General features: G+C 47.8%; 3 protein-coding genes, 2 long non-coding RNA genes, 5 other non-coding genes and 1 pseudogene across 11 annotated transcripts; 8 read left to right on the forward strand and 3 right to left on the reverse strand.

Moving 5' to 3' along the window:
- Positions 1–5,952: 5,952 nt before the first annotated feature.
- On the forward strand, positions 5,953–73,697 carry TMC2 (transmembrane channel like 2). Its single transcript, XM_049649820.1, has 20 exons — positions 5,953–5,986; positions 6,139–6,219; positions 17,884–18,202; positions 21,995–22,147; positions 33,589–33,679; positions 37,123–37,204; positions 37,569–37,675; positions 39,831–39,929; positions 44,241–44,383; positions 45,694–45,841; positions 48,309–48,497; positions 51,151–51,330; positions 52,850–52,999; positions 54,991–55,119; positions 58,996–59,063; positions 59,908–60,147; positions 66,295–66,420; positions 70,382–70,460; positions 71,308–71,425; positions 73,480–73,697. The coding sequence occupies exons 1-20, from the start codon at positions 5,953–5,955 to the stop codon at positions 73,695–73,697; spliced, it is 2,754 nt and encodes a 917-aa protein (XP_049505777.1).
- On the reverse strand, positions 28,593–32,262 carry LOC125936761 (uncharacterized). The gene is made up of 2 exons (XR_007462117.1): positions 32,019–32,262; positions 28,593–29,331 (listed from the first exon to the last, which is right to left on the reverse strand). It is a non-coding gene; the product is annotated as an uncharacterized LOC125936761 (long non-coding RNA).
- Positions 73,698–84,358: 10,661 nt separating the features above from the next.
- Positions 84,359–89,694, forward strand: NOP56 (NOP56 ribonucleoprotein). Its single transcript, XM_049651051.1, has 12 exons — positions 84,359–84,449; positions 84,603–84,692; positions 85,073–85,187; positions 85,743–85,904; positions 86,080–86,278; positions 86,646–86,833; positions 86,911–87,062; positions 87,240–87,340; positions 87,707–87,855; positions 88,082–88,203; positions 88,392–88,529; positions 89,236–89,694. The coding sequence occupies exons 1-12, from the start codon at positions 84,447–84,449 to the stop codon at positions 89,608–89,610; spliced, it is 1,794 nt and encodes a 597-aa protein (XP_049507008.1). The 5' UTR covers positions 84,359–84,446; the 3' UTR covers positions 89,611–89,694.
- LOC125937205 (small nucleolar RNA SNORD110) lies at positions 85,512–85,579 on the forward strand. Its single transcript, XR_007462300.1, has one exon. It is a non-coding gene; the product is annotated as a small nucleolar RNA SNORD110 (small nucleolar RNA).
- Positions 86,391–86,521, forward strand: LOC125937196 (small nucleolar RNA SNORA51). The gene has a single exon (XR_007462291.1). It is a non-coding gene; the product is annotated as a small nucleolar RNA SNORA51 (small nucleolar RNA).
- On the forward strand, positions 87,403–87,487 carry LOC125937203 (small nucleolar RNA SNORD86). Its single transcript, XR_007462298.1, has one exon. It is a non-coding gene; the product is annotated as a small nucleolar RNA SNORD86 (small nucleolar RNA).
- Positions 87,917–87,987, forward strand: LOC125937189 (small nucleolar RNA SNORD56). Its single transcript, XR_007462284.1, has one exon. It is a non-coding gene; the product is annotated as a small nucleolar RNA SNORD56 (small nucleolar RNA).
- Positions 88,250–88,321, forward strand: LOC125937188 (small nucleolar RNA SNORD57). The gene has a single exon (XR_007462283.1). It is a non-coding gene; the product is annotated as a small nucleolar RNA SNORD57 (small nucleolar RNA).
- Position 89,695: 1 nt separating the features above from the next.
- IDH3B (isocitrate dehydrogenase (NAD(+)) 3 non-catalytic subunit beta) lies at positions 89,696–94,660 on the reverse strand. Of its 2 annotated transcripts, none has more exons than XM_049651053.1 (12): positions 94,612–94,660; positions 94,403–94,483; positions 94,196–94,294; positions 93,975–94,095; positions 92,199–92,259; positions 91,990–92,122; positions 91,753–91,886; positions 91,552–91,654; positions 91,319–91,465; positions 90,974–91,068; positions 90,799–90,859; positions 89,696–89,829 (listed from the first exon to the last, which is right to left on the reverse strand). In XM_049651053.1, the coding sequence occupies exons 1-12, from the start codon at positions 94,645–94,647 to the stop codon at positions 89,749–89,751; spliced, it is 1,152 nt and encodes a 383-aa protein (XP_049507010.1). In that variant the 5' UTR covers positions 94,648–94,660; the 3' UTR covers positions 89,696–89,748. The 2 variants fall into 2 exon arrangements, with proteins under 2 accessions (XP_049507010.1, XP_049507009.1); XM_049651052.1 differs by having other exon boundaries at positions 89,696–90,143.
- Positions 94,661–97,090: 2,430 nt separating this feature from the next.
- On the forward strand, positions 97,091–99,311 carry LOC125936764 (uncharacterized). The gene is made up of 2 exons (XR_007462118.1): positions 97,091–97,292; positions 97,744–99,311. It is a non-coding gene; the product is annotated as an uncharacterized LOC125936764 (long non-coding RNA).
- A 2,076-nt stretch (positions 99,312–101,387) lies between these two features.
- On the reverse strand, positions 101,388–106,099 carry LOC125936765 (isoleucine--tRNA ligase, cytoplasmic-like; annotated as a pseudogene).
- Between the last annotated feature and the right edge of the window lie 14,616 nt (positions 106,100–120,715).

Below are 120,715 nucleotides of genomic sequence, written 5' to 3' on the forward strand. Positions count from 1 at the left end.
AGAAGAAGAAGAAGAAGAAGAAGAAGAAGAAGAAGAAGAAGAAGAAGGTGGTAATGAGATGATCTGCCTTAGATGGTTGTGGTGATGATTAAATAAATCATTGAGAGCTTGGCACATGCCTGGCAGAAAGGAGTAGAGAGATCTTTCTGAGAGCTCCTGGCCAGGACAGAGCACACGGCCCTGTGCAACACACGCATGGCATGAATAAGAGTTATAAAATATTTAAATTTTTTTTACATTTTTATTTATTTTTGAGAGACAGAGGGAGACAGAGCACAAGTGGGGGAGGGGCAGACAGAAAATGAGACACAGAATCCGAAGCAGGCTCCAGGCTCTGAGCTGTCAGCACAGAGCCCGACGTGGGGCTCGAACTCACAAACTGTGAGATCATGACCTGAGCCGAAGTTGGACACTCAACCGACTGAGCCACCCAGGTGCCCCGAGTTATAAAATATTTTAAAGTCTAGATTGTCTGATATAAGTATGGCTACTCCGGTTTTCTTTTGTTGACCATTAGCATGATAGATGGTTCTCCATCCCCTTATTTTCAGTCTGAAGGTGCCTTTAGGTCTAAAGTCAGTCTCTTGTAAACAGCATATAGATGGGTCTTGTTTTCTTTTCCATTTTATTACCCTATGTCTTTTGATTGGAGCATTGAGTCCATTGGCGTTTAGAGTGAGTACTGAAAGATATGAATTTATTGCCATTGTGATGTTGTAGAGCTGGAGTTTCTGGTGGTGTTCTCTGGTCCTTTCTAGTCTTTTTTGCTTTTGATATATTATATATATATATATATATATATATATCTTTTTTTTTTCATCTTTTCTCCCCTCAGAGAGTCCCCCTGAAAATTTCTTGCAGGGCTGGTTTAGTGGTCACAAACTCCTTTAATTTTTGTTTGTCTGGGAAACTTTTGGTCTCTCCTTCTATTTTGAATGATAGCCTTGCTGGATAAAGAATTCTTGACTGCATATTTTTCTGATTCAGCACACTGAATATATCCTGCCACTCCTTTCTGGCCTGCCAAGTTTCTGTGGATAGGTCTGCTGCAAACCTGATCTGTCTTCCCTTGTAGGTCAGGGACTTTTTTTCCCTTGCTGCTTTCATGATTCTCTCCTTGCCTGAGTATTTTGTGAATTTGACTATGATATGCCTTGTTGATGGTCAGTTTTTGTTGAATCTAATGGGGGTCCTCTGTGCTTCCTGGATTTTGGTGTCTGTGTCTTTCCCCAGGTTAAGAAAGTTTTCCACTATGATTTGCTCACATAACCCTTCTACCCCTATTTCTCTCTCTTCCTCTTCTGGGACCCCTATGGTTCTGATGTTGTTCCTTTTTAATGAGTCACTGATTTCTCTAATTCTTAAATTGTGCTCTTTTACCTTAATCCCCCTCTTTTTTTTTTTTTTGCTTCATTATTCTCTGTAAGTTTGTCCTCTATATTGCTGATTTTCTGTTCTGCTTTGTCCATCCTTTGCCACCCCCGCATCCATCCGTGATTGCAGCTCAGTTATAGCATTTTAAATTTCATTATATTTTTTACTTCTTTTATCTCTGCAGGAAGGGATTCTAATCTATTTCTGATTCCAGCTAGTATTCTTATTATCGTGATTCTAAATTCTGGTTCAGACATCTTGCTTGTATCTGTGTTGGTTATAGCCCTGGCTGTCGTTTCCTTGTGTTCTTTCTTTTAGGGTGAATTCCTTCATTTTGTTACTTTGAAGGGAGAAAAGGAATTAATGAGGTAGAAAAATTGAAATTAAAAAAATTAAAATTAAAAAATATTAAAATTAAAAAATTACACACACACACACAAATCAAATAAATGATGCTAGATCCTAGATGTGTTTTAGTCTGGGTGTTGAAAGTGGTTTGACATATTAGAGGAAAAAAGGGGGGGGGCAAGAAAAAAAGGCAATTGGTTGAGAATTTGAAAAAATGAATACACAGAAGTAGACTAAAATGAGATGATGGGAGTAAAATAGAATTTGAAAAAATATACACAATAGTAAAGAATATAGTAGAAAAAGTTAAAGAAAAATATTTTAATAAAAATTAAAAATAAAAATGAATTTTTTCTTTTTCTGTATTCAAGAAAAAGAAAAGAAACAAAAAAGAGAAAAAAAGGAAAAAAGCGAATACACTGTAGTAGACTAAATAAAATGATGGAAGTAAAATAGAATTTGGAAAAAAACTTACATAAAAGCCAAAAATATAGTAATAAAATTAAAGAAAAATATTTTAATAGAAATTGAAAGTAAAAATGAAGTTTTTCACTTTCTGCATTCAAGAAAAAGAAAAGAAACGAAAAAGAGAAAAAAAGAAAAAGAAAAAAAGGAAATCGTTTGAAAATTTGAAAAGGTGAATACACTGAAGTAGACTAAAATGAGATGATGGAAGTAAAATAGAATTTGAAAAAATTTACACGAGAGTAAAAAATATAGTAATAAAATTTAAAAAATATATTTTTAATAAAAATTGAAAATAAAAATGCATTTTTTCTCTTTCTATATTCAAGAAAAGAAGTGTAAAGGAGAAAAAGAAAGAAAGAAAATTGAATAGATAGACCTGCTAACATATTGAAGTAGGACTGAAATTACTTCGTTTTCCCCTAGAAGTCAGACTATGAAGTGCTTTATAGTCCATAAACTAAGCCGGCAGTGTGACTTGTGTTCTTGAAGAACGAGGTTGGCCCAGTTGGGAGTGGCTCAGTGTAATGGCTCCGATCTCCACTAGATGGCGCTGCTAGCATACTGGGGTGGAGTGTTGTGGCACTCGTAGGTGCGTATGCGCATGCGCGGGAGTGGTGAAAATGGCGCCACCCAGCTACCTGGTCTGTCCTCCTGGATCACCAATGGCGCACCCGTCCTCCATTCTCAGCTCTCATCCCCTACCTGCTCCTTCACTCTCCGTGACCAGACCCCAGGCAGTACCTCTCTCCCGAGTTTTTTCTCAGATGCGGCTGTTTTCCCCGGCCCCTCACTTCCGATGGACTGTGGCTTTGACCCGTTCCGCCCCTCTGTGGGAGGGTCTCACTGAACAATGGCCGAATGTCAGCTGCACCAGGAATGCTTGCTGGATCCTGCTGCTGCTGGTGCCCCGAGTCGACAGCCAGGTGCCAGCCCGCCCCAGAAAAAGTTTGCGAGATAGTGTAGCAGCAGCTTTTCGGGGATTATGGAAAATCACAACACACATCTGGCACCAGGCTTCACCCTTAACAACCTTGTTCCAGCACCAGCGAATGTGGCCGTTTTCTGGGGTCTGCTGGGACCAGGTGGCTTCCACAGTGTCTATCAAATGTCCTTCCAGCAGTGGAACCGCTTTTCCCCGTGTGGCCTGAGAGCCTCCCGGACCCCACTCTGCTGCTGGGGATTCACTTTTCCCACCAGAGCACTGCCAGGTATGGAGCTGCGGAGTTGCAGCCTTTGAGCTCCCCTTGTTTACAGTCTTAATGGAATTTAAACCCTCTCCTTTCTCCTTTCTCCCTTTTCAGTTTAGTCCCTGCGGCTGTTTCCAACTTTCCACTTTCTTGCTTTTGGGGAGAGGTGCTTTTCCCGTATTCTCCCCCGCGCCCAGTCTCCGTCCTCTCTCCGCCCGCAAAAGCACCTCCCTTCCTGCGCCTTCTAGCTCCCCAAGTTCACCTCTCCGCGCCGTACCTGCTGAATTCTGTGGTTCAGGTTGTGCAGATTGTTGCGTTAATCCTCCAATCAGTTTTCTAGGTGTGTGGGATGGTTTAGTGTTGCTCTGGCTGGATTTCATGGGCGCGAGAGGCACAAAAAACTTCCATGCTGTTCCGCCATCTTGACTCCTCCCCCCCTAGAGTTATAAAATGTTAATGTCATCTCTTTTTGTCACCCCTTGAGCAAGTAGCTCAACCCCAGGTCCCTGGGCCTCACAAACCCTGTTGGCTTTCCCCGTCCCCTGCTGCTGTGGGTGGACCCTTTGGAGATGAGGACAGAGTGACCTTGCTCCCTTCCTCAGGGCTGAGTGACACCTGCACGTGTGTTTACCTCAGCAAGCCCCGGAACTGATATTTACGTGGTGTGTCACGAATAAAGCAAAATACTCCGTGTTCGGTGTGACTCCCAAACCTGGACCTGGAATTCCGTAACAATAGTTGTCATAGGTTTTGTTGTGAGAATTTCTGAATTCCCAGCTTCCCCCTTCAGATGCCAAGGCCTCACCCGCCCACCTGGGACGGCAGAGACGGCCCCTCGAGGGTAGGGGTCTCCGCTTTATTCACTGATCATCCCCCCCGTGCCTAGAACTGGGTCTAGCCCTGGTGCCTGCTCGGCATTCTCTGGGGGAAACAGAGAAGTGATGTGTTCCCTGGTGTAGACAGGCCAGGTGCTGGAACGCGAGGGAATTCCCCTGCAGGAGTGAAGGTAATGTAGAAAGCCTTTCCCCCTCAGACCCCAGAGAACCAGGAAGGGCTGAGAGGGTCCTCACTCATTAGGAGAGGCAGGCAGGCAAGCTGGGAGCTCCCTCAGCCACAGGGATTGCCTGGCTGAGAGAGAGGCTGGCTGTAGTCACTCCAGGGCCCTGGGGCTGCAGCGTGGAGGCCAGAGAGTACAAGAGTCCCCTCACTGTCCTGGAATCCTGGGGCTGGGGAGAGGCCAGGTGACAAAGAGAAAGATTTAAAGCCTGAGCTGAAGCGTGTGCGTTTCAGATGCTCCTTCACGCGATGGTTCTTTGGCCCTTCCCTTCACCAAGGTGGCCAGGCGACAGGCCCTCCTAATAAGTAAGTAACAAGGTCTAGCAACAGGATTATAATTGTCCTAATTTCGAAGTAGTGATAGGCATACATGGAACTTTGAGATTCCCCCCCCACACACACACACAGCTTAACGTGCTGAGAAAATGTCTATGACTTCCACTGGGGGGACAAAACTCACGCGTTTTTGAGGGAAATGCTGAATTTCAGTTGAAGACAAGGAAAAATGAAATTGTTATGTTTCCCCCCTTTTCTGCTCCCGGGGATCCCAGGTTAAGAACCCAACACCCTAGGGCCTGTGGCTGCCTGCCAGAGGATCAATCCTGAACCTCTGGTTTGCAAAGCAGCCAGATGTGCCCTTTTGCAAGGCGGGCAACAGTGGGAAGAGTGGCCGAGCAAGTGACAGGTGGCAGGAGCGGGAATTGTTCATCAGAGGAGCCCGGGGACTCGGCATCAGGATTCAGAGAGTAGATTCCTTGGGCGCTGCCCCGACCTACTGATTCTAATGCCCAGTGTCAGTCCTGGGAATCTGCATTTTAACCTCTATTTATTTTTGAGACAGAGAGAGACAGAGCATGAACGGGGGAGGCTCAGAGAGAAGGAGACACAGAATCTGAAACAGGCTCCAGGCTCCGAGCTGTCAGCACAGAGCCCGACGCGGGGCTTGAACTCACGGACCGCGAGATCATCACCTGAGCCGAAGTCGGACGCTTAACCGACTGAGCCACCCCGGCGCCCCAGGGAACCTGCGTTTTAAACAGAAGGCCTGGTGATAATTTTCACCAACATCCCACAACTTTCCTTGTGCCTTGTCCCAATTAGGGAGTCCGGGTAGAGGGAAAGGGCCCTGGGATGCTCTTCACATCCCCCGTGGCCAGAGTGCAGGTGGCGTCAGAGCTGGGAGGTGAGCTGGCAGCTCCTGGCCCCTCCAGGGCCCCTCCGTGTGTAAGTGATGCCTGAAACGTGAGGCCACACTGCCCCTCTGCTGGGAAACCTGAGCGGAGGAGTGTGTGGCCGGATTGAAGGGCTGGGAACTCCCCGCCTCCTTCCTCACCTCTCTCCCGACCTTCACCCACCTCCAGTTCAATCTCAAACAAGCCAAGGGGCCCCGGCTGCCATCAGGGCCCAGAAAGGAAGCCCGGCCACCATGGGGGCAGGAGAGCGCCCCAGGCTGAATGAAGGTGCACGTGGGCCAGCCATCGGTGTGAGCCAGCGCGGGGGCTGAGGTGCTCCTCTGACCATGAGCCGCCAACCAAAGAGCCTGGGGGAGGAAGGTGAGTGGTCCCCAGCTCTGAAGGGCCCACCCACCGCGTTCCGGAGCAGCAGCAAACCAGGGGAGCAAAGGGGGTCTCTTGAGGCACAGGGACCGGGCTTGAGCCCAGGGTCTGCCACTTGCCTGCTGAATGGCCCCAATCTGGATATCCAGCCTCTCCCAGCCTCACCCATGAGATGGACGAAGGCAACTTGCTCCCAGGCAGGACCATCGAAGGGACTGCCAAGGGCACATGTAAAGTGCCCCGCACGGTGCTGGTGTTGGCAGAACCCTGAGATCCCAGCAGGGGTCTCAGTCTGCTGCTCTCTTGGTTAGAATCACCTTTCCTCAGCAATCCCCTCAGCAAACTTCTCTATCTGTCCGTCTGTCTGTCTGGGGCGGGGTGGATGGGGAATGCGGGGATGTTCTGACCTCGTGTCCGCTCCAGGGTGTCAGAGATATGTCAGGACTGGGGATGCTTGTTAGTAAAATTATCGGGGCCAGGTCGTCATCTGGGGCAGTGGGGACCGGCTGAGGGCTCCCCCACAGCAGAATGGGGGTGATCCAGGGAGGGGGACGCCCAGAGGTCGGCCATCTGTCATGCTTCATCTCTTCCAGCAGGCAGTGGGGTGAGAGGACAGGTGAGGAGCGGCTCTCCAGGCACAGGTGAGGTGGGGTGATGCCTGAGTTGGGGTGTATGTGAGATGGGGTGATGCGTTCCTGGTCTGGCCGCCACCTAGCGTTCTCTTCCACCCTCCCCTCCCCTCCCCCCCTCCCTTGTAAGGACCCCTGGGGGCGGGGCGGGGGTGGGGGGGGTGGGGAGGCAGGTGCTTTCATTGGGGAAGGGACGGGATGCTGCGCAGAGAGGCCCTGCCCGCAGCCCAGAGTTAGGGACACTGAGTCGAGCCTCAGGAAGCAGTGACCATTTAGCAGGGAAGCGCCGTCCAGGCAGCGGGTTGGTCGTGGAGCCAGGACTCACACCCGGGCCGCCTGACTCCAGACAGCACGCTTGTCACCTCCACAAAGTACCAGCGGTAGTGGGGTTAGGCCACCTTCCCATCAGGAATGCGGCCACAGCTCTTCTGTGAGCCAGGGAAGGCTGTACCCAAAGTGGGGTCACCTGCTCCAGGAGGAGCCGGAGGAAGCCATCGGCAGGAGAGAGGACCCTTCGAGGCCATGAGGAGGGCAGAGGCCATACTCACAGGTCAGGCATCCTACGCTTCGGGTCATGAGACGTGTTGTGGATGTTATGATGCCATTTTCTCTTTCTTGAATCCCCCCGATAAGCGAGGAAGCAGAATTGCAGGAAAAGGATGGACTTCCGGGGTGAGGGTGAAAGAGATTCCGCCAGCCAGTTCTGAGGGGGAGGGACTCGTCTGGGCCCCCACCCAGGCACACTGGACTGGCTCCGACGAACTCGCCAGCATCCACCTCGTCTGTCTCCTTTGCCAAGCCCTTCCCTCTTGTCACCCTCTGCTTCCCCACAGCCAGGGGCCCGAGTCACGTCATGACAAGTCGGGGGGTGTGGGGGGGAGGGGAAGAACCCAACAGCAAGGCTTGTGCAAAAGTCAGGACCCTGGGCAGGAGGGAGGGGCCAGGGCACCACCACTGGCATCTCAGCCCTCCTTTCTGCCCCCAGAGCTCCAGAGCTGCCCCTTGGCCACTGTCTGTCCTCCCTACCCCACCCACCATCCAGTCATTATTTCCCTCCAGACATGGGGACAAGCGTTAGAAATTGTGCCTGCGTGTGGCTGGATGAGAAACCCCTTCCCCACAGGAGGGTCAGCTCTCTTGGTGACAGTTGTCTAGGTGTAGGATGCACAGATCTGTTTCTCCACATCCCATTCTCCTTGCCCATGTCCCTCCTGCACCCAGCCTGGCTCCCCTCTGCCCCAGCTGAGGGGGCTGGCCTTGGTGTCATGGGTGGGCACATGGCCCTCAAGCAGGACTGAGATGGAAAGTCATTTTGCCTAAAACACAAACATTTTCCTACTGAAATATGCCACTCACGGCCCCCCCCTTGCCATGCACCCTTCTCCCATAAAAAAGAGGAAATGAATTTTCATTTCAGGGGTCCAGATGGTTAAGGAATACAGCAAAGTTAAATATTGGGAATCCATTAGGTTAACTGAAGCCCGATTACATAAAGATTTTCATTTTAAATCTCCTCTGGAGTCACCTCTGACGGGACCTGATAGCCTATTCCTTCAGCTTCTAGGATGTTGAGGGGGGAAAATGTCTGAGAATACAAAGCTATTTTCTCAAAATAATGACAATCTGTCATTCCGTTAGTCGAAGAGGAGGGTCAGAACTCTCCTACCTTCCAGATCCTTCGGTAAACATATTTAACGGTGAAAATCACCGAGCTGGAGGGTGAGCCAGACCCTGCTGGGCCTTCCAGCTTCTCCTCAGCCAATTTTCACTTTGGATCAGGTCCATGCGCCCGAGGAGGCCTGTTACGAGTGAGGGAGTACATGCTGGGGCTTGGAGGTCTTCCTAAGGTAGCAGCTGCTTTTCTGGCTCCTAAATTATTCATTGTGTGGAGTCCATGGAACACTGGCTGTAAAGAAAAACTAAAAAAGTAGAAAAGGCTTGGGGAAGATTGAGGAGCAAATTCTGGCTTGCTTTCCACATTCCGTATGGATTTCGTTCAGTTGGGAAATAACATTACAACAGGAGTCACAGCCTGTAAAAAATGCATGAACCCTCGACTTTCATCCATAGCGTTTGAAAAAATGCTTGGTATAGCTCATTACCAGAAAGAAAACCATTTGTTAGCTGATTGAGGACACACAGAGCTCAGAAGAAGATGCAGACGTGTATCGACATTTTTACCCAGTTCTTTCAAGCAACATGCAGCTGGTGTCGGATGGGACCCAGGAGACCTGATGCACACACTCTCTGCTCTTCTGTCCTCTCTGAGAGCATAGCTCAGTTCTAGAACTCTTCTAAAGGGTCACAGCTGCAGTAACACACACTTTCTCACACTCGCTCCTGGTCTTTGGACAGGGTGGCTTAGTTTCTGGCTCTACCCGCCCCCCCCCCCCCCCCCCCCCCCGCCCATGATGGGGGCCGAAACCTTCCAGAGCCATGCGGAAGAACATCTACAGGACAAACCCATCTCTCACTGGCTGATACTGACCTGCTTCCTAATTTGGATGAGTTACCATTACACTTAAATAATCTTGCGTTCACATTTTCTGACCGAACCCCTTTTCCCATAGGAGGGGAGTCAGAGAAGAAAGAGATCAGGGCAGGAGGGAACCAAGAAAACCTATCCGGCCACACATATGATCACCTGTCTTTGCATCTAGAAACAACGCTCATGGCTTTTCAATGAGCTGACACCAGTTACCTCGTGCCATAATCGCAACAATGAGAAACCGAGTCCCAAAGATTGTTAATGGTGGAGTCAGACCCTTGCTCGGTGCCTTTTCTTGCCTTCACAGCGAACATGCTCATGGGGCCTGCCCTGCAGTGACCGGGACCCGGTGTCCCAACCCCACAACAGTTTCATCAGTGCTTCTAGCAACATTCTCTGATGCAGACCACATCCTGCAAAACAGGCTCCAGTATCACACCCTCACCCTCCAGATTTCAACCCAGCTGCCCCATGGGTACAGCTCTCTGGGCAACCTCCCCTGTGGGAACTCCCCACCCCAGCAACCAGATTATAGCCCAGACTCTGCCCTGCCTTGCTCACCCATGCATCAGACCTCTTGGCATTTCCACTGGAGCCCCTCCATTCCCTGTTTCCTCTGCCTAGAATCCCCCCACCTTGCTAGCACCGCCACTCCCTTCTCCCCTTCTTCTCTTGGCAAAATCTTGTTCATTCTTCCAGAATCAGAGTGAACATCAGTTCTTTGCTAAGTATTTCCAATCATCCCAGTTATACTTTATCACTCTCTCTCTCTCTTTATTTCCATGACTTTTTTTTTTTTTTTGGCCCACCATATTTATTCCTTCTTTCTAAAAACAAAATGTGTTTATCTAACTTGTTGTCAAAAACCGGCTTCCTAAATATCACCAACACAACCTATTGATAAGATAAAGCTGCTTTATTGCTTATAGCGAGAAAAGCTTTGGAGGGCCTCAGGAAAGGGAAGGGAAGGTCAGAATTTACTGAAAATTGAAAGTTTGATTTCAGGCAGGACTTTCAAAGTGGGGGCTAGATTGGAATTGGATGAGAATTCTAATACAAGAGTCAACAATAAATGGCAAGGTCAGGATTTTGAGGCAAAGCATTCAAAGAATCTTTGGGTGCAAATTTTTGGTGATGCTTTCCATTGAAGAGTTGATGAGTCTTTGGGAAAATCCTGCAATGACCAATCAAGCCATTTGCCTGGGGGAGGAGACTCTTGGAAAAAAATAAAGTCATGCTAATGAAGACAGAGGTATAACACAAAATCATCTTACTGAGGACCCTAAGGTGTAGTTTTGGGTTCTCTGTGTCTGGGCGGAGTGTGGGATAGATGGTTTCTGTTCTCAGTGGGTCCTTGTGGTCATTATTCAGCCCAAACTGAAGGTCAGACCATCAATATCTGAGAACATCAATCCAGATCTTCACCACTGTTTGAGGTATCATAATTGCATGTCAATCACCTGTGGATAGTTGTTTCAACCTCCCAGTTTCTGGGGATAGTTGTTTCAACCTGTGTGTCAGGTTTTCCAGTTCTTTCTTCTGCATGACCTTTTGCTGAATCATTTGATGCATAGCAGGTATGCAACAGCATTTAAAACTCTGGAGATCACACATCTGAACACCGGTACACAGACAAATACAAAGAGAAGGATTATGGCCAGAGTTTGCATAGTTCACTTTTCAGCCAGGAGCCAAGAATGCCCAGACTAAATAAAATAACAAATCTCACGCACAATCGGAAAAGTCCATGGAACCAAATATGGGATCAAAGTTCCCCGCTTCCTGATATCTTTGTTTATTTCTTGGATCTTTTTAGTCATGTTAAAGATCTCTGAGAGGTCTTCAGGAATGCAAGTATAACATTCCTCCCCTGAACATTGCACATTACCCTCGAAAGGCCAAAATATATCTGAAGCAGGTCTGATATAAATCATCTCTCGTCCAATGTCATAAACCTCTCAGGAGATGGATTCTTGGTGGATTATCTAACCACCTTTTATTCTCTCAATAATAGCATGTAAGTTTCATTTTACCATCCAGACTTCTTCTAAAGTATGGAAATGAAAGTCCTGAATTTCACAATACCCCTAGAATAAGTAGGAGTTTCGGTTCTGGAATTAAGGCCCAAGTTTTCTTTCTTCAATGAAACTGTTTACTACTCTTGTTTTCCTAGAGGGCAAACTACTGGGCCAAAATGGATCCTGGGTGATGTCAGAAGCAATCCTGAGAATAGGTATTAGTTTACCTAAGTAACAAGTTCCTGTCTGATTTGCGGGTAATAGTAGGCTTCTGTACCAGATCCAATACCAGTCACTGGGGGCCACATAATGATCTGGTTTGGGCCAAAATACTACTATGGGATTTTGAAATAATGCTGTAAAGTTTTGACACCGTTCACCAAAAATAGATTGGTATCAGGAGTGAATGTTGTAGTATCGAGGTTATTAGGTGGGTCTAAAGGAAAAGTAACGTGTTTTGTTGATCTGCGAAAGCGAGACAGTCTCCAAAAATACACCACCTGTCCCCTGATCTCCTTCTAAGCTTTAGTTCAGTGACACTATTGTTTCAGCAGAGTCAAGGCCCTCCTAGAATGTGATGGGGGTTTTGGGTTTCTGGCCACTTGGCCTATTGTGGAATTTACCATCTAAAACATCACGCAATGGTTGAGTCCAGTTTGCCAGAAAACCAACTGATTTCTTACATGGAATTGGGACCAAAGACAGCTGAGTGGTTCCCAAGGGAAATATGCACTTTAGGTAGTTCATGGGTGAATGGTAACTGGGTATTGGATTCATACCAAGGAGTGATTAAGGAAGCAAACAGGGCTTTATTAGTAACACAACTAAATACAGCTTTACATTAGTGCAGGATGGAATTTAGGTTAAAGAGTAGAAAACAGGGGAATACAGGTTACAGAGTGACAATCTATGGTCTTGTTCCATGGATCTTGGGCACAACTGTCTATATCCAAAGACTGTCTGCTTCAAGAGGACTTCTAAGCACCCTCAGCTTGAGGCCACCAGTAGCGATGGTCTTCCAGTAATTTGAAGATGGTGATGTCTCTTCAGTCGAAAGACATGAATCCAAGAATCGACCCCTTGAGAGTTTCACTACTGTGCTAGTTGTTAACAATACCTGCTAGAATCCTTCCAGTCGGGGTCTGAGACAGTCCTTTGATTAAAGACAAAAACTCTAGACTACAGCTGAGATTTCAAAGAAGTTTCAGGGTAAAAACAAGTAGTATCTGTAGGTGACAGAGACTTAAAATGGCTATGGTTAGCTTATTACTAATAACTTACAAAAGTGAAATATTTCATAGCAATAATGAAACTGGCCAGGAAATTTGGTTGTTACTATGGGATGCAAAACAAACATAATAGGGCAATCTAAAAGTTTTGGGCAAAATGTTTATAATGAGTAGGCATGTTTTTGTATAGACAGGGAACATTATATCTGACTTATAAAGTTGGTTAAACATAATCTTTACAGAGAAAAAATATCTTGAGATATAATGTATAATTAGATAAAAACATATACATAATATAACAAACAAGAACATATCAATCAGATAAGAAAAATAGATCAAGAAAATTATGTAAAGAGGGGTGCCTGGGTGGCTCTGTTGGTTAAGTGTCTGACTCTTGATTTTGGCTCAGGTCATGACCTCATGCTTGGTAAGATCAAGTCCCACACAGGACTGTCAGAACAGAGCCTGCTTGGGATTCTCTGTCTCTCTCTGTCTCTCTCTCTCTTTGCCCTTCACCAGCTCATGTACATGTGTTCTCTCTCTCTCTCTCAAAATAAATAAATAAACATTTTTTAAAAAGAATATTATGTAAAGAGATTCATTCAGTCCAGAGTAGGTCCTAAGCTTATGTGGGTTTTTTTTTTTTTTTTGAGAGAGAGAGAGAGAGAGAGAGAGCACATGCACATGTGCACTGGAGAGGCAAAGGGAGAGGGAAAGAGAATCTTTTTTTTTTTTTTTTTTTTTTTTTAGGAGACAGAGAATCTTAAGCAGGCTCCACAGCCAGTGCAGAGACTGATGCAGGGCTTGATCTCACAACTGTGTGCCAGAATCAAGAGGTCGACACTTAACCTATTGAACCACCAGGTGCCCCAGCATGTGTATTTTAATAAAACTCTATAGGTAAATCTGATGTGCATCTCCAGTTGTAAAGCACTGGCCTAAAAGATGCCAGATTCAAATTAAAGAATATTGTTATCAAATAAACATTTTAAATGATAAGTGAGTTGTGACTGATTATTATACTGTTGCCTAACATCAGGCAAATCACCCGCAGGACTCTGATTAATGGAAATAAGTCATGGACAGCAAGGGCATGCAGCAAACCTCTCAGAACTGCCCATAGGGCATACAGTTGCTGAAATATTTAAACATTTGACCTATCCCAATTTAACCTAGGAAAGGCTAAGCGTCTCCTCTGATTTGACAACTCTTCCCATGAAACTCCAACAGTAACATATCAAATAATCCTAATTGTTTCTGGCACCTCTCTTTGTCATAAGGTGGAAGAATAAGTCTTTGTGATTTTCCAGGGACCTTCTGGGAAATCTCAAAGATAGTTTTAGATAACAAAAGATATTCTGAAAGTTATTTTTCTTCATTTTACACTTAGGACTCAATCTTAGAAAAAAGAAATCAACAGTTGTCAGATTTGAACACTTAAGATAGGATCATGGTGCCTTAGCAACCATATCTGGCTACTCATTTGTTTTACGGGCCAGAGTGTAATCTATCTTCATGAATGTTCCATGTGAGCTCAAGAAGAATGTGTATTCTGCAGTTGTCGGATTAAGTATTCTATAAACTTCAAGTAGATCCAGTTGATTGATGGTGTTGTTCAGTTCGACTATGTCCTTACTGACTTTGTACCTGCTGGGTCTGTTGATTACTGACAGAGGGGCTGGACTCCCCAACTGTAATTGTGGATTCGCCTGTTTCTCCTTGCAGTTCTATCAGCTTTTGGTGTTGTGTTGTTAGGCGCATACATGTTAAGGATTGTTATGTCTTCTTGGAAAACTGATCTCTTTAGCCTTATGTAATGCCCTACTTTTTGCCTGATAATTTTCCCTGTTCTGAAATCTGCTTTGTCTGGAATTAGTACAGTTACTCTAGCTTTCTTTTGGTTCACATTAGCATGGTATATTTTTTTCCATCCTTTAACTTGTAATCTGTATTTGTCTTTATATTTAAAATGGGTTTCTTGTCTTTCCCAATATCGGCTCTGACAACCTCTTTCTCTAATTGGTATATTTAGACCATTGTTGTTAAAGTGATTATTGATATAGTTAGATTAATATTTGCCATATTTGTTGCTGTTTTCTATTAATTGCCCTTGTTTTTTGTTCCTATTTTTGTCTTCCACTCTTCCTTTACATTTTGTGGTTTTGACTGAGCATGTCCTATGATTCCAGTTTCTCTCCCTTTTTAGCATATCAGTTGTCCTTTTTTTAGGGGTTTCGCTAGAGCTTGCAATATCCATTTATAATTAACACGAGTCCACTTTCAAATAACATTATACCACTTTATGGGTGGTGCAGGTTCCTTATAACAGAGTATTTCCAGTTCCTCCTTCCTGTCCCCTTAACACCACTGTCAGTCATTTCACTTATCCATACGCTATAGTCATCCAATATATTTTGCTATTATTATGTCAGACAAACTCTTATCTGTTGGATCAGTTAAGAATAAGATCTTAGATCTCAGCTTATCAGTTTCCTCCTTCGAAAGGCCTTCGTTAAGTCTGGGTGAAGCCCACCCCTGTGCTTCTTGAATCATAGCACTGATCACGCTGTCTCTTCCACTAACTCAAAATGTGTTGAGGGACAGAATCTTGTCAATCTCATTTGCTGCTGTAGCCTGTAGCCAAGCAGGCAGGCACATTGCCCGTCTGAATATGCCACCGATATCCTGGTTTGAAACCCAAAAAGAGAACTTTGAGTAGTTTCTCTCTGAACCTCAATGCAAATTGCACTCACTAAATCTAACTCCCGCTTACATCACACTTGCACTGATACTATCTCGGTTGGATTTCCCGACCACACTTTGAGGTAGGTGCCTATAGATCGATCAGGTTCCCTGGAAGCAGAGCCCGATATGGGGGTTCGTGGGCATGTGATTTATCGAGGATGGCTGTCAAGAGACAAGGAGTGAGGGAAGTAGGACAGGGCAAGGGAAGGAATCGAGCAAGGATGTATGCTCAGATGGACTCTAACCATCCTATGATCCCACAGGAAGCTCTGGAGTATGAATGAGCCACCGATTTGCTCAGCCTTGAGGCAGAAGACTGGACTTTTGTACCTCTGTATCAGTTAGTAATTGGCCATGGGCTGACTCAAGGAGGGGAAAGGGATGTAGACATCTGGGCATTTCCCGGCAAGATGGCTCCCATCAACCAAAGGCTCCCTGGAGAAGGGAGAGCCTGTGAGCTGTTACAGCCACCCTGCCCAGGAACCAGGGGATGATGCAGTGGCCCGGTAATGGGATCTGGGTTGACCAGGGGCAGCACTTACCAGAGTACCCACAAGGAAGCTGACTCAGAAAGAAAAAGCAACCCGCCCAGTGGTACCCAGATAATAACCATCAGAACCAGACTTCAGACCCAGACAGCCGGACTCTGAATCCCCAACTCCGTCTGCCCAAATCCAGCCCCACCTACCACAAACTAGTTCTGGTTGCTGTTTGACAGGGTGGCCTGCTTCTCAGAACGGAAAATCTCTAGGGGCAGGGAAGCAGCTAGGAAAGCTCTCTGTGGCCACCGCATTGCATGCACAGACTTGAGAGACTGCATAAGGAGTAGGGTAGAGGTGAGAATTTGGGAAGCTGAGAGTCCACATCCCAGCCTCCATGACTGCTGCTGGGAATGGCAGGTGATGAACTTCTACTCTGCTCTGCCCAAAGTTGGGGCTCTTGCAGTGCAGCTGGGGAAATCTGCCTGGCCATGACACAAAAGCCTGGATGGTGGCTCCTGTGGACAATGAGACCAAGTGCCCTGCAGAAGAGTTTCCAGGCACTGCCCACTCAGAGGCAGGGCCTCAGGGTGCAAAAGTGGGAGGCAGGCTGGAGACAAGAGGGGAAGGGGCCTTCGTTGAATACACCCCATGGGCCAGACTTTTTACTCCTGCTTTTCATTTTTATTTTTTTAATGTTTATTTGTCTTTGAGAGAGAGACAGAGATAGAGTATGAGCGGGGGAGGGGCAGAGAGAGGGGGAGACACAGAATCCGAAGCAGGCTCCAGGCTCTGAGCTGTCAGCACAGAGCCCGACATGGGGCTCGAACTCATGAACCGTGAGATCATGACGTGAGCCAAAGTTGGACGCTTAACCAACCGAGCCACCCAGGCGCCCCTACTCGTGCTTTTAATTAACCTCCCAACCACATAAGGAAATAAAGGTTACTAGAGCCATTTTACAGATGAGGAAACTGAGGTGCAGAAAAGTAATTTATTTGTGGCCACAGAGATAATAAATGATAGACATGATCTTTTCATGCAAACCAGCATAGCTCGTAACCTGTGTTCTTTCTAGAAGTAAAAAATATCTTATTTCTGGGGCACCTGGGTGGCTCAGTCGGTTAAACCTCCAACTTCATCAGGTCATGATCTCGACCTCAGTTCATGAGTTCGAGCCCCGCATCCGGCTATCTGTCAGCACAGAGCCTGAAGCCTGCTTCCAATCCTGTCTCCCTCTCTCTCTGCACTTCCCCCGCTCATGCTCTCAATCTCTCTCAAAAATAAACAAACATTTAAAAACATTTTTTTAATACTTTATTTCTGGATTAAAAGTATCAGGGGAGTGCCATCCGTTCTCAGATGTCAGTCACTGTTCTGTGTTCATTAACAAGCTGATGGAGAAAGTATCAACATCCCCATGGCAGACGGGAGCTCAGAGAGGTCAAGTGACTTGCTCAAAGACACCCAGCTAGTAAGTGACGAAGAGGTTGGTTATTCATACCAGAACTTCATGATAACCTTGCCCGCATGTAATTCGTAACTTTGTGAATAGTTGTACTTAGCATAGCTGTTGGGCAAACTGTTGAGGAAATTTCATACTGTAGATTCTGTTCAACCAGGCCGTTTGCCAATGCTACAAAGTCATGGTTGATACACACACTCACAGGCAGGGTCCCGTGAGACAGCAGCCCCTGGAGAAAGGAGCCTGTCAGTGGTCCAGACAGAGTCTTGCCAAACAGAGACGGGGGCTTGGCCTGGCCCTGGGGGTCAGGAGATGACTCCACTCTGACCCCAAAGAGCTGCACACCCACAAAGAGGAAAGGCATGTGCCTAAATCTCTAACCGAGCTTTATTTTTTTTTTGTAATGTTTATTTATTTTTTGAGAGAGAGCATGAGAGCATGCACATGAGTGGGGGAGGGGCAGAGAGAGGGAGAGAGAAGCCCAAGCAGGCTCCACACTGTCCGTGCAGAGCCCGACGTGGGGTTCAAACCCACGAACGGTAAGATCACGACCTGAGCCAAAACCAAGAGTCGGTCACTCAACCGACTAAGCCACCCAGGTGGCCCCCCCTCTACCTGAGGTTTAGGCAAGAGCGTGGGAGTGCCAACCGGTCAGAAGAGGGAGACATTAATTCTCATCCCAGACCAGGGGCTCCGAAAGAGGTGGCCAACAAGCCACCTGTTGTTGGTGGAGCCAACAAGCTCCAGGAAGTATCTTGGGCATCTGGTGTCTCACAGCTGGGGGCACTTTCCTGGGGTGGAGGCGGGTGAGGCCAGAACTGCCCAATTCCTGCCCCTGCAGGTGACAGGTCCGGGAGGACACCCTCAAAGAAGCGGGCTCCCAGAGCCGAGGGTGCCGCGGGCAGGCGCGGAGCCCAGCCTGGCCAGAAGGAACGGGTCGGGGGCAGCCCAGGGCCGGGATCCCCCCGGAGGAAGCAGGCAGAGCACAGGAGACACCGAGAAGAGCTGGGGGAACAGGGGCGGAGCTCCGCAGAGAGGACCTGCACAGAGAGGAGGAAGAAGGATGGGAGGACTTCCCTCAAGGAGCAGAGAGCACCCTCAAAGAAGGAAAAGGAGGTGCCGAGGAAGGAGGAGACGTGGAAGCGGCTGAAGAAGCACAGGTGTGTTGTAATTCTGGTACAGGTGCGTTTATGATCAGTGCCCTCCTCTCCTTTGGCCTTTCTCCCTCCCCTGACAAAGGGTTGATGTCCCCTCCCCTGGTATAGGTGACCCCTCCAATCTCCTGCTTCTGTTTGTCCCCCGCTTTTCCACCACCCTGCTCTCCCCCATGAAATGGGAAGAGGGTCTTGGCCACGCTTGGAGGGGACACTGGGTGATCTCAACCGCAGTGCCTCATGTCCGGCAGGTGCAAGTGGACGTACTGAGTGGGGAGGTGACATGGCAGTGGGGTGGGACCAGATCCCAAGTCTCCTAAATTTCAGCTGGTGGCTCACCGCAGCTCTTGAAGAGGAACTGAGAGAAAAGAACAAAACTGGATTTAGGAGTCATCGTAGGACTTAAGCACGCCATTTCCCCAGTCTGGACCTGTGTCCTCTTCTGTGAAAGGTGGCGTTGATTTAAAGGACCCTCGAGGATTCCACCAGCCCTGAAACCTAGGATGTGGGGGGTTTGTTTTTTTCCTTTGTTCCGTTAGCGCTGGCACATGTGGGTTCACAGACAGAGCCAGCTTCAGGAGTCAGCAAGTCAGGATTTGGGTTCCATTCTTTGCTGCCAATTTTGATGGGACATCTCCTTCTCTTTGCCCTCCCCCCCCTTTTTAGCTTTCCTCACTTGGTTAGGGCTTTTGTCTCCTGCCTGATTGTCCTTGGACATAAGCTAAAGGGGTAAAGAGTGCATGGTGCCCGTAGCAACTTAAAGAGAACTTGAATGCATGTTGATCAAGCCCTGAAGTGTCCTGAGTGTTAGAGGGAGGCTGCCCCACCCCAAGCAGACCGCAGGTGTCTGGACGGCAGAGGCAAAGCGAGGGGTGCCACTCTCAGCTGAGTGCCACAGCAGGGCAGAGAGAGACAGAAAAGACTCAGTTGTGTTCCCCAGATGCTGACAGTCTAGTAGGTAAGATAGGACATGGGCATCAGTCATCATAAGACAAGGCGGAAAGCAATATGCACTCGAGAAAGGGTTTGATGAAATGCCTTTTCCATGGGGCCCTGGGGCATCCGGGTTTCTCCATCGAGAAGGTAAGCATTTCGGCCAGTCCCTGAAGCACACGGGGAATTGAGGCAAAGCCTGAGTGCCCTGCACCCCCAGACCAAGGGACCCCTGAGGAGAGACTCAAAGGAAGCTGTCATGGGATGTGCATGAGGCATGGCAAGACACCCCTGTGCCCTCGGCTGTCCAGCGAGGTGCTGGACCCCTCTTCTCTCCTCTGGCCCATGAGGTCTCCTCCGTTCTTTGAGTTCCTCAGAAATTAAAACTCATGGGGGCTGCTGCAAATTGTTCTCTAAAACCTGCAGGGACCCAAGCCCACATCCTGTATTTACATTTATGGAAGTGGCTGAGAAGGCTGCCTGGGCCTGGCCTTCTCCAGCCACTCCCTCACCCCATGGGCAGCTGTCCCGCTCAGAGTTTTTTTCCGCAAGCAAAGGACACTGTGAGGAACACACACAACAACTCAAATGTTGCAGCAGCCAGGGATGCCCGGGTGGCTCAGTTGGTTGAGCGTCCAACTTCGGCTCAGGTCATGATCTTGTGGTTCATGAGTTCGAGCCCCGCGTCAGGCTCTGTGCTGACAGCTGGGAGCCTGGGGCCTGCTTTGGATTCTGTGTCTCCCTCTCTCTCCCCCTCTTGCACTCTGTCTCTCTCTCAAAAATAAGTAAACATTTTAAAAAAGTGGTTTTTTTTTTAATTTTGTGGCAGCCGAACACACATGGTCTCGGCTGTGAGATGTTGAGGCTCCTTACACAGGGAGAAGGTTTCCGGATGCAAGTCCCCTCCCCCGTGCCATCCAGTATGACGGCCACCAGCCACATGCTGAGCCCTTGAAATGTGGCCAGTGTGACCAAGGAGCTGAATTTCTAATTTAATTTCACTTTATTTTTTAAGTTTATTTATTTATTTTTTATTTTGAGAGAGGGAGAGCACGAGCAGGGAAAGGGCAGAGAGAGAGGGAGAGAGAGAGAGAGAGAGAGAGAGAGAGAGAGAGAGAGAGAATCCCAAGCAGACTCCGCGTGCCAGCACGGAGCCCAACTTGGGGCTTGATCTCACGAACCATGAGATCATGAGCTGAGCTGAAACCAAGAGTTTGCTTAACTGACTGAGCCATCCAGGCACCCCTCACTTAACTTCATTTTAATTCGGTGTTAATGCTACTGAGCTGACACAAAAGTTAGTGAATTTACTTCACTTGGACGGACAGCTGTAGTTTTGAAATCGACTTAACTTTGAAGCCGATGCATTTCTCCTTTAAAAAAAAAAAAATGAGGGGCGCCTGGGTGGCTGAGTCGGTTAAGCGGCCAACTTCAGCTCAGGTCATGATCTCGCAGTCTGTGAGTTCGAGCCCCGCGTCGGACTCTGTGCTGACAGCTCAGAGCCTGGAGCCTGTTTCGGATTCTGTGTCTCCCTCTCTCTGACCCTCCCCTGTTCATGCTCTGTCTCTCTCTGTCTCAAAAATAAAATAAACGTTAAAAAAATTTAAAAAAAAAAAAAAAGTGGGCCAACTGCTTTTGTCCGTGCAGATGCAAATGTCAAAGGAAAATGATATTCTACCACGTAATTCATTGGTTGGGAAACTTTTAAGTATGTCTAAAACCATTTGGGTATGGTTTCAACCATACCCAACCAAATGGGTTTTACCCATTTGGGTAACCGTTTCAACTACAAATCTTATGAAATCCAGATACAGATCAAATATGTTCACTGAAAATTTAATGTCTAAATCGACACACACAGGGGTTGTGAGAGGAACACCAGATTTTGAAGACAGTACAAGAAGAATATAAAATGCCTCATTAATAATTTTTAGATTGATTACGGGTGAGAACGACAATTTTTGACATGTTGGATTCAACGACGTGTATTATTAAAATGAACTTGGGGCGCCTGGGTGGTGCAGTCGGTTAAGCGTCCGACTTCAGCCAGGTCACGATCTCACGGTCCGTGAGTTCGAGCCCCGCGTCAGGCTCTGGGCTGATGGCTCGGAGCCTGGAGCCTGTTTCCGATTCTGTGTCTCCCTCTCTCTCTGCCCCTCCCCTGTTCATGCTCTGTCTTTCTCTCTGTCCCAAAAAAAAAAAAAAAAAAAAAAAAACGTTGAAAAAAAAAAAAATGAACTTACCCATCTCCTTTTGCCATTTTAATGTGGTTACTAGAAAAATTTCAGGGGCGCCCGGGTGGCTCAGTCGGTTGAGTGTCCGACTTCGGCTCAGGTCGTGATCTCGCCGTCTGTGAGTTCGAGCCCCACGTCGGGCTCTGTGCTGACAGCTGGGAGCCTGGAACCTGCTTCGGATTCTGTGTCTCCCTCTCTCTCTGTCCCTCCCCCGTTCATGCTCTGTCTCTCTCTCTGTCAAAAATAAATAAACATTAAAAAAAATTTTTTTTTAAATTAAAAAAGAAAAAAAAGAAAAATTTCAAATGACAACACGTGGCTCGGGCTGTATCTCTCCTGGGCAGCACTGTGCTAGAATGTGGCGGGCAGGGAGCATGCAGAGAAATCAAGTTGGGGGAGGTGACCCTCCCAGTGTCTTAGGCTACAGGACAGAGTGGCAGTCTCTTCTGATGGGTGCTGGGAGTCACCACGGGCTTCTGAGCAGGGGCGGGCCTCTGAGGGGTGGTCAGGGCTGGGAGGGTCAGTGAACACAGCCCGCCTGCCTTGCCCGTGGGCTCCCCTACATTCCGCAGGGTGCCTAAAGACACCAACTTCTCACTCTCCCCTCCTCTGCCCCGGGCTCTGCCTCCAGATCGCCCTCCTTGGCCTCCGGTGCCTCTGTCGGGGAGTCTCTGTCAGAGGAGGAACTGGCCCGAATCCTGGAGCAGCTAGAAGACAAGAAGAAGCTCATTGCCACCGTGCGGAGCAAGCCCTGGCCCATGGCGAAGAAGCTTACTGAGCTCAGGTGAGCAGGTGGTGGTCGGCCGGGGGCCTCTTAATGTTCGAGAGGCTCAGCTCCTTCTGATGGGCCCGGAATCCCTTCTTCCTCTCCGCCCCTTGACAGGAAGGGAGATTCACCCTCCCACTCTGCTTTGGTCCCTTCAATCCCTAGCACAAGCATAGTGCCTGGCCGGGGGCGGGGGGGGGGGGGGGGTGCGGGGGTTGTTAGAGCCTAGACAGGCGTGAGCAGTGACTGTTTATTGACTGAGGCCCTGCCGTTGGCCAACACTGACAGGGTCTGGCGGGAGAGACAGAGGATCGTGGCGCTCTGGCCTACACCCAACCTGGCATCCTTTCTGTTTCGTGTCCCTTTCCTCTCATCTGGTGGCTTCTACACCTCCCTCACAACCCAGCACCGACGTGCCTCCCTTGGGCGGCTTTCCAGCCCCCACCCTCCCCACCTCGACACGTTCAGAATGCCCTTTGTGTTCTTTGGGCCCCAGAACCTCTTTGTGTGTGGCACACTCACGCTGGGCGTGTGGAGAACGGGGAGTGTGTCTGTCTCAGCTACTCTCGCGTCCCAGATGCCCGACAGCTCAAGGCCCAGGCTTGAGGTGACGCTCCATGAATGTTGTTCGGGCCTCCTCCTCTCCAAGCCCCTGACTCCTGTTTTCAGCTCAGCCCTTCTCCCGTTTCCACACGAAAGGCCGGCCCACCAAGCGTTTTGTGAGTCTCGTGTCTCTGCCGTAGTCTTGAGATAAGGCCAGGGGTCACACTGTTTAACTGGTTTTCTACTGGAAAAAAAAAAAAAATCCCATCCAATATTACCATTTCCCCCCAAGTTCCCCCTTGGTTTTTCTGCCACCGGGGGCTGGGGGCGGGGGGAACACTCCCCTTGTCCTTCCCTCTTCATAAAGCCACTTTCGCTGGCTCCTGTCACACCTGAGTTTCCAGTCTGCCAACTGCCTCACCCTTTATTATGTAGAACAATTTGGCAGCTGTATTTTGACGCCCCGTTTGCCCCCAAGAGGTGAGCGAAGAGGCTGGCTGCACACAGTGCAGACCCTGAGGGAGTTCTGGTAAACCCAGCTGACTCTACGCACCCAAGCAAATTACTAGGCCCTAGGCTCCTACGGGAAGAAATGCCTCCCTGTGGTGCCTCCGGGCCAGTGCTGACCAACAGAACTTTGGGGCGTGACGGGGATGCTCTAAAGCTACACTCTTACTGCCGCCGCTAGCCCTATGTGGCTGGGAACCACTGGAAAAGCAGTTAGTGTGACTGAGTAACTGAATTTTTTGTTCTATTTTAATTTATTTAAATGAAATCATCCCACGTGGCCGCTGGCTACGGCTCGGGTGGCAGGTGCAGGCGTGGACAGGGGCTGTCTTCTGGGTCTCCTCTCCCTGATCCCTCAGGGCCAGCTTCTTCCTCCTGTCAGGGGGCCCAGAACAGCCATCTGTCACTCTAACACCACCTCGCCCCCACTCAGGTGTCACCTGAACACATCTTTTATTAACAGCGGAAAAAGAGCAACCGAGGTGCTCATGGAAATGAGATCTCCAGCAGGCTGAAGTCTCGGGGACCGTGAACATTTCTTGAGGGCTGTTCGGCTGCCCAGAGGAGACGCGTGACATCTCCTCCAGCCGGAGGGCAGAGCTCCTGCCCCCAGTACCAGCGGCTAAGGCCTGGGGAATCAAACAGACCCAGGCGTCTGTCTCCGGGGCAGGTCTCCTCGACCCACACTGGCCTCTTCCCTTCACGATTCCCTCCTTCCTCTTCCCTCTCCCAAGACTCCTTATCCCAGAGTCAGGTCCAAGGTGGACAGCCTCTGGGTTTCCAAGCAAGCTGGGGCCTCTACCTAGAAGAGCTTTGCTTTCTGCCGGCTCGCCTGGCTAATTCCTACAACCCTGTAAGACTCGGGCCAAGCGTGCCCTCTGTGGGGAAGCCCCCACCACCCGCCCCACATTCAGGCTGAGTTACTTACTGCCCCTCAGATGCCCAAGGCACAGTGTCCTCACTCAACTGGATGCTCTTGTCCACGGAGCTGTGTCTAACACATCTCTCAGTACTCTTTCTTTTTGTACATATGGCCACCGCTTGCTGAGTGCCCCCTGGGTACCAGATCTATTCCGAATGCTGGTATGTAACAACCAGTTACATACCAAACCAGTTGTTGGTAACAACTCCTTTACTCCATTGTTATTGCCCCCGCTTTACTGATGAGCAAACACAGAGCCATCAGGTCACTTGCCCACGTTTTACGAGGTGAGGTAAGGGGCCTGGCCCGCATTTGAATTCAAGAATTCTGGCTCCGGTACCTACACTCTTAATGTGTCTTTTGCGTTTGTCTGTTTATTTGTTTTATTTTTGAGAGAGAGAGCAAGCGGGGGAGGGGCAGAGAGAGAGGGAGACAGAGGGAGACAGAGGATCGGAAGCAGGTTCCAGGCTGTCAGTGCAGAGCCCGATGCAGGGCTCAGACTCAGAACCATTGGGATCATGACCTGAGCCGAAGTCGGATGGAGGCCTAACTGACTGAGCCACCCAGGGGCCCCACCTACACTCTTAATTTGTAATCATCTGTCTAGGGTTACTAAACATTCTAGAATGTTCGCGTCCTCCATGATTTCCTCCCATCACAAATAGCATTCCCAGACTACATCTTCTTTTTTTAGAAGCAATGGTGTGGGGACCCGTCTCTGGCCCACTCGGGCTGCTGGTTGACCCCGGGCAGAGTTGTTGTGACAATCGAAGCAGGATGACGGTGCATGAAGAACAGAGATGAACTGGGGCAAGGCTGTGTTCACACCTCTGCTGCATCTAGGTGACTTTGGCTGGCTGTCCAGTGCCACTCGGATGATTTCCTTCCCTGAAGCCCTCTGAGCCTCCCGTTCCTCACTTACAAAATAGGAGCGACAATTGACATCTGCCTTGCAGAGTTCTGACAGATTCAAACTGTTTATATTAAGTGTCCAGCACATCGTGTGGACGCATTTTAAAGCTTGAACATCTTTTGTGCCAGACACCATGCTGACCTCTGAGAGGTGAGAATGGGGAGCAAAGACGAATCAGAGAAGACGTTGCTGACAGGCATCATTAGTAACACAAGATGGGCGGTGCTGTCGGCAAAAGCGTTTCTAGAGCCCACGAGTCGGGGATGTTTGCTTTAAACTATAGAATTAATCGGGTATGTCCCTCTGCTTTATCAGAATCCTGACTGATATCTTCGAAATTTACGCAAACTGCTTGCTTTCTTTAGAGAAATCTGAAGAATTCCACTTCCAGGAAGATTGGGTAGACATACTTTTCCCTATTCTTCCCTAAAACCCTGGACATTATCTGCAAAACATCTGCAAAAACATGAGAAGGCTCAGAAAGGTAGAGAGAAGAAGACGGTCTGGTGAAAGACCTCACAACCAAAGGGTTGATGGACCATTGAGTTTTGGGGTTTTCTTCTTGCCCTATATTTCCTAGACTGAATATTGGAGAAGCCAGCAACCCAGAAACACGAATAAACACAGACAAAGAACACCTCAAGACAGGGCATAAGTGGTGCCCCCAATGCCCTCACCAGGCTGGTATTAGAGAAAGCTGGGTGGGAAACAGGGACTTTCATCCCCAGTGGGCAGTAATGAAGTAATGAACCCTCCCTCCCCCTCTGGTGTCCATGCAAGTCCATGGGGAGGCTGGCCTTTCACCACCACCTGATAGTAACAAGGCATCCCTCCTAGGCAGGATGTTGAGTAAAACCTGCTTGGGCACCTGAATTCCCATTCCCACTCAGCAGTAATGAAGAGTCCTACCCAGCCCCAGGTGCCAAAGTAGGCCAAGGGAAGAACAAGGACCTCCATCTGGAAGTAACCAGACAGGATCCCTTTCACCCACTGGGCCAGTGTCAGAGGAGGCCTGCTAAAACAGAAGATTTCAACAAGATCCGGAGTGTTTTAATATCCAAAGTGTCCAGGCTTCAACTGAAAATCACTCATCATACCAAGAACTAGGAAGATCTCAAGCTGAATGATAAGAGACAACTAAAGATTCTAACACCAAGATGATATAGATGTTAGAATCACCTGGCAAAGATTTTAAGAAACCATTACAAAAGTGCTTCACCGAGCAGTGAAACTAACGAAGAAATGGAAACCCTAAGAAATAGAAGATATAGAGAACAACTAGAAATTTTTATTTTTGAGACTACTTATTTAATGTTTGTTTATTTTTGAGAAACAGAGCTCAAGCAGGGGAGGGGGAGCAGAGAGAGAGGGAGACACAGAATCCAAAGGAGGCTCCAGGCTCCGAGCTGTCAGCACAGAACCTGACACGGGGCTCGAACTCCTGAACTGTGAAACCATGACCTAAGCCAAAGTCAGACGCTTAACCGACTGAGCCACCCAGGTGCCCCACAACTAGACATTTTCGAAGTCAAAAAATACAGTCACTAAAATTTTAAAAAACGAACGAGTGGGCCCAACCGCAGAACGGAGAGAGCAAAGAATCAATGAAATTGCAAGTAAAACAAGAGAATTTACCCAATCTGAACAATAGAGAGAAAATGGTCTGGGAGAAAACGTGAAAAGAACCTCAGGGACATGTGGGACTATAATAAATGTTCTTACATTAGCGTCTCTTCCAAATCCCTCACCCTGAATATGAGAGGGTTGGTGGGAGGGGTCCCAGAAAAGAGGAGAAACAGAGTGGGGCTGAAAAAGTCTTCAAACAAACAATGCCCCCAAATTTCTCAAATTTGGCAAAACTTACAGATTCAAGAAAGCTAAAGAAACCCTCCTGCAGGATAAGCCCAAAGTGATCTATGTCAAGGCATATCATAGTCAAACTTCTTACAAGCAGTCAGGATATTTACAAGCAGTCAGAGAGAAACAGTGCATTGCCTAAAGGGGAAAGCAATTAGAATGACAGAAAATTTGTCATTAGAAACCCTGGAGGACAGAGGAAGGGAGCACAAAAATTTTTCAAGTGCTAAATGAAAAGAATTCTATATTCTGCCAAATATCCTTTAAGAGTAAAGAAATCAAGACATTCTCAGGTGAAGAAAACCTAAAAAAAATCTGTTACCAGCAGACTATCCTAAAAGAATGGCTAAAGCAAATTCTCTAAGCAAAAAGGAAATGATAAAAGAAAGAATCTTCAAACATCAGGAAGGAAGAACATGGTAAGAGCAAAAATATTGAAAACTGTCATAGATTTCCCTTCCTCTCTTGAGTATTTAAAATTATGTTTGACAGTTGAAGAAAAAAATCATAACATCATCTAATATGGTTCTCAATGAATGTAGAGAAATATTTAAGACAATTATAAATGGGAGGATAAAGGAACATACAGGGAAGTAACACTTTTACACTTTACCTAGTAAAATGTCAGCTCCAGTAGACTTTGATAAGATATATATATGTGTATATGATATATATGTATATGTATATGATATATATGTGTGTATATATATGAGTGTTGTGTACAAACACACACCTTACATTACATACTATATTATATGATAATGTACAGTAATAATTAAATTATATTTAATTATTATATTATATTAATTATTATATATTAATATAATTATATTAATTATAAATATAATATAATTTATATTAATATACAATATATAATATATATTATATAAATATAAATATAATTATATTAATATATAATAAGTAATATAATAATAATATATTAATTATATTAATAATATAATATAATATATTACATAATATTTTGCTTAGAGCAACTACTGAAAAGGCCATACAAAGAGATAATGCTAAAAAGCATCATAGATAAACCAAAATGGAATCCTAAAAAATGTTCAAGTAACCTGCAGGGAACAAGAAAACAGAAATGAAACACAGAGAGAACAAACAGAAAACAAAAAATAAAATAGTAGGTTTAAACCCTAACATATCAACAGTTACATTAAATGTAGGTGGTCTAAATATACCAACTGAAAGACAGATTGGCAGAGTAATTTTTAAAATGACTTAACTCCATACAGTCCACAAAGTGAGTCCATAGACTCACTTTAAATATGATGATATAGGGGCGCCTGGGTGGCTCAATCGGTTGGGCGTCCGACTTCGGCTCAGGTCACGATCTTGCGGTCCGTGGGGTAGAGCCCCGCATTGGGCTCTGGGCTGACGGCTCGGAGCCTGGAGCCTGTTTCAGATTCTGTGTCTCCCTCTCTCTCTGACCCTCCCCCGTTCATGCTCTGTCTCTGTCTGTCTCAAAAATAAATAGAACGTTAAAAAAAAAAATTTTTTTTTAAATAATAAATAAATAAATAAATAAATATGATGATATATGTAGGTTGAGAGTACAAAGATGGTAAAAAGACATATCCCATGCAAATGTCAAGCAAAATAAAGTAGAAGAGGCTATGTAAATATCAAATAAATTTGACTTCAGAGTAAAGAAAATTGACAGGGACTGAAAGGAACATTGTAGAATGATAAAAGGGTCAGGGGCACCTGGGTGGCTCAGTCGGTTAAGCAGCCGACTTCGGCTCAGGTCACGATCTCGCGGTCCGTGAGTTCGAGCCCCGCGTCGAGCTCTGGGCTGATGGCTCAGAGCCTGGAGCCTGCTTCCGATTCTGTGTCTCCCTCTCTCTCTGCCCCTCCCCCGTTCATGCTCTCTCTCTGTCTCAAAAATAAATAAAACGTTAAAAAAAAAAAAAAAGAATGATAAAAGGGTCAATCCACCAAGAGGAAGATGTAACAAACCTAAAAGTGTAAGCACCAAAAATAGCAGTGGTTTGAGTTCTACAGTATATTATCTCGGGATGTATAGTAAATTTCCCCAAAACTTAGTAGTTTAAAACAATAAGAAACATTTATTATCTTCTATGGGTCAGAAATTCAGGAGCAGCTTCGCTGGGCAGTTCTGACTTGGAGTCTCTCATGAGGTTGGGTTAAGATGTTGGACAGGGCTGCATTCATCTGAAGGCTTGACTGGGGCTGGTGAATCGACTTCCAAGGTGGCTCACTCACGTGGATGACAAGTTGGTGCTGGTTCGTAAAAAAAAGGCCTCAGTTTCCCTTCAGAGGATACTTGAATATCCTCATGACATGGCAGCTGGCTTCCCTCAGAAGAGGATGTATTCGAGGAAGAAGTCACAATACCCTTTATGTCCTCATCTCAGAAGTCATAAACTGTCACTTCTACCACTTTCTAGTCATTGGAAACAAGTCACTAAGTCAGACCTGCATTCAAGGGGAGAAGAATTTAGTTCTCCATTTTATTTTGTTTTTTATTTTTTATTTTTTATTTTTTTAATTTAGAGAGAGAGAGCAGGAGGGAGGGAGAGAGAGAGAGAGGGAAAAAAAAATCCCAAGCAGGTTCCATACTCAGTGTAGAGCCTGCCATGAGGCTCGATCTCACAACCTTGGATCATGACCTGAACTGAAATGAAGAGTCCAACGCTCAACCCCAACTGAGCCTACCCAGGCACCCCTGGTTCTCCGTGTTAAAGGGAAGAATAATAATTTGGTAACATATTTTAAACCACCACTTCTGGAAGCCAGGCATGCTCGCTTAACCTCCCCTCTCTCAGATTGATTCACTGAGGTCTCTAGAGCAGATGCCTCACCTGACTGATCTCAATTTCCACTTAGCATGAGTTCAGGGTTTCTTTGACCCTTGTCTCCACAGCTGAAAATGGAGATTGCTTGGGGACAAAGAGAGATGCCAAGCCAGCCTGGCCCAGGCCGCCTTTAACCACTCTGCACCTCCAGCCCCCCGCCACCTCCTTTTGACCTTCGAGTGCATCCTTCCTATTTCCAGGTGTCTTCTAGATGTCAGGCTGGCTGATGCTCTCTCCCAGTGTCCTGCAAGGGACAGCAAAGCTCTATGAGGATCAAGCACAGAGTGGCTCTGTGTCTAGTTTTACATCTGCATCTATAAATTAAGTGTGATTTTGAATCTGAGCTCCTTCATCAGGGAAGAGTTTGGGGAGGTATGTAATGTCTCTGAGAGATGCCTTGGGTCAACTTCAGAGTGTTTCCACTGTGGAAGGCCACGTCACTGAGCCCCTTGTCAAGGCACCTGGGAGAGCAGAAGGTTCCACCCCAGCCCCTGAGCTTGGCAGAGGCTTATCAGCTGCCCACCCCAGAAACTGCTGCTTCCTCGGAAGGGGGAGGGGTGGCTGCCTGCTGAATGAAGTCCCTATGCTCACCTTGCGAGCATGCACACCTCCAATTTTCACATCCTTGTCCCCATTTCTAGATGAAAAGTGCCACTCTGGGAGGCACAGAACCCTGCCTGGGGCTCCACTCTGGCGCAATACATCCTCCTTCCCTCCCAGCAGCAATCACTGACCCCCTCCCAACCGTGTTTTCCAAACTGTGGTTTGGGCCACTTTATTTCCAAGGAGGGTCCTCCAAGAGGCAAACGTGAGGGGATTCTGAAGCGCTGTCTGTGGGGTGACCGCGCCTGAAAGCCCCTTCCTCCATAGCTTCCTCCTCTGCCGAGTGTTGGAGGCGCCTAAGGGGCTCATCATCACTGCCAGGAGTGACCTGGAGATCCAGGCCCCGTGAAGCTTCCTCAAAACAAACGGGTCCCTCCTCTCTTGACTTCTCACTGCGTTTACCGCACACCATCCGATGAGAGGAAAAAGGCGAGTTTGTGCCATGTTCTTGTTTCAAAAGACCGTTGGTGACGAGGAGGGGACAGAAGCACCTTACAGAAGTGAGATGTGCAACGATTAGGAAGTGCAGGGCAGGAGCGAGTGGTTTCCATAAACCAAATATTCTCTGGTAAGGAAGAACACGAGAGCCTGGATTGAAGGTAACAGGGGTACAGGAGTGCGCTGCAAAAAGGTAGTTGTTACTATTTGTATCCTTTTGCAGGACCCAGAAAAGCTTGCTGTCCATCAGTGTTCTTAAATGAGGTGGGTCCTTCACTGGGAATGGTCCTCAGAGTTTGCACCCAGTGCTGGGCAGGGCCCTCTGTTCCCCCGAGTGCTCTTTGGGGGTCTAGACACAGAGTCTGGACGTCAAGAAGAGAAGCATTTGCCGCCAGGCTCAATGGCTCAGGCACAAGAGCTGGCTCTTACTTTTGAGAATCCTCATTTGAAGTCCCCAAATCGTAAAAGCTGGCACATTGAAAGTCACAAATTCCCAGCGCTTACAAGCCTCTGCTCGATGTAAGATACAAGAAGAGAACAGAAACACACATTTTATTGGGGCGTTTGGGTGGATCAGTCGATTAAGCGCCCGACTTCAGCTCAGGTCATGATCTTACGGTTTCTGGGTTTGAGCCCCACATCGGGCTCTGTGCTGACAGCTCAGAGCCTGGAGCCTGCTTCGGATTCTGTGTCTCCCTCTCTCTCTCTGCCCCTCCCCTGCTTGCACTCTCTCTCTCTCTCTCTCTCAAACTCTCTCTCAAAAAATAAAATAAAACATTAAAAAAAAAAAGAAATACACATTTTACGAAAACATTTTTTTGTGACATGGCTATGTTGGTAGCTCCAGATAGCTCATTGCCTGGACATGTCCTGCCTAGGGGACAACAGGGAGCTGATCCCATTACAGAGACTTAATCCCACACAGACCAGGCTTTGATCCTGGGCTCAGGAGCTGAACAGTCAGCCTCATTAATTTGAGACATCGGAAAAAATAAAAACCAGCTTTAGGATTGACCTGAGGTTAGAATGCGACTTTGACTCTTGTCATCTGCCCACGCCTGCGCTGGGGGGGGGGGGTAGGTTTTCTTCCCCCCCCCCCCCCCCCCGCTTAAATGGACTTCTTTCCTCACCCGCTTGTGCGGGTCAATCCAGTGGCTGCTGGCAAACTGGGTCTCTGGGGGGTGGGATAAAGGGGGCCTGATTTGTAGCCTTTGCTGATTTCTGTGGTCTAAAGACTCCCACCGTGGCCAATTTCAAGCTACCAACCGTTTAACAGCTCGCCGGTCAAGTTCCTGAATATTTAGCAGTCGGGTCTCAGGCAGGAGTCGGTTCTGACCAACTGATCGGTGTCTGACTCATTCAACATTCAGGCAGTCCACAAATGTCTGGTGAACACTGTGTTCGTTTCCTTTTTCTTCGCTGAAGCGTGACATACAACGCTCTGTTAGTTTCAGGTGTTCAGCGTAGGGATTCGACATTCATATACATTGGGAAATGCTCACTGCGCTAAGTCCGCCTACCATCTGTCACCATACGACACGATTGCAATATTATTGACCGTATTCCCTAGGCTGCACTTTATATCCCCGTGATTTACTTATTTGATAACTGGCATCTTTTACCTCTCAATTCCCTTCATCTGCTTTGCCATATTTGTTTCTATTGCTGCCGCAACCCAAGTTTCACAAGTGTAACCGTTTAAGACCTTGTTCACCTACGTGTTCACAGTGCTGCTGGCCAGAAGTCCAGCGTGGCATGGCTGGATTCTCTGCTCAAGGTCTCACCGGGCTGAAATCAAAGTAGTAGCAGGCCTGAGGTGCCCATGTGGGGCTAGAGGTCCTCTTCTGGTTTTTGCGGAATTCAATTCCTTCCCTTGCTTTCCACGTGGCGTCCTCTTGAGGGCCCCCAGCAACAGAGGGTCAAGAATTCATTCCAATTCCTCTGACTTCCCCTTCTGCCACATCTGTCTGACTCTTCTGCCTTCTTCTGTATGTAAGGGCTCATGTAGTCACTCTGGGCCCTTCCCGAGAATCCAGGATAATCTCCCTATTTTATTTATTTAATTTTTTTTAAGTTTCTTTATTTTTGAGAGACAGAGACAGAGTGCTCGTGGGGGGAGGGACAGAGAGACAGGGAGACACAGAATCTGAAGCAGGCTCCAGGCTCTGAGCTGTCAGCACAGAGCCTGACGCAAAGCTCAAACCCATGGACTGCGAGATCATGACCCAAGCCGAGGTCGAATGCTCAGCCGACCCAGGCACCCCGAATCTCCCCATTTTAAATTAAGTCATGGGGTGCCTGAGTGGCTCAGCCGGTTGAGCGTCTGGCTTCGGCTCAGGTCATGATCTCACAGTTCGTGGCTTCGAGCCCCGCATCAGGCTCTGTGCTGACTGCTTGCTCAGAGCCTGGAGCCTGCTTCAGATTCTGTGTCTCCTCTCTCTGTCCCTCCCCCGCTCACGCTTTGTCTCACTTTGTTTCTCAAAAATAAATAAATGTTAAAAAAAAATCTTTAAATTAAGTCAGGAATCTTAATTACATCGGTAAAGTCCCTTTCGACATTCATGGGTGTACCACCAGAGGGCAAAGGTCATGGGAGCCAAAATTCTGCCTACAGGTGCCTACCATGTACTAAGCACCATTCTTAGCATTTGGGAAACGTCAGTGAATGAAACAGACAAATGCCCTACCTTCACAGAGCTTACATTCTAACTAGGGGTATAAAAACACATAAGGCTTCCAGCCACATGTACACTCTCATAGTTCAGATTTTTTTCAGTTTGGGATTAAAGTTCTGCCTCTACCCCCCTCCCCCCCCCTTTTTTTTTTTCCTAACCAGAGAGGCCCAAGAATTTGTGGAGAAGTATGAAGGAGCCTTAGGAAAGGGGAAAGGCAAGCGACTCTACGCCTACAGGATGCTGATGGCTAAGGTGGGTGATAGAGAGGGAGCAAACCCCAGGGAGGGCTTGCTCAGCCTCTGAACCTGGGTGACATCACAGGCACCTGCCCAGCCTCTGCATTTGTGGCCGGCTCCCCCCGCCCAGATCCTCAGCGCGAGGTCCAGCCAACTGACCGATTTGTCCGGGAAAGGAAACCAACTGTTTCCTGTCAATTTCTCTACATTTATCTGTGAGGGCTCCGGTGTATCTGAGACTCATTTCCTCCCCAGTGAAGAACTAAGCTCACAAAATTGATGAGGTTAAAAATAATAATAATAATAAAATAATAAAATAAAATAAAATAAAATAAAATAAAATAATTGATGAGGTTAAAACCACTGGGATCTTATTTTCCAAGCCCCAAATCAGGACAGTTCGTTTGATAAATCATTCATTTTTTTGCAACACCTTGAGCGTTTTTTTCCTGTATTCCCTGTTCATGGGTGTGTTTGAGTTTTAACTTTTTCTTGGGGCCATTTTGATATTTTGTATTCTTCCCAAAACTCAATCATTTAATTAAGATCTTCGTATGTATTACCAGAAAGTTGCAGGTGGTGGTCCCATAATTTTTGGAACTACTTTCTGTGTATGTTGGGTTGGAGTCTTTTTATTCCTAATATTCTCTTTTCTCCTTTTTCTTAAAAATTTTTTAGGTTTATTTATTTATTTTAAAAGGCAGACAGACAGACAGAGAGGCAGAGAGAGAGAGAGAATCCCAAGCAGGTTCTACACGGTTAGCACAGAGCCCGAGGCAGGGCTTGAACTCACGAACCGTGAGATCATGACCTGAGCTGTTTTTTCTCCTTTTTCAATCTTACTTGCCCAATAACTATCTTTGGGTCATTTTATTAATTTGATCTAGAGACTATTTACCACTTAATAACTGCACACTTAGGTCTTCCCCCCCGCCCCCACCCCAGCTGAGGAATGTGCTCTTCAAGCATATCTTTGCTAAATGATTCTGTTTAATCGTGTTTCCCTGCAAATAGTTCTAGTTCCTTCCTTAGGAAAAGGATGGCTGTCCATCCTCTGTGTTTACCTTCCCTCGTTGTTTTAAATTCTTTACTTCCTCTCTTTGCATTCTCAGAAATGTCTCAGGTTTATTCTCAATATCACTGAACCCATTTTCTTCGGCTTCAATTATAGGCTTTATTATATTATTATAATGTTTCTTCTCCTTCAATTACTGGGCTTTAAGTTACCTTGTAATCCTTCCATGCTTCCCTTACATTCTTTTTTAAAACTCAAAGTGTTATCCTTTACTTAGAAACCACATTTCTTGTATCCTGTTGTGAATGCAGGCTCGTTTGTCAAAAATTAGTTATGGAGCCTAGAGGCAATGCTTTTCAAAAGTTACAAAGAGGTGTGTCCCCTTTTCCTTGTTCTGCAATACTATTTTTCAGGCCTCGCTGGCTGTTTTAGTCATCCAGATCTGGATTTCATGCGCGGACAGAATGGGTAGCTTGCCTGTGTCTTATTTGCCCGCTATCAGAAAGCCTGTTTCTGTACCCAGCCGGAGACAAGCATATCTCATCGCTCAGTCCTCCCTGGCTCCCGCCAGCTCCCGCCTCAGCTGGCTCTGAGAAAGGGAGCTGAGGTCTTCTCCTGCCCGCGTCCCATCCCAGTTTTCTGATTCTCTAAACCAATGAGGGATAAGAGCTTCACTACAGAGCTTCCCCAAGGCCTTCTCGGCCTCTGCCCCACCTGTAGGGCATCACTTTTCAGGCCGAGATGCCCACAGCCTTGAGGGGCTGTCAGCTGGTTGCCGAGTGATCAACTAACTGGCAGGCCGTCCCCAGGGGCCTCCCTGAGCCATGTTCATTACCCCTATTGGCCCCAGCCTTGCAAGCCTACATTCTGTACTGATATTATCAGCACCCCGACAGGGGATTGATCTCGCAAGGGAGGACTCCTATTAATAAAGCTTCTGAGACCGATAGGTAAAACCAGGTGGTGGATTATTAATTTACAAGGAGAAATAGCCGATGACAGAACTAGAAATGCGAAGTCCACATCAACGATGCCTTTTATTTTTGATAGTAGAGTTACTTACACGGGTGGCTAAACCATAATCCCAATTCCATTTTATTAATTTGCAATGACAAAACACTGCGTTCGAAACCAGAATCGTCACAGCCCAGGTGACGGGCAATGCTTTCCTTAGAGACAGGCTTACATAGAAAGCCAAATAAGCCAAAGATTAATTTTTTTTTTAATGTTTGAGAGAGAGAGAGTTCGAGGCAGGAGAGGGACAGAGAGAGGGAGACAGAGGATTCAAAGCAGGCTCTCAAGATCATGACCTGAGCTGAAGTCAGACACTTAACCAGCTGAGCCACCCAGGCACCCCAAGCCAAAGATGAATTTTGAGCATGGAATCAGAGCTAGGGAAGGCAGATAAAGCCATGGGACTGGAGTGCCCAATGTCCACCGTCTGCTATTCCCCTTCTGGTCTTAGGGATATATATCTCTGCCATTGTTCTCAACCAGGTTTTGCCCTCGGCTCGTCTTCTTTGTTGCATCTGTGACCACTGCCCTCTTCCACAGATGGTTTCCTTCCTTATATAGCAGTCATCCCATCGGGTTACGGTCAAAGCCTACAGATCTAGAAACTCGTCTGATAAACTTCCCTTTTGATCCTTTAGTGAATTTACATGGGAAACCTCATTTCCTTCAGGAACATGTTCTTAGGACTCCTTTATCATAATGGAAACTGACCTTAGGGTCTTCTCCCTCCTACCTCCTTGTCCTCAGTTTTCTGTGAGTTGTCGCTTCTGTTGCTGTTGTTCAATTCCAAATGGATTCATTGCCAGGGAGTGGGGTTGTTGGAGAGCAGCCCCTTGAGAGCTAACCAATTTTCATCCAACCAGCAGCCAGACAGCCACTCAAGTTCCTGACTGGCACGAACTCTGAGTGTTGGACCTGGAGACAGACCATGGAAAGAAGCAAAATGCCTTTCTAACTCCTTTCAGCAAAAACAAAAAACAAAAACAAAGAAACGGGCTGTTGTTTCACCAGGAGAAGAATGGAAGCCATGGTTTGAGGGGGTTTACCCATTTTACCAGCACCGCATTGGAGCGACAATTCCTATCAGATTTAGACACCTGAGTGTCTGCTAAATGTGGGTTTGAGAGCTACGAGACTTCTTTTTGCCCTTCAATTTTTGTCTTAAGATTAAAAAAAAAGTTGTGTCAGAGGCTGCTAACCCAATGTGATCCCCCAAACCAGACGTCATCTAGAGAATTCCTAAATTCATATATACACGGTCCAAACTTGACATTTTATCAGTGCCACAGACCAACACAAGACTTTATGTTGTCCTGGCTTCTCTTACCCTCTGCTCCTGATTTTGGTGGTGATGTGTCAGCACCAGTGTGTCCCCCCAGGCCTCAAGGCGGGATGGCAATGAACTGAGTGTGTTGCCTGTTTACTTTCAGAAGTGGGTCAAGTTTAAGAGAGACTTTGATAATTTCAAGACTCAGTGTATACCCTGGGAAATGAAGATCAAGGACATTGAAAGTGAGTATTTTGGTGTCAGCGTTTGTAGCTGGTGTGCTGGAGTTTTCCAAGGGCTTGGGTTGCGTTCGTGACCAACTGATCGGATTCTTTCATAGGTTCTGTTGTACTGGAAAACAAAATGGGCTTTCAACTAGTCAGACCAAGATTTAAACTGTGTTTCTTCACTGTCTGACTGTGGGAGTTTAGGTAGAGTGGTTAATCCCACAGAGCCTCAGGTCATTTATCTGGAAAAAGAAAATGGAGATGAGAACATCACGTTCCACAGCTGATGTGAAAACTGAATCCGTCACCCACACAAAGCGTTTGGTAGTGCTAACGTCCTCCTTCTGCGGTGCTTAAATCCTACCGTCTTTTCTCTCCCCAGGTCACTTTGGTTCCTCAGTGGCATCGTATTTCATCTTTCTCCGATGGATGTATGGAGTTAACCTCGTCCTTTTTGGCTTAATTTTTGGCTTAGTTATAATCCCAGAGGTAAGACAAGGACTTCCTATATCTTCAGATAGCATTGAGGCTTATCATGACACCATCCTCTTTAATCAAATACTCTCTGTTTTACAAAGAACCAGTCGTTCATTTTAAATTCTATACTCCCATCAATTGCCCAGATAGTTCAGGACAGAGGATGGAACCAAATACTTCTGTTCCTAAATTAAGAAGTGGACGCTACACTTTTCTATCTTTTGTTTTACTTTAAGATCAGTAGAGAATTAATATCTTAATAAGTTTTTGTTTTACTCTGAAAAAAAAGAGATGGAATGCATTCTATCGTAATTTATTACAAAACAAACAAACAAAAATGAACCCTCACAAGGCGCCTGGGTGGCTCGTTCAGTTGAGCGTCTGACTCTTGATTTCAGCTCAGGTCATGATCTCACAGCTTGTGGGTTCAAGTCCCACGCCAGGCTCTGTGCTGACGGTGAGGAGTCTGCTTGAAATTCTCGCTTTCTCTCTCTCTCTCTCTCTGCCCCTCCCCCGCTCATGCTCCCTCTCTCTCAAAATAAAGAATGAAATAAACTTTAAAAACAAAACCCTCACATTTAAATAGCACTCCTCACTGTTCTCCCACTATACCCTTATCACAGATGTAAGTACATCCTTACCTACTAATGAGTAATTGAGAAACAAAAAAGGAATAAGCAAGTTATGTAAAGTCACACAGTAAGTTTGCAGTGAATGAGATCCCAGGTCTCCAGTGTGGGCCTGGAATCTTTCCCAAGGGAAATTTAATAAATTAGAAGATTTCTGTGAGGAATACCAAGCATTACAGGACCAATATATGAGTGAATAAACAGGATGACTTATTCTTGGAAGGGAAACTTAATACCGTAAAAAAAAGTCAATTCTTCCTAAATCAATATGTAAAGTTCATACAATTCTGATTTTTTTAGAATTAAGGATGCAAACACAGGCATATATATTAAAGTATTGATAACAGAACTAGATACATGCAAAGAACTAGCAATATTTCTAATGTCCAACAAAAGGTAATTTGTTAAGTAAGTTTATGGTAGATACATGTGGTTAGATATTTTGAAGTCATTTTATTTTGAGACATACTACATGCCGTATAGAATTGGTCATAAAACGGGGTGCCTGGGTGGCTCAATCGATAAGCATCCGACTTCAGCTCAGGTCATGATCTCGCAGTTTGTGAGTTCGAGCCCCACGTCAGGCTCTGTGCTGACAGCTCAGAGCCTGGAGCCTGCTTCGGATTCTGTGTCTCCCTCTCTCTCTGCCCCTCCCCCACTCACACTCTGTCTCTCTCACACAAATAAATAAACATTAAAAAAAATTAAAAAAAAAAGAATTGGTCATAAAACAATAAAACAATATTATGCTAAATAACCACACTAATATATATTTTATTATATATATGTTTATATATTTATTTGATATTCATGTTTATATATGAATTTATATAACTATACATTTATATAATATAAATGTATACAAGTATATATAATAAAAATGTATACAATTATATATAATATAAATGTATATAATTGTATATGTAATATAAATTTATATGATTATATGTATAATATAAAATTTTATACTTATATATTATGTTTATATAATATAAATGTATATAGTTATATATAATATAAATGTATATAATTATATATAATAAAAATGTATATAATTATATATAATATAAATATATATAATTATATATGTAATATGAATTTATATAATTATATATAATATAAATGTATATACTTATATATTATATGTTTATATAATATAAATGCATATTATATATAATACAAATGTATATAATTCTATATTTTATATATTTATCTAATATAAATTTATATAATTATATATTTACATAATATATATATAACTCAGAAACAACTACGAGGAAACATACGAATATCTAACCGTCATTATCTTCGGAATGTGGAGGTGATAGGGAATTTTTTTAATGCTCTCCTGCACTTTTTCACATTTTCTACAATGAGTATGTGACAGGTCTAAAACCAGAGAAGTGATTAATGTCATCTAAAGGAGAAAATGGGTATGTCCTGCTCTAAGAAGGGAAATATTTCACCCGGGTATGAATGTCTCCATGTGTTTGTTTTTTCTCCACATGTGTCATCATGTCGTTCTGTCCCTTCACAAGGTACTAATGGGCGTGCCCTATGGAAGTATTCCCAGAAAGACAGTGCCTCGGGCTGAGGAAGAAAAAGCCATGGATTTTTCGGTCCTTTGGGACTTTGAGGTACCATCACTAACAAGCCAATGCGCTTCTATTCTGTGACTGTGAGGCCTAAAAGATTGCATGGATATGTGTGAAATATTGCATCGAATCACTGGAAAACCAGTGCTTTACTCAAATGGGAGCCCCCACTATGCAAAATGAGCTAGCCAATCATGTCCTCCTAAGTCCCCTCCGTGGGTCCTTTCTCCAACCACACACTGCTCCCCTCTCTCTGCCAGATCCATCTAAATGATCTTACAGGGTAGTTTTCTCTCCCCACACCCACATTAAGACTCCAGGGCTCTCGCCAGTTCAGCCGTTCCCAAGCTTCACGTGGCATCCTCAACGGAATGTCCTACCTGCTCCTGAAATTCAATGCCTGTCCAGCCAAACCCACATTGCTTTTTTCCATCTCCTTTATTGGAACCACCATCCATCCGAACACCGGTGTGAAACCTGAAAGTCATCCTACACTTCTCCCTCTTCCCCACCACCATGTCCCATAACCAATCAACCACTAAATCTGAGCCTTTCTCCTAAACCCATCTTGACTCAGTCCCCTTTGCCCCATCCCTCTTGCCTCTTCTTCCAATAATGTCCCCACTGTACCAGGACCATGTCCGAATCTTCTACCTCTGCTCCTTGCTTTGACTTGGCTCCTGAAATCTCCATTCCCTCTGCTGCCAGCGTGATCTTTCTGAAAGGCAAACCTGGCCCTGTCACTTCGCTACCTTGGATATTCATCTATTCCCGTTCCCAAATGGAATAAAATCCAGTGTTTTGAATCAGGTTTACGAAAGAACCGTTCACCATCTGGCCACTCCCTCCCTCTCCAGCTCCATTTCTATCTCAGCCCTCACACCTTATGTTCCTGTATTTGTCAAGTTTGGGAGAGATCCCTGAACCCATCACATATCAATCCCTCCCTGCTTCGGCTCAGGACACTGCCTGAAACGCCCTTCCCTCCTTTTTGAATCCCCTCACCTCCGTGCCTCTGGAGGGCTTGGTCTGTAGCTCCAAGGAGTTCCTGAGGCTGAGAGGCCCGGCTGTGATGGTTCAGGCAACAGGTCATTGCTGCTGCTATCCTTCACACTCCTAGGCAGGTTCGAGACCTCTCAGGTATGCGTGGAAGTGAGTTGGAGTATTTTTCGAAGACTTTGGAATAAGTGTGTTTCAAATAATACTACACAACTAAGTATTATGATACAACTACTACCGTGTATTACCACTAAGGATTTCCTTTATTCTTTTTTTTCTATCATTTATTTATCTTTTGAGAGAGAGACAGAGAGAGAGATTGCATGCACGCATGGGAGGGGCAGAAAGAAGGAGACAGATCTGGAAACAGGCTCCGTGCTGTGAGCGCAGAGCCCAATGGCAGGGCTGAAATTCACAAACGGCGAGATGACCTGAGCCAAAGTCAGACGCTCAGACGCTTAACAGACTGAGCCACCCAGGCGCCCCTCCGTTGTTCTTTATTTCACTCAAGGACTCCTATGGAATATCCTATATGCCTAAAACAAACTGAATTTACTCAACAGTAATCCTCTGTTTTGTTGTCGCTGTTGCTCCCAACGGGAAAATTTTCTTTTTCTATTTTTTGTAACGCGCTGTTTAAAAAAGTAATCTCTACCCCCAGTGTGGGGCTCAGAGTCACAACCCCAAGATCAAGAGTCACATACTCCACCCACTGAGCCAGTCCAGGTGCCCCTAAAATGTCTCAGGCCAGAATTAAAGTTTTGGAGAACTTCTATCCATCACCACGAAACGACAGTGTCTGTTTCTCAGTGATTAAATCCTTTTCTGATGAGATCAACGAAGATATTAACAAATGTGACTTTTTAAATACGGTGTAAGAAGTATGTCGACATTTGGCAGATTTTTATAACGTACGGAGCCATTATGTTCCACGTGACCAAATACATGATGTTACAGAATTACGTGTGGGTAAAAGATAGTACAGGATGGAACAATTAAGCTTTAAAAACTTTACATCTCGAGGGGCGCCTGGGTGGCTCAGTCGGTTAAGCGTCCGACTTCAGCTCAGGTCACGATCTCGCGGTCCACGAGTTCGAGCCCCGCGTCGGGCTCTGGGCTGATGGCTCAGAGCCTGGAGCTTGCTTCCGATTCTGTGTCTCCCTCTCTCTCTGCCCCTCCCCCGTTCATGCTGTGTCTCTCTCTGTCTCAAAAATAAATAAACGTTAAAAAAACAAAATTAAAAAAAAAAACCTTTACATCTCGAGATAATTTTTTAAAATCTTGGGACAATTTGAAACTTACAGAAGAGCTGCGTAAATAGTACAGAGTTCCCGTGCACCCCCCACCCAACTTCACTTTATGACAACATCTTACATGATCAAAACTAAGAAATTAATCTTGGTAGAATAGTAACTGAAGTGTGGTATTTATTTGGATTTTGCCAATTTTTCCACTAATATTCTTTTCCTATTCCAGGACCCAATTCAAAATCTCATACTGTATTTGTCATGTCTCCTTAGTCTCCTCCAAATCCATGACAATTCTCTGTCATTCAGTGACCTTGATACCTTTGGAGAGTACTGGACAGTTGTTTCGGAGAAGGTCCCTCAATCTGGGTATCTGTTCTCTCACGATTGTAGTGAGGTTATACATCACTGGGAAGCCTACCACAGAGATATATGCCCTTCTCAGGGGGTCAAATCGGGGTTACTTTATGCTGATGTGTGTTATTAGTGGTGATGTTAACAGTGACCAGTTGGTTAAAGTAGTGTCTGCCAGAATTCTCTGCCATAAAGTTAGTATTTTTCTCTTTTTAATTACTCGGTATTTTGGGGAGTGCGATGGATTTTAATATAACAAGGTATGAAAAGTTAATTACGTGATTCAGATTCCACATTACAACTAACATTTAAGATGACGGTTTATTGAGCTTAGGTATCATATCAAAGAAACAACCCAGGGGCCCCGGGCTCAGTCGGTGGAGCGTCCGACTTCGGCTCAGGTCACGATCTCACAGTTTGTGGGTTCAAACCCCGTGTCAGGCTCTGTGCTGACAGCTAGGAGCCTGGAGCCTGGTTGCGATTCTGTGTCTCCTTCTCTCTCGTCCCCTCGCCTGTTTGCACTCTCTCTCTCTCCCTCTCTCAAAAATAAATACACATTAAAAAAATTTTTTAAAGAAGAAACAACCTTAGGTATATGAAGAGACTGTTACGATTTGCCTCCCCTTTCCAGCTACATATCTATGTGAGGTCAGAATAACCCCCAGCTTTACATTTTCAGCAAAGATGTCAAAGAAGTACCAAAATTCTAAGCTCATGTTACAAATAAAAAGTGTACTGATTATACCTAAAACCAAATTATATCTGAAAACCAAACCAAAACTTGAAGTTCAGGGGTGCCTAGTTGGGTCAGTCAGTCGAGCGTCCCGCTCTTGATTTCGGCTGAGGTCATGATCCCAGGGTCGTGGGATCGAGCCCCATGTTGGGCTCCATGCTGAGTGTGGAGCCTGCTTGAGATTCTCTCTCTCTTTCCTGCCCCTCTCCTCTGCTTGTGCACGCTCTCTCTTTCTCTCTAAAAAAATAAAATTAAAATAAAGGGGCTCCTGCGTGGCTCAGTCGGTTAGGCGTCTGACTTTCGAGTTTGGCTCAGGTCACGATCTCACGGTTCGTGAGTTCAAGCCCCACGTTGGGCTCTGTGCTGACAGCACAGAGCCTGCTTGGAATTCCCTTTCTCCCTCTCTCTCTTCCGCTCCCCCACTTACACTTGCTCTCTCTCTCTTTTTCTCTCTGTCTCTCTCTCTCTAAATAAATAAATACACTTTATAAATAAATAAACTTGAAAAAAAAAAGCAAAAATCCTAAATAAAAATGAAAAAAAGACTTGAGGCTCAGATTCGACTGTGAGTCTTATAATGTATAGTTTTCTCTGTAAGTTTTGCACTGAGAAAGCTCACAGACTCCCATCTGCTTCCAGAGTGTTAAATCAAGACCCTGGCATTGTGGAGGGAAAGAATTTGGAGCTCTACATGCCTGTGAGCGTGCACGCGTGTGCACACACACACACACACACACATCCCCTTATCCCTAATTGTATCCGGGATGTTAGCAACGCTCTCCTCCTCGTCCTGTATCTGTAAGCATTCTGTATAATGGAGAATAAAGAGAACAAAGGAGAGACATGGAGACATGGATAGACTCGGGAGCACTGGGGGAAGTAAGGGACCCACAATTCTTCCTTTCTCCTCTCAGACTCCCATTAACCCCCTGAGAAAGACATTCCCGGTAGAATGAAAGTGTCTGGTGACTATATGCACGAAGCTTACAAACCCGGAGCGTTTGATCTGCTGTCCCGCAGGGCTACATCAAGTATTCTGCTCTCTTCTACGGCTACTACAACAACCAGAGGACTATCGGGTGGCTGAGGTACAGGTTACCCATGGCTTACTTTATGGTGGGGGTCAGCGTGTTCGGCTACAGCCTGATGATTGTCATTAGATCGTAAGTATGACCGTGTCTTTCACAGGCTTTTCATTTCCTTCACACAAATATCCCGCTCTTATGGCCACTCTGTGCCTGCTTACCTTCCTGTGGGAATTTAGAGAGAAAATAAGGAAACAAAGAATGCAGATATGGATTGTCATATGTAGTATGAAAGGCATAAACAGGGTAATAGGGGAAGTTTGGGGAAATGGGATAGAAGCATCTTTACATGATGCTGAGAACTGCCAATCGCACTGAAAGTCTGGGGGACAGCATTTTACGCAAAGGAAGAGCATGTGCAAAGGGCCTGAGGCAGCGAATATCCTAATGAGTTCCAAAACCTGTCAAAAGGCCAGTGTGGCTTGAGAGGGAGAAAGTACCTGATAAGGTAAGACCAGAGAAGTCTTTGAGGTCTGTTTTTGCTTTCCCTGGAGCTCAGCTTCCTCAAAAAAAAAAAAAAACAACTCTCCTGCTCCTCTGTAACTCTAGCTTGCATGTCAGCACCGAGCCCCTCGCTTATCGACAAAACTGCAAAGGAACATATATGGTGCGATTAACGATGGGTTAACGATGGTGCCCTCTCTAGCCTCAACTCCACCTGTCTCTGTGGTCAGAAATGGCCTTTAATTCGTCGGTGCCTCTTCATTTATATTCTCTGAAGAAAAACCTTGGCCCATGAATTGCTTTCTTCGAAGCCAGGGGACCCCAATCAGCACAGGCTGGTGCAGGGTGGGGGACACCGTCTCCTGCACAAACCTGGCTACCAAGGCCCACCCACCCTTCAGCAAGGCCGTAAGAGGTCACTCCTCCCAGAAGCGTACGAGTAGCTGTGTCTGCAGGAGAAGAGTGGGGCACTCTGGGAGCCTGGATAGGACTCTGAAAGGGCAGTGTGCGAGCCCAGCATGGCTTTCTATCACATCATCTCGGGGGAAAACGCTGCCGTCCGCCAGGGCCTGCCCTGAACGTGACAGTGACCTGTCACCAGGTGATAGGCAGCCATCCGGCCAGCCCCATCAGGCAACAAAGAAAAGCAAGGAGATAAGCTTGGCCCTCATGTTGTTACATTTTCCCCCTGCTATTATCCCAGATAAGTACAGAGATATGGAATGTTTCCCCGATGAACCAGAAAGCTAACTAAGCCCCTGGAGTAGCAAATCCCGAAAGCCAACACATGAGACGGAGAGGCACAACCTGTCCTGGCTATCGTTAGCCCAGTTCAAATCGTCTTGGCTCTCTCCTCCCCATTGGATGTCTGCCACCTGTGCCCCAGACGCGCTGAGGCCAAGGTTCCCTGGGCAGTCATGACAGCAGTGGTGTGCACCCTACAGGATGGCCAGCAATACCCAGGGCAGCGCAAGCGAGGGGGAGAGCGCTAACTTCACCTTCAGCTTCAAGATGTTCACCAGCTGGGATTACCTGATCGGGAATTCAGAGACAGCCGACAACAAGTATGCCTCCATCACCACCAGCTTCAAGGTAGGTGCCTAGAGTAGTTCCCACTTCCTGGGGGGAGCTTCGGGTCCCGCCGGTCATTAGGGGACTTCACCCAGCTGGGGCATGGTGGATAAGATCCCCCAAGTAATTTGTGGTAAGAGCTCTACCAGAGGTGTGGGCCTAGCTCTCAAGCCTTCCGGAAAGGATGCTCAGGACTGATACCCACCATCTGTTTTTTAATATGGCGGAGACTCATGGATGCTGAGACCTGGTCCTGCCTGTTTCTTCGTGGAACTGTTTTCTGCCAGAGGGAGTAGAAGGACTCAAGTGGGGCTGCAGTTCTCAACCTGTTATGCACGACAGAATCACCTCAGCAGCTTTAAAAATCTTTTGGACCCAAACCCCCAGAGATTCTGGTGTCATTGGTCAGGGGCTGGGGAATTCCTGGCAATGGATTCTCTCGAAGCTCTCTGAGAGATTAGAAAACCTATTAGAAAGAGTAGCAAATGCTGGTTGTGGGAGTCAATTAAATGTGCAACTCCAGGGGCGCCTGGGTGGCTCAGTCGGTTGAGCGTCTGACTTCGGCTCAGGTCATGATCTTGCGGTTTGTGGGTTCGAGCCCCGCGTCGGGCTCTGTGCTGATGGCTCGGAGCCGGGAGCCTGCTTCGGATTCTGTGTCTCCCTCTCTCTCTGCCCCCTCCGCACGTGTGCTCTGTCTCTCTCTGTCTCTCAAAAGTGAATAAACGTTAAAAAAAAATTTTTTTTTAAATGTGCAACTCCATACTTAATTATCTCATTGATTTGTCACAAAAGATATGTGAGGTGGCCTATACATCTCTATTTATTTTAAAAAATAGAAGCAGACCTAAGGGTAAGCAAATGAATGAAGGCAGAAACTGGTATAACAAAGCACTGTGCATCTTATTTTTTCCTCCATGACTGTAAACACCATTCAGAGCTATTGATAGTTCAATATTTCCCCCATGCGACCAGTCAGACTTTCTTTCCTCACGACCTGCCAAAGGTCAGATGCACGACGTCAGTGTGCTTGTCTTCTTCCCTCCCCTCTCTCCTTGCCCTTCCTGGCCGAAGAGGGCTGCTGCAATGCAGACAGACGGCAGGGGCACCCACCAGGGGCAGAGCTTGGGCTCAGCAGCTCACTACATGGGTTTCATGAGCCCACAGTCCTGACAGCTTGGCAGTGGGAAGCTCAGGGAGCTGCCTGGGTTCTCCTCCCTTCTCCTTCTCCCAGCACTGGGGGCCCATTGACAGAGCATCCAAGGGCAGGAAAGGGATCAATGAGGGCTCTGACTCTTCCTCCAGGCCTGTCTGAGAAAGACAAAGAAGGCCTATGAAGCACTTTAAACATCTGGGAAGGTGAAAGCTGCTTCTCTGAGTCTATTAAAACCAGGGATAAACCCTTACGTAACAGGACATGTGCCAACAGCATGAGCTGAGGTATATTAACGGGTTGATAAATTAGTTAAATCTGAACCTGAATATAGTAACTGTTTATTGAGTGGAAAATTCTCCTTCCAGGTACTTTGGAAACTGGGAGGCCTCATTTACCATCTTTGGTCTGCCAATATACTGCCATCTTGTGTCTTCATAGAGAATTACAGATGCAGGATGCAAAGTTTACAATAAAAAAAAAATCTATTGTATTTTTATATACTAACAGCAAACAATTAGAAAAAAATTTTTAATTCCATTTACAATAAAATTACATGAATTACATAAAATTCTTAGGAACAGAGTTAACGACAACAAATATACAAGATGGCTACACCAAAAAATATGACATTTCTGAAAAAAATTAAGAAACCCTAAATAAATAGAGAGATATACCATGTTCATAGATTAGAACAGGGATCAGCAAACTCTGACCCAGGGGAAAATCCAGCCTCCTGCCTATTTTTTTAAATAAGATTTTATTAAAACAAAGCCATGTCTATTTATTGCCATATTGTCAAAGGTTGCTTTCATGGAGTTGTGAGAGAGACCCTTTGATTTGAAGAGCCCAAGCTATATACTATATGGCTCTTACTAGAAAATGTTTGCTGGCCCCTGGATTAGAAGACTCAATATTCTTAACATTTCATTTTAATCTATTTAATCTATAGTTTTAAAACAATCCCAGTCAGACAGTTGCTGAAATCTTTCCAGGCCTTAGTATCTGAGATATGGGTAATAATAGAAACTACTCCATTGGTTTGTTTTGGGGATTAGGAGAGATAATGCAAAGCAAGGGTTTAGTACCACGTCTGGCATATAGTAAGTATTCAATAAATCTAAGCTTTTGTTATCACATGTTCCAAAATAGCAATAACAATAAGCTATATCGTCTTAAAGAAAATGATTCTCCATAGGGCAACAGTGCTCTGCACCACCTCCTTTGTATTATTTCATTTATGAAAATATAGTAAATAGTCATCTCAGGAACCCAACAACAATGGTTCCTGTTGGTTCCTGGCCTGTAATTATTCACATCTCATTTCCACACATTAAGGAATCGATAGTGGATGAACAAGAGAGTAACAAAGAAGAAAATATCCATCTGACAAGATTTCTCCGGGTCCTGGCCAACTTTCTCATCATCTGCTGTTTGTGTGGAAGTGGATACCTCATTTATTTTGTGGTGAAGCGATCGCAGGAATTCTCCAAAATGCAGAATGTCAGCTGGTATGAAAGAAATGAGGTAAAGAGGACATCTCTGTGGAAGTGAATATTGAGGGCAAACACAGAAATTATACTCATTCCTATGCCATTCTGCTGAATTAATTGAAAATCTGGATTATGGGACATGTTTTAAAGAGTGAAATTACATCCCTTTCTAGTCAGGTAGCATGAGCATTTGAACCAAGAGTCACCTCTTATAAGGCTTTTGTAGGTTGATAAAGCTCCATTATAATTAGCATGTCAGTCAACTGAATAGTCAGTTGTCTTAGCACCAATTATTAAACAGGTGATCCTTTCTTCACAGCTCTACAGTGCCATACATCAAAAATCAAGTACCTGTTAATGTGTGGGTGTGATTCTGGGATCTCTAATCTATTCCATTGGTTTATTTACCTGTTCCTGCACTAAAAACACACTAATAAACTATGGCTTTATAGTACGTATTGATATCTGGTAGACTGAGTTCCCTCCCAACAAGATCCACAATAAGATGCATTGAAGTTTCATTGTAATTATATTAAATCCGTAAATCTCTTTTGGCAATTTAACATCTTAGTAGCTAGCAAAAATGGCTACATATTCTTCCCCTTATTGTATTCCTATATTTGTTTGCAATATGATTTTCTAACTCCTCTCATGAAGAGGTGGAATCTGTTTCCCCATCCCTTGAATCCAACTAGGCTTGGCCATGTAAGCTCCTTTAGCCAATGAGACAGTAACACCCATGATATAAGCAGACTTGAAAAGGGCTTGTGTATTAGAACTTACTCTCTTGGAAACCCCGAGACCTCCACCATGTGAATAGTTCCAGACTAGCCTATTGAATGATGAGAGATACAGGACCCATTTATCTCATCATTCTACATTATAGCCAGCCAATGACCAGACATATGAATGAAGCCATCAACCATCAGCTGACCACGGACACACAAATGAATCCAGGTGAGGCCAGCAAAAGAACCACCTACCTAAGCCCAGAGAACAAAATACTGACCCACAGAATCATGAGCTACATAAATTAAATAAAAAGAATCTATTTCCTCCCACAAAGCCAGAAAGGATAAAAAAAGAAATATGGAGCTTATAGGACAAATGTAAAGCACAAAATCAGACAGATTTAAATCTAAATCTATCAGTGATTACAATAAATGTAAATGGATTACAACTACAGTTTAAAGGCAATGATAATTGGATTGAATTTTTTAAAAACTACATGCTATTTACAATGAACCTATCTAAAACATCAGGTCACGAAGCTGTGAGGGGGATACAAAAGATGCTTGAGATGGATTCTGCCCTTAAGTGGATTTTGCAGTTTCTTTAGGAAGCAGACTTGACAAGAATAAACCAAAGTACGAACAGAAATAGGCTGGAATAGTGATCAAATAAGATGTTTTGGGTTACAGATGTGTGGCAGGTGGAGAGGCCTATGTGAGCTGGAGAGACAGAGGGAGTTTGTGGCAAAGGCAGGAATTAGGCTGTGCGTTAAAGAAACATGTGAAGAAAGGTAGCGGTGGAAGAGGTGCAGTGATGGCTTTCCAGGTGGGAAGAACTGCATGAGCCCGTGTGAAGGTATGAAGATGATGAGAAACCAAGCCAACAGTCAGTGTGACAGAATGTGAGGGAGTCAGAACCAGCCCAGAAGAGGTGACCCACCTGTACCTTGGTCAGCAGTTTAAGGATTTACTCTCCACTAGATGAGCAGTTTTAATTTCAGAAAGAACGTTCTACTGTGGTCAGGTTCAGTTACACGAGTAGGATTCTCCCAAAATTGGAGCCAAAATTTAATGCTTACGAGGCTCTGGGCTAGTAGACTTACATCCATCATCTATTCTGACTCTCACAACAAGAACTGTCTTTCCCACTTTATATGTGAAGAAACGAGCCTGAGCTCCTATCTCTGAAGAAATTATGTAACTTTTCCTAAGTTACAAAGCCAGCAAATGATAGAGCTGGGGCTCAATCCCAGAGAGCTGACTCCAAATGGCATACTCTATTTTTAAAATTTTTTGTTAAGTTTATTTATTTTTGAGAGAGAGAGAGAGAGAGAGAAGAGATGAAGAAGGGACAGAGAGAGAGAGAGAGAGAGAGAGAGAGAATCCCAAGCAGGCTCTGCACTGTCAGCACAGAGCCCGACATAGGGCTCAATCTCACGAACCGTGAGATCATGACCTGAGCTGAAATCAAGAGTCAGACCATTAACCGACTGAGCCACCCCAGCACCCTGAAATGCGATACTCTTAACCACATCTCCCTGCTATTAGTTCCCTCCTGTGATTTGAGCTCCCTGTCTTCCATGCTCCTGAGATAAGAGCTACCACAGTGACTCTTGCCCAGCTCATGACTTTTACAGAACACAAAACACTGTTCCATATGTTAATTCATTTATTTCTCAAAGAAAGTTTGTTATTTCTATCAAGACTAATGGCAACATCATGAGAGCAACCAGTCACAGAGCAGGTATGATGTGTGGGACATACAGTGACTGCTCAGGGTGTGTTGGTCCCTTAGCCAAGGCCATACAGCAAGTTGTGGAGACCAGAGGGCATCTCCAGAGGCAGAGGAGGGGGCAAGAAGGAGACGGGGATTCATGGCCCTAGGGAGTGCAGAGACAGTGGCCAAGCAAGTGATATTAATGGCACAAGTAATCCAGGCTTTCCTGATTTTCTCAGGTAGAAATTGTGATGTCCCTGCTTGGTATGTTTTGTCCCCCTTTGTTTGAAACCATCGCTGCCCTGGAGAATTACCACCCACGCATTGGACTGAAGTGGCAGCTCGGACGCATCTTTGCACTCTTCCTGGGGAACCTCTACACATTTCTCCTGGCCCTGATGGATGATGTTCACCTCAAGGTAAAGACCACAAACTCCCCCTAATCCCTGGTGACCACCAAATTTCCTTTTTCCACTGTAATAATTTCCTTATGAGTAATTCCTATTAAGCGAAGAAACTTTGGAAAGTTGAGGAAATGAAAATGAAGAAAAAAATATCCCCAGAATCCTATGACCCAAAGACAACCATTGTTAACATTGCGCTGCAGGTCTTTACAGTTTTTTCCTTAGTTGTCTTTTTTACATCATATACATGTCATTTGGTCCCTTAATATTTTATCTGCAGCCTCTCCTATGTTGTATCGTAGCTGCCATAAATGTTTACCAGCCAAGTAAGTGTCCATTGAGATGATATGGTATGATTGACCCAACCTTTCATCACTGCTCACCTGATGGTTATGGAGCACCCATTATGCCAGGCCCTGAAGGTACAGCAGACAGCAAGACACGGTGCTGTTCCAAGGGTATTCACATCTAGGGTGGAAGACAGACTCGTTCATTATAGCGTGCTGTGGCATGTGCTTCGATGGGGGCAAGCCCAGACAGCATGGCAGTGCATAGGAGGGACTCCAGATTTCCCCTGCCCAACCTGAGAGTCTTACAAGACACTGGAAAAACCAGAGGGAACAGCTGGTGCAAACAAGGAACTGCAGGATGGCTAAGAAAGGAATGGAGGGAAGAAGGGGAAAATGAACCTAAGGGAAGGGTCAAATGATGATGGTCCTCTTCCCAACCCTTTCCTCCTCATTATTGGGCTGCATGAATTTTTACCTGAGGTTATCAGAAAGCTATTGGAAGGTTCTAAGCATGGAAGTAATTGTATCTGGCCTTTGTCTACCCCTCCACCTTCATTTCTGGCTTTCCTCCTACCCCAGTGAAATGCTCTATTCTCCTGAACCTCACATTTCTTCCCCAGGACAAAAATTTCTCTTGCCTGTCTCTCCACCCTTCTCCCCTTCTTTGACTAGTTGACTAATCCTCCCCGAGGTTTTGTCTCAGATGTCACTGCCTCCAGGAGATTCTCTGTGGCCCCCAGGGTCTGATGTGGATTTCCTTGGTCCCCAGAGGATATTTCCCATAGCTCTTATCCCTCTGTTCTATAATTGACTGTTCGTCTCTGTCACCTACTAGACTGTGAACTTTCTGAGGAAAGCCTGTCTCTCTTGTGCACTCTTGTGTCACCCTGCCTTGCATGCCCAGAATAGACTCTCAAAGTATTCTCAAAAGAAGAATGAACGACTGGATAGATGGATGGATGGATGGATGGATGGTTGGATGGATGAATGGATGGATGGGTGGATGGATGGATAATAACTTAGAAAAGATAACTTCGTAGAAAAGACCCAAGGACTTCAGCCAAATGCCCCCCTCTCCTGTACAGACTGAAAGGCTGGGAAGGTATTCTTATAAAGACTGTTGTGGGGTAGGACAGAGGCTAGGTGGTAGGGTAGTGGCATATTCTGCTTTACTTGTTGTTCCCATGGAAACAGTTGGACCATCCTTGGCTCCTTCCAATCCACATCTCCATCTTCCGTTTTAGCTTTCTAATGAAGAGAAAATAAAGAACCTCACTCACTGGACTCTGTTTAACTATTACAACTCCTCGGGTTGGAATGAGAGTGTCCCCCGGCCACCCCTGCACCCTGCAGATGTGCCCCGGGGTTCTTGCTGGGAGACAGCTGTGGGCATTGTGAGTAATTATGCTTCCCTGAAAAAGTGATCCCTGTTCTCAGTTCTTTGTTATTCCTTCCTGGATGTTTCTATTTTTAAGCCACCAAAATGTCAAGCCAGTATTTCTTCGGAAAGTTTCACCTTTTCTCTTCTCCCTTTTTTTTCAGCATCCCACATATTTCTCTGAATGCTCTGTTCAGCAGTCTAATGCCACTTGTATTCATTTAGAGTTTACTGCAGATTTCACTGAAAGCCTGTACCCGGAAATAATGAACCAATACTCCTAAAAATTTAATGCAGGACTCGTGTGTGTATATGCCTCTGTGCATTTTTGTAAAGAGAATTAATGGTTTGGATTAGTCTCAACAATTAATAACTACCCTTTCTCCTAACCACTGTCACCACTGTTCCTGTGGGTCGCACAGTGTGGACTTCAAAGGCTAATGTCTTTTGCCTTCCTGGGCAGACACTTAAAGTATTTGCTGGCAACACAGGGATCAGCGGCCCTCTTTTCCTCAATTTTTGCACAGGATTTCTATTCGTACGCCACCCCACTGAGAGGCAGAGTTTATCACTTCTTCGTGGGCTCCCTGAAGAACCCACTCACATCCACCCGCATCAGACAACAGTGTTTTTAACTGAGGATGGCGAAGTACAATGAAGGAGGGGATTACATCACTCAGTCCATCAAACACTGCCTATCAATCCACGAGCAGATGTTTTCCTGCTGCACGGTGTCCTTCCCATGTGGCCCTGGGGGGCCTTTTCTCCCTCCTGTCCCCCGAGCCTTCCCTCCATGGAGGGCTCAGACTCACCATTTCTTGTCTCCTCCAGTCCAGATTCCCCTATACTCTTTAAATCCTCCTCTTCGTTATTGTACAAAGCAACCCAGCTTCCCTAGCTCATGCATTTCTAAAGCCCTCACGTGTGTAACAGAGAAAGCGTCTTCAAGTCAATAAAACCCACCCTCCTTAGAAGGCCAAAGAGAGTTTATTACCTACATGGTTCCTTTGGAGTATTCTGCGATAGAATGTCTCATTTCCTGCCTGGATGCCCATCACCGTTCCAAACACTGATTAAAGCTTGTCTCTTTCTGAACCTGTAGCAATGACGAGTGTGAGCTGTTACGTACTGCTCACCTGTACCCTCCACCACCTCCACCCCAGGCCCCAGAGCATCACCTTGCCCAGACGTGGAGACCTGATACACGTTGATTTGTCTTTTACTTAGGAGCATTAACTTGAATTATTATTGAGGAATACTACCGAAAACTCATCAGCCGTTCATCCAGCATTTATTAATCACCTTGGAGGATGCAAACAATGAATAAAGCAGACCCTGTGCCCCATAGGAACTCCAAGACGTCTTAAAAATTGTGATAATGCCTGGTGGATCTTTTCCACTTTTTTAAATTAATAAATTATATTCACCCCATAAAGCAGAGAAAAGCTTTGCTTTTGGCTCTTCCATTATGTGCCTCGTGTAAAATCTGCATTATTATCTCCATATAACAAGCAAAACATCCAATTAGCAGGAGATGAAGAATGCTGGCTGTTGTCCTGAGGGCAAGTGGTCAGATTCAGTCTTAGCTGGGGGCAGCTGCACGTCAGAGGAGGTGGGGGAAGCAAGGAGGAAGACTTCAGATCCTCTCTCTGTGCAACAGTGCTGATAACTACCATATACTGGGCCTTGCCAATGTGCCGGGCAATTCGCATGCATAATCACTAAGCTTCCCAATAACCCTGCAAGGCTGATATCATTATCAGCTTTGAGAGGCTCCGAGATTATTCCAAAGCAATGCAATCGGTAACTTGTAGAGCCAGGACCTAAAAATAAACATTTTCCAAAGCCGAGGGGCCTTTGTCTGCACTACCTCTCTGTCACCAAGAACCAGAAGGTCGCAGAGAAGATTCAGGTGGGTGAGGAAGACTTTGCGTGGCTGCAGTCCATTGGAAGGGATCGGCAAGGTTTGACCCTAACCATGCCCTTTTCCTGTGTTCCCCCTTGCAGGAATTCATGAGGCTGACGGTGTCTGACATGCTGGTAACCTACATCACCATCCTGCTGGGGGACTTCCTGCGAGCTTGCTTCGTCCGGTTCATGAACTACTGCTGGTGCTGGGACCTGGAGGCTGGGTTTGTAGGTCACCGTTTCAGGGACATTTCCGCAGGAAGGCATCTCAGCCATCCTGTCTGATATAGCCAGACGCATTCCGAGGCATTTATTTAGATAATTGATGCCAATCTCTGCTCTGTGAAGTATTGAAGTATCCCACGTGTATGTCCTTTAAGCGTCATATTTGCCTTCTCAGAGGAAACTCCACTTCCCCCACACCCCCGTGTAATTAACAATGCGACCTTCCTATCCGGGAAATGGGGGCATTTGGTCTGGGGAAAAGTGGAGCCCATGCTTCAGTGCTGAGCAGACGGTAGTAAAGAAATGCCACAGTGGCATCGCCTCTCATTCGAGAAGGCAAAGAACACCAGCCTTTGAAGTCCGCACTGAGCAAGCGATGGGAACGGTAATGGAAGTGGATGAGGGGACAAGGTAGCTCGTAATTTTTGAGACTCTGTGAAATCTCAGGGTGGGAGAGGGCAGATGTGGACATGACTGTTTCAGAAAGTCTTGGAACACCCAAAGAACATAGTCGCCATTGGTGCAGTCTTCTGGATTATGCTTTGAGACACCTCTTTGGACTCATTCCCTCCACCTGGAATACTCCTCTTCGCCACCTACCTAGGAAACTGCTCGTTCTAAATGTGGGTCATTTCCCCTCTGGGTGGCCTTCTGTGATATGGCAGAATCTCTGGCCTCATCCATCCTGTGTGTGGCTGTCTCACAACTCATCACTCACTGACCCTGTAGTCACTGGTGTTGGGGTGGGGGGCACTTTCCCTGAACTGAGCCCCATATCTTGTTTACCTGAGTCGTTTTCATCCTGGCCTGCAATAGAATTAGCCTGGCCTAGGTAAGGGCTCCAGTACAGGTTTGTGTCATATTTTTTTTTTCTTTTAGTCACCAACCACAATGTTACACAAGCCTCTTCAACTCCTCCTCATAGCAAGGAAAACTTCATAATTTTATCTGAGAACAAGAGTAATGAACTTTGTGCTCAAAGAGAATGCCATCTTTATTTTTTTGTTTAAAAATTTTTTCGGGGCGCCTGGGTGGCTCAGTCGGTTAAGCGGCCGACTTCGGCTCAGGTCACGATCTTGCGGTCCGTGAGTTCGAGCCCCGCGTCGGGCTCTGTGCTGACAGCTCAGAGCCTGGAGCCTGTTTCAGATTCTGTGTCTCCCTCTCTCTGACCCTCCCCTGTTCATGCTCTGTCTCTCCCTGTCTCAAAAATAAATAAAAACGTTAAAAAAATTTTTTTTCAATCTTTATTTATTTCTTTTAATTTTTTTTAACGTTAAACGTTAACGTTAAAGCTGTCAGCACAGAGCCCGATGCGGGGCTCAAACTCGTGAAACGCAAGATCATGACCTGAGCTGAAGTCGGCCGCTTAACGGACTGAGCCACCCAGGCGCCCCAAGGAAAAAATTTTTAATATTCATTTTTATTTATTTTGTTTATGAGGGGGGGAGGGGCAAAGAGAGAATTCCAAGCAGGCTGTGCTCTGTCATTGCAGAGCCTGACATGGGGCTCAATCTCATGAACCATGAGATCATGACCTGAGCCAAAATCAACAGTTGGATGCTCAACTGACTGAGCCACCCAGGCGCCCTGGGGTGAGGAAAAATTTTCTAACCAGGACACAAAACCCAGCAGATGAGAAGTTTTTTGGGGTTTTTTGTTTTTTTTTTAATATATGAAATTTATTGTCAAATTGGTTTCCATACAACACCCAGTGCTCATCCCAAAAGGTGCCCTCCTCAATACCCATCACCCACCCCCCCCTCCCTCCCACCCCCCATCAACCCTCAGTTTGTTCTCAGTTTTTAACAGTCTCTTATGCTTTGGCTCTCTCCCACTCTAACCTCTTTTTTTTTTTTTTCCTTCCCCTCCCCCATGGGTTTCTGTTAAGTTTCTCAGGATCCACATAAGAGTGAAACCATATGGTATCTGTCTTTCTCTGTATGGCTTATTTCACTTAGCATCACACTTTCCAGTTCCATCCACGTTGCTACAAAAGACCATATTTCATTCTTTCTCATTGCCACGTAGTATTCCATTGTGTATATAAACCACAATTTCTTTATCCATTCATCAGTTGATGGACATTTAGGCTCTTTCCATAATTTGGCTATTGTTGAGAGTGCTGCTATAAACATTGAGGTACAAGTGCCCCTATGCATCAGTACTCCTGTATCCCTTGGATAAATTCCTAGCAGTGCTATTGCTGGGTCATAGGGTAGGTCTATTTTTAATTTTCTGAGGAACCTCCACACTGCTTTCCAGAGCGGCTGCACCAATTTGCATTCCCACCAACAGTGCAAGAGGGTTCCCGTTTCTCCACATCCTCGCCAGCATCTATAGTCTCCTGATTTGTTCATTTTGGCCACTCTGACTGGCGTGAAGTGATATCTGAGTGTGGTTTTGATTTGTATTTCCCTGATAAGGAGCGACGTTGAACATCTTTTCATGTGCCTGTTGGCCATCCGGATGTCTTCTTTAGAGAAGTGTCTATTCAAGTTTTCTGCCCATTTCTTCACTGGGTTATTTGTTTTTCGGGTGTGGAGTTTGGTGAGCTCTTTATAGATTTTGGATACTAGCCCTTTGTCCGATATGTCATTTGCAAATATCTTTTCCCATTCCGTTGGTTGCCTTTTAGTTTTGTTGGTTGTTTCCTTTGCTGTGCAGAAGCTTTTTATCTTCATAAGGTCCCAGTAGTTCATTTTTGCTTTTAATTCCCTTGCCTTTGGGGATGTGTCAAGTAAGAGATTGCTACAGCTGAGGTCAGAGAGGTCTTTTCCTGCTTTCTCCTCTAAGGTTTTGATGGTTTCCTGTCGATGAGAAGTTTTTAAAAATATTTTTAAATGTTAAATTTCAAATTTCTAAGATTTAACCCTCCCGTATCTGGAATACGTATGTTTCCTCCCTTGATCCATGCCTGACCTTCCTTTCTCTCTCTCTTGACTTCTTCCTCCTCCTCCCCCCCCCCGTCACCTTTGACCTCCATTCCCGAAGGACAAATGGGGAAGTCAGTTTAAGCATGCTGCATAAGGAGGCCCAACTCCCTAGTGCTCACACACTTTGCGTTCTTTCACATAGCTGACAGATCTCCGAAACTCTGAAAATCAGATTCAGGCTGAAAATAGGAATCTGGCTGAGCTCTTTCCTTTCCGTGAACTGCTCTGAGACTAGAGGAAGGTGAAAAGGAGAAAAGAGAATTGAAAGGGTGGTTTAGTTATTTTGTTTGCTTGTTTGCTTTAAGAAAATGTTTATTATGTTTATTTATGTTTGAGAGAGAGAGAGAGAGACACAGAGTGCGAGTGGGGGAGGGGCAGAGAGAGAGGGAGACTCAGAATCTGAAGCAGGCTCCAGGCTCTGAGCTGTCAGCCCGACACAGGGCTCGAACTCACAAGTGTGAGATCATGACCTAAGCAGAAGCCGGTCACCTAACCGACTGAGCCACGCAGGTGCCCCTGCCTGTTTGCTTTCAAAACTATGGTTTTATTTGACTCCTCATCTGATTACTCGCATTTGGTTATTTATTCAATTTATGCCTCGGCTATAATTTCAAGGTCCATCTCTGATTAGAGCATTGGTAAAATGTTCTCCTAGGGGCTAGTGCCCTCCCAAGAACACACTGTTGGCCTGCAATCCCTAAAAGGTAAAAATTCTCACTTTTTTCGTCGAAAAAGTCATTGGAAAAAATTTCAACTTTGACAACTTCAGATCTTCTCTTGAAATGTGGAAAACGTGTTAAAGAAACAGAGCCGTGAAACCCAAGTTACTCCAGTCACCGCAGCAGGCCCTTTGGGATAGAGTGGCCTTGGATTGGCCAGTTGGCTGGTAATAGAGGCTGGCTGATACCTAATGGATTCCTTTCTCTCTGTCTGCCTCCCCCTGCAGCCCTCTTACGCTGAGTTCGATATCAGTGGAAATGTACTCGGTTTGATCTTCAATCAAGGAATGATCTGGTGAGCTCTGCATTTTCTATCTGGGGACCACCTCATCGGGGGAGTCAGAAAAGTGGCATCCCAGGCTTTGCCCCCCAGCTAGCTGGGGAGAGGCTGGACAAATCTTCAGACCTCTCTGAACTGCCTCTTTTGAGATGACAAATAGAGGGCAGGATGGGATGAGAACTAGGGCAGTGTCTGGCCAACCCATGTGCTACCATAGAGTGGGGAGGGGAGGAGAGTAGGAAGAAAGAGAGGGGAATGAGAAGGAGGAAGGAAAAAAGGAAGAAGTAGAGAGGGGAGGAAGGAGGAGAAAAAAAGGGAGAGAGGGAGGAGAAACAGAGGGGAAAGGAAAGAAAGAGGGAAGGAGGGAGAAAATAGGAAGGAGAGGAAGAGTAAAGGAGCCAAGGGGCTCCCTCCTCTGAGACACGAGTTGGAAGAAAAGGCTGCGTAACTTCAGCCAAAGACTTTCAAGACTTCCGAGGGCTCGCCGCAAGCCAGTGTCCAATGCTCTCAATTTAAGGACTCCAGATACTTTTCTGGGCAGCAATGCTGTTTTAGGGGGGCCACGGAGAAATGGACAGGAGGCCAAAAAATTTGCTAGGTGCCTTGTGGTGAGACAGTGGTTAAATCCTGGCCAGAGCCCAAGCCGGGGGTGCTCAGAGCGCCTCCTTCCCCTGAGGAACTGGTGGCCAAGGCTTGGTGAGAAATGTCCTGCTTACGTGGGAGACCCCAGCCCTCGGGACCTGCAGGGAAAGCGGCTAGGCTTCGTGCTCCCAACCGCTCGGTCCCGTTTCCTCCTGTCTTCCTTCCCTGGCCTCTCCTGCTGTTGGGCCAACCAGGTGTGTGATGTCTGTCCTTCCAGGATGGGCTCCTTCTATGCCCCGGGACTGGTAGGCGTCAACGTGCTCCGCCTGCTGACCTCCATGTACTTCCAGTGCTGGGCGGTGATGAGCAGCAACGTCCCCCACGAGCGCGTGTTCAAAGCCTCCCGATCCAACAATTTCTACATGGGCCTCCTGCTGCTGGTGCTCTTCCTCAGCCTCCTGCCCGTGGCCTACGCCATCATGTCCCTCCCGCCCTCCTTTGATTGCGGGCCGTTCAGGTGCACAGGCTTAGTCGCCCGGGAGCAGCTCCTCTCCCAAGGCAGCCCGCTCAGAGAGTGCTGGCTCAGAAGGCCAGGTCTAGCATCACATCGGGCTGTGAAGGGCCATGGAGCCTTGGGCAAAATCATCAGGGCTGTTCAGTAGAGATTGTCGCAGGGCCGGAAGGGTTCTATGTCTGCGCGATCCAGTATGGTAGCACCAGCCACACGTGGCTACTGAGCACCTGAAATGAGGACCGAGACACTAAATTTCTATACCTCATTACAATTCATTTTCACTGAAAGAACGAAAAACATGGCCGAAGGCTACCATGTTGGACAGCACAGCTCTGACCTTTTAACATCTGGATAATCTACCGCCCTGGATTACCTTACTGTAGCATGAGTAACGGGAGATATTCTGAAGACGAAATAACCATATATTTCCAAGCACCTTTCAAGCGTGAAGCAGCCACTGAGACCCTGGCCTGGGTCCCCACGCTGTGCAGAGCATTTGTCAGTGCTGTGGGCTCAGGGGATAAGCCGGGCTAGTTTAGGGGGCTGGGCGTTGCGTAAAGAAATAAATAATTGCGTAAGGAGGTACATTGAGAAGCCATATGTATCTGTTGCTATCTTTCCAAGGGTGAGGCCCCTTGGAAAGAAAGCCATCTCTCTACTTCGTAAGAAGGAGTTCTGTGGTTCAAGCAGTTTGGAACATGCTACCCCTTTCACCCGCCACCTTCTCACTTAGAAATGCTGGAGGCACACTCTTTATTAAAGGATTGGAAGAATCGTGCGATAAGATCACGAATGCACACCAGTGTCTCCAGCCTTATTGACCACAGACTCTTTCTTCATGTAACAACCATCCAGGGCCAGGAGTAAGGTGAGGCCAGGAAGGAAGCTCCATGAGGGTGTGATGTTTGCTTCCTCTCTCGCTGCTTCATACGCGGCGTCTAGAAGAGCACGTCTGGTTTATGGTCACCGCTCAAGCTAGACCGTTCATGTCACAAAAATTCACTTGTACAGGGAGGGACTTAGGGTTCCAACCAGATCCCGGCAGGCAACATAAATGAACGAGATGGGCAGTATTGCATAACATAAAGTTTTTGCAAATAAAGTGTCATTGGAGCACAGCCACACCCACTTGCTTACTTCTAATCTACGGTTGCTTTCTCAATATAACAGCAGAATTGAGTCATTCCAACAGAGACCATCCGGTTCAACAAGCCTGAAATTGTTATTATCTAGCTCTTTCCAGAAAAAAAAAAAAAATCACCAACCCCCTGACTTAGAGCATAGACTCTTGAGTCAGCTCTGTCATTTGCCAGCTGGGTCATCTTGAGAAGTTACTTAGCTCCCAACACCACAAGCTAATTGCCTCTAAGATGGAAACAACGGTAGCGCCTACCCCAGAGGGTTGTTCTGAAGATTTAGTGTATTATTTGCCAAGTACTTAAAGGAGTGTGCTAATCCATAGTAAGCCAAGCCTGAGCCCTGGCCAAACTGGGGAGGAGCTGGGACTCATAACAATGCTATGAGGTGGGAGGTATTATCTACACAAGGGCTTAGCTAACTTTTTCTGTAAAGAGCCTGAGAGCAAATATTTTAGGCTTTAGGAATCAAGAGGAAAAATCAAGCATATCACGTAAGTACTGATATAACAAGAGAAAGAGATGGCCACAAAGTTTTTGTTGACGAAATTCAAGATAGGACGACAAGAGAGAGTAATTTTTTGTAATATAGGTCTACCAGTGAAAAGAATGGAGTTCTTTTATGAGAGCGGGCGATAATAGTTCACATAAGAGAGGCTCAAAGTTACTGTTCCCCGTCATCAAACGTCAATTTCACTGCTCAGATGGCCACCTTTGCCGCCTGGATCCATCACTGTACCAGACGTGACAACACATCTCCTCCCATAGGAAAACAATTGCCAGTAAGCTTTCCTGCTGCTGAGCCATCGAACTGCTGTGCAGTAGGGCAAGTCAGAATAGTTGGCTTCCATCTCTTTCCTTTTTTTAAAGTTTTGTGTATTTAACTAATCTCTACACTCCACGTGGGGCTCAAACTCACAACCCTGAGCTCAAGAGTCACACGCTCCTCCCACTGAGCGAGCCAGGCGCCCCCGGGCTTCTGTCTCTGACAAAAACGTACATGTTGGAAAAGGACTAAGTCATGAGAGCGAAAGAAGTTCACCATCGACACTACTGATGGCGATTGCGCGTGACAGATTCATCTATTTTCTGCAAATTACCTACAGCTGAATAAGAGAATGAATAACCGTAGTCTGCACACATCCAAAAGTTCACAAGCTTTGTCAATTTGTCCAGCTAAGCCGTCTTCTGCTCTACACATACTTCGACCGTTATCAGCTACAGCACGTCTTAGCAGATCCATTTCATTTCACCCACACTGAATTCCATTCCGTTCAATGGAATTCGGGATGGAATTCGGGACTAGTTGTACCAAATTAGGGTTTACTTAACTTCTTTGAGAAATTTTCAACCAAATTTGTTCCACACAGCATATTCACAGAAATCAGTCCTTCAGTCACTTCAAACTTGGCATTGATTCCTCAAATGAACAACTGAATAGCATCAGTAACATCTATGGACCCGTCAAGAGCCAAAGAAAAGCGCTCAAACTCATTTGCCGTCCTTTGAATACAACGTTGCTCTCAGTGTCCTCAACTCTTCCAGCAGCTGCTTTTGCCGGAAACTCTAAAAGTCTTAAGCAAGTTTCTTTTCTCCAGATGCATTTCTTCAGCTCCTGCAATCAAACGCAATTTAATTACTGCACCACTGGTCAGTGACGAACATAATTTTGGAAAGCGGAGGAAGGCGGGGGGTGGGGGGGGTGGTCCTTGCTATATAGAGAACAGAAAGCTTAGCTGAATTATGTCCAACAAGTGTATGGAAATCTGAATTTATAAATCATGAACTTGCATGTTTGGCTAAGGAGACTTCTAAGCAAAGTGTTGAAGGTGCAGCCTGGTTTCTTCTTGCTTTAAACTGAAACGTGAGAGGAAAGAGATAAATTGAGAAAAGAGCTGACTAGAGAAAAGGAACCAGAACTTGATGATTTGGGAAAACCTTATCCAGATTGAAAAAGACCCTAAAAACGAATTCATGGTCAGGAAAGCACACTCGAAAGAGAAAACGAAGGGGCAGCCTGGGCAACTTTTTGCTAGTGCTTCTGAAGAATCAAAAAACCTGAATATTCATTCATGCAGAGAATTTTTTTTAAGCTTGTGACTGGGATCTCTCAACCACCCCAGCGGAAGCCAAAAGTAGAGATAGAATTCTCCAGGAAAGATCTGGGTACCACCCTCTGGTCTAAGGGACTGAATTCCCACAACCTACATGGAAGACCCACCAGGTACTTAAGAATGTTATATAAGCCGGGGCTCCGGGGTGGCTCAGTCAGTTGAGCATCTGGCCTCGGCTCAGGTCATGATCTCACAGTTCATGAGTTCAAGCCCCGCATCGGACTCTGTGCTAACAGCTCAGAGCCTGGAGCCTGCTTCGGATTCTGTGTCCCCCTCCCTCTCTGCTCCTCCCCTGCTCATGCTCTGTCTCTCTCTCTCTCTCCCTCAAAAATAAATTTAAAAAATTTAAAAAAATTTTAAGAATGTTATATAAGCCAGCTTTAATGTTATCTTATGGCCAGTGTATTCGTGGAGTAAAGAACTTGTTTTCTGGTTTCCCAGGTCCACAGATAGAGAAGAATTTTGCTCCAAGATGAATCCTATCCAGAGTCGCATCTACACCTGATTTAGATGATGAAATTTGGGGCTTTTGAGCTGATGATGTTTAGATGAGATTTTGGACTTTGGGTTGATGCCATAATGGGCTGCAACTCTGGGGGAGGAAGGGAAGGCAAAGAATGTGTTTTGCAGGTGGGACAAATGTGAATCTTCAGGGACCAGAGAGGATGCAGTGGTGGGCTGAATAACGGCTCCCCAAAAGATTTATGTCCTAATCCCTGCAACCTGCGGGTGGTAGCTTATTCAGCAAATGGGCCTTTGCCAATGTGATTAAGTTAAGGATCTTGAGATGGGGAGATTATCCTAGATTATCCAGGTGAGTCCTAAATCACGAGTGTCCTTATTAGAAGGAGACAGAGGGAGATTTGACCACAGAAAAAACAGAAAGTGATGCGACCATGGAAGCAGAGAGAGATTTGAAGATTCTATGGCACCGGCTTTGAAGAAAGAGGAAGGGGCCATGAGCCAAAGAATGTAAGGAGTAAAGCTCTAGATACTGAAAAAAGGCAAGGAAACAGATTCTCCCCTGGAACCTCCCTCTGAAGGGAGCGCAGCCATGCCCAACGCCTTGGCTTCAACCCAGTGAAACACGTCAGACTTCTGGCCTCCAGAGCGATAAGAGAACAAATTTGTATTATTTGAAGTCACCCGTGTGGGAATCTGTTGTAGCGCATCCTGGAAACTAACACATCATCTAATACATCACGATTCAAGGACAAAATAACCCATACTTGACTGTGACTTAAAATCAGAACACGTGAGATTTGCTTTTCTTGTGTTTACATGACGGGTAGGTGCTGATAATAATAAAAAAGTAATTGCCTGTCATACTATGGTCATACGCATGGCCCTTGAAATGCTGTCGTTATAACTGCATCAGGGCAATTCATAGTTTGCTGTGCGACAGCACTAAGCATTGAGATGGCGACAAATGGTCTCTGACCCAACTATTCACTGTCTGCCATTGTAGCACAAAAACAACCCTAGACCATATATGAAGAAATGAGCGTGGCTGTGTTCCAATAACATTTTCCCTACTGACACTGAAATGTGAATTTCCTACTTCAGTTTCTATGGTTCACAAAATATTCTTCTTCTTTACCCCCCCCAACCATTTAAGTACATAAAAACCATTCTTCATTTTCGGGCCATATGAAAATAACAAGCCAAATCTGGCCCGTAGACCATTATTTGCCAATCCTTGATCAATACTTTCCAGAAGAGAAAAATGAAGCTTCTGGCTATAACATTTTGGAGGGCACTTACAGTCTGACGGTCCCATACACAATGTTGTATATAAATTCCTATCTATGTCCTCTAAACTACCGTCAGGGGCAAATACTATTATTATACTTATAATCCCATATTATACTATATTATTATTATACTATATTATGCAGAAGAGGCGACTAGGGAAGAGAAATTTTCAGTACCTTGGCCAAAGATATCAAACCTCCACAGCACTGTCCAATAAAATTTTCTGTGCGAGGGAAAACATTTCATATCTCCTCTTCAAATACAGTAGCTACAAGTCACATGACTACCGAGCACTTGAAATGAGTGACTAAAACCCTGAATTTTTAGTTTTACTTAATTTTACTTAATGTTTAGTTTCTTTTCAATAGCTACACTGGACAATACTGCTCTAATGGGGAGAGCGAGGGAACAGGTAGACACAGGAAGAAAGAGAATAAGTAAATTATCCACGGTGTCCCACAGCTAATAAATGAAGGAGCAAGGACTTGAAGCAGGAATTTCAAGCCCTAAAGTCCATTGTCTTGGCACTGAAACGACCAGCCAAAGCTAGCAGTGGACCATGATTTCTGGGCAGGTGCTTGTGGAAGTCAGTCTACGTAGAGGTTCTTAGACATCTGAAGAAAATCGAAATTACCACTGTGACCTGTCCAGGAGCCCGTCCCAGGTGGTCCATTCTCCTGAAACTATAATCTGAAGACTGATTGTAGGTGTTTTTGAGAGTCACCATGAGGTTGTCTATCACGTAAGCCTCTGGAAAACGGTTTCCAAGCCAGGGGGTCCAGAGGGAGCTCCATGTTGGGCTTACGGCTACATCTCGCAGGCAGTTTTCTCCCAGGAGAGTGTCGTAGAAAACCCGTTTCATCTAGTGGAGGAAGGTATCAGACACAGGAGACCCATGTGGTCTGAGAAGTTTTGAGGGACCAAGGGGCCAGCATGAAGCTGGTGAACCGGGCTCTGCCCCAGCTCTAAACCATAGCCAAATGGCAGCTCCTCGTGGGGCATTTTTCACCTGCAGCCCATTTGGAGCAGAGCTCTGGGTTTTCCAGGGAAGCAGGGGTGAATGGCAGCTTTGGACCCACAGGGGCAGGGGCACAGTTGTGTGTCAGGCGAGCTTTCTGACGTGCAGTAATGTGTTCTCTCTACAGTGGGAAAAACAGAATGTATGACGTCATCCAAGAGACGATTGAAAATGATTTTCCAACCTTCCTGGGCAAGATCTTTGCTTTCCTCGCCAACCCTGGCCTGATCATCCCAGCCATCCTGCTGATGTTGTAAGTCAGCCAGGGCCCCTCCCCTTGCCCTTGAGACTCCCCTGGCGGGTCCTCCTTTCCTGCCCTCTTAATCTACACTTCCCAGAGGCAGAGCCCAAGACGAAGACTCGAACGCAAATAGTTAATTGGTGAGGGAGGAAGGTCATTATCACTGGGATGATTTTAATGTGGATGTGGATGGGGGTTGGGGGGGGGGGGCTCTGAGAAACAGTGTGTCTGAGTCATCCTGCTCAAGGGTGAGGGATGGGGCTTTCGTAGACCAGCACCCATCGGTCACTGGTTGGGTGAGATCAAAGGGGAGAGGGGTTGTTTCCTCAGCCATTTGAGTCAGGTGCATTCGCGGGTAGAACGGATTCCGCAGGGAAATGGAAGGGAAACTCCAGGCACAGAGGTGAAGGAACTGGCAGTTATAAGTCTTTCGGGGAGCACGCTGAAAGACGGGGTCCAAGGAATACAGATGGGCAAGCCAGTATTTTGCAGCACCCTCCTAAACGTTCGCTAGAAATATCAAAGATTTCTGGGCTCTGAGTCTCTGAGGGCTGATTCAGCCTGTCCCTGGCTGGGCCCTGGAGGACTTCTCCACAGGGCACACCATGCACCTGCACATTTGGGTCTCACCACTATCCCTCCCAAAGACTGAGAAAGCCCCGAGGACAGTGGGTGGGTCTGATGATTTCTCTACCCCCAACACCAGCCTAGGCCATAGGAAGTAAATGACAAATAGTCAAGGAAGGAACGAGGGAAGAGAGAAAAGAAGGTGGGAAGCAAGAATCCTGAATTTGAATTACTGTCATCAACAATGTTCTAGTGAGGGGCGCCTGGGTAGCTCAGTTGGTTAAGCGTTCGACTTCAGCTCAGGTCATGATCTCACAGTTTGTGAGTTCGAGTCCCGCGTCGGGCTCTGTGCTGACAGCTCAGAGCCTGGAGCCTGTTTCTAATTCTGTGCCTGCCTCTCTCTCTCTCTGCCCCTCCCCTATTCATACTCTCTCTGTGGCTCAAAAATAAATAAATGTTGGGGCACCTGGGTGGCTCAGTCGGTTAAGTGTCCAACTTCGGTCTCATGGTTCATGGGTTCAAGCCCCACGTCGGGCTCTGTGCAGACAGCTCAGAGCCTAGAGCCTGCTTCGGATTCTGTGTCTCCCTCTCTCTGCCCCTTCCCCAGCTCACACTTTGTCTCTCTGTCTCTCTCAAAACTAAATAAACGTTAAAAAAAATTTTAATAAATAAAGGTTAAAAAAAATTTTAATGTACTAGTGAAAATATTAGGGCATTTTTCTTCATAAAAATCTTTTTTTGGCATGCTTTTTTTTTTAATTGTGAAATATTCCTGGGGCACCTGGGTAGCTCAGTCAGTTAAGCATCAGACTTTGGCTCAAGGTTTGTGGGTCCGAGCCCCACGTCTGGCTCTGTGCTGACAGCTCAGAGCCTGGAGCCTGCTTCGGATTGTGTCTCCCTCTCTCTCTCTGCCCCTCCCCCGCTCGCACTCTGTCTCTCTCTCAAAAATAAACAAACATTAAAAAAAAATTATGTAGGGGCGCATGGGTGGCTCAGTCGGTTGAGCGTCCAACTTCAGCTCAGGTCACGATCTCGCGGTCCGTGAGTTCGAGCCCCGCATCAGGCTCTGGGCTGGTGGCTCAGAGCCTGGAGCCTGTTTCGGATTCTGTGTCTCCCTCTCTCTCTGCCCCTCCCCTGTTCATGCTCTGTCTCTCTCTGTCTCAAAAATAAATAAATGTTAAAAAAAATTTTTTTAATAAAAAAAAATTATGTATTGTGAAATATTCCTAACCTACAGAAAAGTAGAGACAACCATGAACATGATTCCAAGAGTAAACAGATGTTAATATTTTGCAGTGTTTGCTTCAGATCTGTCACTTTCCACGAAATAAAATGTTACAGATAACACAAGTCCCACCTAATCCTGCTCTCTCCCTCCCTCTCTCCCTCTCTCCCTCTCTCTCTCTCTCTCTCCCCCCGACAGTAACCGCTCTCGAAACCATTTGCACGCAAGGTTTGGTATTTTCATCACGTTGGCCGTGTCCTATTGTTTTCTGGGCTTTAAATTTTTTCGTGAATGGTTCACCCAGCATAGCTTTGCTCACTCAACATTATGTTTGGGGAATACATGACCACACATTTTAACGGCTCTACTCCCATCTGCCGTATGATTAAACCACAGTTTATCCACCCCTCTGCCTAGAGGTGGGTAGATTGTTTCCACTTTTTTGCTACTGCAGATGTGGTCGTTGGGCAAATGTGAGGGATTCCCTAGGGCAGACCATGGGAAGTGGAGTAGGGAATTGTGGGTATGAGTTTCTTCAATCTTTCTATTTTATTTTATTTTGTTTTGTTTTATTTTATGTATGTATGTATTTATTTGAGAGAGAGAAAGAGAGAGGCAGAGCAGGCGAAGGGCAGAGAAGAGAGGCAGACACAGAATCCGAAGCAGGCTCCAGGCTCCGAGCTGTCAGCACAGAGCCTGACACGGGGCTCGAACTCACGGACCATGAGATCATGACCTGAGCCAAAGTCCAGACACATAACCGACTGAGCCACCCGGGCGCCCCTTTCCAGTCCTTTTAAATAGTGCTGAAGTGCTCCCCCAAAGAGGTGTATTTCCTCCCATCCTTGATTGGAACAGCAGCCTCGCTCACCCTGGCCTGAGAGAGGACTGGGTTGATGGTGACAACCTGGCCTATGCCTTGACCGCCTGAGGAAATTCTGGAACCCACACACCAAGCCTGACCCTTGCAGGTGGCACCAGGAAGTGCTAAATTTGGGGACGGAGGGACACAGCCACCCATGAGGATTTCATCTTCTCCCACCTCCGATTCCTCCCTAATAAATGGGTTGTTAACTAGGAGAGAAGGTGAGGCCTGGCACAGAGCAGGGACTTGCACAACAGATTCCGCTCCCCCTGCCTGTCCTCCCTTCTCTCCTCTGAGTCTCTGCTGCAGGAGGCTCCCATGACAGTCTGGGGCCCACGCTGTGCCCCGAAGACAAGGTGATTCCTCCCCTCTGGCGGGAGGGAGCTGGCCGACTGGAGTTGCCCTGAGCGGGCCCCACCCTGAGGGGAAAGCTTAGAAGACCCAAGCCGGAGCAGCTAAGGCTTGAAATCCAGGGAGAAAAGTGACAAATAAGGATGAACCACGAAAGCCCCCAAGGAACAGGCCGACACAGCACCCCATCCGGGTGGCACCTTGGCTTTTGTGGCCCCTGCCCTCTCAGGTGGTGCACCCAAGTCGAAACCCCCCCGATCTCAGGTCCTGTGAAAGGGAAGCCCACGCTCTGGCCTCAAAGGACGCCTAGGCAGCCGGTAGGAGCTGGACCTTGAAAACCATCAGCCCAAGACAGTGCTCCCTAAGCAGGGACCTCCAGGACTTCGGCAGCTGTGTTTTCAAGCAAACTTGGAGCGGGCACCTAGCGCCCAGACTCTCCTCTCTCAGCCCTCGAGGCCTGTGGAAAAGAGCTTTAGCTAAATGAGGGCTCCACCAAGAACTGATAGATGGGGCCACCTTGGGCAAACTCCTTAACGTCTCACCATTCCAGGTTGCTGATCTGGAAAAGACCATCCTTTCTACCTCATGGGGTTTGGGTGAAGACCACTGAGATGTGGAGTGGGATGCCCGTGGCGCGGAGCCTGACACAGGGCAGGTACCCAGGAAGCAGGGTCAGGAGACCCTGCCCCTCCCCCACCTCTTCAGCTTTCCAAGAAGGAAGGCTTTACTGAGCACTCTGAGAGCTAAAAATGTGTATGTCATTTCCACATTCAATAAAACAGAAGGCAGAGGTGTCCAGAACCTCCTCCGCACTAAGTGGAGACAGGAGAGTAGGTGTTCTATCCCTCCAGCCTGTGCAGAGGCAACCTACTCCAGGAAGCCGGCCTTGATTCCTCTGGAAGGGGTCCAGCTTTTGTCACTTTCCAAGACTGCGGTATCACAGGAGGCTCACTTTTCTCTTGCAGCCTGGCCATCTACTACCTGAACTCGGTTTCCAAAAGCCTTTCCCGAGCGAATGCCCAGCTGAGAAAGAAAATCCAAGCGGTGAGTCTGTCGGGAGTTTTCGCTCAAACAGATGTCACGTTTTTGTTTTCTGCTGATTTGCTCTTTGAGCCCAGCTGTACGATCTACATGGCCTTCTTCTAAACGAAATCCCAAACTATCCGTATTGCAGGAAGCCTTGTAAGATCGAACAACACGCATATATGTTCTGAGGCTATTTGGGGGGCAGACAATAATAACGCCTTCGATTTGGAGAGGTTGCTAAAGAACAGGAGAAATTCAATAAAACCAGTAAAAATTTCAGTAAAACCAGTACCCATAATAATACCTACAGTTTAAAGCTAACACAATAAACACTAGAGAAAATATTGTCAAAATGACTTAGTGCTTGTGCCCAGGGCCTAAGGAGTCTCTTAAGCCCCTCGCCACTGTTTCTCTCTCCCTCCCCCTCTCTCCACCAGCTGACTTCTGACTGCTGTTTTCCACTCTCCCAGCCCCCAAACCCCTCCTACACATGGTAAAGGGCAGACCCCAACCCCCTCTGAGCCTTGTCCCCCTGGCCCCTCTCCCCCCCCCCCCCCCCGCTTCTGGAATAATCTCATTTGCCTCGCAGCCACTTCCCTATCCGCATCTCCCTCTGTTAATCTCACCATCCTCCTGCCCAGATTCCAGAAAGCCTTGAAATGGAGGACTGGCGAGGTTTCTGTCCTCCCCTGGCCAGATGTTCCTTCAAATACTGTGCAAACTTGAGTCTTGGGCTGTCCCTCTTCAACCAGTGGTGAGGACCGACAAGAACTGAAGACGGAGTCCTTGTCCCCCTAGGTCTCAACATCCTAGGCTCTGAGCCTCAAACACTCATTTCCCTGAGAACTAATTATTTCTCCTGCAGCTCCGTGAAGTTGAGAAGAGCCACAAATCTGTCAAAGGCAGGACCCCAGCCAGAGATTCAGAGGACACAGCTAAAGGCAACTCCAAAAATGCCACCCAGCTCCAACTCACCAAAGAAGGTAAATTCTAGGGGCGAGTGGGAGGCTCAGTCACTTGAGCATCTGACTCTTGATTTTAGCTCAGGTCATGATCTCACGGTTCGTGGGTTCGAGCCCCGCGTCGGGCTCTGGGCTGACAGCTCGGAGCCCGAAGCCTGCTTCCGATTCTGTGTCTCCCTCTCTCTCTGCCCCTCCCCTGCTCATGCTCTGTCTCTGTCTCAAAAATAAACATTAAAAGAAAAATTTAGTGTCCAGGGATGAGATGCAGAAGAGTGACTGGCTGGCAGCTTATCGGAAAGCTGAAGAAAATATTTGAAATCTTCTCAGTTTCCCACATGGGACAGGAAATGGAGTAAATGCGATGTTATGTTGTAATTTCACCAGCAGAAGTGAGACCAAAAAATGGAACGGACATATCTGGGCGCCAATAGACTTAAGTGTGGAAGGGGAAAAAATAGATGTATGAAAGGTTTTCTATGAGAAACCAAGGAACGCACACTGGCTTGGCAGTGGTAGTCTCATGGCCCCCACAGTCCCAATGTGCCTGTCCCTCTTACCCAGTCCTTCCCCGCCCTGCTCTTCTGGCTGCTGCTTTCAAGCCGGCCCTTCTCCAAATTTGAGTTTTCAGGGGCCCCTGGGTGGCTCAGCCGGTTAAGCGTCCGACTTTAGCTCAGGTCACGATCTCAGGGTTCGTGGGTTCGATCCTGCTGCCGGGGCAGAGCCTGCTTCGGATCCTTTGTCCCCCTCTCCGTCTCCCCCTCCCCAACCCCCAACCAGACGCACGTGCCCTCCTCTGTCTCTCAAAAACAAACACTTAAAATACTTTTTTGAATTTTTGTTACAAATCCAAAGGCCTTTCAGTTGTGTACTGAGTAACTCAGCACTGCAGTGTTTGATGTTTAAAAAGTTAGCGGGGGGCGCCTGGGTGGCTCAGTCGGTTAAGCGTCCGACTTCAGCTCAGGTCACGATCTCGCAGTTCGTGAGTTCGAGCCCCGCGTCGGGCTCTGGGCTGATGGCTCAGAGCCTGGAGCCTGCTTCCGATTCTGTGTCTCCCTCTCTCTCTGCCCCTCCCCCGTTCATGCTCTGTCTCTCTCTGTCCCAAAAATAAATAAACGTTAAAAAAAAATTAAAAAAATAAAAAAATAAAAAATAAAAAAAAAAAATAAAAAGTTAGCGTGATCTAGAGCACATCAGCGGGAGTAGGCTGGCGGGGGAGCGCCTAGGAAGATGGCCAGCATTTCATCTGAAAAACTCATGGCCTCCATCGCTGCCCTCACTTAGCTTCTCTTCTTGAAGAATTTCCTAGAATGATACCAGTTACTGTAACAAACAGGCCCAAACAACTAATGACTCAAACACAATGAAAGTTTCCTTCTCACTCCACGTAAAGTCCCAATTGGGTGTTTCACCCGATGGCCACTTTCTTCGCAAGGGACAGCCGCAGGGACGCTGGCTCCTTCCATCCCGTGACTCCACCCGCATCAGGTTGGTGCCGGGGGAAGAGGCCAGAGGACACCTGGAAGCGGGGCTGGGCAAAGCCTGGACTTCAGTCACAGGCCACATTCACCCACCCTGAGAACCTAGTCCATTTCTGTGTCCCGGGAACTGCGTCTGGCTAAGAACGTGCCAACAATTGCCCTGAGGTCAGAGTGAGGGGGAGAGAAGGACACGGGTAAGCAAAAGCACTAGAAATTGGATATGATGCCACACAGGTTGCAAAGGCCCTTCCAGCATCGTCTGTGACCCTGTCAGCCACCTGGGAGGCTGTTATTATCATCCCAACGTCATGCTCAAGAGAACCCAGGCTCAGGGAGTCCAGCTGAAGGCCAACATTCGAAATCTAGCTCTCCGGCCAGCAGACCATATTCCTCCAGCAGATCCGTTTATGCTAAGGCTAGGCCGAGGCCCAATAGTGGCCCCCAGACACCTAAGGGCCACCTGACCATTGTCACATCACCAGATGGGACTGGAATCCACAGGCCGAGCAGGGCAGCTCCAGAAGGGCTCCGATTCGATACCAGGCAACTGAAGCAAATCCTCCCACGCCCTCATTCTTGTCTTGGTTCCTTTTCCAGGGACCACGCCTCACTCTGCCAGCCAAAACCAGACCACAGGCAAGAAGGCCCAGGATCCTGGGATCTCCAGTTCTGCCAGCAGGATCACGCTGCCTGTCTCCCAGCACCTCCCCGTATCTCGGCCTCCTGGTGTCAGACCAGATTCTGGCCAACCTCGGCCTCAGACCCATCCTTGGAGGTCAGCCTCTGGAAAGAGCGCTCCCAGACCTCCCCACTGATAGCGGGGATACACAAGCACCATTCTGGGGCTGATCCTTGGGCCCCGCCAGCTCACACACCCAAAATGATATTCTCTCTTCCTCTCTCTCTCTCTCTCATGCACACACACACACACACACACACACACGATACCCATGCACGCACGTTCTCTCTCCTCTCATTGAATGTGGGAATTTCAATTACTTAGTCTCAGGCAGTTGTTGGCCACCAAAACTGGAAGACAATGGCTTCATCCACTCTTTAGGGGAGCTGAGCCTCCCGACTCCCCCTAAACTGCCCTTCCTAGTATCTTGGTTCAGGCAGCCTGGACCTTGAACTCACCATGGTTCTCTCGACTCCAGACTTTGGGAGGAGGGACCAGGGCCATGATCATCACCATAGACTTTGTCATGGCACCCATGTTGGTGTTATGCCCAGAATTCGTGATCCCCAAATACCGCCAGGGAGCCGAGTCCGATGTAAAAGCAAAAGAGCCTTTATTCGAGCTAGCTCGAGCTCAATCCCCTACCTGCACCCGACGCAGCGGTGAGATACCGGGGAGAGAGAGCGAGTTTCAAAAGGACAAAGGTTTTATTGGGGCCTAGGGGCAGTTGGTGAAGTAATGGCTGTGGCCTCAGCCGATTGGCTGGGGAAGGGACCGAGTCTTGTTAGGCAGGCGAGGGTGGGGGGGCGTTGCTCAAGGGGAGGAGGTGTGGTCAAGGTGAAGGACACAGAACAAGATGGAGTCGGCAGGCGTAGGCCCGCCCTTTCATTGGGACCCTGGTTTCTGCTAGCCTTACTAACTGGGAGGAGGGGCCCACATTCCTAACTGTCAGCCCTATCCAAAGGAGATGAGGCGGTTTAAATAAAAGGTACAAGAAAGCACTGAAAACAAAGGTAAATGAGCCAAAGTGCAGCCATGGTGAGTGGGAAGATGGTTCTCCCCCGGAACCCAGCCTGAGGGGAGCTGAGGCCATTAAGCAGCAAAAAATGCATCGGAGCCTTCCAGCAGCAAGGCAACAAGCAAGTGTTTCTTCCAACCGAAGAGGACTTAGATTGCTCGGGGCAGAAAATCCTTCTCAAGCGTCAAATTCTAAAAAGAATTTGATAGTCTGCTTACTGTCTAGGGAATGTTGAAGATGGTTTCTCTGAGGAGTTTTGCAAAGGATGCAATGCAATCGCCTTGTCTGGCGATTCGATGTTCAGCTAGCATCACGATGTGGTTCTCTGCAAAATGTCTCCTCGGGGGCATAAGCCAGGGAGCCCCAAGCCACGGAGAAGGCCTCGCCAGCAAGGACAGAGGCTCGGCAGGGAGCGAGTCATAGCCCAGGACACTGACAGCGCAGGTATCCTGCGGGTGGTTTCCTCCCCTCCTCTGCCCCTTGTTCCCAGCCCCCCGTGAGCCACGTGGCTTCAGAATCATCTCATGCCTGGTCTCTGAGTGCTCTAAGGGGAGTCCTCTCCCCGACCCACGGCCCAACCACGGCCCCAGGGGTTTTCAGGAGAAGCCCCCACACCTTGGAGGTCAGGCAAAGTCCTGGTGGGGAGATGGAGATTTTACAGAGATTTCATAAGCTATAAATTAAAATAAGTCCCAGGTTCCCTCCCACTTCCTTCCCCTTCCCAACCCAGCACCAACGCTTCACGTGTGACCTGGAACGGAGTGGGAACGGGGACCACATGACGGGGAGAAACAGATCAGTTCTTTCTCCCTTATCTCCGGGCGAGGCTAACGAAGATGTTTGTGGAACTCAGGTCCAACCCTCAATCCCAAACTCTTGTGTGTCACGTGCCTTCTTCTGGGAGGACACAATCTGGTCCTGAGCTTACTACCTACCTGACCCCTCGACATGGGAATCCAGGCTGCCTAACCCAACCGCCCAGGACTGGGAGGTCAGACACCTGACCTTCAGAGTCACCCGCCCAGATAATGCCAGCCTCTGGGGAGGGGAACGAGAGGGGCCTGAGTCATCAGCCTCCTAGTGATCCCTGTCCAGCTCCCAATGGCTACCCAGATGCCTAAGCACCCACTATAAACACAAACACACTATCCTTTTTTTTTAAGATTTATTTTTGAGAGAGAGTGCAAACGGGGGAGGGGCAGAGAGAGAGGCAGTTAGAGGATCCAAAGCAGGCTCTTTGCTCACAGCAGTGAGCCCGATTCGGGGCTTGAACTCACAAACCGGGAGATCATGCCCTGAGCCCAAGTGGGACGCTCAAACGACTGAGCCACCCAGGTGCCCCACAAACACTTTATCCTGTCCTGAGGATGCACAATTTTATGTGAGGGAATGTATTTGTTGTCTGTTTCTGCATAACAGATTACCCCCCAAACTTAGCAACTTCAACACTTAGTATCTCACAGTTTCTGTGGGTCAACCATTTGGGAGTGGCCTTCCTGGGCAGTTCTGCCTCTGGGTATCTCTCAAGATCTCAGGCCGGGCTACAGGCACCGGAAGATTTGGCTGGGACTGGAAGATTTGCTCTCAAGATGGTTCCTACACATGGCTGTTGACGGGAGGTTTCATTCCCTGCTGGCTATTAACAGGAGACTTCGATTTCTCCCCATGTGGATCTCGCCAGGGATCTGCTGGGGTGTCCTCACAACACAACAGCTGGTCCCCACCCCCATCCACGCCCCCAGAGCAAGTGATCCAAGAGAGAGAGAGAGAGAGAGAGAGCAAGGAGGAAGCCACGTGCCTTTTATAGCCTAGTCTCAGAAGGTACGCCGTCAATCCTACCACTTTCCATCCGTTAGAACTCAGTCACTAGGTCTAGCTCACACTCAAGGGTAGGAGATTAGGCCCCATCTCTCGAAGGGAGTTATCAAAGAATTTTTGAACGTGTTTTAAAAGGAGCTTTCCTAACTCAAACAGTCGCAAGACTTCGGTCAAACTCTAGAGCTTTTTCGAGAGTTGTCCATCAGAGAATTAGCTAAGGTGGTTCCCAGGACCCTCAAGCAACAGGAATCTTCCACCGAGCTAGAGAGAGAGGCAGGGAAAGAAGGCACGGGTAAGAGAGGAAGGGTGTTGTTGATACAGTGTGGCTTTACAGTGGGGGCATGTTATTAGAACACGGTCCTATCTGCGATTCAGCCTATCCAGGAGCCATCAGTCATGAAGATCACTCTTTCTTCTTTTTACTCCCTCCCTCCCTCCCTCTGTCTCCCTCTCTGTCTTTCCTTGTTCAGCTCACCTAAGAATGATTTGAAATAGAAAGTCTATTTAACAATTTATCCAGAGAACTACGGCTGGTGTCTTACTGATGATACCTTGTTTGTGCATTTCTTACTGGGGGAAAATGAAATGAATGGACACTGGTTTTTATCTGTCAGGGGTTATTTCTGCAGTCAGATCCTTTCATTTCCGATAATCGCGCTCTATGACCATAAAGAACGTCGTTGTACACAGACTCACATAAGTAGGAACACATCTTTGGGGAAGATCAAGGAAGACACCTGATCTCGCCATGGCTTGCATACTCACAGAAACCGGGGTATGGTGCACCAGCCAGTAAGGGGAGCTGGGCCACGTACCAAGAGCATCCACTCTGCTGGTGACCCTCAATTCAGTAAACTCCCTTCAGACATTCTCGGGAGAGGCCCGCCCAAAGCTGAGACACCCAAGTTCCTATAAGGGATAATAAGAACAAAACCTGCACTGCAGAAAGGGACATTTGTCCTTTTTTGACCTTGGCAGAAAGTGGAGGAGGAAAAAGTCTCCCTTGAGAATTTATACCCACAAGGCAACCCTCACACAGAGGATCTCAGTTCCCACACCAACTGGGCATTCCCAAAACCTCATATGGAAAATTTTAATTTAAAGTGATCTTAGGTTCATAGCACCTCCGAGAAAGAGGGGGGCAGAAAGGCAAAGCAACAACAAACAATGTAACGAAGAGAAAGCGTGTAAGATGAGAGAAATAGGATATATCAGCAATCAAAACAAATGCAGATAGACCAAGCCCTGCAGATAGAGGACAGAGATTATCAGATGAATATTTTATAATCCCATGTGCTGTTTCTAAGAGATACCTTTAAAACCTAAGGATAGAGTCAGTAGGGACTTTATCCCTTTTTGTTCCTAGGGAACAAAACTAAAATACAATCTTCAAAGGCAAAATCACCAGGGGTGTGAGGGCCATCCAATTTTGTAAGTTAGGCTTATTTTTGAGTGCTGAGGGTTGCTGTTAAAGACAGCTCTCTGCAGCACTGTGCCAGGTAACTTATTCTGCGATGCAGTATTGGTTTTAGAAAGCGTGAAGAAAGGCCCAAGATAATGGTTGGGGCAGATGAGGTATACAGAGCATTACAGACATCTCTGTCACCGGACCATGTCTGCAAAATGAGCCATAGAAACCTGAGCTCCAAATTCCGTTAGAAAGATCCCACAAGTTGACACGTGTCAGACACATGTAAGTCAAGCACGGTGCTACAGGCTCAGAAAAAACAGATATGATCACAGGCGTGGACGAGATCAAACATCCTGGAGGGGCGCCTGGGTGGCTCAGTCGGTTAAGCGTCCGACTTCGGCTCAGGTCATGAGCTCACGGTTCAAGGGTTCAAGCCCCGTGTCAGGCTCTGTGCTGACAGCTCACAGCCTGGGGCCTGCTTCGCCTTCCATGTCTCCCTCTCTCTGCCCCTCCCCCACTCATTCTCTGTCTCAAAAATAAACAGACATTAAAAGAAAATTTAAGATCAAAAATTTATGAACTCAATGATCTTCCTTGGATGCTTTTCATTCTTCTGTGTCTGTGGAAATATTGTTCATATGTGTAACTCATTACCAAAGACTGTTGCAGGGGTTCTTTCTACATTTGAGAAAAGGGCCAAGGAATTCCTGGAAGCCTTTCAAATTCAGTGTGAGGGTTTTCCATTCTAGAAATGAGTGTAGAGTGCCGCCATCTTGAGGTTGTTTCATGCAATTTCCTTTCCTGAAGTTCTCCCTACGCGCTAGAATTCAAAAAGCATATTCCATTTCCATAGGTCCCCAATAGTGTCGACAGGAGTGAAAACTCTGGGCTAACTTACACCAAAATGACACAGTGAGCCACAGCCTGGGCTAAATAAAAGCGGAATAGATGCTATAGAGTATGATTCTTCCCAGTGAATGGACAGTTCTATCTACAGGGAGAAAGAAAAGGCTCCAGGTGCCACATGGCTTTAAAGCTTGAACCTGGGGCGCCAGGGTGGCTCGGTCAGTTAAGCATCTGACTTTGGCTCAGGTCATGATCTTGCAGTTTGTGGGTTTGAGCCCTGCATTGGAACTCTGTGGTTGGAGCCTGGAGCCTACTTCGGATTCTGTGTCTCCCTCTCTCTCGCTGCCCCTCCCCTGCTTGTTCTTTCTCAAAAATAAACTTTAAAAAAATAAGTAAATAAATAAATAAAAGCTTGAACCTGGAACATGCCCAGGCAACCAGCACTCTTGTTCCATCCTATAGCTCATTTTGTTTTGTTTTTTTCAAACATTTCTTTTTTTTATGTTTATTTATTTTTGAGAGAGGGAGACACGGAGGGCGAGTGGGGAAGGGGCAGAGAGAGAGAGAGACCCAGAATCCGAAGCAGGCTCCGGGCTCTGAGCTGTCAGCACAGAGCCTGATGCAGGGCTCTAACCCACGAGCCGTGAGAGCCCAAGTCAGAAGCTTAATCTGCGGAGACCCCACCCCGATCTCTAAATGACCCACACATTCTTCTCGTAACTACCTAAAACCTCTTCTAGCTGTAAAGTCTTCCCCAGGAACTTCCCCAGGAAGTTGTCTTCCGGTCAGCCTCCCACACTATTGCACTAAAGCCCTTGGTGATGCTCCACTCCTGGGATTATAAAGTCTCCGAGGTCAGAGGTCACAGGTTAGCGTCACCGTCACCATTGTATCTCTGCTGGATGCCGCCTCTTCCCTGAGGGCCTGGGTAAAACGACGCAACCTTCCGTATTGTTGCACTACACATTTACTTGATTTTTTTTTATCTCCTCCTAGAATGTAAACTCTGCCATGGCAGTGACTTGGTTTCTTTACTACTGTCTCCAAAGCACCTAGAAAGATACCTAGCATGCTATAGGGACAAAAAAACCTTTTTTCCCGTTTTTTGTTGTTTTTTTTTTTGAAAGTGACTGAGTGGGTGGGGGGAGGTGGGGGAGAGAATCCCAAGCAGGCTCCATGCTCAGCAGGGGCTCGATTCCACAACCCTGGGATCATGACCTGAGCCAAAATCAAGAGACCGATGTTCAACCAACTGAGCCACCCAGGTGCCCTAAAATCTTTTTCTTTTTTTTTTTTTTGGATGAATAGAAGAATTCACTGATGCTGTCGCTTCTTGAATACCCAGATTCCTCATCCTGACCCCTGAACATCCTCATTCCTCCTCTGCAAAAAGACGTCGGATCGTACAGCATCCGAGGGGCCTGCTAGCTTGAAACCTACCTATATCCTCAAAGACTAGCCCCAAAAAGACTGGCTGAATTCAGTTGTTTAGTTTGGCTTCTGAGATGAATGGAGGTAGCTTTGGGCTCGCTTCTCTGCTCCCTCCCCCCACCGCTTGCCACCAGCCCATCTTCCTGTCTGTAAGGTGTCTGCACGCTGAAAGAAATCACCTGGGCCTAATACAGGGCACCCGGGTGGCCCAGTTGGTGAAGCGTCTGACTCTTGATCTCAGCTTGGGTCTTGATCTCTGGGTCGTGAGTTCAAGCCTGATGTTGGGTTCTACACTGGAGAAGGAAGGAAGAAGGGAGGGAAGGAAGGGGAGTCCCCTGGGCCTCATGCATATAAGGATGCCAGAGGTCAGGACCACATCAGGATCTACAAGACTGAGCTGAAATGATACAATCAGGGTAGTAAATCTGAGGTTAGGAAGTTCACCGGCTTATGCCACCCCCCATTTTTGCAACAGCATCTTGCCTCCTTATCCAAAAAGTAAGCAACAGCCCTCACAGTGCATAACTGGATGCCACCGGGCAGCGATGGGTAGCCAAAGTTTTTCAAAGAAAAAGAGGAGGAAATAATGCTTAGAAAGCAGCAACAGGAAGCAGGGAGGACATCGACCTTTATCACCAGTCGAAATAACATGTGGGTCCTCACAGCATCCATAAAAGAAACTAGAATACATTTGGAATTGAATTGCGATGAAAATGTTGCACACCAAAAATGTGTAGACTACAGTGAAAGCAGTACTTTGGAGGGAATGCAGAATCAAAAAGAAAGGTTTACATTAATGAGCCAAATGAACGCACGTTTGCTGACTGATTCATGGTTATGGCTGCTTGGCAAATCATCCCCAAATGTAGTGGCTTTGAGCCACAACGTCATTTCTCACGATTCTGTGGGTAGATGGGGCTCAACAGATGGTTCTTCTGCTGGCCTTGTGTGGGGTTGCTTGTGTGGTGGCAGTCAGACGGTGGCTGGGGTGGGAACACACACAATGGCCCTATCTACCTTCTTGACGGGGACAGCTGGAAGGCTGGGCTCGGTTGAGCTGCTCAGAAAGCTGGACCTGTCCGTGAAGTCTCAGGGCCTTTCCTTCTCTACAAGGTCTCGCAAGCAGAGCGGCTGAATTTCTCATTAGGCAACTCAAGGCTCCGAAGAACGCAAAAGGCTGAGGCTTTGCCCTGGCACAGTATCACTGCTACCACATTCTATTGGCTAAAATGAATGAATCACAGGCCCAGCCTGGTTCCTTGTGGGAGGACTACACGAGGACCTAATGCCAGGAGGGATGGATCACTGGTGGTCATCTTCGGAGACGAGCTACCACAAGGTGATCCTGAGACACCAAGCCCTTAATCTTTCCTTTACTTCACGCTACAATGAGCACCTACAAACAGAACGTGATTGGATTCTCTGCCTTAGGAAGATCATTCTGGCAGTGGCGAGGAAGATGGCTTAGAGAAGGGGAAGCCAGAAGTTTTGCCACTTTGGTGGCAAAGAACTGACCCTAGGTAGGGATGAACCCAGCCCAAAGGGAAGGAAGATATGGTCTCTAATATCACATGCTGCAGAGATGCCCATCGAGGTCAGGACCATGACGTATCAATGAGACAGCTTAGTTAAAGAGGTGGAGGTGAGCGGCCCCCGGGTGGCTCAGTTGTTTGAGTGTCCAACTTCAGCTCAGGTCATGATCTCATGGTTGGTGAGTTTGAGCCTTGCACCAGGCTCACTGCTGTCAGTGACGCGCCCACTTCGGATCCTCTGTCCCCCTCTCTCTCTACCCCTCCCCTGCTCACACTCTTTCTCTCTCAAAAATAAATAAAACATTAAAAAAAAATAAGAAGCAAGGGCGCCTAGGTGGTTCAGTCGGTTAAGCGTCTGACTTCGGCTCAGGTCACGATCTCGCATTTGGTGAGCTGGAGCCCCGCATCAGGCTCTGTGCGCAGAGCCTGGAGCCTGCTTCAGATTCTGTGTCTCCCTCTCTTTCTGCGCCTTCCCAGTTCACACTGTGTCTCTCCGTCTCAAAACTAAATAAAAATAAAAATAAAAATAATTTGTTTAATTTAAAAAGCAAAGAGGTGGAAGTGAGGAAGCCAAAAGAATAGTGTTAGTGGTCACACCACATCCCATCTAATCGTGTGTGTATTTCACCAGTTGAAGTGCTATTCTCTTCCGCCATTTCTGTAAGTTAACCAACCACTGTAAGTTAGCTCTGTAAGTTAGCTCTACCACAGTTCCTTTATAACCAGACAGCTCAAATCTATGGTTAACTTTCAGCTCGGTGACTCGCAGGCCTCTTGAATTTAACCCATAGAAATGGATGTTTATGTATATACACCCACACTATAAATTTGCATGTGTGCATATGGATTTTACATACATACATACATACGTATTTCTATGTATGCTTAGCTGAAGCAAACGTCTTACAGATCAATCCTCTGTAGGACCTACTATTATGTCCTATTCTCTTTCTTCCGATTTTTTTAAAGTTTATTTATTTATTTTGAGAAGAGAGAGAGTGTGCACAAGCAGGGGAGGGGCAGAGAGAGAGAGAGAGAGAGAGAGAGAGAGAGAATCCTAAGCAGGCTCTGCACTATCAGCACAGGGCCCAGTGTGGGGCTCCATTCTATGAACCATGAGATCTTGACCTGAGCTGAAATCAAGAGTTGGATGCTTAACCAACTGAGCCACCCAGTGCCCCACATCCTATTTTTCTAATGCTGGCCAAGAATGTCTAAATTAATTCTGCAATCCATTGATGCATTCTGACTTTACCTTGAAAACCCCTACTTTAGCAGGTAAGCACCTGTAACCCTGGGAATATTTAGGATTAAGTACAGAAATAATGAAAAAAATCAGTCATAGCATTAACATTTTGTTACATTTTGGAAACATCTACTTAATTTGGTATTTATAATTTAAGAGAATTTAACATACTGATGTATGTAACAGATTAATTTTGCAATTCCACTTTAAAATGTGAAAGAGTGGGGCACCTGGGTGGCTCCTTTGGCTGAACATCTGACTCTGGATTCTGGCTCAGGTTACCATCCACCGCCAACGGTCCAGGGTTGTGGGATCAAGCCCTGCCTCGGGCTCTCCTCTGAGTGTGGAGCTTGCATAAGATTATCTCTCTCACCCTCTGCCCCTCTCCCCTATTCACGCTCTCTAAAAAAAAAAAAAAAAAATTTAATGTGAAAGAGTAACTGATTCAGATTCATGACTGTACAAGAATATATGTAATAAGAATTTAATCACATTTTAAGCAATATTGAGATTATGAGATTTTAAGGTTCCTCCTATTTTTAAGAGTGAGCTCAGTACTTGGATTTTGTTTACCAAGGAAGTGAATTGCCTAAGAAAATAGGTTCAATTTACAAATGCGCTTTAGTTATGGGGATATATGGAATAAAAATCCCCTTAAAATGATTTTTTTAATTTGCCAGCATATTTACTATTTTAGGATAACCAGGTTTGGGGTTTATAGCTCTAATATTCATTACTAAAGCAAAGGAAATTTCAAAAGTCACCAGATTGCCCAGAACCCCGTCCTAGAGGGCCTGGAAGCAGCTTCCATTCACCTGGAACTGGGCGTTCAACGGGGCGAGCAACACGTGGCCCTACCAAAGGAACTGGTTCTGCTTCAGCAGGGGAACCAGAAGCCGACCAAGGAACAGGTGAGACTGTCGTTCGTTTCTACTGTATCGCCTGCCACCCTCATTTTTTAAAGTAATAAACAAAATACAACCGAAAAGCTCAAAGCGGGCCACGAAAAGCCGTTTCCTCCGGGTCTGCGCCATCGCGCCCCAGGCCCCGCTTCCATCCGCGGGAGCAGGGTGGTCCCCGAGTGGGAGGCGGGGACGAAGGGGTCCCGGGAGGCGTGGGGAGCAGGGAGGGGTCCGGGGCTCTAGATCACCCGCGTTACGGAAAGCGGGCTCGGCAACAGTTTCCGCGTGGGAATAGTCGCCGCGGCCCGCACGGGACCTCCCGCCCGGTCTCTGCCGAGCTCTGCATCCACAATTCCTATGATGAAGACCTGGGGCTGGAATATTATCTGGGAAAGCGCCTTCCCAAACTGCTTTGCGGCCTGCTGGCCAGGCCGCATCCTGCGCGTCCCCGGCAACCAAGCCGACCCGCGCTGCAGCGGAGGCCGCAAGGCAGCCCGCGCGCTCGCGCTCCCACCTCCCGCCCTCCGGGCGATACCACCGCGGCGCACCCCTCCGAAGGCCCGCAAAGGTATCGTCCCCGGTCTCTGATTGGCCGGCGGCGCGGAGGCGTGGCTTCCGGAGCCCGGTTCCGCGCGCCGGAGCCCACTCGCCGCATTGCGAGCCGGGCCAGGAGCAGGCGCCATGGTGAGGAGTGGTAGCGGGTGCGGGTGAGGCGAAGGCCGAGGTTTGGGCCTGAGTTCGGGCGGGAGCCCGGGCCGGGGCGGGAATCTGCCCTGGGAGCGGGGCCGGGTGAACTCGGGAACCGCGCTGACGCTCGCGCCCCGGCTCCCGTTCCAGGTGCTGCTGCACGTGCTCTTCGAGCACGCGGTCGGCTACGCGCTGCTGGCGCTGAAGGAGGTGGAGGAGATCAGCCTGCTGCTGCCGCAGGTGAGTGGAAGCGGTGGGCTTGCCGGCCGCGCCACAGCTCCTCGGGCCGCCGGGCCCCGGCATGCACCGCGCGCTCCCACGTGGCCGGTCGCGCTTTGGGGGGTGCGCTGGGCCTGAAAGCTCCCGACTTGGCGGTGTGTGTGGGGGGGTCCTTACCTGCGTTCGTAATTAGTGTCGCGTTAGAAGCACTTGCAAGTAAGCCCCCCCCGGGTTGCACCCCGTACGATGAAGCCGACCGGGATTCAGGGCCTATACTCGGCTCGTTTTCAAAGCGTTCGGTTGGTTCTTAAACATGCGTGCAGGGCTGAGAACCGCTGCTTTACTGCGCCCTAGAGGCAAGAGCCAGGGAAGAAAACCGCTCATCCTGTTTCTTCCCCAAGGTGGAAGAGTGCGTGCTCAACCTGGGCAAGTTCCACAATATCGTTCGTCTCGTGGCCTTTTGTCCCTTTGCCTCGTCCCAGGTTGCCTTGGAAAATGCCAACGCTGTGTCTGAAGGTGAGTCGGCCACCACCAAGTATTTTACGGAGATAAGTCGATGTTATTTCTTTGTGGGCCTTCTAGAGATAAATGCTCCATAGGTGAAATCCGGTAGGGTGGCATGGTTTGATGGTAAAGGTGGTTCTCTGGTAATTGTCGAAGTGCTTGGAAAAGGCGGTTTTGATACAGAAGAGCCAAGAAAAAAAGATTATTCCAGAAGGCAAATCAGGCACTGAATGCTTATTTACACAGCGCCCTAGGGTGTGTTGAAGGCTTCAATTATATATTGCACACGCTTGCAATTGGACCTGAGTCCTGTTCCTTCCATGGTTGATGCAGGCTTTGCAGTGATGACGTGAATCTGTCAATCCCCTGAGTGCAATCATTGATGTCTCCATGTCTCTGAGCAAAGCCTGAAGCAAGGAAGGATCTAGGTGTGCCATCCCAGCATGCCCTGTGGGACCAACATAGGATAAGTCTATCACTTAATCAGCGTTTAGGGTGACAGGATCCCTTTTATGAGTTAAGCATTCTTCAGTATGTTAGTGGAAGCTCTCTGTTCTCTGCCGTGAGGTGTTGTTCACGAGGACCTCCGCCTGCTCTTGGAGACACACCTGCCATCCAAAAAGAAGAAAGTACTCTTGGGGGTTGGAGACCCCAAAATCGGTGCTGCTATACAAGAAGAGTTAGGGTACAACTGCCAGACTGGAGGCGTGATAGCTGAGATCCTGCGAGGTGGGACTGCTATTAACATTCACTACATTCGTGGCATCTCTGAGGGGGGATCTGGAAACTTAACAGGGTGCTTAGCCTAAGGTTGCTTCTGGGAAGCCCTTCTGCTTGGCTGGTGCCCGTGGGTGCAGAGGTTGGCTTAGAACCTTCCCTTGCTCACAGTCTCGCTCTCCTCCAGGGGTTCGTCTGCACTTCCACAACCTGGTGAAGGGTCTGACAGATCTGTCTGCTTGTAAAGCCCAGTTGGGGCTGGGACACAGCTATTCCCGTGCCAAAGTTAAGTTTAATGTGAACCGGGTAGACAATATGATTATCCAATCCATTAGTCTCCTGGACCAGCTGGATAAGGACATCAATACTTTCTCCATGCGTGTCAGGTAAAGAGCCTGAGCAACCCCTGAGAAGGGGGTCTTTGGCCTGTGGTTTAACTAATTTGAATGCTGAAGTCAGGACTGGCTCCTGCCGGCAAAACTGCATGGGGTGGGGCTGAGCCTCCCGGTGCTTACCACAGGCTGTGTTCTTACACTGACTGTACAGAAAGAGGAGGCAGAGTAAATCCACCCATATACACCCCAGCCCAGGTGCTTTGCCTGGTCTGTATTGTGAATGGGGGGACATGGAGTTGACGTTTTAAATCTGACTTGTTTCCTGTTCTTCAGGCAAAGAATAGAAATGGAGAGGGTTGAGGCTATAGCTTTGAGACCTGGCAGCTGGGCAGGGAGTGACTGTGCTGGCTTTTTGCAGGGAGTGGTACGGGTATCACTTTCCTGAGCTGGTGAAGATCATCAATGACAATGCTACATACTGCCGCCTCGCTCAGTTCATTGGAAACCGAAGGGAGCTGAATGAAGACAAGCTGGAGAAGCTGGAAGAGCTGACAATGGATGGAGCCAAGGCTAAGGCTATTCTGGATGCCTCGCGGTCCTCCATGGGTCAGTACAGCTTAGTGGCCGGAATAAGTTTGGGGCTGTGAATATCTGGTCTTGCATTCACTCTTGGTGTCCCTTAGGCATGGACATATCAGCCATCGACTTGATAAACATCGAGAGCTTCTCCAGTCGTGTGGTGTCTTTGTCAGAGTACCGCCAGAGCCTACACACTTACCTGCGATCCAAGATGAGCCAAGTAGCCCCCAGCCTATCAGCGCTAATTGGGGAAGCGGTGCGTCAGGGGGAACACAACATGGGGTTAAGGACTATTACAACAGAGGTCCATACTGCTGTATTTTCTGACCCATTGTTAATCTTCCCCAGTTGCACTTGATGACGGGTGAAGCGGAATTATGCAGTTGGTAGAGTGGCAATTCCAGCTTCTCTAATTCCTTGAATCCTTTTCTAGGTAGGTGCACGTCTCATTGCTCATGCTGGCAGCCTCACCAACCTGGCCAAGTATCCAGCGTCCACAGTGCAGATCCTTGGGGCTGAAAAGGCCCTGTTCAGGTACCAGTGAGGGCACCTGCCCACACACAGGTGCCACTTGCGGTGCCCACTGCTTGTTTGGGGATCACGGTGATGGCTGACCAGGGCTCCCTGACCTATACAGACCTCTGCTATGGGGTGATGGCCAGTCCTGGTGTCTGAGTGATTCCCAGGGCCCAGCAAAGGGACCAGATTTCCAGGTCAGCGACATTGGATGCCTTCCCTCTGCCTCTGGGAGCTGTGGGTTGGCATGAGGTGGGGGTGTAGAGACCCAGTCCAGCCTAAGGCTCACTTTGGAGACTGGGAGCACGGGAGGGGAGGAGCTGCCTCGGCTGGTGGGGTTGAGATTTCTGATCTTAAACTCCCCACTAAATATTCTTCTCCCAGAGCCCTGAAGACAAGGGGTAACACCCCAAAATATGGACTCATTTTCCACTCCACCTTCATTGGCCGAGCAGCTGCCAAGAACAAAGGCCGCATCTCCCGATACCTGGCAAACAAATGCAGTATTGCCTCACGAATTGATTGCTTCTCTGGTATGGGTGGGGTTGGAGGAGAAGGGGCTGGGAGGAGGGGAGGCTGACTACCTAGCAGCTTCTACAATGATGGCAATATTTTTCGTCAACAGCAGTTCACCTAGTGAGTGTTGATACCTTGGGTCTGAGTGAAGCTGAGGGTAGAGGGAATACGGTGGGGAGAAGCTGGCCCTTTAGGAGCTGACGGGCTTTGTTTACCCACACGCACGCACACACACACATCCAGAGGTGCCCACAAGTGTATTTGGGGAGAAGCTTCGAGAGCAAGTTGAGGAGCGGCTGTCCTTCTATGAGACAGGAGAGATTCCACGAAAGAATCTGGATGTCATGAAGGAGGCGATGGTTCAGGTCAGTTTGGGCTTTGCTGGGTGGGGGGAGGACCAGAGCTGGCTGTTGGAGGTGATGAACTGGCTTAGCCTGACTTTGTAGAGTGGAGGCAAAAAAACTGATTTAATGAGCCTGATCCAGTGAAGCCGGAAAGGAGGCCTAGAGAACCTGCAGTCTTCAGGGCCTTTTCAGCACTTTTCTTTGGCCAGGCAGAGGAAGCGGCTGCTGAGATGGCCAGGAAGCTGGAGAAGCAGGAGAAGAAACGCTTGAAGAAGGAGAAGAAACGGCTGGCCGCCCTTGCCCTCGCGTCTTCGGAAAACAGCAGTAGTACCCTGGAGGAGTGTGAGGTCAGTGGGCAGGCCAACCCTCAGCCCAGGGTGAAGGCCCTGGGTATAGGGTTCTTGACAGCAGAACAGAGGATGTGCTACCTCACATCATGGTCTCAAGTCCAGGCTTTTGGACTAAAATCAGGACCTGAAACATCTCAAACTACCTCTTGATTCTATAGGAAGGAGATAGGTGCTGAGAGAACTGGCTCAGGAGCCCAGAGAGCTGGTTGTAACACACCCGGTCCCTGGGCAAGTGTTCTGTCCTCGGCTGCCTCCCAGGAGTCCTCAACCGGGGGTAGTGTAAATTCCTGCTCTGCGTGTTCTCAGACGTGTGTCCGGAGGTGGTAGCATTTCACAGTGGGGCTTGGGGCAGGGAGGTCTCCACGATGTGTGCTAGGTTAGGGTCCTCCCCAGGATTTTCATGCAGCGCCCAGTTTGTCAAGTAGTCTTTCAGGGTCCCCTTTGGAACATGGCATGATGGTTCTATTGTGTGTTTTTCTATAGCTATTTCATGGGCTTAGACAGCAACATATCCTCCTTAAGTGGGAGTCCCCTTGGGGATGGGTTTGCAGCATCTTGCCTATAGTTAGAAATCCTTTCCGAAACACTGGGCGATTTTCACACTATTCCCACCAGTTTCTCTGCCCTATTTAGTTGCTGGAATTTTCAGAGGTGCGCACATGCATACGACGGAAGATAGTTTCATGCCCATTTTTCTCTTTAGGAGATAAGTGAGAGACCCAAGAAGAAGAAAAAGCAAAAGCCCCAGGAGACTCCTCAGGAGAACGGAATGGAAGACCCATCGGTTTCTGTCTCCAAACCCAAGAAAAAGAAATCTTTTTCCAAGGAGGAGCTGGTTAGTAGTGATCTTGAAGAGACCGCTGGCAGCGGAAGTCTTCCTAAGAGGAAGAAATCTTTCCCCAAAGAGGAACCAGTTAGTGATGCCGAAGAGGCAGCAAACAGGAGCATCCCTAAGAAAAAGAGGAAATTCTCTTCCAAGGAGGAGCCACTCAGCAGTGGACCAGAAGAGGCTGTTGGCAGCAAGAGCAGCAGCTCCAAGAAAAAGAAAAAGCTCCAGAAGTTCTCCCAGGAAGATTAGAGCGGACATTTTCCCGGTGGGGCATAACCCACATGGCATTTCCCAACCCATCCCTTATATCCCAATAAAAACAAATTCACAGGAGTCCGTATATTTGTTTTATTGAACACCTTACATGGCTATGGGTGTGGATGGGACCTACTGGTGAGGCAGAGCACCAATGACCGCCTCAGTGAAGTCTTGGCAGGTGGCATAGCCACCCATGTCAGAAGTTCGAACCTGTAGGGGAGAATGGTCATCATCCCTGTGGCCTAGGCCCCGTCCCTAGGCGGCCCCCTACCCCCACCTAGTAATACACAGGTCCCTAAGGAAGCCAGCCCCAGGACAACCTAGGCTCTGCCCAGATGATTATGGTCTAAAAGGTTTAAGAGCTCTTCTCTGGTCCACTGTACTGAAGGGAGGTGTAGGTAGTATGGTCCTTGTGAGGTTGGAGGGAATAAAGGGGTTTAGCCCCCGTGGGGGTGCAGGTGGCCGATGACAGACTTGATGAAGTCGGTTGTGGTACTGTAGCCGCCCATGTCTCGAGTCCGCACCTACAGCCACCACCGGCAAAAGCCGTGGGGAAGAAGAGAAGAGAGCCCATGAAGGGGATAGGGCAATGTGATGGGCATGGAATCCAAGAAGGAATGACAAGGCCAGAAAAGATGCAATGCAGCAGAATCGCAAGGAGGTGGCCAGGTTTGGAAGAGCATGGGCTCCCCCACTCCTGTCTGGGCCAGAGCCACTATCAGAGCTATGCTGCAGCCTGAGCAGGATGGGAGGGAGGCTGAGCGTGAAGTGAGATGGGAGATGCAAATCCTGGAGGACTTCAGACCACGTGGGAGGACGGAAGGCAGGGGAATGCAGATGAGGAAGGGCTTGCAGGTGTGGAGAAGCAGACACCTGTGCCTCATCCTGCCTGCTACCTCCCTCTGCTCCTCTGGCCCCCACACCCTCCCCCAGACAGCAGCCACAAAAGAGCCGATGGATGGAGCAGGAAAGAGGGCATAGCAGACAGTAACCAAGAGGCAAAGGAGACTCAGAGGATGAAACAGCCAGGAGAAGAAAGGTGAGGAACAGCCCTGAGAGCTGCAGGGGAAGATCAGAGCACAGAAGATGTTCTGGGGACCTGGAGGGAAAGGAGGCCCCGATTCAGGTTCCCCAAAGAGGAGTGCTGAGGCCCCGAAACCCACAGCCTTTCTAACTCACCTTGCCAACTTTGATCACCTTCTTCACGGCATCTGCAATCATGTTGGAGTGATACTCAAGACTGTCAATGTAGACAGGAAGAAACTGAGATTCTCCCCACATCATCCCCCTGATTTCCCCACCTGTGCTCCCCCTTAAAACACCCAGCCTCCTGCCCCAACCCACCAACACCTACTTGAGATGCCGCAACATGTTGGAAGCTGACAGCAGCATGGCTGTGGGGTTGGCTATGTTCCTGCCCACTGCCTGGGCAAATGGGTGCCGGGCGCCCTGTGGAGAGAGGGCAGGCCAGAGTCACTAGGAGCAGAGGTTACACAGAGGCTGAGGTCAGGGAAGGGCATTGAGGAAGAGAGCTCAGGTCAGATACCCAGGGTAGAAGCATAAGGCAGTGGGGGGAAGAACACACCAGGGTCACTGAGGAGGGGGATGCATCGGAGGGCAGCTGTCAAGGGACCTGAAGTCAGAAGCCAGGCATGCAGAGAGGGCCGGGGGGGCGAAGAGAAGAGGTGACCTCACGTACCGTCTCAAAGACCGCATACTCTGCGCTATAGCTCTCACCAGGGACCACACCAGCTCCCCCAACCAAGCCAGCAGCCAGATTGTCAATAATGTTCCCGTAGAGATTGGGCATCACCAGCACATCAAACTGGTAAGGATTCTGCACCAGCTAGGAGGCAAAATGGCGGCATGGAGAAGTTCTGCTCCGTGCCCATCCCGGACACTCTGAGGGTGGAGACACGGGGAGGACATTACCTGCATACAGCAGTTGTCTATGATCATTGTCTCAAACTTGATTTTGGGGTACAGTTCAGCAACTTCCTCACAGCACTGCAGGAACAACCCATCCCCAAGTTTCCTGTCCGTGGGCCAAAGGGAACAGATTCAATCAAGAAAGTGCAAGGAGCTACCTTCTCAGGGGCTGGCTCCTATCCCATGCAAAGACATGTCCCTCACATGATGTTGGCCTTGTGAACAGCCGTGACCTTGCCCCGCCCCTTCTTGGTGGCATAGTCAAAGGCAAACTTTGCAATCCGCTGAGATTTGGTTCGGGTGACGATCTTCAAGCACTCAATCACACCCCTTGCACTCTGGATAAGAAAAGAAAAACAGCCAGGTGACCCTGAAAACAAGGGAAGGAGCCATGCCGCTCTCTCCCTTCACCCCTGCCCTCCCCAGTTTCCAGGGCCTCACCTCGTGTTCCAGTGAGCTGTACTCCCCTTCTGTCTGCTCTCGAATGATCACGAGATCTAGATTGTTGTGTCGAGTCTTGTACCCAGGAAGCGATTTCACGTGGACTACGTTGGCAAACAAGTCCAACTTACGCCTGAGGGTGGGGCAGAGCCATCAGCACTCTGCCTGGTGCCCCAGGACTCCTCTGACCCACGGCCCCCGCCACTTACCTCAGTCGCATATCGTAGGAGGCCAGTTCTCCCTTATACTCCATCGGGGTATGGATCTTTCCTGTGTAAACAAAGGGGGAGGGGGAGGGCACAGGCTAAGACCAAGGGAACCCAGATCAGTGTCCAACCCTCTCAGTGACATGATGCAACCCAGACTCTCCTCTCCCACTCCCAAATCACTGACTCTTAAATGCCTCTGGAGACAAGAAACTGATGCTTGCAGGTCTATTTGACATTTTTTCAACCAATACTTATTGAATACTGACCATGTATCAGGTACTAGGGATATCAACCAAAAAACACAATACACAATTCCTGTCCTCAAAACGTAAACAAGACATTGGGAAAGACGAATAATATGAAAGACACGATAAGTACCACAGGAGAGGTATTAATGTCGTACACGGAAGCACAGAATAGAAATTCTCTCTTGTAATATCAAGAAATTTATGAAAACAGCTGGCACTTCAGCCAAATCTTAGGTTAAGTGGGTAGAGTAGGTTGAATAGTGAGCCCACAAGAAATGTCCATGCCCTAACCCTCAGGACCTGTAAGTGTGACCTTATTTGGGAAAACGGTGTTTATAGACATAATTAAGGATCTAGAGATGAAATCATCTTGAATTACGGTGGGCCCGAAATCCAGTGTCAAGTCTTTATCCAGGAAACAAAAGAGAAACAGATACACAGACACAGTGGGAGAAAAGCTGTTCGAAAAATGAGGCAGAAATTGCAGCGATGCATCTACAAGCTAAGAAACACCAAGAGCCACCAGTAGCTGGAAGAGGCAAGGAATGATTCTCCCCTAAGCCTTCAGAGGAAGCCTGGCCAACACCTTAATTTTGGGATTCTAGCCTCCAGAACTGTAAGAGAACATATTTGTTACTTTAAGACACTAACTTTCAGGTGATTTCTACAGTAGCCCTAGGAAACTATAGCAGGGTAAGTGAGGACTATTCTAACAGCATCAAAGGAAGAACATTCCGGGCAGAAGTAACAATGTAAATCAAGATAGTATTTGAAAACTAACAGTCCAGTGTGCCCCAAGCACACAACAAGTGTTATTGAAATGGAGGCAGAAAAGCTGAAAGTCAGTTTACGAAGAACTTACTCTCCCACGCTAAGGCAGGGTCTGGCAAAGCCATGTCGGTCTTTCCAAAAGAACAGATGCAGAAGACAGATTGTAGGGGCAGAACTGCAAGCCAAAAAAAACTCTAATAGGGAGATTAAAGCAGGGAAGGAGGGGGGAAGACAAAAGAAAAGAGGAAGCTAGAAATGGCATTCAAGAAACACAATTAACAAGATTTGATGACCCATGATATAGCCCCCTGACAGACTTCAAACCCTTGAAACCCTCCTGCACAGGCAGCTCACATTATCTCTCAACTCCTGGGTCCCAAACAGAAGAAACAAATGGCCACCACAAAATAGTGATGGGAGCCTGGGGGACTTAAGGTGTTAGTATGTGCCAAAAGAAGCTTAAAGAACGTTTGCTCGCGTGATTTTATTTAAAAAAAAATTTTTTTTAACGTTTTATTTATTTTTGAGACAGGGAGAGACAGAGCATGAACGGGGGAGGGTCAGAGAGGGAGACACAGAATCCGAAACAGGCTCCAGGCTCCAAGCTGTCAGCACAGAGCCTGACGCGGGGCTCGAACTCACCCCGAGATCATGACCTGAGCCGAAGTCGGCCGCCCAACCGACTGAGCCACCCAGGCGCCCCAACTCGCGTGATTTTAAAAGGCATATGGGTGGAATAGCAAGGGGGCACACGTACCAATGATGGCCACCTTGTTCTCCTTCATGGAACTCAACACCTGCTCCAGCTTCTCCTCAGATGCCATATTCTGCACCTCGCTCAGGTGATGCTCCTGGAACTCCACTGGGACAGAGGCAGCCTTCAGGGACAGGTCCCCAAAATCTCTGGGTCACGATGGGGTAAGTCCTTTCCAACCCGCCCCATTAGTGTGTGCTGGCTGACTCCCCGACGTCACTCACCTTGAACACCTCCTTGACAGCGTGCATCAGTTCAGGCCCCACGCCGTCGCCTGGCAGCATGGTCACGGGAAAGGCGCCCTCCACCCTCATGTCCTCAGCCTGCCAGCGGGACCATCAGAGCTACAGCTGGGGTGGGAGCACTGGTCCCGGGGAGCGGGGGACGAGGGAACAGGCGCGTGGACAGACCGGAGCCGGACTTTCCCTTACCTGGCTTCGAGAGGCGGCGTGCGCCACGGCAGAGGTACACAGGTTCCTCCATGTCCCGGAATTCGGGGCGGCGACCAGCGCCTGAGACAGAGACGCACACGCCCGTGAGGTCGGGTACGGGGGTCCCACACCCCGAATACTGCAGTGAGCCTGGTACACACCCGCCGCACCCCCACCCGCCCCCGGCACGACCTGACCCCAGGCCTCACCCGGGTCAGCCAGCGGACACCGCTGAGAGCCGCCATGTCCTCCGCAGGAAGTCGCGGGGGAAGTGACGTCAGAAGCCCGCGCGGGCCCGACCCCGATTTCCGGTCTGTTGTAGGGCAGTGAGCGAGTCTCCATTGCCCGGACCAACGCTAGCCGCTCTCTGCTTTCCTTCTGCTCTTGACTCTTCTGCTTATCCCTTGCCGTGGAGCGTGAAGGGACACACACACTTTGCTACTTTGTTTTGGGGCTCCATATTTAATTTATGTTGAAACTAACACTAAAGGAGAATATGAGATTTCATGCTTAGGGAACGAGTGCCGGAGTTTAACGGGGTGAGAAACAATACTGAGGAATCTGTCCTTTCTTAATGTTTTTGTCTCTATGCCATGGTAACTCTTTTAAGCAATACGCACTGAACATTCCGTATGTCAGGGACTAAAAACATTAATGAACACAACACAGTCCTTGGGGGAAGGTTGTGTGTCTGGTTTCTCCGGCAGTCTCCTAGCCTGCCCAGTTACTCTGTATTAATCACGTTTCCTCGTTGTTTCTTCCTATGTGGTCTTGTTCTTTGCTCTGACAGTTGTTTCCCTAAAAGTGTGTCCCAGGCCTCGACCACCCTGGGCAGAACCATTAGTTGGAGACAGAAATTATCTCAAGCATGTAAGTGGGACCAAAGGGAAATTTTGAACTGATTTTCTTAAGATTTTATTTTAAAGTAATCTCTACACCCAATGGAAGGCTCAAACTCACAACCCTCAAGATCATGAATCAAAGGCTCTACCGACTGAGCCAGGCAGGTGCTCCCAGACTGCTTTTTTTTGTGATTTTTTAATGTTTATTTGTTTTTGAGAGAGAGAGAGCATGAGCAGGGGAGGGATAGCGAGAAGGAGACACAGAATCCAAAGCAGGCTCCAGGCTGTCAGCACAGAGCCCGACAGGGGGCTCAAACCCACAAACCATGAGATTATCTGAGCTGAAGTCCCTATGCTTGACCAACTGAGCCACCCAGGTGCCCCCATATTGATTTTTTTAATTCCATTCACGTGCTGCTTTCAGATGACCTGCCTAAAAACAAAACGACACAGGAGGATTTTGCCTAAACCGATATTCTAGCAGTGTGGTTTTGGATCACCTGTCCCAAGTGGACCAGTGGTACTTGTTTTTTGTTTTTAATTTTTTTTTAACATTTATTTTTGAGAGACAGAATGAGACAGAGCACAAGTTGGGGAGGGGCGGGGCGGGGGGGGTGGTGAGACACAGAATCTGACGCAGGCTCCAGGCCCTGAGCTGTTAGCACAGAGCCTGACGCTGGGCTCAAACTCACAGACCGCAAGATCATGACCTGAGCCGAAGTTGGCCGCCCAACCGAGCCACCCAGGCGCCCCAGCAGCACTTGTTAAAGATGCAGACTTAGGAGTTCTACCCCAGACTTGCAGAATTTGAATCTCAAGGCCGGGGCACCAGAAAATACATTTTTAACAGGCACCCCCAGATGATACACTGAAAGTTAAATACTAACTCTCTGTAATTTATATACTGCATCCATCAAAAAAAGGTGCAGGGCATTCTGGCAGCCGAAGGGAGGGAATGTAGTCTTCTAAATTTTTTTAAATGTTTACTTATTTTTGAGAGAGAGAGAGAGAGTGCGCAAGCGGGAAAGAGAGAAAGGGAGAAACAGAATCCAAATGAAGCAACCTCCAGACTCTGAGCTGTCAGCACAGACCCGGATGCGGAGCTCAGACCCACAAACCACAAGATCACGACCTAAGCTGAAGTCGGACACTTGACCAACTGAGCCACCCAGGTGCCCAGGGGAATGTAGTCATTCTATTCTTAGGGACCAAGTACAGGCTTTGTGCTTCCTTCTCTGCATTCCTTTAGACAGCGCAATCTCTACAGTCGTGGGATGAAAAGATTTATAGATTTTTAAAGATTAAGTAGGAGCCTTGAGCAAACGACAAGTGCTGTGTAAATATAAGGCTGTTGTAAATTTATAGTTAATATAATTAATGTACACTATTAATATAATGTACTCCTCCATCCCCATTCACATATTTCCATGAAACAAATCAAACCACAGAGCATCACCACATTGTTCCCGTAGACTCCCTAGTCCCACCTTCCACACTGCATTGCCATCCACCACCACTTTTCTCCTCCAAATATTACTCTTTCTGATGAAGTGAGAGATTTACTTTTCTTAGAAATCTATATCCTCTTACTTGAGGAAATTTAAGGTGGAAAAGAAGAGGGATGTGCCATCTTGATCCAATCTCTGGTAATAACCTAATTTTTATCCCCCCAAAATGTTAATTTTCTTTTCTTTTCTTTTCTTTTTTAGAGGGGGGCAGGGAGAGAGGGAGAGGGAGAATCCCAAGCGTTGAGCAGGGAGCTGGATGTCGGGCTCGATCTCACAACACTGAGATCATGACCTGAGCTGAAATCAAGAGTCAGATCCTCAACCAACTGAGCCCCCCCACCCCCTCCCCCAAAATACTAATTTATCTTGAAGATAACTATGTTATTTTCATCCCTAAATTCTGCCCAGCCTGACATTCAAGCAATATCTGCTAACTGATGTGACACCCTGTAGCTACCCACAGGGTGACTCCAATTGACTCAAGCCAAGAAGATGAGACCATCATTGTCTGGAGGCCATTGCGTCTTCCCTAGGAGCTTGGTGAGTTCTCCTGGCCTTCAAGTCCCCAAGGAAGTCATCTCTCACTGATACTGCCTGACAACAGGGAAGTTTAGTCAGGACCCTTGAAAAGTTCCTCAACCAGTCTCTTGGGCAGGGGAGAGAGGTTAAACCATCTGTTTAACTGTTAAGTTAAACAAAGCATGTAGTGCGAGGCTGCGTGAATTGAATGTCAGTTTCCTAGGCCTAGAAATCCTCTAGTACGGAGGTCCTAAGCTGGGGTCCACAGAGCCTATAGGTGTCCACGAATACAAATCAGTATCATGAACTTCGATGGGGAAAATCCAAAAATCACATCTTTGTTCTTACTAACCTCCAACTGAAATTTAGCATTTCCTTTCACTATGAAGGTAGAATGAAATTTTAGTTCTACCTCTAGTACCCTTGACTTGGTTACTAATAAAGATTATATTTCACTCCGCATTTCACTTAGGCCCTGCATGGCCTAACCCCCCAGGCATCTCTCTGGCTCTTGGAGGCTCCTCTTGTCCATAGACAACCCACCAGAGAAGGGGGTAACTGTGAGCACTTAACAACTAACATCTGAAGCAGTTGGGGAAATGGATACACCCGCTGACAGAAGATCTGAACCAGGCAGCTACCACCCTGTGGAGGTGAGATGAACATGGCATGCTGGGACACGGTGAGGAGAGCAGGCATGTTTGAGGAGGTGATGTAGAGTGAGGAGTAGTGAGTGAAACTGACACAAGTCTTAGGGCTGAGAGAAATCGGAATTTATGGGCAATACCAAGGACCCTGTTGGGATGGCAATGTCAATTTATCATGGTATGGTACAATTGTGTGCAATTTCACGGAGAAAACTAATTCTTGGGTTCACCCAAAAATATTTTTTGGCCAGAGAGAGGTACAGGGGAGTTGAGGGTGTTGGCAACATGGAGTCCAGGGGGAAGAAAAGACAGAAGCTAATGGATAAGCAGGTGAGGAGAGGATCAAAGATCCCAAGATATTCTAAGAGTAGTGCTCGTGGGAGTCACTGAGCAGTAAGTTGGAAGGGAAGGAGGGATTCTCCACCAGCAATAATGAAGCAATAATGAACTGGGAATAGTGAAGTCCCAGACGGGGCTGTCAGAGCGGGTGCCAGAGAGAGCTCAAGATGACTCCTACAGAAGAGGACTCGGACCCACAATTATTGGATGGGTCATCAGTGTCCCCATGGGAGTCACCCATGATAGTGTCATCAGCTGAGGCAGGGGAAGGGCGAGGATTCAGGTGCCAGAACCTTCCCCTGAGAGCGGGAGAGACCAGGAAGCCAGTCATGTCAGAAATGAGAAAGGTGGTGTCAGTGACTAGCAAGAACCCTCAGAAAGTAGGGCTGCTTTTTTCTGTGAGAGAAACAGAGCGAGTGGTGGAGGGGCGGAGAGAAAGGGAGGAAAGAATCCAAAGCGGGCTCGGCACTCAGCAGGAGCTCACCCGAGGGGCTTAATTTCAAGACTATGAGACCACGACCTGAGCCAAAATCAAGAGTCGGACACTCAACCAACCAAGCCACCCAGGCGCTACGCTTGGATATTTTTAATTAGTAAATTATTACATTCCTTTAAAAAAATATTATAAATTATAAAGAAGGCCAGAGTTTCTTAGCACCCCAGCCACAGCCCCCAAACCACCTGCCCTATCTCCAGAGGCAGGTTCTCACCTCCTTCAAAACCTTTTTCCTGTGCATGTACAGCACCCAGAGTATGTAGTATTGTTTTTAGTGGATGGGTGTGCACTTTAGAAGAAATAGTTTCATGCTCTATATACTTACTGTCCAATAATGCACTTTTTTTCACTCAATACTATGTCTTAGAAATCTCGGGGCGCCTGGGTGGCTCAGTCGGTTAAGCGGCCGACTTCGGCTCAGGTCATGATGTCGCGGTCCGTGAGTTCAAGCCCCGCGTCAGGCTCTGTGCTGACAGCTCAGAGCTTGGAGCCTGTTTCAGATTCTGTGTCTCCCTCTCTCTGACCCTCCCCCGTTCATGCTCTGTCTCTCTCTGTCTCAAAAATAAATAAACGTTAAAAAAAAATTTAAAGAAATCTAAGATACCATGTTTTAGAAAACAAGCAGACTCGTTTTGTTTTGCTGCACGGTATTGTATAATGTCTGTTTACTAAATTTATCGAGCCTTTCCCAAGTTGATGGATATTTCGGTGGTTTCTAGTTTGGGCCATTACCAGCAATATTGCTGCGTAAATCTGATTTTCTTGGTACACGTGATAAACATTACAGAGTGCCCCCAAAGCATCTGTACTCATGTATGTGTTACAGGTTGTGAATATGTTCTGCCGTGATAAACAGAAAACTCATTAAACAAATAAGGGTTTGGGTTTTTTCCCCCTCATTTCTGAATTTAAGGAGTCACTGGGGTTGGTTTAACTGCTTGGTGACACCCCCTGAGGCCCCAGCTTTCTGACTTTGCAGTCTGCTAACCTTAGCGTGTTGTATGATAACCTCATCCTTGGTGCCTCATAATCACCATATGGCTGCTGCAGCTCTAGACATCACTTCTGCATTCAGCTGGGAAGGGGAAGAAAGAAGAGGCCCAGCCACATCTGCTCTTTCTAACCAGAAATGTAAAAGCTTTCCCAGAAACCCTCTCGGCAGATTTCCACTTAGGAATCACAGGTCAGAACTAGGTCCATGACCACTCTGACTGCAAGGGTGACTGGGAAAGAGGGGAAGAGGTTTGTCCTGATTGGCTTAAGCTAATTCTTCATACCTGGCTGTATTTTGCTGTCACCTGGGGAGCTGCTAAAAAATGCCTGTATTCGGATGCCACTGCCAGATGTTTGAGGTAGCAGTCTGGGATGGGGCCCCTACTGGTGTTTTTCACAAGCTCCCTGGATGATTCTAAAAGTTGACCAGAGTTGAGAACCAGTGGCTTACCTTAATCATGACCCTTCACCTGGGACTGGGCAGGTGTATCAGTTAGGATCAGATTCAGGTGCAAGGAACAATGTACAACATAATTGCAGCCCAGATAAGGGAAGGGTTTATTTCCCACTCACATAGAAGTCCGGTGACAGTGGGTTCAGGGCTGGGTTGGCCCTCTGCAGTCAGAGGCTCCGACTCCATTATCTTGTTGCCCCTCCTTGGAAGGCCTCCATTCCCAAGTTCATTCAACACCTAGGACAGTTATTCCGGCAAGAAGGAGGAGAGCAGAGGCCCCCAGCCGACTAGTGACACTCCCCGAGGTGTCCACACACCATTTCTGCTCACAAGCTGTGTGACACAGAAACATGACAGGCTTTGTCTTCAAAGCTCTGACTTCCGTTTCAAGTCCTCCCCTAAAGATGAGAAATATATTCTCCAATTCGTTTCTTATCTGAGAGAAAGTTTATTGTTCTGATTTACTGAAACTTAAAATATTCCATCAAATTTTCCAAGAAAATCCAGGTAGCAGAAATATTTGGGGGCGCCTGGCTGGCTCAGTCAGTAGAGCATGTGATTTGATCTCAGGGTTGTGAGTTCAAGCCCCATGTTGGGTGTAGAGATTCCTTAAAAACAAAATATTTTTAAAAATATATTCAATACTGTCTGCTTCTTCAAGAGATCTCAAATAAGTTTTTATTTTTGAGAGAGAGAGAGAGGGAGAAAGTATGTGTGTGGGGGGGGAGGGGCAGAAGGAGAGAGAGAGAGAGAGAGAGGGAGAATCGTAAGTAGACTCCACACTAAGCATACAGCCTGATGCAGGGCTCAATCCCATGACCCTGGGATCATGACCTGAGCTGAAATCAAGGGTCGGTCATTCAACCAACTGAGCCACCCAGGTGCCCCTCAAATAGATTTTAAAAGACCAAAGAATATATACACACACACTATGCTATGCCACTTAAATCACTTCTACCTCGTACACTTGGAGAATTCGAGTATAGAAAAATCTAGTGCTGAGTTTCTGTTGTAGCCTTCCTCTCAACATGTCTGCATAGGTATTTATGGTTAAGTGTGAATGTCACTCTGAGGTTCCAAGTCACTTCATGAATCAATACCATTTCAATTTCAGGCCAAAGGGAGCATATTACACATGACTGTCTTCAGTGTGCGTGTGCCTCTGTGCGTGTGTGTGTGTGTGTGTGTGTGTGTGTGTAGGGGACAGGAATGTGCCAGGGTAAGGCTGCCTGAACCACACTGGTAATGAATGTTAGAAGTCTGCTGTTGTTGGTAATACAGAAACATACAGTCTTTAAGTTCAAAGTCTTCATGGGGATTTCCTCGTAATTTTATCTGTTTAAGTCTCATTCAGAAATTTAGCTTCCTGTTCCAAAGGCCAAACACCTTGGCTACTTCGTACCGAAGACCTTGGTGGGCCAGTCCACTCTGCCCAAGGGGGGTTTCGAGCAGGAGAGTGCCACTGTTCCCATGAAGCACTCCTGCGGGCCTGTGTTCAGGAGCTGCAGGTGGATGCACTGGCGGAGAATAGTGCTCGGGCTGTCCCCCCACAGTGGGGGCAGACCCTGCTTCCACCCGAAGTGTTTTTCCAGTGAGACTCTGTAAGTTGGTTTGGTTTCATATTTCTGTTTCACCATGGAAGGCAGCCAGCCCTGTATTCGTTACACCAAAAATCCTAGTAACAACACCTCAGTTTTAAAAGGTCCACCCTGGGGCGCCTGGGTGGCTCAGTGGGTTGGGCGTCCGACTTCGGCTCAGGTCATGATCTCACGGTCCGTGAGTTCAAGACCTGCGTCGGGCTCTGTGCTGACAGCTCAGAGCCTGGAGCCTGTTTCAGATTCTGTGTCTCCCTCTCTCTGACCCTCCACCGTTCATGCTCTGTCTGTCTCTGTCTCAAAAATAAATAAACGTTTAAAAAAAATTTTTTTTAAAGGTCCACCCTACTCTCGCCCTTGGATTTTCCAGAAGCAATACTCCACCTTGCTGGCATTTGTACACATGTTAAGATGAACATGCACAAGCAGGGCCCGGCGGGGATAATCCTTGGGTGAGTGTGATTTCCGGGTCAGACCCATTTAACTGTGTTTTCCCCGGAGTAAGGACTTTATCTGATGTTGGAACTGGATATGCTTCCAAGGGAGCCTTGATGGTGGCAAGTATGAACTCCATGTGGCTTTTGATAACATTTTTCGGACACTTGCCTTCAGACTTTGCTTCATAGTAAGCTACTATTTCATCAGTTGCAACCAGATTGCACTTTTTGCCAATTTTCTGGATACGAGCCACTCCTTCATCCATGATTGACTGGTCAGGGGTGACGCCCAAAAGAACCAAAGCCTGAGCAGCCAAGTGTACAAACCGCGTCGTCCTGCCTGTTGTCTGATCAAAGGCGTACAGGAGACCAATGTCCCCTTCATTTGGTTCATGCCTTCTCCAGCAATGGTTCCCCTCTCCTGGAAGCACTCCGGCTCCTCCCCCCTCGGCTGCTTGATGGACACATCACAGCCTTGAAGGCCCCCTTCAGAGGCTTCCCCGAGGACCACGGGATCAGGATCTGCCCTGACGCAAAACCCGTACGTGTATTTTGTCTGTGGACAGCATAACTTTTCCAACACTCAGTTCCTCAGTGATATACTTCTCCAAAGACTTGATCTCATTAAGAGCTCTTGATCCTGGGGTGCCTGAGTGGCTCAGTCAGTTGAGCATCTGACTCTTGGTTCGGGTCAAGTCATGATGTCAGGGTCAGGTGGTGGGAACAGCCCCAAGTTGGGCTCTGTGCTGTGCATGGAGCCTGCATGGGATATTCTCTCTCTCTCCCTCTCCCTCTCCCTCTCCCTCTCTCTCCCCCTCCCCCCCTTTCTCTGTCCCTCCCCCGCTTGTGATCTATCTCTAAAATAAATTGAATGAATGAATGAATGAATGAATAAATAAATAAATAAATAAATAAAAACAGCTTCTGGATGCTGACAGATAACCACAATTTTTTTCAAAAGATACTTTGTCAGAATGGTTTTGGGGTCTCGAATCACTCGCCGACATTCAATCACAGACCATATCCCAGATACTGTGCCCTCCATTTTCTTGTCAATCAACTTCTCTCGAACATGGGGCAGCATGGGGTGGTGGATGCTGAGGGTGTCTGTGTCCTGGACAGAAACAGGGGTCAGTCAACATCTTTAGATTCCGGTACACCAATTTAGGAAGAAAAGGTGTCTAGGGGCCATCAGTCCGTACAGAGAAATCAGGATACTAAACAAGGTCTCCAGGGGCATAACCCGGTCCTCCTCTCCATTTCCACCCTTTAGCCCTCTGTGGTTCATCCTGACATAGCAATTGGTCAGGACATCCAGAAACTTGACCAGACAAAGCATTGCAATATAGAGTGTGTAAGCTGCCATTTTGGTCTCAAAGAGCCCAACAAGCAACTAACTGCATGAAGGACAGGACCCGCCAGTGTGGGGTGTTGGCACTTTCTTTAACCGTGTTCTCATTGTAGAGGAAGTCCATTTCTTCCTCCTCTTGCAGCTTCAGGAAGTTCTGGATGAGGAAGCAATAGGTATTGTACCAAGGGAGGAGCATGTCCTTCAAGACATCATGCACCCCCTCCTCCTTAAAGCAAAGGTTTTCTGTTCTCACCACAGGGGGGTTAATCAGATACAATCTGAGGACCTAGGCACCACATTTATGGATGATTGAAAGTGGATCCAGATAATTCTTATTCCGTTTGCTCGCTTTTTGGCCTTCACTTGCCAGGATGAGCCCATTCACAATCACATTCCTAAAAGGTGGCTGTCCAAAGAGAGCAGTGGCCAGCACCACCAGAGTGTAAAACCATCCTCCATTGTATGGTCAATGTCTTCAGCAATGAAGTCTGTAGAAAATGTATCCTCAGACTCCCTCTTGTTTTCAAATGGATAATGAATTGGAGCATAGGGCATGCTGCCATTCTTAAACCAACAAACACTTCAGAGGCGCGACACAACACTTTTCACAGCAGGAAGGGATGGTCTCTCTGTGGAGATCAGAGATCTTTGCTCCCAATAGCGCTTCAAGTTCTGCCATTGATCCAACGCATGCTGCCTCCTTGAAGTCATCACTGACCCACAGTGGGATAGGGGTGCCCCAGTATCTGTTTCTGGAAATTGCCCAGTCACGTGAATCCTTTAGCCAATTTCCAAGTTGCTTTTCCCATACAAACTCTGGGACCCAGTAACACAGGTCATGGCTCCTCAGCAGCTGGTCCACCCTGGGCTCCACCCACAAGGACCAGCCAGGCACTACTTGGTACATGAGGGGAGTGTCTGACCCCCAGCAGAAAGGGTCGTGGTGAGTGAGGTTGCGGGCAACAAGAAGTCAGCCTTCTTCCTCCAGGGTCCAGATGATATTTTTATCAGCCTCCTTCACATACTGTCCTGTGAAACCTGTCACTTCCGCAGTAAAACAGCCTGAAGCATCCACAGGGCAAACAGGAGGAGAGTCTTTTTTGGTTTTTAATTTTTTTTTTCAGTTTAGGTATGTTCAGAGAGAGAAAGGGAAAGAGCACGAGTGGGGGAAGGGCAGAGAGAGGGGGAGAGCGAGAATCCCAAGCAGGCTCCCTCTGCACTGTGAGCACCGAGCCCGATGCGGGACTCAAACTCATTAACCGTAAGATTATGACCTGTGCCAAAACCAAGAGTCAGACACTCAACTGACCGAACGCCCCAGGAGGAGAGTCTTTATGAATGATGTTGAAGTCCATGTAGACCCGATAGTCATGAGCACCGAAGTAAGGAGCCTGGCGTACCACTCCAGTGCCCTCCTCCTCCTGCATAGAGCCATCAGTAAACACAGCGAAAGCACCACCAACCTTACCCCACACAAAATAGTCAAACAGGGGCCTGTACTTCTCGCCTTTGAGATAGGTACCGGGAAATCTTGCAAGGATCTCATGGTCACTCTCCAACTTATCAAGAGCTGATACCATGGCTTCCATTAAAATGAGTAATTTTCCCCCGAAAACATCTTTAATCTTCACGCACTGCATATCTGGATTAACGCACAGGACAAGGTTACCGGGTAATGTTCAGGAAGTGGTCGTCCAAACAACCAAGGATACGTGTTCATCTTCCTCCCGAAGGAAAGTTACAAATGTCAAAGGACCTTGGACATCCTTGTATTTCTGGTGAGACTCAATGTTGGAAAGTAGGGTGTTGCCCGCGGTTAGAGAAGGGCATGACTTTCACACCTCTATCCGCAAGGCCTTTCTCATAGGGTTGTTTAAAGACCCACCAGACAGATTCCATGAATTATAGACACAGCATTTTGTAGTCAGTGTCAAAGTCGATCCATCGGCCAAGTCTGATAACTCTGGACTTCCACTTAGTAGAATATCTCATCACAATTGCTTGGCCCTGATTGTTCTGCTCTACAGTCCTCGTTTTGGCTACATCCCCTGGTCCTCTGATTCCCAATATTTTGTCGATATCATATTCCACAGGTAAGCCATGACAATCCCATCCAAATCTTCTGTCAACAGGAAACCCACTCTGGTGAGGATATCTGGTAACCGTATCCTTAATTGTCCCTGCAAGTATATATCCACAGTGAGGCGGTCCAGTTGCAAAAGGAAGCCCATCGTGAAATGTAAATTTTGGCCTATGTTTGATTGCTTTAAGCATGCCTGAAAACAGTTAATTTCAGAACAGTACTGCAAGATTTTCTCTTCTTCAGCAGGAAAATTCATGTTTCCTGCAACTTGCTGAACCATTTTGTTGCTGAAGGGGCCCCGGACCAGTGCACCCCAGAAAGAGCTGAGGTGATACATTCTCCAATATTTTTGCTAATGCTATTATGGTTTTGTGCGTTTACATGGTTTAGATCATTCATTTATCTGAAATGTAGTTTTGTAAAAGGTGAAAGATAAATGCCTAACCTTATTTTTTCCAAAAATATTAGCTCATTGCCCTAGCATCATTTATGATCTTTTCTTCCAGATGGGAAATCTACCTTTATCAAACGCTACACTTGCACATATGTATTAGATCAAACCATGTGAGATCGTTGACATCGATCATCTCCCTCAGCTTTATTTTCCCAATGATCCCAGTCACTACTAGATGTCATATTACATATTTGTTTGTTTGTCTCTGTCTCTCACTTGAATGTAAGTTCAGTGAAGGCTGGAATTTTGTTATTTTTGTCAACTCCTGGCTCATAGGTATCTGCTAATCGAAATAACAAAATTTATCCTTGAACCTGTTAATATTCATGGATGAGCCTTTTAATGCTGGGCCATCCTTATATATGTTAGAAAAGCCAAGTTGGTTATGACATACTGTTCTTTAAGCACACTGCTCCCCTCTACTTACGTCTTTTGTGTCTGTGATCCTAAAAGAGCTTGGATTTCTCTTGTCCTTGTTCCTTCTCCCACCATCCAGTCTGGGCATCAGGACTGAGAAGCAGGGCTTTTAAAAAAAGAGATAGGCATGGCCTGGAAGTGGACACGGGGTGGGAACTATTGGGAGAGCTCGGAGCGTCTCTGCACATTCTTTCTGGGTATGCCAAGAATGCAAGGTCCTAACTGTTCTTAGCCTGTGCCGTCTCTCAGGCTTGTGTTTGCAGAGCAACTCTGAGGAATGTAGTAATATCTCCCTCCAGGACGAAGAGCAGGCTTGCCTATTTCCTGCTATAAAAGAGGTAGGTCCCCCAGGCTCAGTGTTCCTGAGCTGCAACACAAACCTGTTGCACGCACAGCGTCCCCTGAGGTCCTTCACATTGTCCCTGTGGGACTTGACGGGGGGGGGGGGGGGGGGGGGCAGGGAGCCAATGTAAATGTTATGTTTATGCTACTTACTGTGCTGTGAGTAATAAAGTTCTTAGTCTCTGACCCAGGAGCCTCATCTTGGCCAGCATCCATGAAACCGTAAGAGGCCAATTAATCACTTACCAGCAGGATAAATTCAAATGCCAGACCCTGATGGTTTTGGCAGTGAGGATGGGATGCTGACAGAGACAGGGCTTTCTGGAAGAGGCAGGACCCTGTGGACGAGGCCAGGGGTTATGAAAAGATTCCCTGGCATATGTTAGTGAACCCTCTCCCCCACGTGGTGGGCAGCAGGGCAAGAGCTGCTCAAGGGAGCATCTCACACTGGCCTACCTGTTAAGCAGTGAGAGGTAGGACTGTTAAATAAGTCACCAGAATGGTGCTTTGGTTCCCGCTTATTCTCCTCCATGCAGGAGGTGGAAGGGATTTGTTTTTTTAATGTTTATTTACTTTTGAGCAAGAGAGAGAGAGAGAGAGAGAGAGAGAGAGAGAGAGAGAGAGACTGAGAGTGTAAGCAGGGGAGGGGCAGAGAGCGAAGGGGACAGAGGATCCGAAGCAGGCTCCGCATTGACAGCAGAGAGCCCAACATGGGACTCAGACTCACAAACTGTGAGATCATGACCTGAGCTGAATCAGCAGGAAGCTTAACCGACTGAGCCACCCAGGCGCCCCAGGAGGTGCAAGGGATGTTTTGATAGTGGGGCAACAGTATCCATGTGGCTGCTACATCAAAAGACCCCAAAGGGCTGAAATAAACAGTGTCAGCCAGGATGTTTGAAATAGAACTTTAGGTGAACCAAAAGCAGTACAAGTTTATTTGGGTGAGCCCTGCAGGTGACCATTCAAACCCAAAGCCAAATAAAAACTTTGCTTACTGGCCCAGACCTCCTCTGTCCCTCTCTGCGCCCCGGTCCCTCTCTCCCCTCTGCTGCTTTGATGAGAAAGTATGCTTGCAACTTGCTAGAGGTGAGGGCCTCAAACGTTTGTAGCTCTCTAGAATCCAGCCATCCATGGCACCACCTTACCATGTCCTATGGATAGACGCAGCAGGGGTAGCTGAAGGCACCAAGGAATGCAGTGCAGAACGGGGCGGGGGGGGGGTGCTGTAAAATGCCCCTGGGGTCGGGTGCTCCCATGACTGACACTAGAGATACACGGGGGGCGGGGTGGGGGTGGGGAAGTGGTATGCCAACTCTAAACCTGGAAGCCAAGAGAAAATAATATCCTGCCAGCTGCCCCCACTGCTCCCCCGCAGCACTCTCTGCTCTCCCCCATCCCTCCTTCCACCCCTTCCCCAGCACTCCTTGCCACCCCCCCTACCCCACCCCGCCCCTTGGAATGGCAAGGTCTCCTGCAGCTGTTGCGACAGCTCCTGATTGGCGCACAATAAACTCCTTGGTCTGTTTTCCCATAAGGTAAAAAAAAAAAAAAAAAAAAATTCTTTTTCAATTGCTGGGCTCTGAGCAACGTTTGCAGTAGGAAAAGGAAATGAAAGCGCCCCGTAGCTGGGTCCTTTGTGCCAATTCAGTGTACCGCGCGGGGCCCCCACGGCTGAAAATATAATTGGTATTGGTGCTTGTACAGGCTTGTGCCGTGCGTGCCCCTAAGTGTCAGCGCATTTGCCCTTTCGGAGGCTACTGTTTGTCCCCAGGTGATTCCTGAGCACTCGGAATGGCCCAGAAGAAACTGTATAGGCTTCCAAGACGAGAAAAGTTAACGGGAAGAATGGCTTCAACAGCCGCAATTACGCCAGAGGCCATCTTCCAGCAAAACAGCGCCACCAGCCGGACGCAGTCCCAAAGTACATGGCTTTTTAAAAAAAGGAACCTAGTAACCTGTTACTGACCTATACAGGTCCTGTCACTCTCCAACCTGACATTTTGGAACAGGTCAACTTGGATTTGGTGGCTCTCAAGAGAAGGGGACAAAAATCCTTAACAGTCAAATGGAAATTCTTTATTCAAGAGCACAGCTGGCCTGGCCCTGACATTATCTGAATTGTACACGAAAGGGTGGTGGCGATCCCTCTGGGGAGAGCTTCATTCCTCATCTCATCACATGAAGCAAAGCTGCTACCTCAATGGGGCCCTCAATTCACAGAGTGTCCCCCAAGTGCCTGCCTGGTTCCTTGGTGGTTTAACTAAGCTGATACCCGATGATGTCCACATTCAACCTCGGCACTAACAATGCAGAATCAAAAGTATGGGGGCGCCTGGGTGGCTCAGTTGGTTAAGCGTCCGACTTCAGCTCAGGTCATGATCTCGTGGTTCATGGGTTCAAGCCCCACTTCGGACTCTGTGCTGACAGCTCAGAGCCTGGAGCCTGCTTCAGACTCTGTGTCCCCCTCTCTCTCTGCCCTTCCCGTGTTCGTGCTATGTCTCTCTGTCTCTCTGAAAAACAAATAAACATTAAAAAAAAATCAGAAGTATGCATGGTCATTCTGCTCAATGTGCAGAACTCAAGGCAGTGCTGATAGCCCCGGCTAATACTTCCCGTGATGAGGCCAGGTACATTTTTACTGCCTTTTGTGTTGTTGTCAATGGGCTGGCTGTCTTGTCTGCAAGACCGGCCGATTGAAGACGTTTTTCTTGGGAGCTGCAAACCGTGGAAACAAATTTATCTGCCAATCAGACAGCCTGGGTCATTCAGAGAGATGCCCACAGTCAGGACCCTTCTCTGGTATGACCAACCGGAATCAGCCTGTTGATCCAGCCTTCAGTGGCCATACCACTGCCTAGATCCATCGTTGCACCACACGGTAACACATCCACCGCTGTGGACGGAGCACAAAGTAAAGAATTGTATCTTTCTGATGAAGCCACCGCTACATACCAGCTTTGGGATGCCTCCCCAAAGTTGGACTGTCTGTCTTACAGTAAAGAGGCTGCACTGCATGGGGCATCGCTCCTGCCTGCTCTTGGATGATTGACCACCTCAGACCTTTGACCCCCCCCTCTCTGGACTCTCACTGGTGCCTCACTGCTGTGGGCAGATTTTCAGGTCATAGCGTTCCTGTTCTAGTCTGAGCAGGAGACTGGCCACACCACTGTGGCCCTTGTAACTAAGCCATGCCAACTTTTTGGCTTTTCACACTATCCACAGTCTGACAAGGCTGCCTCTTTGTTGCAAAAGCCACCCAACCCTGGGTGTTCGTCAAGGGATTTGCTGGCCACGCCATCCTCCCTACCATCTGCAGGCATTCCGTATTTGGGGGCACTGGAACGGCCTCCTCAAAAATAAACTCAGCTTCTGACTGCCTACCTCATCTCCTTTTGGCCCACACACTTCAGTGAGACAGTGTGGTCACTGCACGCAGTTGTCCCCAGACAGGAATCCTCCTTCGGCCATTTCTTAGGTGACGATCGGAACAAGAGGGGTGGATTCTATAGACCTTTTCTGGAGATTTGAGATTCTGACTAATCCTGGGCATAGACAGTGCTTCCTTTTTTCCTCCAACAATAACCCCAGGCCAGTCTAGCCGGTACAGCCTCCGGTTGTCAGCCTGGCAAAGGGGGCCTAGGGGATTCAAACTTCATTCTGATTTAGCCACCTGGATTCTCCTGATGGATGTACATGATCCCAGGTCACAAAGGTAATGACCACTCGGTTGAGTACACTGCTTGCCCAGTCCCCCTACGCTGGCCCACAGAAGCCAAGGTGGGAGATATAATAGGTCTCTGTACATTTTGTTGCACTCACCCCTGGCCCCTCCAGATAAAAGGTCAGGGTGTGAATCGGGAAAGACTGGAGAAGAGGTGAAGGTGTAGCTATTGGAATGGGGCACACTCCTCCCATAGCCACGGAGGCCTGGTGGCACCCAGATGCCAGTGGGAGCAGGGAGGGAGGGATGATTAACATTCTCTTTGTCCCCCAAATCCTGGCAAAACCATCACCTGGTTGATAGGAGTTAAGCTTCAGCCAGAAACCTGACCCACCTGGCTTTGTCATCCTGTCCGCATGCCATGGAAACAGGAAACATGTAGGCAGGGATGGTCCCAGACTATGTGGCTGTGCCCTTTGTCACCAATGGCAGCTCCTGAATACAGAACCCCCCCCCCCGCCCTGTACTTGTACAAACACACCATCCAGCCCACCCCTGTTGCACTTTGACTGGTACAAGTGCACAGAATTTCCCTGTCACCCGAGTGGTCTTGGTTCATATGTGGCGGATGAGGCTGTACCTCCTTGGTGACACTGCCCATGTGGCTCAAGCAAAGTCGTGTAATGATGGCACAAATCAGAATTCACCGCAAATCTTGAATTGGAGTAGCATGTGAGTCTTCAAGGCATATGTTTGTATGTGGGCCATGGAATCTCTCCGTCAGAGATGGGATTGCTTTTTGGCCCATCCACTGCCTCTTATAATTATTGGCAGTGATAGCAGAAATCAGCAGATTAGTCCAAAACTCACTTGTGAGAATTTTAATGGATAATGGCCCGGGTTTAGACTCTATCCTAACTGTCTGGAGTAAGACCTACTGATTCCCTTGGGACTGATTCACTGGTGACTGGATCTGGGACCCTCGGTGGCAAGTTTGAAGCTAATACTTTTAGGGTTGCCTCATCTTGATGCTTGAAGTTCTATAGATAGTAGCCTTAATTAGATTCTGTATGAGACAGATGGAGCAGATTTGGTCCCAGTCTCTGTTGATCAAACTAATCAGAGTGGCGGATGGAGTGGCATATTCATGTGAACATTCGAGTCAGCCAATCGTGCACAGGGTCGATGGTTGGGAGAGGCAAACCACATCGGCCCTGGGCACCGCTGTACATTTTTTACTGGGCATGTCAAGAATATAAGGCCCCGACCACTCCATCTGGGCTATTTCTTAGGGTTGGGTGTGTCCGGTAACCTTGAGGAATGAAGCCCTATCTCTAAGACAAAGAGCTTGCTTATTGCCTTCTGCAAAAGAGGCAGCTTCCCCGTTCTCATGTTCCCCAGACGCAACAGCCCCCAGAGGGCTCCTCCACGTGCCCCTGTGGGACTTGGAGGGCGAGGGAACTGATGCAAACATGATGCTTTTGAACTTGCTGTGCTGTGAGCAATAAAGTTCTCTGTCTCTGCTCCAGGAGTCGTGCGTCTTCTGGCAGCATCCGTTAACAGGTTGACATTAACGTCCGGTAACAGGTTAACTTATCAGCTTGAAAGTAGGGCAAGATCAAATTCCAAATACTCACATGTAGTGAGGTGGAAGGAAATAAATGGTCACTGCTAGAAAGGGCCTTGGGAGAAAGGCTGACCTTGGGCGTTATCTCAGTCTGCTCAGGCTGCCATGACAAAATACCACGGACTAGGGGCTTAAATAGCAGACATTTCTTTTCTTACGTGCTGGAGGCCGGGAAGTCCAAGATGAAGGTGCCAGCCAATTCATTTCCTGGTGAGGACTCTCTTCCCGGCTTGCAGATGGCTGGCTACTCACTGTCATCACATGGTAGAGAAAGAGCTCTCCCTTCCTCTTCTCACAAGGCCACCAACCCTACCAGATTAGGGCCCCATCCTTAGGTCATGCAACCTTTATCACCTCCTCACAGGCCTATCTCCAAATACAATCACATTGGGGTTAAGGCTTCAATATATGAATTTCAGACGTCAATATTCAGTTCATAACCAGTGTCACTCAGGTTTCAGTTAAGACTATAGATGAGGGGCGCCTGGGTGGCTCACTCGGTTGAGTGTCCGACTTCAGCTCAGGTCACGATCTCACGGTCCATGAGTTCGAGCCCCGTGCCGGGCTCTGGGCTGATGGCCCAGAGCCTGGAGCCTGCTTCCGATTCTGTGTCTCCCTCTCTCTCTGCTCCTCCCCCGTTCATGCTCTGTCTCTCTCTGTCTCAAAAATAAATAAACGTTAAAAAAATTAAAAAAAAAAAAAGACTATAGATGAGATGGGGTGCCTGGGTGGCTCAGTCGGTTAAGCGGCCGACTTCGGCTCAGGTCATGATCTTGTGGTCCGTGAGTTCGAGCCCCACGTCAGGCTCTGTGCTGACAGCTCGGAGCCTGGAGCCTGTTTCAGATTCTGTGTCTCCCTCTCTCTCTGACCCTCCCCGTTCATGCTCTGTCTCTCTCTGTTCAAAAATAAATAAACGTTAAAAAAAAAAAAGACTACAGATGAGAGAAACCTTTCAAGAAATATCGAGAATATGAGGAAGTTGGCTAACTATGGAGAAGGGACTCTGAGTGGTATGGCCAATGTTTTGGGAGGATGAGTCGGGGCCAAGGAGAAACAGAGCACTGGGGGGACTGGGTATATGGCCAGGAGGGCCAACCTGTGGAATCCACGGTTTCATAAGTAAGTGACAAAGATAGGCATGAGAAGCATTAAAACAAAACAAAACAAAAACCTTTTATTGAGGTAAAGTTATTAAAAGTCAGCACTAGGAAAACTACCCAGAAATGGGAAAACTCTTACCCACGACACATGGATAAAATCCCACAGATATAACAATGAGTAAAAGCCAGATACAAGAAACCCACACAGTGCATGATGCCATTTAGATGAACTCCAAAGATGGAGAAAATTCGTTTACGGTGCTGGAAGTCAGGATGGGAATGCAAGCTGGTGCGGCCACTCTGGAAAACAGTATGGAGGTTCCTCAAAAAACTAAAAATAGAACTACCCTACGACCCAGCAATTGCACTATTAGGCATTTATCCACGGGATACAGGTGTGCTGTTTTGAAGGGACACATGCACCCCCATGTTTATAGCAGCACTATCAACAATAGCCAAAGTATGGACAGAGCCCAAATGTCCATCAATGGATGAATGGATAAAGAAGATGTGGTATATATATATACAATGGAGTATTACTCGGCAATCAAAAAGAATGAAATCTTGCCATTTGCAACTACGTGCATGGAACTGGAGGGTATTATGCTAAGTGAAATTAGTCAGTGAGAGAAAGGCAAAAACCATATGACTTCACTCATATGAGGACTTTAAGCGAAGGGAAACAAAAATAATATAAAAACAGGGAGGGGGACAAAACAGAAGAGACTCATAAATCTGGAGAACAAACAGGGTTACTGGAGGAGTTGTGGGAGGCGGGATGGGCTAAATGGGTAAGGGGCACTAAGGAATCTACTCTTGAAATCATTGTTGCACTATATGTCAACTAATTTGAATATAAACTAAAAAAAAAATAAAATTAATAAAAAAAAAATAGAAGTCAGGAGAGGGGCATGGATTGATGGGGTGGAGGTTCCAGAGAGGCTGCTGGGATGTGGAAAAGGGCTTGTATCTTAATCTGAACAGGGGTTATATGGGCATATATGTGCAAAAAAAAATTATCGAGTATATGTGTAAAATTACTGTGTTATACTATAATTTTTAAAAAATCAACCTTTTTTGAAAACTTAAAAAAAAAAAAAAGGTGGGCATTGAGCCAAATTGATCACCCACATACCTTTCACCTAATCTGAAGCTACGTCGTCAGTAAAAACTGCCCACATGCAGCCTGACCCAGAACATGGAGTCCCCTTGTCTGCCATTCTTGTTCAAGGGGAAGCTTGTACCACTGCTTGCCTGGGCTCTGGAGAACTTCTTGTGTGCGTCTCTTCCCAACACGTTCAGGAACATTAGTAGTTTGAAATTAGCCATGGTGGAAACATACCTCATGAAAACTGGCAAATGTGGAGCACCTGGGTGGCTCAGTCGGTTAAGCGTCCAGCTTTGGCTCAAGTCACGATCTCATGGTCCATGAGTTTGAGCCCTGCATTGGGCTCTGTGCTGACCGCTCAGAGCCTGGAACCTGCCTCAGAATCTATGTCTCCCTCTCTCTGCCCGCCCCACCCCCACTCGAGTGCTATCTCTCTCTTTCAAAAATAAATAAACATTAAAAAAACATTTTGAAAAAAGAAGAAAAGAAAATCAGCAGATGCTACCAATCAGGTTTATTTTTTGAGAGGCGGTTGTGAAACACTTAACCATCGCACCAATGGACCCTCAGCACCCCAGGCTTACCCAGGAAGTGACTGACGCTAAGGATAACTAGGTGATAATACTTAATTATATTAACTATAATGATAATTAGGCAATAGTATTGCCTACTCGAGTCTCCAGACCCCGAGTCCTTTTCACTGTGTGGTGCATTCCAAGGACCTGGCTCCCATTGGCCAAGTGGCCATCGAAGGTTAAAAGGGAGAGACCTTGATGCTTTCTACCTCAGGAATGGGTCCAGGTGGCAGGGCAGGGCTGGAGGACAGGTGGTGGGTGTACTAAGCCCATCTATTTGGAGCACTCTGTGGGACCCCCACATACCTAGTTAGTCACGAGTTCCTGACCTGTACCTCCCAGACAAGTATTCATTACACAAGTATTCGTGTACTAGGCACTGTTCTGAACAGTATGGACACCAGAGAAGAGGCAAACCACCTCCCCCCACCCCCATCAGCAAGAGCTACAGGTCAGTAAGTGACAGCGCTTTTTCATTAAGACATATCTCTCTTCTGTTCCTCTCATTCCCCCTTGATCTGCCTTAGTTTAGGCCTTTATAATCATTTACCTGCACAGTTCCTACCCAGCTCCAGGTCCTATGGGAAGATGTAGGTTCAGGGGGGCCTGAAGCTCATAAAACCAAAGGGGATATTGCTGTTTCAGAAGAAAAATACAAACTGGGGCGCCCAGTCGGTTAAACATCCCACTTCAGCTCAGGTCATGATTTCACGATTCATGAGTTCGAGCTCCACAGCCGGCTCTGTGCTGACAGCTCAGAGCCTGGAGCCTGCTTCAGATTCTGTGTCTCCCTCTCTCTCTGCCCCTCCTGCTTGTGCTCTCTCTCTCTCAAAAATCAATAAACATAAAATTTTAAAGAAATATACAAACTTATGAAAACACAATTATATATAACCACGGGAATGCACTGCAAGGAGCCTTCAAAGGGCCTTGGCAGGGGCCTGTGTGGACGAGGGTCCCTGAGGCTTAAGCCTCCCGGAGAATTGGCCTTTGCCGGGCCATCTCCCCACTTCACCCAGGACAAGGTGAAAAACAGCCCCTTCCCACCTCCCCTCCTCCCTTAGCCTACCCTGCTTTATCTCAGAAACGATGGCTTCCTTTCCTGTTGACCCCACAGCCATCAGAAAAGGAATTTGATCTGGCCCCACAAGTAAATATATATATCACACACACATGCTTTTATTTCAGATTTTCCACCACTGCCTGTGGATAGCTAAGGGGCGGGCCTCCAGGGACAGTGTTGGATGTTGCTACAGCATTAGTTTGGAAATCTGCAGGTCCCAGGGCCTTCTCTGAAAGCTACTGGATGAACAAAGCACATCTTGCTACACCAGGTAAAACAGTCCCCTTCCTCTGCCTCAATGAGGGTGAGACTAGTTGTCTTTGAGATGGTTCGTGACTGGTAGGGGTGTGGACAACCAGGAAAATTGAGGGGACATGCAATCTGTCTTTTAGCCCAGAAATTGGAGATGGGAGCTCAACTCCTCTGCCGGAGTGTTGACTCCAATTGTGTATTATTCAACACTGAGTAACTCAACCTAAATTCGGGAGTGGGAGGGATCCCAAGGCAAGACGAACACCTGTAGTGTGGGTCTTTCCCCTGGCAACAGGGGAAGTCAGCCAGGAGGAAGGCTGAGAGCCACGGCATACCCACAAGGAAACCTTCTGGAATGGCGCCAGGCATTTTCTTTTTCTTCACAGAACATGCGAACAACCGTATTTAGTGGATGCTTTAGTATGTTTATTCTGTCCCTCTGTTAATTCCTATCAGAAAACTTGACCTTGAAGTGGATCCAAGTGCCCGAATCTCCTGGGCCTCCAGGGGGCGCTGCGGCCCAACACTCAGCCTGGCCTGGAGCCTTGTGCCTAAGGCACCACCTGGGATCGGTTGTCTGTGGTGTTGCAGCCCCCTTTCGGAGAGAGGGAGCGGGGGAGGGGGAGGGAGAGAGACAGAGAGTTAGTTTTGATTTTTGAAATACTGTTTTAAGGCCCAGACCTGCAGGAAAAATGCTCTGCTCTCCTGCATCCCCTGGATGCTCCAGGTGCTCCACCTTGAAGCCTGTACTGCAAATCCACGCGTTCAGCTCTACTGGCCTTTACAGATGCTGTCCTGGTCTCAGGCTCAGGCCCTTCTTCTGTACTGGCCCCAGTACTTGCCCCTGCATCTTTACAGCCCAGGTCACTCCCTCTGCAGTGACACCGAGTGGTCGTTCACAAGGCTCTCGCCGCCACACCGTGGTGCCCATGAAACACAAGACAGAAAAACACACCCGGAATTCCAAGAAGCGGACTTGCTGGATCTAAAGCAGAGACACTTACCTCCAACCACAAGGACTGACTCAGACTTTCCTCGCTGGCCTTCCATTTACTGGCCCAACTGATAACCGTCATCACCCAGAGGCCTTGCCCCTTGGTGCAGTGGCTCTAACCCAGAAGCCTTTCTCTGGGGCTGCAGGACCTGGGAAGCCTCAAACACCATCCTTTTCTTTCTAGTCCATGTGGTTAATAATAGAAACCCATACAAGTCAGGAGCCCATCCAACCTGGTCTTAGCTCAGTGCCATTAACAGTCCCTTTCTGCCCCGGGTTAACTCTGAGCACCCATACCCCAACCCTACTTTGGGAAGAGTCTTCTAGAGCCGTGAAGATCTGCAACAGCCAAGCCCTTCAACCCCATGAAGAGGAACGTGGACCCTGTTGCTTCCAGAGAAGAAAGGTGGGGCAACAGTGAGGGCACGCCCTCCCTCCCCCCCCCCCCCCCAGGAACCAGCCAGATGAAAGGCCTGCTGTTGACAGTGGTAGCCTGTGTTGGGGGAGGAGTAAGATCTTTGGTGTCAGGTAAGCAAGGGACTAGCACAGAAAGGGAATGGAGGGAAGAGTGGCAAGGGACATCCAGATCAGGCATCAAAGGGCTCAGAATGTCCCTAAACTAAGTCCCTAAATGTCTATTCGGGGAGCCATGAACATCTGGAAGTTTCTAAGCAAGTGGTGGCAGGAGAATGGAGGGTGACTGGGCTGGGCAGCTGGGGGCAGGGAGATAGCTACAAAGGCCAGCATCAGACAAGGGCGGAGTTCTCCTCCAAGCCAGAGTGGAGTCCGGTAGAGGACAAATAAGTTTCATTGTTAAAGATACTCACTGTGGGCACTGGGGCAGGGAAGAGGACCCGGAGGGGGAATCCTTACGATCTGACAAAGAGTTGGCTGTGGCCAGGGTGAGGAAAGTATCCGAGATGAACTCCTGGGCTTCAAGCCTGATGGGTGTCAGGAGGAGGTGCCGTGGACAGACAAGAGGGGTGGGGGGGGGGCAGGAGTAGGAGCTGGTTTGTGGAGACGAAGCAGCCTCATCCCATGCCCAGGGACAGAGCTATTGCATTAGGGACCCTCCATGGAGGCAGGTGCTCCCCTCCTCCCCAGGGAGTCAAGGCCGCCTCTGTCCTCACCAGCTGATATTCAGGACTGGTGGAAGCAGGATGGAGGCCCACACTAGGAGATCGCGTCCCCAAGACAGCCTCTGAGGCTGTGGAAGATCACCGGCTCTCTGAGGGGAGGAGGGAGAAGGCAGCAAGGCACGGCAGCCTGGGGCACTCACAGGGTCAAGAGAGGCAGAGTGCTCTGATCATCAGGATGGCTTCCCTGGGAGGGAGGGGGGAGGCTGGAGAGCCCAGTGCCGCAGGGAGTCAGAGGGCCTGAGGCCTGAGAAAAGAGCAAACAGCGGCAGAGCTGGAAGGGAGCCAGACCGCCAGGGTTTAGGAGTAGCTTGCTGGGGGCTGGGGAGGCATCCTTGGCGGAGTGCTCCCAGGACTCTCAGACACAGGAGGGGCACATGTTGGCGGGGGAGGCGGGGACAAGGGGAGGGTTCCTTTAAGAATGGGGAGGTCTGAGCAGAAGAAAGAAGGACGACCAGATGGGGCAGCATCAGGAGGTAGAGAAGATGGGACTTAGTAAAGGGGTCCCTGGGTCCGCATGTTTTTCGGGGGTGCAAGGAGAGAACAGAATGGGCGATAAGACTGAGAATGGATGAAAACCACGAACGGCTGAGAGAGACAGGCAGGATCCGGCCGCCATTCCCCGGATCCTCTCCGCGAAGTAAGAGGTAGGCTGCCTGCTGGTAATGTAGAGAGCCAGAGGTAGGTTTGAAGGTCAGAGAGAGGCGTGAAGCAAGTGCAGAAAGCTGTGAGGGTTTCTCTGAAGCAACGCTTCCCAACCGTGATGGGTGCATACGTCCCCTGGGATCTTGTAAAACTGTAGGTTCTGATTCAGCGGACCCGGAGAAGCGCCTAAGATTCTGCCTTTCTAACAAGCTCCAGGTAGTGCTGATGCTGGCGGTCCAGGGCCCACGCTGGGAGGAGCAAGGATTTAGAGTCAGGAAAGAGACTGGCAGAAGAATTCACCCTAGGGAGAGACCTACCTTTGATAATCTCACCCGGGGTAAAAGCTGACACCTGGGGAAGTCCCGGTGGGAGCCACAGGTCCTGCAGGTGATGTGGAGGGAGACATGGAGAAGAGGGGAGAAGTCAAGAGAGAAGGTAGGGGAGCCTCCGGGGTGATAGGAGGCCCAGCAGTGTCCCCTGGGACCCCTCCTCTAGGTCGATGTGGGTGGCTCACTAACTGCACACTTGGGGGTCCCCCAACAGGATGGGAGTCAGCTGGGGCCGGAAAGTGGTATTCCGCGGGGGGGGGGGGGGGTCGGCAAAGGGCAAGTCGCAGGCAGAGCAGGACACCCCCATGCCGCCCTGCAGGGCAGTACTGGACTCCTTCTGGGCTTGTTCAAAGCTTGGCCAGCACACACCAGGCCAGAGTGTGAGGAGAGGGGCAGAAATGGCTCTGCTCCTGGGAACAAGGGTGGGTTGATTTTTGTGCCAGAAACTAAAAAAAAAAAAAAAACAAAGAAAGAAAAAAGTAATGAAACCCGCGAAGGAAGACGCTGGGGAGAAAGAGGAGGTGCGTTGGGCTCTGAGTCCTAACTCTGAGTCCCCAGTGTCTAACTGGCAATCAGAAATCAAGAGGTTTCAGAAAGGCAAGGTCCGCCAACGAACAAGCTGTAGGTTTAGGCAACCCAGGGAAGGGGCCTAGGGATGGGGTGCGCAGGGAGGCCGCTCGCTCGGCTGTCTGGGGCCCAGCCTAAGAGAGAGAGGGAGCTTTGAGTCCTAGGCTGAGGTCACACCGAGGTCAGGTTCACCAGGGGGAAATACAAGGAGGACAGCAGGGTGAGCAAAGAACAAGAGTAAAAGCTTGGAGCGTCGGAATGAGCAGCAAGTGCAGGAACAGGGTGTCAGCGCGGGGAATACGGCGGGTACTCGGAGAGGGAGGTGAGGCCAGAAGCCCGAGCTCTGTCCCGCGGCGACCCCGAGGCGGCGGAGCTTTCTGAGGGCGGCGTGGCGCGCTCCCCTGGCTTTGGCCTGGCTCCCTCGCGTCGCAGCCCCGTCTGCCCCCCAGCCCGGGCCTCCCGGGGCCCGCCCGTCCCCCGCGTTCCTCCCCGCGGCCTCGGCCAGGCCGCAGCCCCCAGCCCCGGCGACCGACTCGCCAGGATCCGCCCCACCGCGGCGGCCCGGGCCCAGCCGCTCCTCCCCCGATGATGTCACGTCCCCGGCCGCCCCTCGGCCGGCCGCGCCGCCCCGCCCCCGCCTCCCCCGGCCCCCAGTCCCCTGGGCCCGCCCGCTCCCGCCATCCCTCCTCCCGCCCGCGCTCCCTCCCTTCGACTCCCGCTCCCCCGGGAGCGGCGGCGGCGGCGGCGGCGGCGGGATGGCCCGGGCCCGCGGCCAG

Source organism: Panthera uncia, assembly GCF_023721935.1.
Source record: "Panthera uncia isolate 11264 chromosome A3 unlocalized genomic scaffold, Puncia_PCG_1.0 HiC_scaffold_11, whole genome shotgun sequence".
Classification (NCBI taxonomy): Eukaryota; Metazoa; Chordata; class Mammalia; order Carnivora; family Felidae; genus Panthera; species Panthera uncia.

Bases quoted from the DNA above. Each gene is read 5' to 3' on its own strand.
- TMC2 (XM_049649820.1), top strand. From the start codon at position 5,953: ATGAGCCGCCAACCAAAGAGCCTGGGGGAGGAAG. The intron at 18,203-21,994 runs GTGTGTTGTAAT...CTCTGCCTCCAG, and splicing joins AAGCGGCTGAAGAAGCACAG to ATCGCCCTCCTTGGCCTCCG. The intron at 71,426-73,479 runs GTAAATTCTAGG...TTCCTTTTCCAG, and splicing joins GCTCCAACTCACCAAAGAAG to GGACCACGCCTCACTCTGCC.
- NOP56 (XM_049651051.1), top strand. The intron at 86,834-86,910 runs GTCAGTACAGCT...GGTGTCCCTTAG, and splicing joins TGCCTCGCGGTCCTCCATGG to GCATGGACATATCAGCCATC. The intron at 87,341-87,706 runs GTACCAGTGAGG...TTCTTCTCCCAG, and splicing joins GCTGAAAAGGCCCTGTTCAG to AGCCCTGAAGACAAGGGGTA.
- IDH3B (XM_049651052.1), bottom strand. From the start codon at position 94,647: ATGGCGGCTCTCAGCGGTGTCCGCTGGCTGACCCGG. The intron at 92,123-92,198 runs GTAAGTGGCGGG...CCCCACCCTCAG, and splicing joins TCCTACGATATGCGACTGAG to GCGTAAGTTGGACTTGTTTG. The intron at 90,144-90,798 runs GTGAGTTAGAAA...TGGTGGCTGTAG, and splicing joins AGGTGATCAAAGTTGGCAAG to GTGCGGACTCGAGACATGGG.